This window comes from Mustela nigripes, chromosome 4 (genome assembly GCF_022355385.1).
Source record: "Mustela nigripes isolate SB6536 chromosome 4, MUSNIG.SB6536, whole genome shotgun sequence".
In the NCBI taxonomy this organism is placed as follows: domain Eukaryota; kingdom Metazoa; phylum Chordata; class Mammalia; order Carnivora; family Mustelidae; genus Mustela; species Mustela nigripes.
Window position 1 is genome coordinate 61,552,584 of NC_081560.1, and position 137,020 is coordinate 61,689,603.

Sequence of the window (137,020 nt, forward strand, 5' to 3'; positions counted from 1 at the left end):
AAGGTGCCCGCTCTCACCAGTCCTACTTGACATAGACTCAAATCATCTAAGAGGCTTCTAAATCAGAAAAGAAGAAGCAAAATTGGGATATGATCTTATATATAGAAAACACTAAAGACTCCACTAAAAACTATAACAACTAATAAGCAAATTCAGTAAAGTTGCAGGATACAAAGTGAACATACAAAATCAGCTGTGTTTTTATACACTAACAAACTAAAAAACTATATAAACAAAATAAAACAACCCCCCCTTACAATAACATCAAAAAGAATAGAATATTTGTAATAAATTCAACAAGAAGGTAAAAGACCTGTACACTGAAAATTATAAAATGCTGAAGAGAGAAGTTGAAGAAGACCTAAACAATAAAAGATATTCTGTGTCATGGATTTGAATAATTAGTATTGTTAAACTGTCCATAATAACCAAAGTAATGTATAGATTGAATGCAATCTCTCTCTGAATTCCAATGGAATTTTTCACAGAAGTAGTAAAAATAATCCTAAAATCCATTGAAACCACAAAAGACCCCAAATAACCAAAGCAACCTTGAGAAAGAATAAAGGGTCACACTTTCTGTTTTCAAAGTATATTACAAAACTATAGCAATAAAAACAGTATGGCACTGCCACGGAAACAGACCTATACAAAAATAAAATAGAATTGAGAGGCCAGAAATTACCATGCATAAATGGTCAACTGAACTATGACAAGGAGCCAAGAGTAGTCAAGAGGAAAAGGATAGTCTCTTCAACAGAAAGGAATTGGAAAACTGGAAATTCATAGGCTAAGAATGAAATTAGACTCTCATCTTTAAATACTAAGATGTTAAGACTTGAAACCTTGATAATTCTAGAAGAAAATATAGAAAAGAAGCTCCTTGACATTGGTTTTGGCAATGATTTTTTGAATATGACACAAAAGCATAGTAATAAAAGCAAAAATAAATGAGTGGGACTACATCAAACTAAAAAGCTTCTGTTCAGTTGGTTAAGCACCCAACTCTTCATTTTCTCAGGTCATGATCTAGGGGTTGTAAGATTGGGCCCTAGACTGAGCTCCATGCTGGGCATGGAGCCTACTTTGGCTTTTCTCTCTCTTCCTCTCCTTCTGCCCCTCCCCCCATAAAAAATTCATAAAAAATAAATAAAAGCCTTCTGCACAGCAAATGAAACAATCAACAAAATGAAAAGACAAACTATGAAATAAGAGAAAATATTTGCAAACCATCTACCTGATAACAGATAAATATCGGGTTTATACCCAAAATATATAAGGAATTTATACAACTCAATAGCCATAAATAAGTAAGTAAGTAAATAAAGAAATAAAATATAAACAAAATCCAATTAAAATGAGCAAAGGATCTAAATAGACATTTTTCCAAAGACACATTAATGGCTAGCTGATATACAAAAGGTTTTCAACATCACTAATCATGAGGGAAATGCAAATCAAAACCACAAGGAGATATCACTTCACACCTGTTAGAATGACTACCATCATGAAGACAAGAGATACCAGTAGAAAGGATGTGAAAAAAAGGAAATTCTTGTCCACTGTTGGTGGCAATGTAAATTGTTGCAACCACTGTGGACAACAATATGGAGGTGTCTCAAAAAATTAAAAAATAGAGCTATTACATGATCCAGCAATAAACTGAAATCACTATCTTGAAGAAATAATCTGCAACCCTGCATTTACTGCAGTTTTCCTCACAATACTGTCTCTTGGTTAATGAATGGATAAAGAAAATGTGTTATATGTATATAATTGAATATTATTCAGCCATGAAAAAAGAAGGAAATTCTGCCAGTTGCAACAGGAATGAACTTGGAGGGCAATATGCTAAGTGAAGTAAGTCAGAGAAAGAAAAATACTCTATGCTATCATTTATCTGTGAATCTTAAAAAATTGAACATAGAAACAGAATAGAATGGTAGTTGCCAAGGTTTGGCAGGAAGGAGGAATAGGGAGATATTGGTCAGGGGTACAAAGTTCCAGTTACAAGTTCTGAGAATCTAATCCATAGAATGGTGACTCTAGTTAACATACTGTATTGATACCTGAAAGGCGCTAAGAGAGATCTGAAATGTTACCACCACACACACACACACACACACACACACACATAAATGTGTGAGTGTGATGGATATTTTAATCTTATTGTACTCTCATTTCACTTCACAATATATCAAACCATCACACTGTACACATTAAGCTTACACAATGTTACCTGTCAATTACATCCCAATAAAGCTGGGGGGGTGGGGGGAGATAGGCCAGCCAAAGGGTATTTTTCTGAGCCCCAAATGATAAAAGTGGATGCATTTTATGTTTCCAAAGTGTATCAGTATCATTCATGTTATGGTAAATTATTCATGTTTCATAATCTTAGAGTCAGAAAGTTTTTTTGAGCTGGATTCCACTTCAAATTGTCTCTTGAATTCCTCTGCCAAAGACCTAGCATGTTCAAAGCTTCATTATCACTTCATTATCTCTCTTGCTGAACCATGGCCCTGCTCTTTTGGTCCCTGCTTTGGCTGGTGGTAGTTCATTTAATAGCCCCAAGTAGAATCACAGAGCCATTTAAAAAATTCCCTGATGTCCCACTCACAATTAGCTAACCATGTCTCTTTAATCCATTTCTTTCTTTATATTCCATTTCCAGTACGTACAGCTGGTTCTCATAATGTCTCCCCTAAACTAGTTAATTTACCTCCTAACTGATTTCTCAGTTAATAGGCAGTGGCGCTGGGATTTGTCCCCTATATCTGGCACCAGTGTCTGTTTTCTTCTTCATGACACTCTAGGGAGTTCACATTTAGGTAAACTCATTTTCAGCCAGTAAAGCATAAAGCCGAGGTACAATTGGACAAGACTTTACAAAGAAAATGTCAGTATGGAGTATAATCCCAAAGGTACATAGAATGACTCCTAGATAAGAAGTCACCAGTGGGGGGCGCCTGGGTGGCTCAGTAGGTTAAAGCCTCTGCCTTTGGCTCAGGTCATGATCTCAGGGTCCTGGGATCGAGCCCAGCATTGGGCTCTTTGCTCAGTGGGGAGCCTGCTTCCCCCTCTCTGTCTGCCTGCCTCTGTCCCTACTTGTGATCTCTCTCTCTGTCAAATAAATAAAATCTTAAAAAAAAAAAAAAAAAGAATTCACCAGACCTATAAATCCTAAACCCTCCACATGAACTTCTTTTATGGGCAGGTTCAAACTACCTTCTCTGATTTTAAAGTCTCAGGACAATTGGTGCTTTCCTCTGAGAGGGCTGTCACAGGCCTCTGGATACTTGGTCATGCCCAGATGCCAAAAGACACATTGGTGGAAAAGTCTCTCCATACCAAACAAAGTCTACCTTTTTTTCCCCTTCAGTAAGGCAGCAGAAGAGATGATTTGTGTACATGTTACATTCAGCCACAAATGAAAGCAGAATTAGTCCCAGAAGTCACAGGTCCAGAGCAAAGGAGCAAAAGGGACTGTTTTGGTATGAACAAGTCAGGTCTCTCAGAGGTGGTCATTGTGATCTGAGGGTGATGGATGGTCTAGATCCATTAAATCAAGCTCTAGAAAGTAGGCATGCAGTCCAAAAATTGGTACCAGTGTCCCTGGTCTCTGGTTTTCCTTATTTCTGCTCTTGTGGCTCCCTGGGTGCCCAAGCCAGTGGTTTACTTGGACCTCGGCCTCATCTTTCTTCTTTTATGCTTCAGTCTGTGCGTTCACTTCTTCCTCCTCATGGTGCAAAGGTTTCCAAGATGGCGGTAAGGCTGAGAACCAAGGTCTACTTTCTATGTCCCTATTTCCTGGCCTTGGGCCTGCCTCTTCATACATGATTGACAGTGAGAATGTTTAGTCCAACAGGACCCCAGTAAGACTATCACATCAGAACAGAAGAGTCCCAATTCTTCTTGTTTTAACAAGAACTGTGTGTTGAGGCACCTGGGTGGTGATGCGTCTGCCTTCAGCTCAGGTCGTGATCCTGCAGGTCCTGTACTTGAGCCCCACAGCAGGGAGTCTGCTTGTCTCCACCGTCCCTCTCGTGCTCTCACTCAAATAAATAAAATAAAATAGAAAAACAAGCCAGACCAAAACCAAAACAAAATCAAAACCAAACAAGCACTGTGGGTTATATTTGATTTCAACAGTCCTGTCCTGTCGTGTCCTTTCCAAGTTTCTATCTTCTATCATGAACATTGTAATCTTCCCCATCACGTTCATGTCTTCTCGTTGGAATGCTCCAAAAACCCTTTACTCTCCTAAATTTGTTTCCAAACTGGACCTATTCCCCAAACTCCACAACTAAGATGAATATACATATCTCAAACAATTCCTAAACCTACTCCTCAGACTCAGAATTTCCCATCCTATACATTAGCACCCAATTCACCTACTTACTCAGAGCAGGAACCTGGGAGCCGTCCTCATACACCACATCTAATCCATCCCATGGACACATACATCCACATTGAATTACTTCTTACCACCCTACTGCTGCCTTACCATGCCACACTTCAGTCTGTGTCCAGTGTGCCCCTGGTCCTCTCATGTGGTCTCTCTGCTTTTGGGGGAAAAGGGGAAAGCTTTTCCCTCAGGCTCAAATGTCACTCCTAGGAGAGGCCTTCCTGAACATTTTATCTAAAGTATCTGCCCTACGTCTGGGTGCTCAGTTGGTTAGGTGACTACTTTCAGCTCGGGTCGTGATCCTAGAGACCTGGGATCAAGTCCCCCATCTGGCTCCTTGCTCAGCGGGAAGCCTGCTTCTCCCTCTCCCTCTGCTGCTCCCTCTGTGCTCTCTCTGTCCCTCTCTCTCAAATAAGTATATGAAATCTTTAAAAAAAAATTAAAAAAAAAAGTATCTGCCCTAGGTCACCTGGGTGGCTCAGTCAGATAAAGCCTCACACTCTGGATCTCAGCTCAGGTCTGGATCTCAGGGTTGGGAATTCAACCCCGGTATGGAGCCCACTTAAAAAAAATTAAAAAATAAAGAATCTTCCCTGATCAACCTCCCATCCCCCTCACTACTTTCTATCCCTTACTCTGCTTTATTTCTTCTTCCTAGAATTTGTATTTGTTTATTGTGTGTTATGTCTGTCTCCTTTTCCATTACAGTTCTAGCAGGCAAACAGGATGTCAATGTCATGTGTCTATCCCCCAGTGTCTATGTAGTGTCATAGTAGGCACATAGTAGGAGGTCAGAATTTATTGAATGAATGTTTCATATCCTAAGAATAATCGCTCAAACAGGGACCAACTGATGTCCATAGAGACAAGTGATAACTTTAAAGGCGTAATTCTACACAGAGGAAAAAACCAACAAAACAACTTATACCTGTCTATTACTGAATAGGCAACAGATCCTATAGAAACAGCTTTGAATGCACCATTATGACAAAACAGAATGCTTAGCTTCTCCATGTAAAATATCTTCATTAAGCTTAACTGTTATTTTACTACTCCTCAGGCTAGCCATCAGGTACTTACTGTTTTTTGTAACTAATGGATCCCTTCAAGTGGTTTTCTCCATCCCAAGAGCAGAGGGACCCAAAGCAGTGTTCAGATCTTTACAACTTTTGAGGCAGTAAATAATTATCATTCTAAGACGAAGAATTTCCCCTACCTTCAAACTATCCGTGTTTCCACTCTTTTAGCTCAAGTTTCAGCCTGACTTTTCTGTTTCCAGCTTTTTCATTTCTTTGTTCGCACCCAATATTTGTTGCTTTGTATTGTTAGCGGTAGTTATCCTGTGGTGGGGGTGGGAGCCCAGGTATCAGAGGGTACTCCATTAACACTGTCCACTGTTCCTCTGAGATAAGGGATAAAAAACACTTTTATTTTATTTTATTTATTTATTTGACAGAGAGAGTCAGCGAGAGTCGGAACACAACCAGGGGAAGTGGGAGAGGGAGAAGCAGGCTTCCTGCCGAGCAGGGAGCCTGATGTGGGGCTTGATCCCAGGACTATGCTATCATAATCTGAGCCGAGGGCAGATGCTTAACTTAACGACTGAGCCACCCAGGCACCCCAGGAATAAAAAACATTTTTACCACGAGTCAAGAATGGGCAGAAATTCCCCTTTTCAGTTTCTCTAAATGTGTCCTTACTCTTTAATGTCAAGGATTCATATGTGCCTTGTATAAAATACGTAAATGATGATTTAGAACCACTCTATATAATTGAGGTGCTCCCTCCTTTGTTAAACACAGAATAAAGGATTATATAACTCATTTCAAATTCTCTAATCTAAACTGAACATCTAGGGGCTCCTGGCTGGCTTAGTCAGTGGACTGTCTGACTCTTGATCTCCGGGTTGTGAGTCTGAGCCCCATGTTGGGTGTAGAGATTACTTAAAAATAAGATCTTTAAAAATAAAAAAAGAAATAAACTGAACATTTGTAGAGCTATTGAGGGGAAATTAGATGTTACCCAAAATAGAATGAATATCATAGCATTTTGGGGTGTTTTAATTAACACAAAACAGCATTCTATGATCTGGTGAAAGGGTATGTAGTCAAAACAGTGCCTCAAATACTCCCCATTATTAAAGAAATCCTAACAGTTTAAGGTATCTTTATTTTTTTAATAAGATTTTTTTTTTGTTTTTTTTTCTTTGTTTGTTTGTTTGTTTGTTTTTGAGAGAGAGAGAGAGAAAGAGAGAGCACAAGCCAGGGAAGGGGCAGAGGGAGAGGGAGGAACAGGCTTTCCACTGAGCAGGGAGCCTGAAGAGGGGCTTGATCCCAGGACCCTGGGTTCACAACCCGAGCCGAAGGCAGACCCTTATCTGATTGAGCCACCCAGGTTCCCTTTAGGGTATCTTTAAATAAGCTTTATAAATATACATAAACAGTAGATTAGTTCTCTTTGCAAAAAACCACTTAGTAAGTAATTTTACTGGGACAATTTAGAAAAACTATGGCCTAATATCCTAGGAAAATAAGAAGAAAAAGTTCTGTTACATTACTCTTTAGCTCATTTTATGGATTTGTTAATTCACTTGCTTAAAAACAAATTTCACAAAGTTTTTGTAGAGCAGTAGCCTAGTCCTGGAACAGATATTTGGAAAACCACAAGTTGATTTTTGTCTTAATGTGTGTGTGTGTGTATGTGTGTGTGAGTGTGTGTATCTGTGTGAGTGTGTGTATCTGTGTGAGCGGCATTAGAGTAATTGACCAGGTGAGGCAGGTGATAATCTAGAAGGAAGACAAAGGATAAGTCAAGTAATTGAACATAATTTACTAATCATGATGAAGAAATAACTAGTTTATGATGACAAATAATAAAATAAACTACTTTTTTATTACCTTACATTTAGCATTTAAGAGCAGCTTGAGGTTTGGTTTATTTTAAAATTATAAGTCAAGTAGAATCTTCGCTTCCATTCTATGAGTTCTCATGTACCAATGGAAAACATCTTTTTTTGGGAGAATTGTTCTTGATAGATGAAAAGAAAAGTTTACTTAATCGAGAAAAAGAAGACAATTAAAATACATCACATGTGTTTGGATATCAACATCTCTCTCACTCTATAAATAATATATTTTGGTTGCCTATGGAGAATATTACAAAACCTAGGTGAGCTTTCTGTTGTGATACGGAAGTTATAATTAAACTCTAACCCAAAATAAAAGGGGCCTTCTATACTTTATTTTATTTTAATTTTATTTTATAAGATTTTATTTATTTATTTAACAGAGAGAAAGAGAGAGCACAAGCAAGGGGAGTGGCAGACAGAGGGAGAGGGAGAAACAGGCTTTCTGCTGAGCAGAGAGCCCAACCTGGGGCTTGATTCCAGGACCCCGGGGTCATGACCTGAATTGAAGGCAGACGCTTAACCATTGAGCCACCCAGGCACCCCTGTACTTTTTTTTATTTTAAATTTTTACTCCTTACTTTATTTACATTTCAGTTGACATGGAGGAAATCTTTGATCACATCTGAGTGGCATACTGAATGCTTCTGTGCTGCCAAATATATGACATCAGGGACTGTTCATGCTGCTGAGCGTGGAGAACTCTTTTATGGTTAAAAATATAAGTGATGACTGACAAAAGGATATGTGTACAAAATACCATGGTTCCTCCTTTGAGATGATATTTTAATAGTAAGCCAATATAAAATGGTAAAATGATATAAAATGGATGTAAAACTAATATGAAAATTCAATGTCAGAAAAGATCAAGGCTGTAGCAGGGGTCCACATAATGTCATGAAAATGTCCGAAGACTTGGACTTACCTTCAGTCAGGAGGAGCAGGCACCCCTCACTGAGAAGTCGCTGTTGACGCCGAGTCCCACAGGAAGGCTCTGAGCTGCGTGTGCTGCAGGAAGGTGGGGCGGAGGAACAGGCCAGGAGAAGGAGCTATATTCCAGGAAGAAAGAAGGAACAGCATAAGCAAAGGCACTGGAAAGACTCAAAATGTGTTCCAAGGAAAGAGCAGGTAATTTATCAACAAACAAGAGCACAGGGCTCTGTGATATGAGGCAGATTCAGAAAGGGAAAAAAAAAACTGACCTTGATAGTAGAAAGTCTTGAATAATTTTGGTAATTTGGTAATTTTATGGGGATACATTTTTTAAATCTTTACATTAAAAATCTGTTTCGTTAGTAATAAGTGGAATTGTTTTACTGACACTTAATTGAATTTTTTTTTTCCCACCTCTACTGAAACTATTCTTTGGGAGGTCCTCATTGACCTGCATGGTAAGTAACTTTTGGAAAGTGACCAATGCATCCAAAAGTTTGTTCAGTCCCAGTCCAATATCTTTTTTTAAAAAGATTTTATTTATTATTATTTATTTATTTATAAATAAAATAATTTATTTATTATCACCACAAAGTATTTACAGATAAGGCTGGCTCTTTAAGTCCCCATGGTTATGGCATCATTCAGGCAGAGAGAGGAGGCTCCAGGAGACATATTTTATTTATTTGACAGAGAGAGAGATCACAAGTAGGCAGAGAGGCAGTTAGAGAGAGGGGGGAAGCAAGCTCCCCGCTGAGCAGACAGCCCAATGCAGGGCTCGATCCCAGGACCCTGAGAATCAGGACCTGAGCCAAAGGCAGAGGCTCAATCCACTGAGCCATGCAGGCACCCCCAGTATCTTTCTTTTATAACATCTTCCGCTCCTTCTTTTTTTTTTTTTTTTTAAAGATTTTATTTATTTATTTGACAGATAGAGATCACAAGTAGGCTGAGAGGCAGGCAGAGAGAGAGAGAAGGAAGCAGGCTCCCTGCTGAGCAGAGAGCCCGATGTGGGGCTCGATCCCAGGACCCTGGGATCATGACCGGAGCCGAAGGCAGAGGCCCTAATCCACTGAGCCACACCGGTGCCCCTTCTGCTCCTTTTTTCTTTTTTATTCTTACTTTTTTTTTTTTTTTCTCAAAAAGCATAAAATGCTTATAAAAAAGCGCAGAAATCTTAAGTGTGTTGCTTGGTAACCTCTAAGAAAGTGAACACATCTTTGTAACAACTATCAAGAAATAGAATAATATCACTTCCCTTTAAGGAGTTACTACTCTGCTCAGGTACTCTACTAAGTCTTGGATGGAGATTTTGGAACTAACTTGGTGTAGGGTAATAATACCACAGAGTCATCAATGGCGGAAGCCCAACTTCCTTGGGGGTGCCTGGGTGGCTCAGTGGATTGAGCCTCTGCCTTCGGCTCAGGTCATGATCTCAGGGTCCTGGGATGGAGCCCTGCGTTGGGCTGTCTGCTCAGCGGGGAGCTTGCTTCCCCCCTCTCTCTAACTGCCTCTCTGCCTACTTGTGATCTTTCTCTCTGTCAAATAAATAAATAAAATCTTTTTTTAAAAAAGATATTGGACTGGGACTGAACAAATTTTTGGATGCATTGGTCACTTTCCAAAAATTACTTACCATGCAGAAGGTCACTGAGGACCTCCCAAGGAATAGTTTCAGTAGAGGGGTGCATGGGTGGCTCAGTAGGTTAAAGCCTCTGCCTTCGGCTCGGGTCATGATCCCAGGGTCCTGGGATCGAGCCCCACATGGGGCTCTCTGCTCCGCAGGGAGCCTGCTTCCTCCTCTCTCTCTCTCTACCTGCCTCTCTGCCTACTTGTGATCTCTGTCTGTCAAATAAATAAATAAAATCTTAAAAAAAAAAGAATAGTATCAGTAGAGGTGGGAAAAAACAAACAAACATTATTTAAGTGTCAATAAAACAACTCCAGTTATTACTAAAGAAACAGATTTTTAGTGTAAAGATTTTAAAAATGTATCCCCATAAAATTACCCTCCTAAAATTTCTGATCCTCCGATCAGAAAGTAAAATTAATATTTCAGCAAAATGCACCACATTACACCACAGATTTGAATTCCCTCCGGACACCTCCATGTTTCCCCCAAGTTGTAATACTCCACTTTGTAGAGCTTTGATTACTGATTTTTTGACCCGCTTTCTACCTCATTGGCCACTCTTCCCTCTTCCCCACCTCCCCACCCTCATTCCTGAGCTCCATCCACATGGAGCTCCGACTTCTCTTAGGTATTCTGTAGCATACCACACTCATTCATGCCTCTGTCCTTTTAATACAGTGCCCACAATGTCCCCTGTCCATCCCCCTTCCAGCCCTGCACGAACCCTTGTCCCCTAGTCCCCTTGGAGATCTGTTTACTGTTCAATACAAGGTTCTGGAGCCTGTTCCTTGGTGAGGATTTTCTCAGTTTCCCAGTCAGAGTAAATCCCTCTTTCCCTTGTGCCACGTCAGTTTCGTGTACCTACCACCCCTTAAGCACCCATCACTTTGAAATTCTGTTTTCATGTCTAATTCTCCTGCTAGACTCTTTGATCTCCAATGCCTTGCACAATGCTGGTACAGAAGTTATCACAGCAAGGTGATTTATTAGGCTGATTATTTTTTTAACCCAGACACATCTGCCACGTAAAAGCTGCCAGCTGCCTCTCTGACTGGGAATGAGTGTAAGTTTCCTTGAGGCGTATCTTTGGTTGTAAAAAAAAAAAAAAAGAAAAAAAGGAGTTTAAATGCCCTTTTTAGTGAAATAAATGCAACACAATTAGGTAAAGATTGCCTAGGGAATGAGACAGAATAGGGCCCTTTTTTGTAAACAGTATTGCCACTGCAAATGGAATTGTTACTTAGAGAAAGGTACAAAACAGTCTGAAGCCAAGGAATTTCTTGGGTGGAAAAGGAATAAAAGACCTTGTATGTTTCTGAATCTTCTTTTTTTCAGATTGACATGGTCTCAGTCAAAGGCTATAGCAGGAAAGGGCTTCAAGTGGGAACTTCTGAGAAGTGGGGCAAGGGTCTGCCGTGGGACCTGGACTCAACAGCGGGGTTTGAACGGAGATGGGAGAAAGGCCCAGTTCTGGTGCATGCTGTGGATGAATGCAAAAGTTTGTCCTCATCCTGCCTTCCTAGCAGGGTAGACTTCCTCCAGATGTAAGCTCACTCTTCCAAGACGTCAGAACTACTGCGGGCTGTGCAGAGATCTTGACCAAAAATCACATTACGGAGAGTCGGTCTTGTCTGGAACAGTAACACTGCAGTACAGACCAAAACAAAGGGCTGAAAGGCCAATGGGGAGGCCACTCATATAATCCTTGACTCTATCATCACAAAGTATTTACAGATAAGGCTGGCTCTTTAAGTTCCCATGGTTATGGGGTCATTCAGGCAGAGAGACAAACAGTGACAAACAGGAGACAAACAGTGGTCTTCGTGCTAACCTAATATTTGATTCTGAGGCAGTTGTTGAAAAATAAATTCTCTGACCTTCCTGTACCCTCAGCTCTTGAGGTAGGTTCCACCAATTGCAGAATGAATAGTCAAAGTTTTTTTTTTTTTTTTAATTTGAAGACAACCAATTTCAGATCTGTGTTTTGAGATTACCCTGGCAAAAAATGGTTGAGAATAGCAGGGGGCATGGGGTGCCTGGGTGGCTATTTGGTTAGGCAACTGCCTTTGGCTCAGGTTACGGTCCTGGAGTCCTGGAATCAAGTATCGCATCAGGCTCCCTGCTCTGCAGGGAGTCTGCTTCTCTCTCTCTCTCTCCCATTCTCTCTCTCAAATAAATAAACAAAGTCTAAGAAAAAAAAAAAATAGAGCAGGTAGGACTAGTCAGGCAGTTTGTTAGGACCCTGGAATAGAGGTAACAGAAGTCCTAAATAAGGTAGCAGAGAAATGGCTTGACAGGAAAACAGGAGTTAAAATCCTTTGGAGAGGAGACTGACATGTGCTAGAGACTGATACATGAGGTGAGAAGCCTGTCATAGGGCTCTAACGGATTTAGCAGAGCAACTAGACGCATACGACCCAAGCTAGGCTGCCTGAATATTGTGATGTTTGTGTGCAGAACTGAAAGAGGGCGTGGAAGTCCAGGAAGGAATCGCTACCGGTCAGCTACATAGAATCAACACGGATACACTAGTCTTCCTTTCATTCGATGGAAATGTAGGGCACGCCCTGCCGTGGGGCCAAAGTAGAACCAGTTTACAGTGGAGACCAGAGACAGGACTGAAATGGCGCCCTCTGTAGGTGGTACCAGATCGGAGGAAGACCCAAACAACCGTTCTTAAACATTCTTCTAGTCCCACACCTGTCAACTGATCCAGGCCTTAAGAAAATATTGGGAGAATGAAAAAAATAAGCAAATTAAGTGTGCCTCGGGGTCTTCATTGTGCCTTATTTCCTCCTTGGCTTGTTTTTGGGGGCAATGAATGAAGTTAGTCTATGCATAACACCAACAATGCTAAATAAACTAGTACTTTATTTTATATGATTTCATACCTAAAAATAGTATTTTATTTGAACATGCTTACCTTTATTTTTAGGCTTCCTGAAGATCACAGAACTTATTACCTAAACCATTTTATTTTTTACTTTTAAAAAAATATTTTATTTATTTAACAGGTAATACAAGTAGGCACAGCGGCAAGCAGAGAGAGCGAGGGAGAAGCAGGCTCCCGGCTGAGCAGGGAGCCAGATGCAGGACTCAGTCCCAAAACCCTGGGATCATGATCTCAACCGAAGGCACATGCTTAACTGACTGAGCCACCCAGCAGCCCCTCCTGAAAGCATTTTAGTTATAAGTAATTAGAGTTAAAAATTATTCTAAACTGTTGAGATTTGGGGCATAAAAATGGTAGAATGAGCCAAGATGCAGCATCATGTCTGACCTACTAAAAGAGAGATAAAATTATTGGCTATTAGACACCTGGGTGGCTCAGTCATAAAGCATTTGCCTTCCACTCGGGTCATGATCCCAGGGTCCTGGGATCAAGCCCTGCACTGGGCACCACACTCAGCGGGAAACCTGCTTCTCCCTCTCCCACTCCCCCTGCTTCTGTTCCCTTTCTTGCTATGTCTTTCTGTCAAATAAATAAAATCTTTTAATAAAAATAAATGTTGGCTCAAAAAAAAAAGTTACTCACCGGACATGGGGAAATAGAGAGGAGAAGGGAGTTGGGGGAAAATGGAAGGGGAGGTGCACCATGAGAGACTATGGACTCTGAAAAACAACCTGAGGGTTTTGAAGGGGCGGGGGGGGGGGGGAGGTCGGAGTACCAGGTGGTGGGTATTATAGAGGGCACGGATTGCATGGAGCACTGGGTGTGGTGCAAAAATAATGAATACTGTTATGCTGAAAATAAAAAATAAATTAAAAAAAAGTTACTCACCAATGTGAGTAATTTAATGAACAAACTCTTTAATTTATCAGATTTGATATCTGATAAATTATTAACATTTATAAATATTAATTTGTTAAATAAACACATGAAGAGCAGTTACAGTCTACAAACTTATTTTTAAAAGGGGTTTTCCCCATTCATCAATTATCGTCCAAACTGCCTTATAAGAAAGATCTGTGTGATTTGTCCCAACTTTATAAATGAAGAACTTGAGGGTCTGTGAAGTTAAGTGATTTATTTGCCAAGGGTCACTAAACTAGTGTGTATGTGTTTTGTTTTTAAGATTTATTTACTTATTTTAGAGTGAACTTGCGAGGGAGGAACGGAGGGGCAGGGGGACAGGGGGAGAGAGAGAGAGAAGCAGACTCCCTGCTGAGCCCAGAGCCCAACAGGGTTTGATCCTATGACCCTGATATCATAACCTGAGCCAAAATCAAGGGTGGGACACTTAACTGACTGAGCCACCCAGGCGCTCCACTAAGCTAGTGTTTTGGAGTTGTAACTTAACTAACTCCAGGTAAGAGCTCTCTCTGTGACCACTTGCTGACTCAATTCTGGGATGGGGAGAAAATGGAAGGGAAGTTATTTCATAAAGTTTCCAGGGTAGCATATTAGGGCAGCAAAAAAATGAGGAAAGTCAATATGTGCTTGTTTTGAATGTATACTTTCTGTTTTTAGTACATTAATTCTTAGTATGCTTCATTTATCATGAACATAGAGTATTTGAGGATTAATAACTAGAAGTCTGGAATCTATTGAGAGTTGGTAGCAAATTTATGGTGTTCTCAATCCAAAAGGATTATATAGTCTTAAGGCATATCCAGATGTGGTTTCAATGAAATCAGAGGAATGCAATCAAGTTTAAAGGTTAATACTCATAGAGGAACAATTGTTGTTGACGGACTGTCCTGCTATCCTCTATTTTAAGATATAGCAGTGCCTTTTAGTAGAAAATTGGGGCTTTCTTGATGCCACATGTATCACCAATTGGTCTTCAAAAGTTCTTTAGACTAATAACTCTCTGTGACATAAATTGAAAGTGTGTTGGATGGCTTATTAAACAGAATCAGGGGCACCTGACTGGCTCAGTCATTAAGTGTCAGCCTTCAGCTCAGGTCAAGATCCCGGGGTCCTGGAATTGAGTCCCGCATCCTGCTTCCTGCCCAGGGGGAAGCCTGGTTCTCCCTTTTTTACTCCCTCTTATATTCCCTCTCTCCCTGCCTCTCTCTCTCTCTCTCTCTGTCAAATAAATAAATAAAACATTAAAAAAAAAAACCCGAGAGTCAATATTCTTCAACAGAAATCTAAAAATTAAATCATCCTCATAAACTGAGAAATCACTTCTGTTATAACTTAAGACATTACACAGAAATAGTATAGTTCTCAAACATTTCTAAAATGCTGAAATTAAACTTGTCTCCATGATGCCTATATACTAAATTTAGTAGGACAATTCACAAAAGACCTGAAATATTAGAAAGCTGTGCATGTGAATTATTACAAAGATAAATAGTATTCAATTTGAAATCCTGCTTGTAATATAGAACAAAATAGAACCCAATCCTATCCTTTTTGTCTCAAACCAGAAAAAACTTTTTATTTCATTCTGAAACAGAGGTACAGAGAAAGTATAAATGATCCACCAAAATATGTTAACATTTGATTCTAACAATACTTGTCAAACTATTAGTATCAGAAGATCAACTTAAAATGTAATGTTTTGTATCTTAGAGTAAAATTAGACCTATTTTTAGTTCTGTTTATTCATATGTATAAATGGGAAATACACTTGGAAAATAATTTTACATATTCTATTTTAAAAGGAAATTATACACAATGAACATGGTTATTATTTTCTAATTTTTTCCTGCTTTTTATCAGTAAGTGGGGTTTCCATTTATTTAGTCAGAGGTTAGTGAAGGGCATTCAATTAGCTTGTAATGAAGGAATGAAAAGTATAATATAATGCAATCTTCTGAAGGTCATACACAACTTGTAAAATTGCAAAGTATAGTTATACATAATATAGCAAAAATATTGTTTCCCTCTTTGAAGAAACGGGTATTAAAATCAGGCTTCTAAAAATCAATTACCACTTAATATTTTGGATTTCAAATAACAATTTCCAAACAATTAAGACATTCTGTTTGCTTTTATTTTACTCAAACATTAAAGATTATATTATTGGATACAGAAGTTGAAAGTTTCAATGAATTCCTAAAATATGTAAATATTTGGAGATTAAAAAGTCATATGCAGCTGCTGCTAGGGACACACGACAGTGCAGCTGCTTTGGAAAACTCTGGCAGTTCCTCAAAAGGTTAAACAGAATATCCATAGGAGCCAGCAGTTCCAGCTCTGGGCAGATTCTCAAGAGAAATGAAAACACGTTCATGCAAAAATTTGTATATGAATGTTCCAAGCAGCCTTATTCATAATAGTCAAAAGGTGGAAACCACCCAAATGTCCATCAAAGGGTGAATGGATGAACTAAATGTAGTGTATCCACACAAAGGGATATTATTTGGCAATAAGAATAAAGAAATCCTGTTGCATACTATGTAACATGGATGAGCCTTGAAAACATGCCAGGTGAGAGAAGTGAGTCACAACACCTATTGTATGATTTCATTTATATGAAATATCCAGTTTGGGCAAATCTGTAGAGACAGAAAGTCTATTTGTGGTTGCCTAGGGGCTGGGAAGAGAGAGGGATGGGAAAAAATGGTATGGGACTGCTAATGGGTCTGGGGCTTCTCTCTATGGTGATAAAAATGTCCTAAAATTGATCTTGATGATGACTGTATAACTGAATATACCAAAAATTATTGAGCAGGTTTTTTAAAAAAGGAGGCCATTAGCAATCTCTCAAAAACTAATCAGCTCATGCAAGTAAATCAATTTCTTTTCTTTCTTTCTTTCTTTTTTTTTTTTTTTTTAAGATTTTACTTATTTATTTACCAGAGAGAGAGAGAGAGAGAGAAAGCAGGGGGAGTGGCAGGCAGAGGGAAAAGCAGGCTTCCTGCTGAGCAAGGAGCCAGATGTGGAGCTCCATCCCAGGACCTTAGGATCATGACCCCAGCGGAAGGCAGCTGCTTCACTGACTGACCCAGTCGACCCAATCATATTTCTTTTATGAAGATTTTCACACTCACCCATATACAAGGATATAGAAATCTAGCACATTCATAGTAGTAAAAACAAAACCGAAAACTTATACTCCCGCTCTCCAGGATATGCTACAATTCCTGGTGTGTTTGGAAGAACAGACATTTGACTGAATTTTTTACAGTTCTTCTACTTCAAAGGGCAAATACCATCAGGCTCTAACAGATCTTGAGTTTTGGTATCAAGATGTCAGGCCATCTGAAGAGTGATTGGTTGACAAGGAAATAAAGAACATGAGCTAGCTTCAGTTACATACGCAAGGCTCCCCAAAGCAACATGCCTTGTGGGTTTCAGTTTAGGACCGGGTCCACTATGTGTTTTCATCTCACAGATAATTCACTCCAAATAAAGTATAAAAATTGTGCTGCTGCAACATCCAAGAAGAGGACTAAACAAGGATGAAGCAAAGGTATTTGGCAATCCTCTGTGCCAGTAGACGGAGACAGAGATCTCAGTTTGGGCAGCTGTGTTTGTATACATTCTAATCCAGGCTGAAAATTCGGACTCCTTACCAAGCTGAACGCCCCTGTGACTGGTAAAACTTTGGCATAAACACAGACAGTGTTATGTATGTGAATTCCTTTTGCAGCCTGATATTTATGTCTTGGGAATTAAACATGAATGTGTACAAAGGCAGAGTATATCTGCACATATGTACAATATTTATAGAGTCTATTCTTGCCAGCACTGTGCTAGGCTCTGGAGAAATGAGATACATATTGATACCTATTTATAAAATAATGTAGAAAATGCAAAATGTTCTTTAACATTGTTACAATAGATCTCACTGCATGTTATCTTCCTTCATGCGGTGAGTGCTAAACACACTACAAATTATTTAATCAAATACATAGAACACTAAAATTTGAATTTGGTTGGTTTTCCCTGTGCATCTTCTATGCACATAACTTTGAGTGACTAAATGAAACCAGGACACCAGATTTCTCGTGTGCCATCCTGAGGGGCTCTGACAACAAAACATTTCACACATGGAAGGAGGAAACTTTTGGTTCTTTCTTAGATTTTTAAGATATAAGAAATTATCTACTAGAGGAACTCTGGGGATTGTCCTGAGATGATGGAACTTTCTGAGTGATCCACGATGTTCTGGAATCACAGCCCTCGCTGAGGTAAGAATTAAAGGTAATTGCATTAGAAAATCATATTTTTTCTTCCAGGAAACCCTCAATTTCAACACTTTGGTCTGCACATAGCAGTTGAGGTTTGAAGCTGCCAACAAATGAAATAAATCAGTTCCACTTAGTTAAGCAGAAAGGGAACATATAAAATGTCAAATAGCTCTTTGAATCTGCGAGAGAGCCAGAGACCCTGGCTTAGGGGCTGCACAGCCAAAACCCATGCCAAACTTCTTTCAGGAATTTCCTGTACTAGCTCTTTCTATGATGTCACCTCATGCTCCCTCCTCAGCCCCTGAGCTCCCACGGTAACTGCTCTCACAGAAGTCAGCAAAAGACTGTCAGAGCCGCATCTGACAGACAGTGCTTGGATTTTTATCTCCCTTGATCCCTCAGCAGCTGTGAGACTGAAGACTCTTCTTTCCCCCAGGTTTCTTAGATACCACAGTCCAGTCTTGTTTTCCTTTCCCTCCTTCTTTGGCCTTTTCTTCTGAGGGTCCTTGGAAGCTTTTATTTTCCAGTAGGGAAACTTTTTTTTTTTTTTAAGATTTTATTTATTTATTTATTTATTTGACAGAGAGAGAGAGATCACAAGTAGGCAGAGAGGCAGGCAGAGAGAGAGGGGGAACAGGCTCCCCGCTGAGCAGAGAGCCCGATGCAGGGCTCGATTCCAGGACCCTGGGATCATGACCTGAGCTGAAGGCAGAGGCTTAACCCACTGAGCCACCCAGGCGCCCCAAGTAGGGAAAATTTTTTAAGTGTTATTCTTTTGACCTTGACCTTCACCTTTTCTTTCTCTACAGACCTCTTAGGGCTTCCGCATTTCCTCTTACCATTCCGAATATCATCTCAAATATCATCTCAATGATGACGACTCCCAGATCTATATGCTGGAGACACAGCCTAAGCTCCTGATCTGTGTTGCCAGCACTTAACGTTCGCATGAGCTCATGGACATCACAGACTCAGAACACTCAAAACCAAGCTCATGTTCCTCCCACAGAGCTTGTCTGTTTCCATACTCTCTCTCTCATGAAATGACACTACCGCTCGCTCAGCCGACTAAGCCAGAAAACTGCCATCACCTTTATTCATCTATTTGTCTCACCCTTTATATCCAGCCATATGCAAAGTCCCTACTTCAGTATCTCTCAGGACTATTCACGTCTCTCCATCCTCGAGGCAGCTATTCTAGTTTTTACTGTTCCTGTCTGGATGGTTGCCAGCTTCAATGGTGGTTCTGCTTCCATTCTTACCCCTTCCAGTGCATTCTCTACCCTGCAGCCAAGGAAACTTTCTATTATGCAAATGTGATGACTGGCTTCTTTCCCTAAAATCTTTTAGTGGTATCCCTAAGGCTCCTAGGATAAAGTCCAAACTCTTTAACAGGTTTTAAGGTCTTCCACTGATCTTGTTTCTGCTTGCTTGTCAGCCTTAATCTTCACACACAATGCACCAAGCGTCTGTATAGATGAGATTACATCCAACTATATGTAACTAGTGACCCCAAATCACTGAAATTGGAGGGAGGGTCCATTATTACTTACCATATCAAGAAATTCAGGGGTGGCTCAGTGGGTTAAAGCCTCTGCCTTCGGCTCAGGTCATGATCTCAGGGTCCTAGGATCGAGTCCCACATCAGGCTCTCTGCTCGGCAGTGAGCCTGCTTCCCCTCCCTCTCTGTCTGCCTCTCTGCCTACTTGTGATCTCTGCCTGTCAAATAAATAAGTAAAATCTTAAAAAAATAAAAAAGAAATCCAGGAGTAGACAGTTCAGGGTTAGAACATTGGCTCATGATATCATCAACCTCCTAGGCTCCTTATTGTGTCTTTCAACCCTACCACCCACAGCTCAGGCTTTTCTCCTTATGGTTACTTCATGGTTTCAAGAGGGCTGCTTCATCTCCATATTCCAGGTAGGAATCATACATATTACAGATAGGCGAGAAAGGAGGAAGCAACAAGGAAAAGAGATAGAATCTGTAGCAGGAGAGTAAAACTTACCCAAATCACCTAAACATCTGCTTACGTCTCCCTGGCCAGAACTCTGCCAAATGGGCCTTAACTGTAAGTCAAGTGTTAGGGCCAATTTAATGTTAAAACCTCTTTAACTGTTAGGGCCTGCTTAGCCAGAGTGACTCCATATTGCCTAGGTAGCCATAGTGTTGTTTACATCTACGGACTTCATTCCGGGAATAAATGCCCCTGTAGTTCTTGGTATGGTTCCAGGTATCGATTCCGGGAGTAAACGCCTTAACAATATAAGCCACATACCTTGGGTCTGCGGTTATGCCCTATAAAACCAGCTTGTGAGATCGGGAGGGGGTCACTCTCTTTGGAGGCGGCCCTGGCCGGTCGGTCTCACTTCTAATGCTTGGTATACAATAAAGCTTCACATAACTTTCACTTTGTCTCAGTCTCCTTCCCCTGGCTTGGCATAGAACAAGGCTTTGCATAACTTTCACTTTGTCTCAGTCTTGTTCCTTTGATAACGGACCCCAACATCAAGCAAAAACATGTAGTATTGGGCGCCTGGGTGGCTCAGTGGGTTAAGCCGCTGCCTTCGGCTCAGGTCATGATCTCAGGGTCCTGGGATCGAGTCCCGCATCGGGCTCTCTGCTCAGCAGGGAGCCTGCTTCCTTCTCTCTCTCTCTCTGCCTGCCTCTCAGTGTACTTGTGATTTCTCTCTGTCAAATAAACAAATAAAATCTTAAAAAAAAAAATGTAGTATTTTTTGTGTTTTTTTTTTTATCTTTTAACCTAGATGGTTTTCTCCTTTGAATAAAATCAGAATTCTGATTTTAAGAATAAGAAAAAGTAAAAAGAAAAAGTAAATTTTTTTTTTACTTTTTAAAGTAAAAGTAAGAAAAAGTAAAAATTCCATATGGACTAGGGACACCTGGATGGCTCAGTGGTTCGGCGGCTGCCTTCCGCTCAGGCCATGTTCCCCGGGTCCCTTGCTCAGCGGGGAGCCTGCTTTTCCCTCTTCCTTCTTCTCCCCTGCTTGTGCTCTCCCTCTCTCTCCTTCTCCCTCTGACAAATAAATAAAAAAATTTTTTTTTAAATTACATATGGGCTAAATAATAGCATTTAGCACAGGAGCTTTCTCTGAATTCCTGAAATATGAAACATTTTCTGGAAGGACCTTTTGTCATTACCCCTGTTACTCTTTCCCCTGGAACAGTTTTTCATGACGCTTATTTGCCTGGATAACATCTACTTATTCTTCAGGTCTAGCTTAAATGTTACTTCTTGTAGAGCGTCTTCTGTGAGGCCCGCCTATCCTACTCTCCCTCAGATTTCAGACTAGCTTCCTTACTACTCTCAGTATGATTGACTGTTTGAAATGTGATATAATTTTCCTTTAATGTTCTGGCTTTTCCACTACACTCTGCCTATTTTGATCACCATTGTATGGTTTTTATTTTTATTTTTTTTTAAGATTTTACTTATTTATTTGACAGATAGAGATCACAAGTAGGCCGAGAGGCAGGCAGTGGGGGGGGTGGGAAGCAGGCTCCCCGCTGAGCAGAGAGCCTGATGCAGGGCTCGGACTCCATCCAGGCTTTCACTCTGTGCACAGTTATACAAGGAAATTTGAGTTGTAGGGTTCCCTTTTACCTGTGAATGTGATCTCATTTCAAAAAAAAATTCTTGCCGATGTAACTATGGCTCTTGAAATCAGATCATCCTGCGTTAATGGGGCGTGCTCTAAATCCGGTGACAAGTGTCCTTCTAAGAAGAAAAGACAGTGAAGGAGGCCTAGTGAAGGATTGGCGATGAGCCAAGGAAGACCTCGAGCTTCCAGAATCTGAAAGAGCAGGAAAGAGTCTGCCCTCGAGTCTTCAGAGTGAATGTGACCCAGACGACACCTTGATTCTGGCTTTCTGCTTCCAGAGCTGTGAGAGAATAAATTTCTGTTGTTTTAAGCCACCAAGTTTGTGGTAATTTATGATGGCTGCCTTAGGAAACAGACAATTTATGAGAGCAATAAAATAACTACAACTAAATTATCTGATTCGCAATCCTCCGGACTCCCTCACCCTTCTGAGGAGGCAAGGCTCTCCCCTCAGCTCAGCCAGTTATCGCTTGCTTGTTTGCTTCTGTTGCTTTGGGGCTCGATCATGTTGAAGGGTGAAAAGGAGAGTAACAGTAAGAGCAGGAATTGGGCTGGAGGCTGGGAAGAGATGAAGGAGGAAATACAGCAGCTTCTGCGAAGAGGAGGTTTGGGGCAAGGCCTGCTCCGTGTTCTTCTATATTAAACCCCCTTTTGTTGCCTTCTCAAGAGAACTTCAACCAGCCCTGGAACTACTTCAGAGGCTTCCAGGAGCGGGGTCTCTTTCTCTTTAGTTTGCAGTATCAATTGAGATTAATGTGGTGGTGAGGGGCACGTAAATTAGGTTACATATATATTTTTTAAGGTTTTATTTATTTATTTGACAGAGAGAGATCACAGTAGACAGAGAGGCAGGCAGAGAGAGAGAGAGAGAGAGAGAGAGAGAGAAGCAGGCTCCCTGCTGAGCAGAGAGCCCGATGCGGGACTCCATCCCAGGACCCTGGGATCATGACCTGAGCCGAAGGCAGCGGCTTAACCCACTGAGCCACCCAGGTGCCCCAGGTTACATTTTTATAACCAGAAAATAAAGGTGATTTCTCCGTGACAAAACAAAATGTGTGTGTGTGTGTGTGTGTGTGTACACCAAGATACTCTTGATATCTTGTATTCAGAGATGGCTACAGATGTTCAGGAAAAGCAAAGCTTCTTTTCCTTCTGCCCCGACCACATGGGCGCCTCGACCCACCCAGACGGACAGCACCAGAATCTATGCCTCCAATTGGACAACAGATGTTTTCTGCTGGTCTGGAGAGCTTCTATCTCTGCATGATTTGCCTGGGAAACTGACCCCCCAAAGTATTATTCTCTTATCTAAAAATGGAAATTACGTGTCAAATCTGCCTTCTGGGCTCTGTAAGCACCAATCTAGCCATGATCTGCTGTAGCCTAGAGCACACAGGCAGAGAGCCCCCAGACTCCTTCCTCTCTGGCCCCATAGCCTGCACACGTTAGCCTGCAAGTATGCCATGATCTACAGGCAGGGCGTCTCCCCAAAACAACAGCAGCAGCAGCATTAGCAGTCTGATGAAACCCCTTAAATCCCAGCAGCCATGTAAAGATGAGGCCCAAACCCGAGAATACCCCTGCTCTGAACACTTAGCTTTTGTTAATTCCCATCTGATTCTGAACACGTGAGATCATCGTGCATACCACATACTTACATACAGCAGGCTGCATCTATAAAAATTCCAAGGCTAAGTGTGGTGTGACCTGCGTAAAACCAGGGGCTGTATACTTCACATGCACAGGGCAACCAATGGCCAGGATTTGCCACAGTGCCATTTTAGCCAACCACCGTGTTAAACACATTTAATGTGGTTTAGATTAGGGATAGTGGTTTGTATTGTGTTTACTCATGTTACCTGTCTCCAGGTCAAGTAGTAGTCAAATGGATTATTCAACCATTTTCTTCCCCTGGTGACCACAGAGACACTTCTTCTGGATTTTACTTCCTTCCTTAACACAAAGCTATCATGGTGGTGTTGTGTATTGACACCAAAATGGCCCGTGGTCTCTAGCACACCTCTTACCTCCACCCCAGACCTCGCCAGGGAGGGCATCTCCTGACTCCATGGACAGGTCTCGCTAGCGGACGTGTGGCTTCCGGTTTTTGAAGGTGGTGCTCGGACATGGTCAAGTCTATATTTGCCTGTCTACTGTTTACCATCCATAGAGAAGTGGGTTCAACCCGTAGACAGATGGGTCAGGAAATGTACTCTCAAAAACCACATGCAGCAGCCCTGAATCGAAAAACACAGCAGCTCCACCCAGAATGGGTCACACTTTCTAGCAACTCGTTCTGTTTTTCATATTCCACGAACTCTCCAACTTCACTGACACCTTGAGGTAATTTGTGTCTGAAAAAAATGATAACATTGATAATAAATACCTCCGGGACTCCTTCCATAGGCAGAGGGCAGGGAGAAGCAGCAAGCTAGAGACAGATCATACGAATGAGCCTTGGCATCAGCTTTCACCACGATCTCCCTTTCCAAGCATCGGATCCTTCTAAGATGAGGGAGACAGTCACAGTCCCCCTCACTTTAATTGCCCGCGTGCCTTTTTCATCTTATTCCCTGAACTCTATCTGACGTGAGCTCCGTGATGCATAATAAACACCTAAAACATTAAGCAAGACTGTTTTCCAGAAGATACAGTTGCTAAAGACTCCTTATTCAGCTGCTATTTCCAGTTCATTGGAAAAGGAAGAGGTCAGGAGGGATTTCCACCTGTTAGCATTTTTGGTGGGTCCATGTTCCAGTGACTACTTGTCCCCACTCATCTCTTCCTTTGACCATTCTAAGGAGCTGAGGGCCATCCCCTGTCTTTCTTGTTCCACTGAATCCAGGGATCATCAGTCCCCTGGGAGGAAAGATCTTATAAAATACATCGCAGCACACGCTAATGCCGATGTTGGATAATTAGGAAATCTGAAATGATCTCATTCTTGTTTATTTGTTTACTTGGGAGTTGACATTAGCCAGAATAATTTGGATAACATCAACATTAATCTTAATTCATGAATTATTAAAACAGACTGTGTCACAGCAAATTTGCGGGAATAATATTTTAATTCAGTACTGTTCGTAATCAGTATGGAAATGCATTTTATGATCAAGCATTTTTAATAGTTTCATTTTTATCATAATAACCTTAAAAATAATCCCTCTAAAGAAAATGGACTTTGTCAAAGTAACTACATCAAAAGCCAGTTTTTTTCAGAGGTTCTAGAAAACATTATGACTACTGAATTCTCATGCTGGCATTAGGAAGAAAATGTATTGGAAATCATCATTCCGAAGAGATGAAGACAGGATGAAATATGTGCAAATATCATAGTCCATTCTGTGCTGAAAATGACATCTTAATTCGGGACTGGTGTTGTCAAATAAGTCAGCTGCCATTCACATCATAATGACAGAGAAAAACACAAGTTGCAAAGCACAAAGCAAATAATACCTCCAATTTGCTTTCCACTGATTGCATTATACAAGGAAATTGTAAATCAATATGTTCATTTCTTTGCCAATGCAAAAAAATAAATTTATCACTTAAAAATTGTCATATCTTTTGGTGCACTTTTGTATGCATATCTATTGGGTATATACCATGGAGTGAAATTTCTGGGTCGTGGGGTATGTATGGATGTATTCATTTTAATCAAAAGTGGAAGTTTTTCAAAACCAACCTATCAGTTGCAACTTGAACCAGCACTGGCTGAGACTTCCAGACACACCACACCCTCCCTAGGATTTTTACTTGGTATTGCCAAGTGAAATATTTTATTTTAGCCACTCCCTAAAGAAGACTGGAGTCCAAGCACTTTTTATAGGTGTAATGGCTTCCTTCGTATCATTTTTCATATAAAGTTATAAGCCTCTGGCCCCACCCCAGGTTGTTTTTCTTACTGGGGGACAACAGCCAGCTAGAATGAACGGTCATTCTAGGCAGGACATATGTGCCTTTGAATCCAAACCCTGTTCAAATGCATCAGGCTTAAAGTGCACGTTAGGGTTTTTCCCCTTCTAATTGAAAGTAAGTTTCAGCTTACTGCTTTGTAGTCAAAGAGCTGGTTGCTCTGCACAACAGTATCCATTCGGAGTGTGGAGCTTTGGGAAATGGCTGGTCCAGCTCCCGCGAGGTTGAATGATGAGCCTGTTGGACAGATGCTTAATGTTCAACTCTATAGCAGGCTTCTCACCATTACTGGAGGACAAACATTCCTAAAAATACAGTACAGAGGCCATTCTTTTTACCAGGACTGTTAGAGAAGTAGGTGGTGTGAAGAATAATTCAAGAAGCTACTAAGATAGGAGATAGGAATATCCAGAGTTATGCTGGAGTAAGTACAGTTGATCTCTAAATGGCTCTCCAGAGCACGTGGGTGGCTCACTGGGTTCAGCCTCTGCCTCCGGCTCAGGTCATGATCTCAGGGTCCTGGAATCGAGTCCTGCATCAGGCTCTCTGCTCAGCGGGGAGCCTGCTTCCCCCATCTCTCTCTGCCTGCTTCTCTGCCTACCTGTGATTTCTCTTTCTGTGTGTCAAATAAGTAAATAAATTCTTTAAATGGCTCTCCAAGGCAGAGCACTTCTGACTGGCTGTATTTTCTTGTAGGGAAGCATATCATATTTTTTTTTTCTTTGATGCCTTCTGAGAGCATATGTTACTGCTGTGATGCTTCAGAAATCATATTGCTATGCTTTCTTCTCTTCTCTTTCTTTTGGGCACAACCAAACTGAATAATCATTTTAGGCTTTCGCAAGCTTATAATCTTGCTGCCTATCCTGTCTGAGATTGCCATTCAAGAGAGGTTAACTGAGATCCTTCTATATGCCTAGAAATCAGAGATAAGAAAAAGCCACTAGATGAACTACAGAAACATAGTGAAATACAATTTACACTGAGTCACTAATCTTGCTCATTATTAATTCTATGAAAAAGTACTCTGATTCCTTCTCACCAGCTTTAAACAAAAGCTTGCCTGATCCTGACAAAAAAATTTTTATTATTTTTCATTCCACGATTCCTAGAAATAATGCTTTCCTATATTGTTTAGGTCTAATGTTCAAGTGCCATCTTCATTAGTATCCAGATTAAACTTCTGCAGTAAGAAGATTCCTTTTCAGGTAAACGCCTATTAGGTAAACATTAGTACTGAGTCACGTAGCCACGATGGGCTCCAAGTAAGGCTGAGAAATTTCAGTTTTACCTCATTAGTGACGTATTTGCTAAAATTTTGGTCGATTCTATGATTAGAAGGAATGAAGGGATGCTGAACACTAGGGTACCCTAAGTAGCTTCTACCATGATGTATTTGTATGATAACTCAGTTATCCCCTGTCTCTTTCATCCCACTCATGTCCTTTCCAAGAGTGAGCAACGCAGAGTTGACTGCCGTGCCTCCAGTCGCCAAGTCCCACACACAAATGCAAATATCCTGACATACAGCCAGGAAATAGAATCAGGAAAACCATAAGAAAGATTCCTACTTGGACATGCAAAGAATGGGAAACCTACAGAATCACTTGTCTAGAGCAGCGCTGAGATCTTGCTGGACAAAAAGGGCAAAGAGTATCTTCACTAGAGGTGGAAAAATTTCCTTGATGAAATCCTGCTTTTCTCTCTCTCTCTTTTTCAAAAAGATTTTGTTTATTTATTTATTTGACAGAGAGACACCCAGTGGGAGAGGGAACACAAGCAAGGGGAGTAAGAGACGGAGAAGCAGGCTTCCCTCCCGCAGGGCAGGGAGCCCAATGTGGGACTCGATCCCAGGACCTCTGGGATTATGACCTGAGCCAAAGGTGGATGCTTAACAACTGAGCCACCCAGGTGCCCCATCCTGCATTTTTCTCTGAAAAGCCCCTTGTCATTTTGGTCTCTGGGCTTTGCCCTTTGGGAAACTCTCCTCTTGCCAAAATCCCCAGGGACACAGCTCCTATGCATGTTGGAGAGCATCCCTTCTCTTCCATGCTAGATGGGATGATAGACAAGGAGTTCTATGTTTTGAGCAGAATTTAGCATGAGTTTCTCTCTGCTGAGAGGATCTCAGGCGGTGCTTTATGGCTAAATAATCACAGATATTTGTAGACTAAGTTCTTTAGTGGTATAATTGGCTCAAAATCAGAATTGACTCTTTGTCTACTTGTTCCTGGTAGTTGTATATGAAAGAAACCACAACTGGAGACTTTATCTGGATATCACTGTAACAATCATCCCTCTCTCCCTTAAATTAAGAGCAGCTACGATGAGAGGAAAAACACCCTTAATCTGATTTTGGATTGGCTCACATTCCTGGCTGAGAACACTTAAAGGAAGGCTCCTGAATAAGGTCCTGAGCTACAACTCTATCTACTGTTATTTTGTTTATAGAAACAGTTGGCTTTTCCAAGTTACTAATCTCTTAGTCAATTTAGATTAAAGGCCACCTGCTGAGAAGAGAGCAGCCTTAGATCCCCTTTCATCTTTGCTTTAAACTGATTAATTCCCGCCTGACTTCATCTCTCTCTTAGAGCACATTGCTAAAAGCTGCAAGGAACCCCCAGCACACATTAACATTCTGCACTTTCTCAACCTTAGCAGGCATCTAATCTGCCTTCTTAGTTACCACTGGTAACAGTTTTATTTACTGTTTTACCATATAAAGGATTATGAGTATCTCAGCCTGTAATACCTACTTACTCACTCGTAGCACGCCTGTCACTAAGTCAGGATGCCATATATTAGAACAATTTTAATTTATTTATATTTATTATTATTATTTTAAGATTTTATTTATTTATTTGAGAGAGAATGAGTGAGAGAGAGCATGAGAAGAAGGTCAGAGGGAGAAGCAGACTCCCCTGGGAGCTGGGAGTATTTCAAATCAGGAAGAGAGTTTCTGGCACTCGGGTTTCTTCCCCATTGCCCCACGCTCACCACCATTATTGTTTTATTGATTCTACTCAATCCTTGAGCTTCTCCCAACACTCCCTCCTCTTCCTGCCAAGGTAGCTATGAGTAGTGAATAATTAATTATGCTTAAAACTCCATTCCTCAGCGTATCCACTTTTTGACACGTCCATGAATTTTGGTTTCGTTCATGCAGTTTATCTTGTTGTCTCGGTATTCTGTACTTTGGAGACTGGCCATGCTCTTGTTCATTGTCTCCTTCTCTTGTCATTTGGCTTAGCCTGGGTGGCCGCCCATGACCTCCCCTGACTTCCGGTGTTTTCCCAGCATCCACACTCCCCAGTGAAAGCTGTCTCGTATGTGGATTGTAAAATGAGCAGGCAAGCAAATGTAGGCTTATCTATTAGAGAACCCGAGGTTAAAAAGTAATTAAGCAATTTACCTAATATCCCCGTCCCAACTAGTAATGATAGAGCCAGGGTCATCCTGACGTTTCTTTTAGTTAAAGGACCTATGAAGACACCATGCAGTGTTTAGTGGGATGTTGGTGTTAGAACCGACTACACTGCTTTCTGACAAAACAAAGGAAGTCCAATCATCTGTCCATTGCATTTCTATTAGATGCCATCATAGGGATGCCCAGGAGGGACTCTTGTTCTGCTGAGACCAGAGCTGTTTCCTTTCTGTAGGAAAAACCATGCCTGGAATGAAATTACACCCTTTCCTTTTGGACTCAAAAAGTCCATAACTACTAAATACATTAAAAAAATAAAAACCAAGGCAGCTAGAAATTTTAGGATCATAGAATATTTTCACTAACTAAAGAGTACCTGTGATCCTTACCAGGAAATAGAACATAATAACTTTGCTATTGATGTTTTTTCATTAAAAGCTGTGGAATTATTATTCCGTGGCTATTTGTTCTTACACATTCTTCTGAGCTTGTGGCAGTTTGAGCTTGTGGCAGAATGTGAAAGGATTTGCTCCTATGTATCATTTATAAAATTCCTTGAGAAATATATGGGTTTTGGCAGCAACTTCTTTTCCTAAGGAATCTCATCATGGGAACATAAAGCAGAGGGTTGTGTGGATTCTGGAGGGATGGTTAGGCTTTATATAAATTTTCTACTTTGAGTAACTGATGACCTCTTGGGGCCTAAAACATTACAAAGGCAAATATAAAATACAGACTTAAATGAGCCGCTGATTCAAGGATTGTAAAACCAGATGTTATCTGTACTGCCCTCATAAAGGTTCATGTAAAATAATACTTGACCGAATAAAAAATATGACCTTTTTTGAAGTACTTTTATATTCAGGAGTCAAAATTTCAAATAATGATTCTTCTCATTCAAACCCGGGTTGAATATTATGTACCATTAGAAGTCTGTTGGCTAACCTCACCGATGACCTGCTGAGACTATTATCATTCTAGTAATGTCTCTACTGTATCTAAAATACAGGCATTCACAGATATCCTGTACCTGAGAATAGAAAAATGCCACTCTCAAAAACCAAAGCTCAAAAATCTCTTATCAAATTGGATCCTTCAAAATATTGTTGTTCAAAATATTTTCAAATTTTTGTTCAAAATATTTTGGTTTTGGCTAAAGCCCAGTGAAATATTATTGTACCTCCTCCCTTGTCCCCATAATTATGCCATATTTACTTTTGTCTTTTCAAGTAGTGCTACTATAATCGTACAGATAGCAAGGGCCCATGTCCGCCCAGGATGAAGGATTTCCTTCTGCCTCCTTCTCAGGTTGGAGCAAGAACAGCGACTTGGCAAGAACTGGGAAAGAGATGAAATGCTGACCAGATTTCCCTCTAGCTACAATGATATTTGTCGTCTGTTTCGGAAATGAGGTTTTAAGGCTGAAGGTGGAATAGATGGAAAGAGTTGGAAAATCATTTCTCAGCTTTCCCCCAATATGCCAACCACTAGAACACAGAGTTCACTATGTGCCTTTTTACCTTGTGTGGTAGGTAGAATTACAAACCCTCAAAGATAACCACAACTTGCCTGGAACCTGTGGGTGCATCACCTTACATGACAACCGTAGGAAGGAGTAGAGGTAGGAAAGCCAGCCGGAGAAGGAGGCATTACTAATGGTCACACAGCAGAGGTCAGATAGGGAGAGAGAGAAAGATTTTTGAAAAATGCTACACTGCTGGCTTTATATACGGAAGAAGTGGCCACAGGCCAAGAAATGGAGGAGGCCACTAGGAGCTGGGAAAGGCAAGGAGAAGGATTCTTCCCCAAGAAACTCCAGAAAAATCCAATGCTGATAATCCATTTTATAATTCTGAGCTCCAGAACAGGAAGACAATATATTTGTCTTGTTTCAAGCCACTGAATTTAGGATAATCCGTAACAGCAGCAATAGGAAATGAGTATACATCATTGATGGTAAAATTGATCGTAAATTGATTGTAAAATTGATTCAACATCAATTTTAAATATAGCATCTCAAAATTGTAGTGATTAAAACTGAAAAAAAGGCTCCACATACACACACCATATATTTTAATATCTGTTAAATAACTAAGTCTTAGGTATAGGGTCCCTATTTCATGATGATAAGAATATGGCAAATTGAGTTAATCTGAAGATCTCATTTGTCCTTTATGTGAAATATCATGTTAAAAAACACAGCTGTCCTATCATGTGGTAATATCTCATTTTAGCTTCTCTCCTTAAAATTTCTCTGGGGGTAACGCACTACTTTTTTTTCCATTTTGAAATGCAGATCCTCTAGGTTTGGGATTCTTGGACTTGGTGATGTCGACTTGTTGGACGAAATAATCCTATGTCGCAAGGGGCCGTCCTGTGCTGTAGGATGTGACCCGGCATCCCTGGGTTCTACCCACTAGGTGCCAGCAACTCTTGATGTTCCTTAGTGTGGCAACCCAAAATGTCATCAGACATTGCCCAGTGTCCCCTGGGGAGCAAAATTCACTCTGGTGGAAAGTCACTGTTTTAGGGAATGCACAATTTGCTGAGAAATGCCCCTTAAGCATCTACTACAACATTCACAAGAGTATGATTATATTGTGGGAACGTTATCAGAAAGACGCAGGACGACTAAAGGAGGCAGACATCCTCACCGTCATGGATGCCCTTGGACTTCTTGCCTCACTTTGGTCTTTTTCTCATCTTTGCTGCTCCTCCCCACCTCTCGTGTGTCTCCACAGTGGAACATCCTGGGACTCAGTTATCCTGTCAGATGCCTTCTTTATCTACACTCACACCTCATGTCATCACGTCGGCTCGCACGTCTTTAAATGTAGCCATGTGCTGACTCATAGCAAATGTATGTCCCTGGCCATGAATTCTCTATTGAACTTGACTAGTCTACCTGACAACCTCCACTGACAGTCCAGTAGTAGGGTGAGCATCTCAAAAGGGAACATGCTCAACTCCTGTTACCCAGTCAAACGCCTCCTCCCACAGCATTTCCCAGCTCAGTAAATGGCAATTCTTCTGAGAGTCAATTTCTCTCATTTTCTCACAGCCATTATCAAATCCATTATTCTCTTCCTGGCTTCATATTTCAAACATATCTGAATCCAGTCCCTCCTCACCAGCTCTGGCCTGGATTACTATCCAATCTCTTCACTGGCCTCTCCTTTCAGGTTTGCCATCCTCAGTCTCTTCTTGACTCAGCAGCCAAAGCTATCCTCTCAAAATGTGAGACAAATCATGTCACTTCACCGTATCTTACCCAGAGGAAAAATGAAAATACCACAATTTCTAGGCGATCTATGCTTCTACTACCTTTCTGCCTCATCTCCCACACTTCTCTATCCCTCTCAATCCTCTCCAGCCACACTGGCCTCCTCACAAAGCCTTGAAAAAAAACCAAGCAGCTTCTTTTCCCTCTGGTTGAAGATTCTGCTAGATCTGTCCAGAGATACATCCAGGGTATTAGTCATTGGTCATGATTCTCCAGAGAAACAAATCCAGTAGGAGCTATGTGTGTGTGTTTGTGTGTGTGTGTTTGTGTATAATTGAGAATTATTTTTAAGAAGTTTGCTCATATGATTCTGAAGGCTGAGAAGTCCCACAATACTCTGTCTACGAGCTGGGGACCCAGGAGAACCGGTGGTATAAATTCCCATCTGAGTACCAAGCCCTGAGAACCAAGAGAGCTGATGGTGTACGTCACAATCCTAGGGCAGAAAACTGGTATTTCAATTTAAGTGGTTAGACAGAGAGAGCCAATTCAACCCGCCACCACGTTTTTGTTCTATTCAGGCCTTCCACAGATTGGATGAGGCCCACCCATGCGGGGGGGGGGGGGCAACTGCTTTACTCAGTCTACCGATTCAAATGCTAATCCCTGTGAGAAACAGCCCCACCAATAACGCAGAAACTATGTTGAACCAAGTATATGGGCATCTCATGGCTGGGTCAATGGGACACAAAGTTTACCATCACAGACTCAACCCCTTACTTACTTCCTTTCGATCTCTGACCAAATGTCAGCTTAGAGAGGCCTTTCCTGTTCCCTCCATCTAACATGGAATCCTTCATCTCACAAATACTATCCTCTCTGGCCTTAGTATTTTTTTTTTAAATTTTTTAATTTATTTGACAGAAAGAGAGAGAGAGAGAAAGATCACAAGTAGGCAGAGAGGCAGGCAGAGAGAGAGGAGGAAGCAGGCTCCCTGCTGAGCAGAGATCAGAGGACCTCAGAGATCCCATGACCCTGAGATCATGACCTGAGCTGAAGGCAGGGGCTCAACCCACTGAGCCACCCAAGCGCCCTTCTGGCCTACTCTTTTTATAACACCTATTGCTATACAGCAGAAGACATATTTGAGAATTTGTTTATTTTCTGTCTCTGTCCACTAAACTGTAGCTTCACTGAGGACAGGGCATCCTTAACTGTCTGCTCTCTGCTGTATCACCAGGTCAAGGATATACATGAGGATTGATTTATCTATCTGTATCTATATTATATATTATATTATATATAATAGATTTTATAGATATATATCAATATAGATGTATAGATATAGATAGATATCATACATATATCAGATAGATAGACAGACAGATAAATATGCTAAGATATACATGCCAGGCTATCTTGGCATGTAGCAAATATATTATAAAAATCAATATATGATTGCACTCTGTTGAACCTCAAATTTAGAGGCTAGTATAAAATATTTCTAGAATGAGAACACAGCCACATTTGACCTGCCTAGAAGCACTATTCTTTTTCAAGCTAAAATAAAATTAAATATGACTATTTTTCAGTGTTTTGACCAACTAGTAAAGTCTGCCTTTATTAACATGGAGGAAGAGTGCCCTCTACTGTACTGTTTAGATATACGCAGTTCTAAAGTCTTAAAAAAAGGTCTTAATTTTTGTTTTAATCAGACAGAACATTGATTTAGATAGATAATGATTTAGATAGATAATAGATAATGTCCATTCTTATTGCTTTAAAATAAAAATCTGTGTCTACAGTAAATGGAGAATAAATCTTATGCTGTGGGCATGCAGATTTCTTGTACTGGGATAATGACTACCTCAAATTTGATTCAAGGCTAGAGTAGAACATGGAAAGAAATTTTAAGTCAAAGGCATGTTTGGCCATTATCAAATACTGTGTTTGAAAGATAAACAACGATCGTTTTTTCTGCTCCTGCATATAAAAATAATATAAGTATGCTCCCTGGTTAATGAAGAGGGCTCCAGAGCCTGAGAAAGCTGTGTTTGATTTGTAAAAGGCTCTACTAGGTCTCTACCCTTGCTGCATATTATAATCACCACGGAGCATTTAAAGGCTATTAATGCCCAGATCGCTTTCTTTTCTTTTCTTTTCTTTTTTAAGATTTTATTTATTTATTTGACAGTGAGAGAGAGATCACAAGTAGGTAGAGAGGCAGACAGACAGAGAGGAGGAAGCAGGCTCCCCGCTGAGCAGAGAACCTGATTCAGAGCTCAATCCCAGGACCCCAGGATCATAAACTGAGCTGAAGGAAGAGGCTTTAACCCACTGAGCCACCCAGGCACCCCCCCCCCCCCCATCACTTTCACCAAGAATACTTCTTTTTCAATCGTTGAGCTTTTTAGGTCTCTCTCTTATTAGAGTGGTTCTCCATGAAGAGGCCATTGTGCTTCTCTATCTCCCCAGGGACTTTGCAAATGTCAGGGGGCATTTTCAGTTGGTTCACTGTTGGTAGAGGAGGAGAGTGCTACTGGTATGGGGTAAGCAGGGGCCAGGGACTCTACAAATCAACCTGCAATGCTCAACCCCTCCCCCCAACACTTAAAACAAAGGATTACAAAATGTCAATAGTGCCAAGGTTCAGAAGCCCCGCCTTATTACACTACTTATAACCCCCAATAAAATTTGGAAAAGATTAGAACAAACAACCATATTTTGCTCCAGATCTTACTGAGAAACCTTTGTTTTCCTCTCTCAAATAGGATGTACATTTTTTGCAGATCGAGAAACGCCCATTCTACTCCTACTTCGTTGAGAGCTTTTATTATGAATGGTCATTGGATTTTATTAAATGCTTCACTGCATCTATTCAGATGTTCATATGGTTTTTCCTTTTTAGTCTGTTAATATGGAGGATTCTTGACACAGTCTTAAGTGTTAAGGTGGGCTCCATGACAAGCTTCTTCAATTTTTACATATTGTTGGATCCAATTTGATGTATTTTAAAGGTTTTGGTATCTATGTTTTGAGAAATGCTGGTATGTAGTTTTTCTTTCTTATAATCTGCTTCTTTTGGGTATCAAGATAATATTGGCCTCATCAACGAATCAGGAAGTGCTTTCTCCTTTTTCTTTTTATCATCTTTTAGTGTGTATGTAGAATTGGTTTTTATTGCTTTCTTAAATGTTTGATAGAAGTCACCAGTGAAGCTAAATAAGGCAACCGGAGAAAGACAACTATCATATAATCTCCCTAATATGAGGAAGTGGAGATGTAACATTGGGGACTTTGGAGGGTAGGAAAAGAATAAATGAAACAAGATGGGATTGGGAGGGAGACAAACCATAAGAGACTCTTAATCTCACAAAACAAACTGAGGGTTGCTGGGGGAAAAGGGGTCGGGAGAGGGTGGTGGGGTTATGGACATTGGGGAAGGTATGTGCTATGGTGAGTGCTGTGAAGTGTGTAAACCTAGAAATTCACAGACCTGTACCCCTGAGGCAAATAATACATTATATGTTTATTAAAAAATAAAAAATTAAAAACAAATAAAAATATGCAAATCTGCAAAAAAAAAAAAAAAAAGAAGAAGAAGAAGAAGAAGAAGTCACCAGTGAAGTCCAATTAAGCCTAGGCTTTTTTCTGCTAGGAAATGTAACTATGAATTCAATTTCTTTAGCATGCGCACATTTTGCTACATAGGTGGCTGGAATACTTTGAGTTAACCTGACTAGTCTGTCTCCCAAGGAATTTGCCTGTTCATCAATGTCAAATTTATAAGCATGAAATTATGTCTCTTTTTTTTTAGTGTCCATATATTCTATGGACTCTTTTTGTCTGATATTAGGAATTCATATTTCTTCCCTTTTTCTGGAAGAGTCCATATTAGTCATTCCCATCTCCCTGCTTTCTTTGAGTTTAATTTGCTCTTCTTTCAGTTTCTTAAGATGGAAGCTTACATCATTGACTTAAGGCTTTTCCATTTATGTTACATTAACATTTAATGTTATAAATTTCCTTTTAAATACTGAGTTAGCCAAGAATTTGATAGTCTGCATTCCAATTTTCACTGAAATACAAATAGTTTCTCATTTCCCTTGGGATTTCTCCTTTCATCCAAAGATTTGGAGATAAGCCAGATATCTCCCCGTCATTCACATCCTGTTTAATTCCACTATGGTTAGAGACCATCGTATGATTTTTTTCAATTCCTCGTATTTGTGGAAATTTCTTTTATGGTTCAGCGTATTATTTTCTGTCTTGCTGAATATTTTAAATGTCCTTGCAAAGCAAATATGCATGCTGCTATTACTGGTCGCATGTTCAGTACGTATTAATCAGGTTAAGCTAGTTGAGAACGTTGTTTGAGAACTCCATGTTCTTACCGATTCTCCTCTCACTCTAGTAGCTGTTGAGAGATGATTTCCCTATTGAGATGTAATTCCGTGTTTTCTTCTGTTTTTTTCCCCATAGTTTCCTTTTCAGTTTAACTTTTTGAACCATATAGACTTTATCTAGGCACATATATGAAAATGTGGATCCAACTTTACTTTTTATTCTATCAGCATCAAAGTAGCTTATCATTAATATTTTAGGTAATATGGTAAGATGGTATTTGAGAGAAAATTATGCTAGATAATTTGCAAAATACATAGCATAGCTTAAAAATATCTAATGTAAGTCTTTAAAACTAAAAGGGAAGAAATCATAGTGGAGAATAAAGACAGCAAGAAAAGTTTCAATAATACATTTTGAACTACAACATATGCATCCTGTACATATAAAATGAATACTATTATTCTTTATTTTGACTAGAATTCCATCCCTCTGAATAATTTGTCTAATGTGGAGGTTATTTTGAAACCAATTTTCTAGTGGTCTTGCAAAATAAAACAAATGGTAAGATAAAATAGTAGTTCATTTTACATAGGTTCCTCATTTTCCGGCCTTTGGCTCAAAGTTAATGTCGCAGTCTGATTTCTTATTTGAAATTTCTGATATTGGGGTGCCTGGGTGGCTCAGTTGGTTAAGCATCTGTCTTCAGCTCAGATCATGATCCCAAGGTCCTGGGATGGAGCCCCATGTCGGGGGTGGGGGGTCCCCTGCTCAGCAGGGCGTCTGTTTCTCCCTCTCCCTCTGCCCCTTACCCCCTCCTCCGGCTCTCTTGCTCTTTAGCTCTATCAAATAAATAAATAAAATCTTAAAAATCATTAAAATTCCCAAGATGTGCTACTTCTGACTAGAATATTATTTCTTTCTTTTTTTTTTAAGATTTTATTTATTTATTTGATAGACGGAGATCACAAGTAGGCAGAGAAGCAGGCAGAGAGAGAGAGGGGGAAGCAGGCTCCCCGCTGAGCAGAGATCCCTGGGATCCTGACCTGAGCCAAAGGCACAGGCTTTAACCCACTGAGCCACCCAGGCGCCCCTTAGAATATTATTTCTGGTTAGCACATGGTTTTCCTGAATTCAGTAAATTTTGTTTTCTAGTCACACATTTCATACAAAAAGGAGTGTGTTATATTATTTGAAGTAAGGAAAGGTCTGTAAAAGCACTAGTCACTGAGGACCAGCTATATTTTTTTGTTTTTTCATCCCAAAAATCTTTGAGGAAAATAAAAAAGAAGAAATCTAAAGTTCATTTTAAAAATTAATAAGCAATAACTCCATTCAAGAAAAATAGAAAGTTATGAAACTTCTCTATCTTAAGCTGTATAAAACTGCATTTTAAATCCAGAAGATGAATTTCTGTGAGGATTTACATAAAATCTGAGTTTTAAAATGATACAGTATCATGGGATAACCACCCTTCTATAATCCACCAATCGCCTTTTTAGAAGTAGATGGTTCCCCTCCCCTCATAATGATTTTACATGATTTGCAGGTGTTTCTTCAAGCCATAACAGCTTTAGGTATGAAACTCAAAACCAGCAACTGCCTAGCTCACCCTTTCTAGGTAATTTTTATAAATCATCTTATTCCCATCTCCCCACCAGCTGCCCACCACTTTCCTAAATGTCAGGTTTGTAAGTCTTCTTGACACAGAAGCCGTGGTTGCTGGTAATTTCTGCAGCCACCTCCAGTGTTGGAGCTGGGCACCCCTGCTCAAGACATCCATCTTCCCCACAATGCTTGCGCTGACCACCTGGCTGGCTCCTTCGTGGTCACCATCTCTGCCTCTGAGGACTTGGGTTTGGGTTTAGGAAAGCAATCTCTTCATAGCTCAGGCTTAAAACAGCAGTTCTGCTTAAGATGAATTTGTTCTAGTTCAGTGGTGACAGGAAAGAACCCTAAGGGATCTCCCTGCTTCTGCAGAATTCAGGCATGACAAAATGAAGCCATTCTATCACACATGCTCCCAACGCTTGTGTTCTTGGGATTCCCTCAGATTGGCTGCGATCACAAGGTCCATTCCTTCCCTGTCGAGTCCAGGTTTTGTTATCATCTACCCAAAAAGACCTTCTATAACCACTCTATTAAAATTGTACTCTGCCCCACTCTTGCCTAATATTTCCTGTCCTCCCTCCCTACACATCTTTCCTCCATAGAATTTATATTCTGATATATTTTACATTTTAGTCCCCACTTATCCACAGGGGATACATTCCAAGATCCCCAGCGGATGCCTGAAACTAAGGTTAGTACAGAGCCCTATACATGGTATTTTTTCCTATACGTGCATAGCTCTTGTTGAGATTTAATTTACAAATTAGTACTTAGGAGCAATTAACAATAACAACAAAATAGAACGATTATAATATCCTGTAATAGAAGTTGTGTGAATGTGGGCTTTCTCTCTCTCACAAAGTCTTATTGCACAGTCTTATTCTTCCTGGGGTGAAATGCCTGGGGGATGCAACAATAAATGGATGAACCATTGTGTCATAGCGTTAGGTTACTATGGGCCTTCTGAGCTTACCTCAGGAGGATCATCTGCTTCCAGATCACAGTGGACCGAGGTTAACGGAAACCAAGGAAAGCAAGACTGAGGGTAGGTGGGAACAACTGTATCTACTTATTGCCTTTGTTTTTGTTAGCTTCTTCCCTGGATTATAAACTCCATGACAATTAGGATTTTGTCTGTTTCATTCATGTTGGATCCCAAGTGCTCAGAATAGTGCCCCACACCCAGTAGATGCCCAATAAAAAGATTTACTGACTGAACAGTCTCTAGAAGTGCAGCTTCTCGCGGCTTCCTCACCACTCACACAAGCTGTGGGTCCCCGCATGACCGTTCGCTTTTCTGCCACAATGGTACGGGGCTCGATTCTGCTTGCCAGGACCATGCTGGGACCCCGTGTGGAGCACAGCCATCCTTCATCCCCCAGAGACAGTGTGAGAATTCCTCAGATCGTTCCTTGGCTCTGAGTCCCCTTTCCATGGAAATGTGACTCCTGCTTCTCCACGAGTCACCTCCTAGCCTACTGCCAAAGTTCGTTTCTGCTTTACTAGTGCTCCTCCTTCTGGCCCAACTCCTATCTTCTGGGGTCTGTTAAATTATTTAAACAAGGAGGCCATTAGATTGAGTCATGGCTCTAATACTGCGGAGACCTATGTCGGCAAACCAAAATCTAACCCTACAGATGCCTCAAGGTTACAAAATCAAAACCTGAGGACAACCCTCGCAAACAGCCAACTGGGCGTTCAGCCTAGGCAATCAAGAGTTTCCTTACTTTGGGACGCCTGGGTGGCTCAGTCAGTTAAGTGTCTGCCTTTGGCTCAGGTCATGATCCCAGGGTCATGGGACTGAGTCCTGCGTGCAGCTCTCTGTGCAGCAGAGAGCCTACTTCTCCCCTGCCTGCTGCTCCCCCTGCTTGAGTTTGCTTGCACTTTCTCGCTTTCTGACAAATAAATAAATAAAATCTTTTAAAAAAAATTTCCTTACTTTGCTTTTTCTCTAGAAAATTCTTTCCCTGCAGTCCTGCTGGTAGAAGGCTCCTAACTGCTTTTAGTTTGGCACTGCCCAATCCAAATTGATTTTTGTTCAGATAAACTCTTGAAATGTTTAATACACCTCAGTTCATCTTTAACAGGACCCAGATTTCATATGCACTGATATTTAAAATCTTTCATAATTATGTAACCTTGGAAAAGTTGTTTAATTTTGACTACTTAATGAGGATGAATTAAGAAATATTAAATTCGTATTTATTTATGCATAAAAGTATTTAACCTTAAAACTAATTGTGTCATTAACTCACATGTCATATTTAAATAAAATGTCACAACAGAAAACCTTTCCAAAAGAGATGCATTTTAATGATGAAAGACAGCATTAATGAATTTTTTCGTATGTAACCTTTGTGGTATTAAACGTGTACTGTCAAATACATATATCTAACCAGATGAGACTGTAATTATTTTGTCATGAAAAAGCTGTGATTTCAAAGGCTTTTAAAAAGGCAAAAATGGTAAAGTTACTCTTAGAAGATGATACTTAGGAGTGAATGGTATCAGAGTCACACTGGCAGAAGAAGGCAGATAACAAACATTTAAACCATCTTAACATAAACCTCATTGCAAATATACAATTCTTTTGAACACAGCACATGGGAAGGAGAATAACCTCCAAGGCATTATGGCTTACATCTCTGGCATATAAAGAACTAGTTTGATTAAAGTTTCCTGAATTATAAAATTCCCTGATAAACTCCCCTAGACTATGCATAGCTTTTCAAACCTTTTAAAAGGTCATATAAAAAGATACAAATGAGTTTTCAGCAGAGCTAATATTGGTCTGTAACAAAAATTACTTTAGGTTATTTCAAAATACTGACATAAGAAAATTCTAGTTTAGAAAGAATTCCAAACCAATACAAGGAATTAAAAAATCGTCATAGGGCTGAGGTTAATTTTCTAAAGTCAAATAAACAAAAAACCTTTCTTCCCCTCAAAATAGCAATGGGACAGTGGCTCCAAAATATTTGTGGTTTTTTTTTTTTTTTTCCTATTAAAAACCTGTTTACCACCTTCTGGAATCCCAGCCCAGGAACCAGCCGGTAAATGTGGGTGGTTCATGGCCCTGTTTTACGATGACTATTGGTGTCCTCTTGTCTCTTCCAGAAGGGTCTGTCTCAAGATACATTTTGGCTATAAAGAATTAAAAGATAAACATATTCAGTTAGTTGTTTTTTTTTAAAAAATTATTTAAATTCAGTTTAATTAACATATACTGTATTATTAGTTCCAGAGGTAGAATTCATCAATTGCATTTAAACACCCAGTACCATTACTTCAAATGCCCTCCCTGATGCCCATCAGCCAGTTACCCCACTCCCCACCCTCCTCCCCTCCAGCAACCCTCTCTTTGTTCCTTATAGTTAAGGGTCTCTTATGGTTTGCTTCCCTCTCTGTTTTCCTCTTATTTTATTTTTCCTTCCTTTCCTCTGTGTTCATCTGTTTTTTTCTTAAATTCCACGTATGACTTAAATCATATGGTATTTGTCTTTCTCTGACTTATTTCAGTCTTAAGTCTTCTGACCTAGAAGAATACACTCTAGCTCCCTTCATGTTGTTGCAAATGGTAAGATTTCATTTTTTGATGGTTGAGTAGTACTCCATTATATATATGCATATATACATATATATCTCCCACATCTCCTTTATCCACTCATCTGTCTACGGACATCCGAGCTCTTTGCACGGTTTGGCTATTGCGCACATTGTTGCTATAAACATTGAGGTGGTTATGCCCCTTCCAATCTCTATATATGTATCCTTTGGATAAATACCTAGTAGAGCAGTTGCTGGGTCATAGGGTCAGTTAGTTTTGATTAAACTAAAGTAACTATGGAGTGAAAAGTCTCTCAATAAAAATAATGAGTCAAATTTTCATTGCCCTGAAGAGCCAAATACTGTTCCATACGAACAATTCCTTATCGATTTCTCTCATCTGCCATCTGTCTAATGATTGCCTAAAAAGATTTCAAACTTTATAGAATTATCCTTATGGCATAATTATTCTTGTACTTTTTAAAAATAAAAAATTGTTCCAGAAAGAGCAGCATTACTCAAAAAGAATTTTTAAAAAAAAATCTAGGTTATCATAGTTACAGAGGTTTTACTAGTTCTATAATAAAGTGTATTTGAAGTTTGTAGAATAAATTGGTGTAATTATGTTCTAAATTAGGTAACACAACATTTTTCTTATTCTTATTCTGAAATTCTTCAGTTCAAAAAGACTCCATTACACTTCAGTTCAGAAAGCAAAAGCTTATTAGATTCTGCCTGGTTTTAATATGTGATTTGAAGAATGTGGGGAAAAGAGCAGTCAGGAACTTCATAATAAGCACTCAGGGTAAATGCCATCATTGTCCGTGGGATCTCGCTTACCAGACTTCAGAGATTCTGTCCTCTCGACTTCATTGGCGTCTTTGCCGATCCAAATAAAAATCTGAAAAACGAAACAATAATACGTACTGTTTGGGGAGTGTTGGCTCGGTGCAAGCCCTATACCAAGAGCTTCTCCCACATGGCTCAATTCATCTTCCCAGCAAGCCCCCAAGTTAGGGACGTGGAGAAGGAGGTACAGGGAAGGTGGTCCATCACTTTCCCAATGTTTGCATTTACAGGGAGATACTCGAAACGGATATCCAGCCAGTTTGGCTCCAGAATTCACATCCTGATATTTCAGGTTTATATAGTATTTTCTAGTTCATACACTTGCTCAAAACAATACATTGGCTGTTTTCTGCAGCCGCCCCTTTAAGGTATGTATGTAAGGCAGTCGTTATCCCCATATTATTTTTCTCCTGCAGGGACCTCAGCCTCCCTTGCAAAGCCTCTGCCTTAAGCCTGTAATGTACACCTAAAACTCTATCTTCTAACACTTTGGTAAAAGTGCTACAATGTTTAGTATTTAAATATTGAGGTTTTTAAAATTTTTTGAGGTTTTTTAAAAAAACTGATATAATTACGTATTCTGTATGTATCCTTCTTGTCAAATGCATAGGTTGTGAACTTCAATGCTGAAACATTCTTTTGAATTACCTTAATTTATTTTTAAACATTTTATTTATTTATTTGAGAGGTGGGGGAACTGGCACATGAGAGAGCAAGCATACCCAAGAGCTTGGGGAGGGCCAGAAGCAGGCTCCCTGCTGAGCAGAGATTCCTGATTTTGGGGCGGGTGGGGAGGTGCAGCTGCTCAATCCCAGGACCCTGGGATCATGACCTGAGCCAAAGGCAGACACTTAACCAACTAAGCCATCCATGTGCTCCTTATTTTATGATTCTTTTTAAAAAAGATTTATTATTATTACTTTTTTAAAAAGAAGATTTTATTTATTTATTTGTCAGAGAGAGAGAGAGAGAGAGCACGAGAGTGAGCACAAGTAGACAGAGAGGCAGGCAGAGGCAGAGGGAGAAGCAGGCTCCCCACTGAGCAGAGAGCCCGATGCGGGGCTCGATCCCAGGATCCTGGAATGATGACCTGAGCTGAAGGCAGAGGCTTTAACCCACTGAGCCACCCAAGTGCCCCTATTTTATAATTCTTTTTAAAAAAATTATATATATATATTTTAAGATTTTATTTATTTATTTGACAGAGATCACAAGTAGGCAGAGAGGCAGGCAGAGAGAAAGGGAGAAGCAGGCTCCCCACTGAGCAGAGAGCCAGATCTGGGGCTCCATCCCAGGACCCTGAGATCATGACCTGAGCCAAAGGCAGAGGCTTAACCCACTGAGCCCCTCAGGCGCCCCCTCTTATAATTCTTAACACACAAAGATGTTTTTATTGACATGATGTTTTAAATTTCATATCTACAACTATGTGATCCATTCACCTCGGGACAATCTGTGACTAGATTCCAAATTCTAACATGTTAATTCTAGACCAAGAAGATAAGGGATAATATAACCAAATGATGTTAGCAATTAAGAACAGACCTAGAAGTCTTTACTTACTGATGTTGACTCTAAGAGTAGGCCTAATTCAGATGCAGGTATCATAGTTGTTCCATACATTTTAGTCCCTAATATATCTATTTTTCCCTTCTGTTATTATCAGTTTACACAAAGGCTAAACAACAACAAAACCTCAACTATCAGATACAGCATGCCAAATCCCCATTCATTTCCTCCCAAATAAAGCCACACATAACAGCAACATATTTTCTATATAGAGTCACGACTATTCTGTGTCTGTTTCTTCCCCAGGGGAAAGGTCCCCTATGATGACTCCTTGTAGGATTTCAAGAAAAACTCTAAATCTTTGACTTTGCCATGGTACTGTACCCCCAAGGCATTGTACCCATGAATACATTTGCTACTTAAATGAATGGATGAATGCATGACGAAATTAGGAGTGAATGAATTTTACACATAAATGAAAAATAGAACTTTTATGCCTAAAACTACACAGCCCCAGACGGTAGCATGGAATTTTTTCCACATTTGGAAATCAATTTGCCACAGGTATCAGTTTTATTTTTTGCCAAGCTGTGTTGAGTCTTTCTAAAATGTTGCCTAAACTCACAAGTCCATTTATTTTTAGACTTGCCATTTTTCAAAGCCGGTTTTGCCAGCTCCCAAGTATAAACACACCAATTATGATTTTACCTGTTCCCAAGCATCTAGTAACATGACATCATCTTCTGCTAAATCGTCCTGGGTGAACTCTCCTGGAACCTCTTCAATCTGAAATGTTTGAAAAAGCCTTAGGATCAAAGAGTAAAGCAATAATTTTTCTAATATATAGGGAACCAATGCATTATATTATTTTAAAACACCATAAAAATAAAGCTTGGTAGCCATGTTTTTGTTCTTTCTGGGTAATAAATATTTAGGTAATTATTTGTTTGTTTAATCGTCTCTCACAAGCTGACGGAATCTGATCTGGGAAGCACAGTGCTTATGACAAACGTGACACTGGAATGCCTCAGGGAGTCTATAGTCCGTTTGACCACAGTTCCACTGTCAGTCCCTTGTGACAAGCTGCTTCACAGATCTCCGTTGCCTTCCTAGTCCTTAAAGACATTTGAACTTATGGTCTAAGTATTCAGTTGCCTTTTATTTTGTAGGTCAAGATTATTTTAATAAAATCAATAGGTCTGGTCATTTTCAAAATCAACAGTTTTTTTTTTTTTTAAGATTTTATTTATGTATTTGACAGAGAGAGAAAGAGAGCCCAAGTAGGGGGAATGCGTGGCAGAGAGAGAGGAAGAAGCAGGTTTCCTGCTGAGCAGAGAGCCTGATGTGGGGCTCCATCCCAGGCCTCCAGGACTATGACCTGAGCTGAAGACAGATGCCCAACCGACTGAGCCGTCCAGGTGCTGCCTAAATCAACAATTTTTGACACAATGATATTCCATATGCAAAGTTTTATTATTATTATTATTTTAAATGTGTTAAATCATGTTCTCTGTAGTTAATTTTAAAGTTTGCTAGGGAGGGTTAGTTTAATGCACACGCTACCAGTGGGCAGGTATTAATCCAAAGTTCCAAATTTTTAAGGGATTCTGGATAACGAAGCCCCTGACCCTTAGGAAGGTATGGTAGACAGGGCTATAATTCTTAACTCTTCACTTCTTCCCTCTGCTGTGTGACTCTGTGGTACAGTAGAGTAAGTGGAGATAGTCTTGGCCTTGGCCATGTCTTATTAGCAAATGTGACTCTTCAGGGACCCTCTTGTGCTCCTGGGCTCAGTCATGGGAAAAACAGGCACGGATCCAACCTGTAGTCCAAAGGAGAACCTTCCAGCTGGGCCAGGCCTGGATAAACTTGGTCCCAGGCAACCTGCAGCCTTCTGACCTTAATACATATTTATTGTAACCTGATGAAACTTTGAGACTGTTATATAAAATACAGACAAAAACTACTTACAGAAGGCAAAAACTTAGTTTATATTATCTTTTTTACAGAATATTTATCAATCACATAATGATTTAAAAAAAAAAACTTTAAATATCATACCATGTCAGGCACTGTTCTAACTCCTTTATATGAACAATTAATTTAATATTCACACAACTCTCTGAAGTGGGTACTAGGATTATCCCCATTTTACAGGTGAGAATACCACAGCACAGAGAGGGTAAGTAACCAGACTAAGGTCACACAGGTAGTAAGTAATATCACCAAGTAAGTGATATTGCATAGGCAGATTGGTTCCAAAACCTATGCTTTTAGCCCACAGGCTCTGCTATCTTATGTGAATCTATAGGTCTAAGGCCTGCTTTTTGATGATGATAACTAGATCAAATACTTCAAATCAAATCAGTCACATTTCTTTTCTTTAAATTGTGAAGGGAATAGTCGGAGTTCCAAATATCAAACAAGAAAATGAGTAGGTGTAAAGGAAAAGTATATTTCCCTTAAATATGTTCATGACAAAACCAAAGACTAACGGATTTTTTTAAACCTGATTGAGAACAAAGCCTAGGTATTATTTTTGTAAAATACATCTTCATTGGAGACAAGCTTGTTATTTATAACAATAATAACAAATAATACTAATAAGAAATTACAGAAATGTTAGTTGAAAAAAGTTGATTAGATGCCATATTGAATCAACAGTCAAAAGAGTAAAGTAACAGATTTTTTTTCTGGCAAGTTTCTAAAATACATGGATTTCCTAGAAAGTCAGTGAGCAACTGTGGTGCCCAACAACCAAATATTTATCACAATTTGAATCTTTAATTTGAACCTTCAAGTTTTAGGTCAAATCTCTTATAATCTTCAAGTTTGGTTTGAACATGAGCATTTTCTTCTAGCAAGCAATGTAGCTGGGGAATGATTTAGACAATTCATGGGTATGTGTTGAAAAATAAAGTTTGTATTCACCAGGACATGGTGACCAAATCTTTGTATCAAATTTTACATAAGAAAGAAGTCTGTTCTTTAAGCAAAATATTTGCTCAAAAAGCTAGCATGTCAAACAGAAAAAACAGAATTTTTACACTTCAACTGAGATGAGGGGATGCACCCCAGGATATTTTAGAGCCTGATATAAAATCAGTCTTGTACACCAGATACTTTGAAATGTCTGCAATTCAAAGCCTGTGAATGACTATAAAATAAAACCTTCTTGCTGATTTCACTCAATTTGCAGGTGCATATGTAGCTTTCTATGATTCTGCCCAATGATCATAATATTTTCATAATATTTCTAGTCAGTCAACATGGTGAAACTTTTTATTCCCTGGGAAACTGAAGTGTAAAACTGACACAGTTTGATCAGAAACCACCACGGTTTCCCACAGAAAGTGTCAAATTATTAAATTAGTAAATCCAACCATATGCATATTCATAGAGCTACAGCCTCATGCTGACACAGGTGCCAAGTAGTTGATATTTTTTAAAGCGGCTTGATTTATGTAGTACTTTACAGTGTTCCTATGCTTTCAAATCCATTATGTCATGGACTCTTAAAATGAACTTTTGTAGAGCTAAGATGATCACCTGTTTGCAGATAAGCAAGCTAAAACTGAGAATCAGAGCACTGACGTGGCTGAAAAGTGTGAGAGCCCCATGGGAAGGCCTCTCCCAATGTTCTTCGGTTCTAACCCCGTGTTTTGCAAGACACTCACGATGAATCGTCCAGTTTTGTTAGAGCAGCCATAAAGCCGAGGTGGATGGTCTTCAGCCTGGGTTTCTAACAGTGGAGAAGTCTGGTAGTGTTTTCTCCCTCCAAGGGAATTCCAAAACTCCTCTGTGAAAAACACAATGAGTTAGCCAATGCACTTCCAGGAGCCCAGAGCCGGTGTTGTCTTTACATTAACAAATGATATTATTTCATCTTGACTTTAATGTTAAGAAGTTATTTAAATATAGCAGGTTCCATCACCCACTTTTACAACTAAGGGAAGGATCTGTAATGCCCTATAACTTTTACAAAAGCCCTGTTTATGAAAAAGTTTTAAAATTACATGATTAGCAATTATACCAAATACAAGTCCTGGCTAGTGTCCTTGGCCCCACAGTACACACCTGGTTCCTCGCCTTCCTGAATCTTTGTGGTTTTGCATTTGAGGACACTTGCCACATACTCTGCTCCTCTCTCCTCCTCTTGGCTGGCACCTTTTCCTATCCAGATGTAGCCATTGTTTTGTCGCAGTTTCAAGACAAAAACATCATTGGAATTCAAAGACTGTGCATCAACATCTACCTAGAATATAAAGAAAAATAACAGAGGGATTCAGATTCACCACTACTCCCTCAATAAAGATGTCCGAGAAGCTGTGACAGAAACAAACCATCCGTTCAACCTTCTGTCCTGATTCCAGGGTGGCACTAGGACACCACTCTGGCATTAGAAACAGTAGTAGTACTTTGCTCTGTATCACTTTTATGTTCAGCTGCCCACAGACAGCAGCAGAGGGCTCTAAGAATAAAGTTGGCCAAACTTAAATGAGAAGGAACAAAGATAATATTTAAAGAAACCATAAGAATAGGCATTGACTATAAGTGATGTTTGGAAAGTGGGTGTGATAGATACAAATGACACACATAAAGCAAAGATGTTCAGTTTTGGGGGCATGTGGGTGCCTCAGTGGGTTAAGCCTCTGCCTTCAGCATGGGTCATGATCTCAGGGTCCTGGGATTGAGCCCCACATTGGGCTCTCTGCCCAGCAGGGAGCCTGCTTTCCCCCCTCTCTCTCCCTGCCTCTCTGCCTACTTGTGAGCTCTCTGTCAAACAAATAAATAAAAATCTTTAAAAATAAAGATGTTCAGTTTTTCTCTCCCCTATTTATGAGGTTTTCCAAATAATCAAAGGGACACCTACCCAAAGCAATTTACAGATTTAATGCAATCCTTGTGAAAATACCAACAGTATTTTTCCACAGAGTTAGAACAAACAACCCTAAAATTTGTATAGAACCACAAAAGACGCTGAAGAGCCAAAGCAATCTTGAAAAAGAAAAACAAGACTAGAGGTATCACAGTTCCAGACTTCCAAGATACATTACAAAGCTGTAGTGATCAAAACAGTATGGTACTGGCACAAAAAGACACATAGATCAGTGGAACAGAATAGAAAGCCCTGAAATACAGCCACGCTTATATGATCAATTAATTTTTGACCAAGAGGCAAGAATATGCAATGGGAAAAAAGACTATCTGTTCAACACATGCTGTGGGAAAACCGGACAGCTACATGCAAAAGAATGAAACTGGACCACTTCCGGGAGCCTGGGTGACTCAGTTGGTTATGTATCTGCCTTCAGCTCAGGGCATGATCCTGGGGTCCTGCGATCAAATTCTACATCAGGCTCCCTGCTCCATGGGGAGCCTGCTTGTCCCTTTCCCACTCTTTCTCTCTCTTTCTTTGTCTCTCATGAATAAATAAATAAAGTCTCTTTTAAAAAAAGATAAAAAAAAAAAAGAAATTGGATCACTTTCCTATACTATACACAAAAAGTAACTCTAGATAGATTAAGGCCCTAAATGTGAGAACTATAAAAATTTTAGAAGAGAGCAGAGGCATTGTTTCTCTGATGTTGGCCATAACAAAGTCTTTCTAGATATATCTCCTGAGGCAAGAGGAGCAAAAGCAAAAATAAACTATTGGCACTACATTAACACACACACACACACACACACACACAAACAAAAATCTTCTACACAGCAAAGGAAACAACCAACAGAACTAAAAGATACCCTACTGAATGGGAGAAAACATCTGCAAGTGACATATCCAATAAAAGGTTAGTATCCAAAATATATAAAGAACTTAAGTAACTCAACACCAAAAGAACAAATAATCCAATCAAAAGCAGGCAGAAGACATGAATAGACATTTCTCCAAAGAAGACATTCGATGGCCAAAAGACACATGAAAAAGATGCTCAACAATGCTCCTCATCAGGGAAATGCAAATCAAAACCACAATGAGGTATCATCTTACACCAGTCAGAATGGCTAAAATCAGAAACACTAATGTTGGTGAGGATGTGGAGAAAAAGGAACCCTGATGCACTGTTGGTGGGAATGGAAACTGGTGCAGCCACTGTGGAAAACAGAATGGAGGTCCCTCAAAAAGTTAAAAATAGAACTATCCCATGATACAGTAATGGTGCTACTGGGTATTTACCAAAAGAATCTGAAAACACAAATTCGAAAGGACACGCACGCCTATGTTTATTGAGCCGTTATTTACAATAGCCAAATTATGGAAGCAGGCCAGGTGTCCACTGATACATGAGTGGATAAAGAAGAAGCAGGATATATAGATTATTCGGCCATAAAAAGCAATGAGATCTTGCCATTTGGAACAACACACGTGGATCTACGGAATATAAGGCTAAGGGAAACAAGCCAGGCAGAGAAAGAAATATAGCAGGTAATTTCACTCATATGTGGAATTTAAGAAAGAAAACAAACAAAGGGAAAAAAGAGAAAGAAACCGAAAAACAGACCCTTAAATATAGAGAACAAACAGGGTTACCAGAGATGTGGTGGGTGGAGGGATGGGTGCACTGAGTAATATATGGAAGTGTTCAATCACTATATTGCACACCTGAAACTAATATAACACTGTACATTAACTATATTGAAATAAAACACACACACACAAAAAAAACCCCACAAAACATAAAAATCATAAAAAATCATAAAATCAAAAAAAAAGAAAAAAAATTATAAAATCATAAAAAATCATTAAACAGGGACTGAAATCCAATGTTGGCAAAGCGATAACAATGCAAATTCACTAAAGGGTTCTCCAAGCTCAGATAAATTATAACTCAAATTGTAAAAGGCTATAGTAGATTAGTAACAGCACTGACATGACCTTTCCTTTCAAGCAAGAAGCTGTGGCCACTGTCTGGAATCAGGCCAGGAAAGCACAGCTGTGCTCCCTGTGGCCACAGGGGAATGAGGAGGACCCACATGGGCCTGGACTCTGACCTGAGGAGGAGGCAGAAGGCAGAACATCAGGGCAGGGCAAGCTGGTGTAGTCTCAGGCCTGGGAGTGAGCCCGAGGGCCCCACGATGGGCTTGTGCCTTCATGTCTACGGTCTTGGGATTCTGTGACTCTTGTCAGACTCTGTGAGAGCCTCTGACCACATGGCCATGTGACTATAACAGGATGTGTATGACTTTCGGCACCATCGTGGGACTCAAGGTGATGAAGAACCAGTGAGCACGTCTGAGATAAAACAGCCACGAGAGAGGAAGGAAATACAAGTCTGGTGTTCTGAGAGTATTTCAAGAAGGTGTCAGATGATGGTGTTTGGCCAACTGGGTCGAGGTGCCATCAACTATGCGGACAGCTGAATTTCACCAGGCTCACCAGGACCCTGTTTCCAGAGAGAGCCTTAGAGGAGGAAGGAACAGTTGTTGAAACTTTTATTTTTTATTTATTTATTTTTTTATTAAAGTACAGTTGACACACAGTCTGTTAGAAATGTTAAGGATGTGTTGCAGGGGTTGCTAACATTCAGGGATGTGGGTATCATCCTTTTGAAGGAGGAACAAGGCCTCTTGGACCCATATTTAAAGGAATCTGCCAGATGGGATGTCGGAGACTGATAGGAACCCGCACGGCCAGTTTCTCCTCCGAATGTCTCCTTATTGGCACAGAGGGAAGAGCTTGGAGGATAGGATAGACAGACAGAGGACAAGAGACCCACACACAGACTAGTGTGGCTTCGGGGAATTAGTTCCAAAATAGAATATCACAAAGCTTTAGCCTCCCAGGAGATGAAAACAGAAAGCCTTACAATGATTTTGATGAGGCGTGTAGGGGGAGCAGGTGCCTGACCTCCTTTCTTTGATGTTCCATTCAGAGAGGCTGGGAACGTGAAGGCCAGTTTGAGAGGTTACAAGCCAACAAAGGAACCAGGTCACAAGCAGCTCACATGCCTCTTAAAGACATGCCTGCGGGAAAGAGACTAGGAAGGCAAGGGTTCTAGACTCTTCCATCTGAAACCAGCTAAGAGTGCCTACAGAGGAAAGCTCAATGGTTACCTTGACAGATTAAAAAAAATTAGTCATAATAGAACATATGAGAATCCATGTACAGAATGTTCTAGATGAGGTCAATATGCATGATGGCATTTAAATGATAAGACTGAATGAGATCGCCATGGCGAGGGCCAAGACTGAGCCCTAGGGGTTTTGGAGGACGGGCAGAGGAGAAGCAGAAACTGGACTGGTGCAAGAAACCTCTTCAGAAACTTGGAAGAAATGCTGGTAAGTGTGGTTGCTTCAGAGGCTGAGTGAAAAAAAAAACAAAAAATAGTGTTTCAAGAAGCTAGGGAAGGGTGACTGTGGCAAAGGCCAGTGGAAGGTTAAGGAAAGGGGTTAGAAAAGATAACTTCTGTCTCCGTGAAACGCAGGTACTCGGTAAATGCTACGCAGTACACAGTACTGGAAAATGCTAGGAGTGGCTGGAAGGACGCCGGAGGGGAGCGGCTTAACAAAGAAGAGGCTTAACCATGTAGGGACGAGGGAGGGAATGAGGCCAATGCTTTTGAGGATCCGTGCTCTCTTAAGGAGGGCAGAGAAAGGATATGGTAGCTGGGAGCGTCGGGGTTAAGAGAGGGGTTTTTAATGGAAAATGGGAGTGTTTTGAAGGCATGCTTGTTATCTGAAGGAAATGATCCAGAAGAGAAGAATACACTGATGACAGAGAAGAGAAAGGTTACTGTCTGCCCTCATGATGCACTGGAGGTGAGGTAAGAACACGGGACAGAGGGGAACTCCGGGAAAGTCCGCAGGAAGTCAAGAGGACTGGGACAGAAGTTGGGGGTGGTGGTAGTGGTAGGAATTTGGTCTCAGGGCAGGAGTCACATTTTATTTATTTATATAATAAATATGTATTAATTTATTTACCGATATATTACTTTTTACAAACATTACTTTGTAATGCTAACTTATGGGTAAGAGTATATTGATATTAATTTATAAAATTATCATTATTTATATCTAAGGAACTATTATAAAATACTTACAAATTATTAAATATAAATAAATTACATTTACTTCATGAAACAGGCAGGAAGGAGAATATATGTGTACAGACAGGAGCACGCTGGTGACACTGGAGGGGAGTAGATGAGGTGACTCTTGTGTGATTACATTTATGTTCTCTGAGAACTCTGACTCCGTGCTCAGTGGACAGCAGGCGTGTTGGAGGTTTGGAGAGGGAAGACATGAAGGGTGTGTTGGATGGAGACGGTTCAGGGACTTAGGTTTGAGACTGGAAATTGCTAGAATGTGCATCCTAGAGTAAAGGGACCAAACGACAGGAGAGGGTTGTCGGAGATTAGATGTTCGAGGTGCTAAAGTTATAGCAAATTTCAGTACAGGACCACATGAGTGTGAGATAAAAGGGGTCAAGGACAAGTCTGTTTGATGAGAGAAGCCAGAGGGATGGAGTCAGTGAGACAATGGCTGAAGTCACCAAAGAATAAGAGGGGAAGGGCTGGCGGCTCCATGGATGACGGCACAGGATGTTGAGGGAGGGAAGTCTGATAAGAGGGACAAAAGTCAAGGAGGCAAGAGTGGGCCAGGAGGGTACCCTACTCGCCCCCATACCTGGTAAGAGGGCACTGAGGAAAACAACTTGCCCTTGCGAGGGCTATATGGGAATCTGTGTCCTCAGAGGATGCCACAGAGCAAGAAGGTACGGGGGGCGGGGGCTGGTTCAGAGAGGAGATTGCAGGTGGAAGGTATGTCATGGCCCAGGTGGTTTCAAGAGCTCGGCGGAATGGCTTGTGCCAAGGGGAAGGGTTGGCAGGTAGGTCCAGGTGTGGGGATTACAGAATGTGGTGGGCAGTTTAGGGGTGACTGGGGAGACGTGGATTTCAACAGTGATGGAGGTGTCTGGATTATGTAATGTGATGGATGGTCCCAGAGGTCAAAACACTCAGCCATTAGACACCTGGGCCTGCTGGCTGGTCCATGCATGAGGTCTTCTTGTCTTCTGACCTGTGACATGAAGTTTGATTGGTTCCCCAGCTGCAGTCAGAGACAGCTTATTTGGCTGGTTGAGTTATGGCTGCAGACCAATACGGTGAAGCCTGCCTTCCACATTTGTTACACTAGGACAAACAAGGGTTTTCCCTTTTGAATTTCCCCTGTGACCACCCGACCATCACCTGCCATCCATCTTCCTCCAGGCCCTTCTAAAAGATAAAGCTTCAGGCCTTTGACCATTTGATTTGTTACATTCTTAAAATTTTATTTTATTTATTTATTGTTTTTAGTACAATGCAGTTGAAAAGTGTGAGAGGCCTGATATCCAGAGTTCACTTTTTACTTGGTTCTCCTGTTTTTGTTTTGTGGGTTTTTTTTTTTTTTTGTGTGTGTGTGTGTGTTTGTTTTGTTTTGGTTTTGGTGAACAATGGATTAATTATTGAAGTAGAGGGAATCTACTTGCCAATTTTTTGAAGACTAATATTTGTTGATGGCTCAGGTCCACCGGGAAGTCCATAAATAGGGCACGTTTGATTGAAAGCATGGCATTACCTCCATGATTCTGGTGATGGATGCCAGGTTTCTCCGGACTTGAAAGAGGCGTGTAGGGGGAGCAGGTGCCTGACCTCCTTTCTTTGATGTTCCATTCTTGTAAATAATGAGCGGTTTGTCTTTGAACAAACTCAGCAGGTGAGCAGGCTCTTTGCCTTGGGAGACTCGGATCTGGGAGCAGAGAGGATAAAAGAAACCTAAGGAAGGATGCAAAGAAGGAAGGTTGTATTTCCACACGTGTTATCTTCTCTTTTGAAAACAAAGCAAACAATAAAAAATAAATAGGAAATTGAGAGCAGGAGGCATGGTGATTAACAGAAAATATAGGTGAATGCTAATGAAGCATGGTTTTCTGGCTGAGTTAAGCGTTTTTGACTCCAGACACAGCACACTGAACTATTTCTTCCAGGGGGAGACAGCACCGTAGGGCACCATGTCCTGCTTCCAGAAAGTCCAAAGCTGTAAGTGTGTTCATGTACATCTCCAAAAGAGAAAAGACAGCAAAGTGCTGATGTACACCATTGTTTGTAAAAATTACTCTTTTTTCAAGAGCATTGACACTTGACAGTTGTGTAGTGACACACTTGTTTCAGAAATATTTTGGAACTTGTTCAGAAGGTAAGGAGATGTGCATTTAAATGCTTCCAAAAATAAGACGACACAAAAGCATAGTCATTATTTCTACATCTCTGTAACCATGAGATGAAAAGATGATGACAATCTGGCTTCCAAACATCAAAATCTGGCAAAAATAAATAGAATTTGTTTTCTACTTTTTATTCATAAGGATGGTAATAGATTTGCTTGATATAAACACTCTAAAAATATGTAATATAAGGACTTTTCAGGACAAGGAAATTAAAGAAAGTAAATGGTAAATTATTTACTTTCACTTGTTAGTTTAACACCAGACATTGGATTAGAAATGAGTTTCTTATTTCTTACATAAATTGTTGATGTAATTTCTTACATAAAGAGTTCAACTTTTGTGTTAGCTCTCTATTTTTAAAATTATTTCAATTATTTTTTAATTAATATTTTATTTAAAATTGAACTGTCTTATGCACCCTGGTGTGTCTTTTTCTAGAAGCCCAAATAAATGCATACACCATAGCAGGGAGGCCTAGGGAGCACTAAAAATAATTAACGTCACAGGCATCTTTCTTTTTCATTTCATTTAAAAAAATTTTTTTGAGTAATTTCTATGCCCAACGTGAAGCTTGAATTCACAACCTCAAGCTTAAGGGTCGCATGACTCATGACTGAGCCAACCACAGGGATCTTCCAATTAGTAGGCATTCAAATAAGCAAGTAGCAACTCACAGAAATCTTTTTTAAATCACAGCCCCAAAGCTAGGATTACTTAAAATGTTGCTGCCTTGGCATTTCCCTTAACATTGAGAAAACCTCAATGTTATGTTTTTCTATGTTGCCAACATAGATAAAAAAGGGGGGGAAATAATTAAGATCCATTTTTCCATTGTTAAATTCAAATAAAAGAGATAAAAGTTAAGTTGAAAATGTTTCGCTATTGTTAACATACCCTACAAAGGAATTTAAAACAGAGGCATGGGGGACTGGAGTTGTTTAAACATTACTGTGAACTACTGCCATCTAGTGATAAAACTAAACATTACCATCTCATTGGGAATTTGGGATGTGACAGACTAACAATGGAAATTCATTCACTGGGTGTATCAAATATTTTATTACAAAATACAGAATTTATAAGTCACAATGTATGTCTTCAAAGTCTTTGAATAATTTAAGGAATACTTTAAACGTTAATCAAATGATACTTATGTCAGTTCTTAACTAGAAATATTTCATTCAAAAGTGAATATAATTGTTCAGGGGAAAGTTCAGTGCATTTAAAGAATTCAGTCATCTTGCTAATTTGTAAAAATATTAAAAAGTTAATATGAAACTTCAAATTTTAAGATCTAACTTGCTTTATATATCGACTGTCAAGTACCAAGACAGGAAAAAAACCAGCTAGAAGACCAAATTTGGCGTCCACATTTTAAATTTTATGTACTAAAATATCTGATTTACCTCAATGTTTAATTATTATCTTTTAAGAAGTAATTACACACTTACAAAGATCTGAAAACTGGAAAGTGATCAGCTGGGAGTAATAACTTGGGTAGAACAGTTTTATGTCAAATAACTATCAATTCCTTTGGTTCCTTTGATCTGTTAACTAGTTTTTTGTTTTTGCTTTTGTTTTTCAATTTTGTTTGCTCCCTCTTTTCCAGAATCTGAGAGAAGTAGTATGGCATGAAAGCAGGAACATTTAAGTTGCAAAATGAAAAAATGTAATATTTAGGAAAGACCAAATTCCCATCCCAACTGGAGAGATCTTTAAGTAGTCACTGGGCCAGCAAATAACGTGGGTGAGTTGTGGGAGAGAAACTACCCCAACCTGCACAGCCTGTCCTCTGAGGGATCTATCCAACTGAACGGTCAGGAATGCAGATGTTGTCAGCTCATCTCTTGTGGCATCTGCTCCTTGCCTGGAGGAACCAAAGTAAAGAAAATTAGCTTGTATTTAAGGTTTTTTTTTTTATTTTTAAAGATTTTATTTATTTATTTGACAAAGAATGATCACAAGTAGGCAGAGAGGCAGGCAGAGAGAGAGAGAGAGAGAGGGAAGCAGGCCCCCTGCTGAGCAGAGAGCCCGATGCAGGACTTGATCCCAGGACCCTGAGATCATGACCTGAGCCGAAGGCAATGGCTTAACCCACTGAGCCACCCAGGCACCCAGCTTGTATTTAAGTTTTAAGACTTTCTAGTGTAGGCATTTCAGAGATTTAAGTCATTAGGAAAGATCAAGATGAAACCATTTTGACAAGATACAGCCAGAGAAGGTATCGTTTTTCTGAAAGTGCTAACCTTGACCCATGAATTGCCCTGCATATTACCTAGACCTCCACATGATAATTATATTTTTTATCCTCATATTATAGGAAAAGAAACTGAGGCTTATCTCCTTACATAACTTAGCTCAGTAATCAGGTCTGTCTCATTTCAAGTGGAGGCTGCCTATTTTGGGAAATTGTCTCCACAGTAAAAATAATCCATCTGAGTAGAATATGAGCCCCATCTATTAGGCTGGATATTAGAAGCATTCTATCTTTACATCAGCATTTGGTGACCATAGTAACAAATGTCTGGACCCAGAAAAATCAAGGAAAGAATCATCAGAAGTACGTGACGGAGTGGCCCCATTTTGTCATGCTAGCAATTCTTTAAAGGTTTTATGCATAAAACCGTAAGAGTGGCTCAGTTACCAGAGACCCAGACAGGGGTCAATAAATCAGTTCATCCAGTTCATTTGCAATTTCTCTTTCAAAGGTACCTTGTGGCTATAACTCCAACCACTAGCTTAACCTGTACAGCAAACTTTGGGAGATCGGCTTGTTTGATGAGTTTGTGGGGGGAAAGCCGAAGCACTGAGCATGGTTTGTTTCTAGCCAATTATCCCACCTCTGCCTGACTAGGGGTTAGCAGGAAAAATACTAATCCTGGAATCGAATTTCAGAAGCTAACCCTATTAGGGTGTCAGGTTGGCTCAGTCGGTTATGTATCCGACTCCTGATTTTGGCTCAAGTCATGATCTGGAAGTCATGAGATTGAACCCTGCATCGCATGGAGCTCTCTGCTCAGCAGGGAGTCTGCTGGAGTCTCTCTCTCTCCCTCTCTCCTGATGCCCCTCCCCCCAACTCACACACACACACACTTGTTCTCTTTTTCTAAAATAAATAAATAAATCTTTCAAAAAAAGGAGTCAACCATATCTTTTCTTCTGAAACCTTAAGAGTGATCTACTTGTCCAATACCCAGAATAAATTAGCACTAACTTTCCATCCTGGGCAATACATATATACACGTACACATGCCCCAAAACACTGAGTACAAGAAACAAGTTTTGTTGATTTCAGAATATTTCATTGTACCATAACAGAGTCAAATGTTAGGAAAAAGTTCTAAAAAGTTGGGGGGGAGGGGAGACATGCTCATGTGAGGCACACATTCAAAAGAAAATAAAAAAATGTTTTCCCTAATAAAGCTTACTCATAAAGATAGTCTTTTAATGCCAATAGCTTAAATTTAATGCCAATAGCGTAAATTTTTCAGGAGCTTATAATGTTAACAAACACTTCAGCAAGCCTCTGGGAGCACCGTGTAGGGAGTAACATAGAGGGGTCTGTTACCACCTGTCCTTTCTCTGTCACATCTGCAGTTCCCTGCCTAGTTCTCTATTTCCTTTTTTTAATCTGTAGAAAAACATTCAACTGACTATAGACATTATTACCAAACTTTTGTCTCAATTTCCATTTTTTTTCCTTGAAGCATTTCATCCAGCAAACCTAGAAACCCTCACCAAACTCCTGCCTTCTGATGCTCTTAATAAATTTTTCACTACTTACCTCCAGCTCCTCTTCCACTTCATGTCAAAGTGACGCTTGCTCCTTTCCACACAGATTCAGACTCATTTGCTTTATGGATCTGTGACCCAGGGGGTCAAACACTCCACCACAACTAAGACATAATAAAGTTGCTCCACTCCAGTTTTGAAAACCTACACTTAGGGGTAGTGGGGGTGAGAGCGGACAACTCTACTTTGACATGATTTTTCCTTTATAAATCTTTGGCACTTGTTACTCATTACAAATAAATGCTGCAGGAAAATAGAATTTACTGCTTTGAGAGATTCATCATTGCCATTGTTCAACGTCTGTTCAATTTCAACTACTTGACATTCCCGAGAAAAGACCACATTTTAGAATACAAGTGGTTTCAGAAATTTTTTAAAAAGCCACAACAATATGTGTATTCAGTAGATGATTTAATTCTCGTCCTTCATCTTTTACTGTGCCTCAAACTTAACCATTTACATTCCTGCATCAAAATTATCATATAACCTGGGAAGCTGTTTAGTTTGAAAGCTTATATTCAAGAGATCTGCTTATTTTCTAAATGTCTCTACACTGCCTTTACACAAGCTTTTGAAGTCCTACAAACCACACAACGTTAACAAACTGACATATTTAACATCCGTGAAAATAAGACTCTCAAAAGGACCCTGAAATATCTAATGTATCTTCTTGATATCTCAAAAAATGATAAATTCTTATCCTAGGAACCTTGATCACATAAAATTGGAAAGAACAAATTAAATGACCTCTTCTTCCACCCTAGTCCCGTCCTAAAGAGAGTAATTATTAAGAATATGGCATATTCTCACTTTTTCCCCTCTGATTTTTTTATAGTCAGGGCCAAGCCTGCCCTCCTCCTGAGTTTCTTATCTCAGTGAATGAAACACTACCCATGTGTGCACGGACCAGAAATCGGGGGCCACCTGTGATTTGGTCATCTTCCCTGTTTCTCATACCCAGTCTTTCTGATACCAATGCCTTAATACTACAAACTCATCTTATCCGTCCCTCCCTGTTGCTCTAACACTGAGTTCTGGCCACATTATCCCTTGGCTGAATTACTGCAACACATTCCCAGTGGCTTCCCTGCCACCGGCCTTCTCCCATCAGCCCATTCTCAGAGATGTCAACCAAAAATAACTTCTGTAAGAGGAAAGCCAATCATATTGCTCCCTGAGCAAACTCTTTGACTGGTTCCCAATGCCCTGAAAATAAAGTTCATCCTCCCTAGGATGGTTCCAAGGCTGTTCATAGGTTGGCTCCTTCTGATTTCTCTGATTTTATCTTTTGCTCCCTAACTTTGCTCCAGCCATAAGTCGTTACTAGTAAATTAGAGCACATGTCCCCTGCGTTGCTTAGTACAACTTCTCTATTTGCTTGCCTGCCTACCTGCTCCTCTGTTCCCAGTTAGATGTCACTTCCAGGAGGCCTACGGGTGGGCTTGGTATCTCGTCTAGAATTCCCCAAAGATTAAGCCTGGTTTTATCTTAAAATCCTTCATACTTCATTGAAATGCCTGTTAATCACCTGCTTCTTTTTAAAGTATCAAATCTTGGGGCTCCCGGGTGGCTGAGTGGGTTAAGCATCTGCCTTTGGCGCAGGTCACGATCTCAGGGTCCTGGGATCGAGCCCTACATTGGGCTCTCTGCTCAGCAAGGAGCCTGCTTCCCTTCCTCTCTCTCTGCCTGCCTCTCTGACTACTAGTGATCTCTGACTGTCAAATAAGTAAAATCTTAAAAAAAATAAATAAAGTATCACATCTTGGGACACGAGTCATTTTTTTTTTTCCACCACAGTATCTTTAGTATCTATCTAGCACAGTGCTTGGCGCATAGAAAGTGCTCGGTGAATACTTTCAAATGAGTTGAGAAAAAGTAACTGCATTTAACATTTATCATCCAATTTAGTCTGTCTTCGTTACAGCCACATAGTTGTTTACGTAGATGGTGAATTATCAATTTTTCAAAATGTGCTCTTGAGCTGCTTGTTTCATCTCTCTTGTCTGAGCTAAGTGCCACAATCAATTAGATTTTTTATATGCAAAAGAGAGCAGAGAGAAAGACCAAGAAACAGAATGCAAAAGAAAAGCTGACTGAGAACAACCGATTTGTCCCTGTAAAGGCCATGCTTTCCAGAAACACTTTTCTGAGCTAATATTTTGGAAGAAAAAATTGCAAAAGAAGGACAGAGCTTACACCAGGGTATAGGGGTGCTCAACTTTAGACTTAAAAAGAGCTGTTTATCAAAGTGTGAAATGCTCCTTCACCAGGTACAACAGTTGGGAATTTGGGTTAAGTTACTTCATCTTAAGTCTCTCCCCTCCCTTTCTGTCTTTCAAAAATAACCTGGTTGTGAGGAAGAAACATAATAATGAAAACACCTAGCACTTTGCTGGCACAAACATGCTGCTCAAAAAAATGGTTGCTATGAAGATGACATCATAAACAGAGAGTCAAGTAGCTAAATACATTAATGATTGACAGGATGTGATGGGAACCATTGCCTAAGGTGGTGCAGGGCCTGTTAATCAGGAGAGTGTATGTGGATCATCTGGGATCTTGTTCAATTGCATGTTGTGCTTTAGTGGGCCAAAGGTGGGTCCTGGAATTGTACATTTCTTTTTTTTTTTTTCTTAAAGATTTTATTTATTTATTTGACAGACATCACAAGTAGGCAGAGAGGTGGACAGATAGAGGAGGAAGCAGGCTCCCCGCTGAGCAGAGAGCCTGATACAGGACTCATCCCAGGAACCTGAGATCATGACCTGAGCCAAAGGCAGATGCTTAACCCACTGAGCCACCCAGGCAACCCAAATTGTACATTTTTAACCAGCTTCCAGGCAATGCTGATGTTTCTGGTTCCCAGACCATCCTTTGGACACCAAGAGCCTATAGGATAAAGATAATCATCCCATCTCCTGAACTTGGCTGGCCTCAAGGCACCGGTCAGGGTAAGTGGTAAGTGGTTACACTGTCCAGATGGAGGTGACTCTCATCTGGCAGGACCCTCACCACAGAGAAACATCTCCATATCAACAGAGACCCGTGTCCATGTACACTCAATACGCCCACTGAATGTTGCCATCATCATGTAGGCAAAAGTAGGATCCTGCTTCACCCCTGTACCTTTCACCCTGATTTCACTTAATAAAAAGTTGGAGAATCTGACACTATATGATTTGTTGCAGAATCCCCATCCCTTTGGAACAGCCCAGCATGGTATGTATGCTTCACTTACCCGATTGGACATTTCCCACTGATCAGAGCCTTGGCACTAGACTCTAAGTAAACTTAACCTTCAATTAACTCAAATTATTATGGAAAACCACATTAAGAGGTGGGTGTGCTGGCAATTTTTTTTCTCCTTTATTGCCACAAATTTCATGGGGACCAAGAGTAAAAATGCATCAATTTGAGGTTCCTGGGGTATGAAACAGAGCCATAAATGATATATATCCCCCAGAGGGTTTGCCTCACTGCCACTTTGCAGCTCCAATTACGAAGGACCTCAGTGAATTTTAATAATAAGAACGCATGGTGGTCAGTACTAGCTAGCTGGAGTTAGCTTGCACAGGAGGCGAGATATTTAACCGCATATCTACTAAAAGAACACTACATTTGGATACCAAAATCTTGTTCCTACACTAGAAAGGATGATTTTAAAAGAATTTATTTACTTATCTGAGAGAACGAGTGAAAGCATGCATGAGTGGGAGGAGGAGCAGAGGGAGAGGAAGAAAGAGAACCTCCAGCAGACTCCCTGCTGAGCTAGGAGCCCCACCTAGGGACTTGATCTCACAACCCTGAGATTGAGACTTGAGCAGAAATTAAGAGTTGGAGGCTTAACCAGCTGAGTCACCCAGGGACCCCTAGAAAGGATGATTTTTTATCTAACCCTTCCTGCTTGTGGAGAAGAGCTACAAATCAGAGTCAAAAATCATACTGAAAGAAAATACCACATGCATGCTATACAAATCTCACCGGGATAACTATAGGATAATTCTACCCCTTGTCCCATGGAATTTTTTTTTTAAAGGTTATTTATTTATTTGACAGACAGAGATCACAAGTAGGCAGAGAGGCAGGCAGAGAGAGGGAGGGGGAAGCAGGCTCCCCACTGAGCAGAGAACCTGGACTTGGGGCTCGATCCCAGGACCCTGGGATCATGACCTTAGCTGAAGGCAGATGCTTTAATCCACTGAGTCACCCAGGTGTCCCATCCTGTGGAATTTGATGAAATGTAAATGGAGTAAAATCTGTCCACCTTGAAACTTGAGATTTTAGGAAAGAGGAGAACTTACCAGGTGTAGATGATCTGTCCTCTGGGATAAGTATAGAGTATAATGTAGCAGTCACCACCATAGAATTCACCATAGGAGTTCTGGTCAATTTCAACCCTACCATTATTTTCTACACGCCATATCTGAAAGGAATGGAATGTCCATAGCAAAATTAAAATTTTCTTGATCTAATAGTACTTCTCAGGAGTTTTGTTTTGTTTTGTTTTGTTTTTAGATCTATTATTAAACAACTTTTAAATACTTTTCTAACTAGCTTACAAATTAAACAACAGGAAGAGATTTTATCAGTTTGACAATTGGTTCACTGATTTTTTAAGTGTTTATACATATATTTTTTGCATCCTCCAGAGTACTTACATCAGTTCTGAGCCTATTAATACATACCTACTGTTCGATTGATTAGTGAAAATAACACAAGACTCTGGTGAAATAAGGAACTAAAATATTCGGTTCAGAAATATATCTCGTAACTTGCATAAAATATTTCATTAATTGGGAGACAACCTGTTTGTTTATTAAATTTTTTTTCCCCCAGCACAGTAAAGCATGATTATTTCCTCAGGCAAGAGTGGCAGATAGGGACCAAATAATCAAGATGCCAATAGCTTGACTATTTTCAAGAGGTGCCATTTAGGCATAAGACTGAAAAGATAAAAGTAGGCAGAAACTTTTTTTTTTTTTTTTTCTGGGTTCTCAACCTCATCACAGATTAAAGACACTCCAGGTTGGAGAGATGAGAGCTGTAGATGAACTAGGAAAGCAACACGAAAGCCTGCCAGGCAAAGTGCGCATGCGCACCCTCCGGGGGCCGGGGAGGATACACGCCTCCCCTTGAAATTTGGTGATGGAGGAGCAGCAGTGCTTTCAGAGAGAAGCACGACATCCTGGTGAGCAGGGGAGAAACAACAGCACCCCAGGGCTAAACCTAAAAGCCTAGAGAAATCTCCGAGACTTCCGAAGTCCGGGGCTGACTCAGGAGGACATCTCAGAGTCAACACAAGAGACTGTCCCTGGGACCTGGTGCTGGAAAGCCAAATCTGCCACCAGACCCTCCTGCTGTGCTGAGCTGCAGAAAAGCGCATGTGAGCAGGAGACAGACCCAGACAGCAAGCTGATACCCCTCGGACAATGGCCATGTGGGGCCTTTCTCCCTTTGCAGTTCTTGCAACCCCCAGATAGCTGAGATGCACACCTTCATGTCTTTGAAAAGAGGCAAAATTACTTCTTAAATTTCTTTCTCATATACTTTGCTCCAAACATTGTAGTAAGCCTTGGGAATACAAGGATAAACTATTCAATTCCAGCCCTCAAGGAACTAAGGAGAGGGCCAGGAAGAAAAATAAACTGTTCTGCAGTCCTTAGATGATGGTTCTGTGAGAAATATCACTTATGGTTTGAGCACAAAGGCAGCTGGCAGCTCCAGGACAGAGGGGAGGCTTCTCAAAGAGCTTCAGCTTATGACTGAACTGAATTCTGCAGGAAAAGGAATGGAGACTTTAGCCAGAGGGAGGAGGGAAGAGCCCTCAGGCAGTGGTAGAGTGAGGCAGCCAGGAGATCAAGGATCAAATCCTGGAAGAGCCTGCAGGCCCAGCTGAAAACGGAACGCCATTAAAATGTTTTATAATAAGACACGACATTACCCAGTACTCATTAAGTTAGATGACTCAAGAGTAGAGGGTGAAGAGAATTGAATTAGGGATATTTATTAGGGGGTTATGGGCAATTTTTTTCAGAAAAAGAGGATAAACAACAAACAATTTGCATGCTCTATAAATATCTGTGAGTTTAGCACGTACCCAATTTGCTTTTGTGAGTGCCCGTAAGGTACAAGGAAAGGTCTAACTAATGGTCGCTGGTACATTCAGAGCCACTCGTCCTCACTGGACAATCCCAATTCCAGGAGTGGGAGCAATTCTGGACCAGGAAACAAGATGGCTGGTTTCCACAGCATGTCTAATAGTAATGAGGTGATCTTGCACAGATAGCCTAACTTCTTGGAATCTCAACACACACATTGTAACATAGGATTGAAGGTCAGAAACTGTCTCTTCCAACTTTAAATTCCCTGATTTAATATACAGTCATGGGCCACCTTTATTGATAAGTAAAGTTAAATGACAAAGTTTGTAGTCTTCTGAAGTTACATTTCCAGGTATACTGGCATACATGGGCTTGAGGAAAACAGACACAAACAAAAGCAGCCAATTACCTCCACTTTTCCGGAACCATCATCCACCATATTGTGCTGGGCAGCCATCTGGGGAGAAGTGTGTAGTTTTGAGGCATCAAATGGAATTTGTTTTATTTGAGCCACTTTCTCGGTGACATAGACTTTCCCGAAGCCATCACTCTGATCTTTCTCTCTCCAGTCCTTAAAGAACTGTTTGAAGATTGGTGTTTCCCCTCCTTCTGGAAGAACTTGAATCTAAAATTTAAAACAATGATAATTATTCTAAAAATAAAATAGAGGAAAGACATTCATCTAGGAGTGGAGAAAAAAACTCAGGAAAAGACTGTCTTGGTTTCTGTGGTGACAGATGTAAACCTAGAAGCTGGGATCTGTGAGTGAGTGTGAAATGGAAGATTATCAGATATGAAGGTGAAACTATCCACCTCTGCTTTTTGTCACAACTAAAGTGACTGCCCCTGAATTTGGATGCTTGAAGTAAGAACAGAGCTCTGTCATGTTACCATTACAGTCAAATATGTGTGACTCTTATTCTGCATTAGGTTTATCAGAGATCTGTAACCTGGAAGAAATGATCTCATTGTGTTCCTTGTGTGAAGACATAAACTGAAGAGAAAGGATGAGACTGAAAGACTCAGAAAAGGAAGAGTAACTAATCAGGTGTTTAAGCGGATGTCAGTGAAGCCAAATATTATCTGGCTATTAGCCCAGGTCTGTACAACCTGCTCTAAGGACTAACTGAAAAGTGCTCTCAGTGCATCCAACTGTGGTTGATCATCTCGACTGAAACGCCATGGAGGAAGCAGATGGGGTCTTTTTTCATAATGCAGCCCATAGAAGGTCTGATCTCCAGTTTCTGCAAAATTCCATCCTCCACAAAACTATGGTTCTAGGGACATGGGACACAGTGTGGCACACACACAAGGGAAGAATGACTTCCATGCATAGGGTAGTTTGATCCAAATTCTCACACAAGTTTTGTGAAGACAGGATGAGCTCCCACATCTTAATTTTTTTTTTCTAGCCAGCTCATTTCCACACACACTTACTTGGGTATTGCTGGAATAATTCATTTGCTTTAGGAATTCTTCAGCTGTCTTCATTGCAGTTTTTCTCTCCTGGGGATTAGCGTCTTTACCTAAATGGAAGATAAATGAAAAGGACAGAATATCAGAGAGGGAAAACATTATATGATTATGAAACATTTGCACACCCCAAGCAATAAACATGATTATAATTTTAATTTAAATATGACACTGAGCATGACAAAACTGTCCTGGTATGTTAAATATATTTTGTAGTATCCTAATGATTGCCATTATATATAAAAGATTCTTTTTATATTGCCCAATGCTATCTTTAACCCAATCGTTCTTGGCAAATGATACTAGTAGGAAGAAAACACAGTTTTGATATCTGCATTTTATATGAGCTATTTACAGATCAAGTCTCAAAATGATAGGCTTTCTTTTTTAAATCAGAAAAGTTTTCTTTACCTTTTCAAAGAGATAGCCATTAAGTCTGCAGTGCAGCTACTATGTCAATGGTATTTCTTACCCTTCCATACGAAAATTTGTTTTGCAGAACCATGGTCCAAAATAAAGCATTCTTCGGAAAGCAGCATCGCCATGGAGAAAGGGTTCTCTTCTGCAACCACAGTCACTCTCATGGATCCACTGGCATCTGAAACCTAATATAAAAACCACGAACTTGTTTGCAGATAATAAAAATGTTCTAAAATTACATCATGGTGATGTTTGCACAACTCTGTAATTATAATAACAACCATTGAATTGCATACTTTTAATGGATATGGTATGTAAATTGTATCTCAACAAAGCTATTAAAACAACAACAACAACAACAACAAAAATCCATGAGCCAAATTATACCCTAAAAGGCTATTTTTTTTTTAATTTTAAAAAATTTTAAAAAGATTTTATTTATTTCTTTGACAGAGAGAGAGTGAGAGAGCACGAGAGGGGACACAAGCAGGGAAGTGGGAGAGAAAGAAGCAGACTCCCTGCTGAGCAGGCAGCTTGATAGGGGACTCAATTCCAGGACTCTGGGATCATGACCTGAGCTGAAGGCAGGCACTTAATGACTGTGCCACCCAGGCACTATACCTAAAAGACTTTTGATTTATTTAAAAATTTTTTTAAAGATTTCATTTATTTGACCAACAGAAATCACAAGTAGACAGAGAGGCAGGCAGAGAGAGAGAGAGAGAGAAGCAGGAATCCTACTGAGCAGAGAGCCCAATGTAGGGCTTGATCCCAGGATCCTGAAGGCAGAGGCTTTAACCCACTGAGCCCCCCAGGTACCTCCCTAAAAGGCTTCTTAAAGGTCCTTTGGACAATCAACAAAACTAAAAGACAATCCACAGAATAGGAGAAGATACTTTTGAATGACATATCTGACAAAGGGTTAGTATCCCAAATATATAAAGAACTTACATCACCCAGCACCAAAAAACCCCCAACGGTCCAATTAAAAATGAGTATAAGACATGAACAGACACTCCTCCAAAGAAGACATACAGATGGACAACAGACACATGAAAAGATGCTCATCAACATTTATCATCAGGGAATTAAAAATCAAAACCATAAGGGCACCTGGGTGGCTCAGTAGGTTAAAGCCTCTGCCTTTAGCTCAGGTCATGGTCTCAGGGTCCTGGGATCAAGCCCCACATCGGGCTCTCTGCACAGCAAGGAGCCTGCTTCCCTCTCTCTCTCTGCCTGCCTCTCTGCCTACTTGTGATTTCTGTCTGTCAAATAAATAAATAGAATCTTTAAAAAAAATCAAAACCATAATGTGATATCACTTAAGCCTGTCAGATCGGCTACAATCAAGAACACAAGAAAAAACAAGTGTTGGCAAGAATGAGGAGAAAAAGAAACCCTGATGCACTGTTGGTGGGAATGCAAACTGGTACAGCCACAGCAGAAATAGTACGGAGGTTCTTCAAAAAATTAAAAATAGAACTACCATATGATCCAACAATTCCATTATTGGATATTTAACTCCAAAATGCAAAACACTAATTCAGAGGGACAGATGCATTTCTATGTTTACAGCAGCATCATCTACAATAGCCAAATTATGGAAACAGCTCAATTGTACATTGATTGATGAATGTATAAAGAATATATGGTGTGTCTATAAACAATGGAATATTACTCAGCCATAAAAAGGAATGATGTTTTGCCATTTGCAGCAACATGGATAGATCTAGAGAGTATACTGCTAAGTGAAATAAGTTGGAGAAAGACAAATACCATATGATTTCACTGATATGTGGAATTTAAGAAAACAAAACAGGGGCACCTGGGTGGCTCAGTGGGTTAAGTCGCTGCCTTTGGCTCAGGTCATGATCTCGGGGTTCTGGGATCGAGTCCCGCATCGGGCTCTCTGCTCAGCGGGGAGCCTGCTTCCCTCTCTCTCTCTCTGCCTGCCTCTCTGTCTACTGTGATCTCTCTCTGTCCAATAAATAAATAAAATCTTTAAAACAAAAACAAAAACAAAACAAACGCACAAAGGAAGGAGAAAGAAACCAAGAAACAGACTCTTAACCATAGAGAACAAACTGATGGTTATCAGAGGGGAGGTGGGTGGGGCGATGGGTGAAATACATGAAGGGGTTTAAGAGGACATGTATCATGATGAGCACTGAGTGATGAATAGAATTGTTGAAACACTGTATTAATCACCAGAAACCAAGAGAACACTATATGTTAACTATATAAGAATTAAAAAAATTCTTTTGGGGTAAAAAAACCATTAACAGAAAGTTAAGTTTCAACGCTGGAACTAAAGAACCAGAAAATAATAGTGGTAATAGTAATGGCTAAGGTTTGTTGAGATTTCCAAATAATAGGCACCAGGCGATGAACTTTACATGATTAGTTACTAATTTTTATAGCAATCTTTTCAACTAGGTAATAATCTAAGACTCACTGCACCCACATTAAGAAAAACAAAGCTTAAACCTTTATTCATTCAGCATTTATTGAGTGCCTACCATAGGCCAAGCGCTATGCTAAGAAGGCAGTGGCTCATTACAGTCTATACATAGAGACTATTCCCAGATTAGGTCCTGTAATTTAAGTATTCTTTGTGTAAATTGTCCAAGTAATTTTCTTCTGGCACAAATATTTATTTAGACTGTCAAAGTTTGGAAACAACCGCAGAACATTTCTTTTTTTTAGTGGCTCAGTCAGTTACACAACTGCCTTCAGCTCAGGTCATGATCTTGGGGTCCTGAGATTGCTGATGGAGCTCCCCACCCAGCAGGGAGTCTGCTTCTCCTGCTCCCTCGTGTGCGTGCACACACACGCACACTCTCTCTGTCTCAAATAAATAAAATCTAAAAATAAAAAAAATTTTTTAAAAGAACAATTTTTTTAAAGGTGGATGTGGTATTGCAAAACTGAAAGTGATGTTAGAATTCCCTGTTTTTCAAAGTCCAGCTTGTAGGCTGCAAGGTAATCACCCGGGTACTTGATAAATATGTGGATTCTGGGGCCTTCCCTAAATCAGTAGTCAAGCTGTGCAGCATTATGCTGGGGCTTGAATTCTGTTTTTTTATAAATTGTGTAGGTGACTGTTTCCCAGCTGTGTTCTGCAACTCCAATTAAATTTATTCACAGACCTGGTGTTTTACATATATGCAATACATTTTTTATCCACTAGAGGGAGGAATGATTCAGGATTAACATCTTCCCATTTTAAAACATTTCTTCAGTTGCTAATGCTGTCCAAGTGGGAGAATGGTTTTATTTGGTGATGTGGCATAAAATATATTTGTTAAGCTTTAAATGGGTTTGAGAAGCAGTAGTGAAAAAAAAAGGTGCCATGAAATCTTTGTTTTTTAATTTTTATTTATTTATTTGAGAAAGAGAAGAAGAGAAAGCAGGAACACATGTCGGGGGAGGGGGCGGAAGGAAAGGGAAGACAGGATCCCAAGCAGACTCCGCACTGAGCTTACAGTCTGGTAGTCGTGCCCATCCCTTGACCCCGACCGAGATCATGACCTGAGCCCAAACCAAGAGTCCATGCTAAACTAACTCTGCCACCAAGACACCCCCTCAAAGTCTTTAGAATAACAATTTCTGTGTAGTTTCTATTAAAATCATCAGTACTTAGCAGAAGTCATGACCACATTTTTTCCCTTGCCATCTAAGAAGAAAATAATTCACTTACTCCTTACAAAACACAACTTATTAGACACAAGTTAACAACTTGGTCTTCACTCAAAATCAGTTTCTGAGCTCAAAGTTATCTTAAAGCAGAAAATGTAACTCCTTCCTGTGGTGGCTGATGACTACTTAGTTCTTCAGTGAGATGAATGGTCTGCTCCAAATCATGCACTTGGAAAATTACGAGGGGACGGAACTCTTGCAGGATCCCTTTGACTATTCTCCTTAACTGGTGTATCTGTGGCTTCTGTTACCTCCACCAGCAATAAAATAATAAAATTCTGGAGTTCTAAGGAACCTGAATAATATTCTAAAGGAATCTGTCTCTCTTTTTTACAGATAAGAAAACCGAGACCCAGCATGGTCGTATCTTGCCCAAGGTCATCCAGTGGGCCATCACCAGAGAGGTGACATGGAACTATGTATCCAATGCCCAGGACAGGGTCGTTTTTACCCTGTTTCCTCCCAGCTGTTTGATTTGATAGCTTTGCCCTCCTGTAATAAAGAAAGCCTTCATTATGACTAAATAGGATATTTAAAATAACATGAAGATTTTATAGTTTATCAAAATTTTGGGGTGCCTGGGTGGCTCAGTTGTTAAGTGTCTGCCTTTGGCACGGGTCATGATCCCATGGTCCTGGGATCCAGCCCTGTATCAGGTTCTCTGCTCAGCAGAAAGCCTGCTTCTCCCTCTCCCACTGCTTCTGCTTGTATTCCCTCTCTTGCTGCCTCTCTCTCTCTCTCTGTCAAATAAATAAATAAAATCTTAAAAAAATTTTATAAGAAAATGCTTACTGAGTATTTTTATTCCACGAAGGAAACATTTTAAGAACATTATATATCAAAATCTATCGTTGCAAACTAGCATGGCAACACTATATCATTTTATTGAAGTTGTAGCAATAATTTCACTGATTTGACATTTTTAATAAAAATAACTAAAAATAATAAAAAGAGGAATCTTAATAAACATACTAGAGGAAAGAATGGATTCTACTGACACACTTGTCTTTGAGAGCATGGAGGATGATCAGCGGTAGCAGAGTCCCATCCAGAACATGTCCCCCGACTGCATCCTGTCTAGTGAAAACAATAGAACTCACTAACAGTGAACTCACCATGTAGAGTTTAGCCATTTTCCTGTTCGTTATGTCTGCTATGGTGTCATCGTCATCATTTCCATCTGGAAGCTCCGGCTTTGTCCCTAAAACCTGGAAAAAAGTGAACAGATAAAAGATAAAGACCTCTCATTAAAGGATGCAGAGGTTTTTTTTTTTAAAAAAGTAAACTATCTTATATTTCTAAAGACATAAATTATAACATATTTGCAGTTAAAATGACCAGACTCAAACATTTCTCACCAATCATACTGCATCGGCCTTTGCTCATGGACCAAATGAATGAATTGACTGAAGTAAACAAATGCTGAGTTTGCTTATGATGTGAACTTCCAAGAAAGTAAAATCCTACACCTGAAAGCAGAGGTGTTCATATTACTGAAGACTAACGGGAATCAATTAAAATGTGAATTCTAAATTCACTTCTGTAAGAGATTTCTTCTTGTGACCTCTGCTTCTTAGGAGCAAACTGTAGGTTGAATTACAATAAATCTTGGATCAAATTACTACTTGAGGGGAGAGGACCATTATAATTAGATAAAGGGCAAATTCTGGAGTACATAATGCTACATTTCCTGCTGTATATTTGGCACTTAAAAGTGTCTGGAGCATGAGAGATGCTCATTAAGTAATTGTCAAATGAATAAATGAATGTATTTTTTGCATATATGATACAATGCAAAATTTAAGTATATAAAGCATTAATAAAAAGTACATTTGAACTTGCTTTGATTTTCTACACACTACAAGCACAAAAAAAATAGGTATACAAAGCAACTTTATTATTAAATTAATTGACACAAATATAGACTGTTAAGGACAGGAAAAAAATATAAACTTACTCTAAACAGTGTGACTTTTATAACAACATAAGCATAAATTCAAGTTTAGAAATGCAAAGAAGGTATTCACTTAGACTCAATAAATATTTCATATATAATGGAATTCCTTACAGAATGTGTTTTATTGCTCTCTACAAGACATTGTATGAAAATACATTCTGCCAAATACCAGGCAATAATAAAAATGTATATAAATTCTAATCCTTGTTCAAATAGGGCACTGCCTGGAGTTTTGAAGCACATTAAGGAAGTTATTTTCTCTGGGAACTTGCTCATCTTTTTATTGACACAGTGATCGATAAAACATTTTGATCATTGTACATACTGAATGATTATAGTACAGTTTTTCTTTTTTGCTAAAAGTAGGATCAAGACACAAATTAAAACACTTAGAATCAAAGGTGCTTTTTAAGAACACCTTTACTTAAAATCTTAAAAAAATAAATAAATAAAACAGCTTTACTGTGTTAGAAGTATGTGAATCTTTGAAGAGCAGGAAAAGCCTCCTTGTGTGCCCTTTTGTGATTCTTCTGTAACCAAGAGAGGAGTTTGGATCGACAATTTGGGTTGAGGACATATCTAGGACTTGGAAGTTTCCCAGGAGGCCAAGTGAGTCTGAGACTTGGAGCACACACTAACTTTTAATTTTCAGACAATTCCCATATGAGCCAAGTTTCTTATTTAGCCTCTCAAAGGGTTGTAGCACAGTTGGGAATTGAACCCATGGTATTTACCAGAAACAGGCTTACCTGCAGGGATAGGGGGATGCTGTATATTGTTAGATATCCCCAAGAATCATTTTAGTTTATTTTTTTAATTTTTTAAAAGATTTTATTTAGTTATTTGACAGAGAAAGATCACAAGTAGGCAGAGAGGCAGGCAGAGAGAGAGGAGGAAGCAGGCTCCCTGCTGAGCAGAGAGCCCGATGTGGGGCTCGATCCCAGGACCCTGAGATCATGACCCGAGCTGAAGGCAGAGGCTTTAACCCACTCACCCACCCAGGCGCCCCCCAAGAATCATTTTAAAATTTAGTACAACAACTAAGCATTTACCAAAAACCTCACTGGGGTATACAAATGAATTTCTAACCATCTTCCCAAATATGAAGGACTTTACATCTTGTTTAGAAAGAGGAAGATAACTAAACATGTTCTCTTTATCATCTATGCCATATATTTTGACCTTTGAAATAAACTACAAATACAGCTGTTCTTTTTTCTTTTTCTTTTTTTTTTTTACAAGTGGGATAATACCTATCAGTCATTTTAGGTTTTACAAGTGGGATAATACCTAAACAGTCATTTTAGGTTTGTCAAGTGATTAGCATTTAACTCATGTAATACTTGGTGTGTGAAAAAACATATATTTTGACAAGTTAAAGAGGAAGGGAGTGGCGCCTGGATGGCTCAGTTGGTTAAGGCGCTGCCTTTGATCCCAGGGTCCTGGGATGGGGCTCCCTGCTTACCAGGGAGCCTACTTCTCCTTCTGCCTCTACCTCTGCTCCTCCCTTGACTTGTGCTGTCTTTCTCTAAAATAAAGAAAATCTTTTAAAAAAATTAAATAAACTTTGGGGCACCTGAGTGGCTCAGTGGGTTAAGCCTCTGCCTTGGGCTCAGGTCATGGTCTCAGGGTCCTGGGATCGAGCCCCGCATCGGGCTCTCTGCTCAGCAGGGAACCTGCTTCCTCTCTCTCTGTCTGCCTGTCTGCCTACTTGTGATCTCTGTCTGTCAAATATAAACCAAAATCTTAAAATAATAATAATAATAATAATAAATAAATAAACTTTAAAGAGGAAGGGAAACAGAGAAGCCTTATCTGAGGATGTTTCTTAAAAATTTCATCTATTGTTCTAGCCAAGACCTGTCACTCAAGCTTGGGAGTCTCCCCACCCCTCCCCTTCCTTCAATTATTTTCTGTAAATTTCCACTTAAAAGTATCATCATCCTTTAACATGCTCCAAACTGAGCTTAACTTTCCATAAAACCAACCATTCTCAATTCTCCATTTGCGTCAGTGAATCTCTGTTCTATTCACCTGGACTTAAAATCAGGTCAGTTCTGAACACTGCCTGTCCTCCATATTGAATCTCCTACCCACTTGGTCATTAAATTCTACTTCTTTGTAATAATGTTTGGAGTCACTTTAACTCCCACCTTAGTGAAGTCCCTCATCACCTGAGCAATGGGTTACACCTGTTCCTGTCGGTTCCCTCTGCCTTCAGGCTCACCTCATTTTTTCATCCAGAAAGTTATCCTATACACTGGCTGGAAGGCCCCTCATTTTACTTTACTCCCAAATTTCAAGAACATGACTCCAGGAAAAAAGTCTTATGTCCTTTATCTGCACCAGTGACTTAAAAAGCTCTGTGTGCTCAAGCAACATCTGGGTAACCTGATAAAATAAACAATCTCAACAGCCAGCTATTAAGTCATTAGTTTTGGGGTGAGGCCCAGGGAACTGCATTCCAGATGATGCTGAATTGGCTGCTTATCGACAGAGCCAAAACTTGTGTATGGATTCCAAAGCCCCTTCAGAGCTGGATGTTACCGACACCTGCATTATTTCTCAGCATTCTCTACCATTCTCAGCATTCTCTTACCAAGCTGATGTTTTCAGTGTCCCTTGTGGGAGCCACACGCTTGCCTTCCCCAGGGCTCTCCCAAATGCTGTATGTAACTTCTACCTAGGTTGACTCTGTGTGGTAGAAGCAAAACTGAGCAATTATTCTTTGGTTGGCTCAGCTAATTATAATTAGCCCAGGAATAGTTACTGCTTATTGTGTGTCTGCTGTGAGTCACACACTGTGTCAGGAGCTTTGGGCATGTTTCATCTTAATAAGAGATCCCATGAGCTAGATACTGTTATCCTCATTTTACAGAAAAGCTCACTGATGCTCAAAGAGGAAAAGTGATTGTTCCACAAAACTGCTAAGTGTTGAGGCTTAAGTTATGTCACAGATCCCTTCAATGCCATAATTTCAATAATTTTTTAAAATTTTTCTATTTTTAATTTTTATTTTTTTAGAGAGAGAGAGAACGGGGTGGAGGAGAAGAGGTAGAGGCAGAAACAGAGAGAATCTTAAGCAGGCTCCATGCCCAGCATAGAACCTAACTCAGGTTTCAGTCTCATGACCTTGAGATCATGACCTGAGCTGAAATCAAGAGTTGGACACCTAACCAACTGAGCCACCCAGGCACTCCTCAGTCATTTTCAGAATAATTAGTTGCATACTTCCTTAAATCAAAGGAAACTAGGGAAGTTTTGGAAAGAGACAAAAGGATTCTTTCCAAGGATGGTGTCTAGGGGCTTCTTCTGGTGATCTGATACCATAAAGTTACTTTCTTTCCTTGTCTTTGTTTTCTAATTCAATAGAAGATTGATAGCAGCAAATGATTTTTGTCCACAGAGATGCAAAGGAATTTTGTCTGGTGGAGATGAAACTGATTTCTGCCCTGTGGAAGAGATCAGCTTTACATTTATCCACAAATTCATCTTAACACTGATCCCCCATTCACTTGTCTGTTCTTTGGATTCTTCTTCAAACTAAGTACAATACCTTACTAGTTCTCTTATTTATTATTATTTTTTTTAAAGATTTTACTTATTTGCAAGAAAGAGAGAGAGCACGAGCAGTGGAGATTGGCAGAAGCAGAGGGAGAAGCAGGCTCCCTCTGCAGGGAGCCTGATGTGGGTCTTGATCCCAGGACCCTGGGATCATGACCTGAGCCACCCAGGCTCCTCTTACTAGTTTTCTTATTAATGAATGACTTAAATAAAAATCTTTGATGTGGGTTATTTTATATTTGTATGAGACTCACGATTTTATTGGTTACTACCTTTTAACTAAAACTACCTTTTAACACCTAGTACCTGTCTCGTCTAAACCACATATATTGAAATTTGTTTACACATTTATGGTCTTTTTTAATGTATTACATACCTCCAGCTTACATTTCTCAAGTGCTACTATGTGCCATATTAGGGACTTCATAAATTTTGTTTAAAACATCCTTCCAGGGACACCTGGGTGGCTCAGTCAGTAAGTGTCTGATGCTTGCTTTCAGCTCAGGTCATCATCTCAGGGTCGTGAGATTGAGTGCTACATGGGGTTCTACCCTGAGAGTGGAACCTGCTTTGGGTTCTCACTCTCCTTCTCCTTCTGCAACCCTCCCCCCTTTGCATGAGCACTCTCTCTCTCAAAAAATTAAAATTAACAAAAATAAAAGATGCTTACATATCCCTGCTTACCAGACACTGGTCTAAGAACATTGGATTTATTAAGTCATTTCATCTTCACATCAGTGGGGCACTGTTATTATCCTATTTTATGCCTCAAGAAACAGACTAAGTAACTTGCCCACTGTCATGCAGGTTACAACAAATGACAAAGTCAGGATTTGAACTCTGGCTCCAGAGTGGGTGCCCTTATCTAGCCTGCTGTGCTGCTTCTGTGGGCACTTCAAAATGGTCTTCACAATTAATTGTTTAGGCCTGGTCTCTGGAGATAAAGCAGGAGGTGTTTTGCAACAACGATTGTAGAAGGACTCTCTTAGGTCTCCTTTTTTTTTTTTTTTTTCTTAAGATTTTATTTATTTATTTGAGTGAGAGAGAGAGAGTGTGAGAGAGAGAAAGCACGAGAGCGGAAGGGTCAGAAAGAAGCAGGCTCCCCACTGAACAGCGAGCCCGATGTGGGATTTGATCCTTGGACTCCAGGATCATGACCTGAGTCAAAGGAAGACGTTCGGGACACCTGGGTGGCTCAGTGGGTTAAGCCACTGCCTTCGGCTAGGCTAGGGTCATGATCCCGGTGTCCCGGGATCGAGTCCCGCATCGGGCTCCTTGCTCGGCGGAGAGACTGCCTCTCTCTCTGCTTCTGCCTGCCTCTCTGCCTGCTTGTGTGCTTTCTCTCTCTTTCTGACAAATAAATAAATAAAATCTTAAAAAAAAAAAAAAAAAGATGTTCAACTGACCAAGCCACCCAGGCATCCCCAGTTCTCTGTTTCTGGTGAGAGCAATACTAGCATGTCTATGTGCAGCACACATGCTGGTTGATATGGTGATGATGTTCCTCCCTCCTCCCTCCACTGCTGTTCTCTCCAAATCCTCTCTCCACTCCCCATCCTAGCAGCTCTGCCCATGCTGTGGGCATCAAAGGCTGACAGAAGGAAGTTCTTCCATCGCATCAGGTGTTCTGTGAGCAAACAGCCCTTCAAACAAGATACGACAGTGTACAACCAACCTGAGAACGCGACGAAGGAATGTAAAATAAAGCAAAAAATAATTCTTTATCCATAAAATTGTTACAAGTTAGGAGACAACTGACAACATCCAATGCTGGGAAAGATTCTGTATTCTACTAAGAGCTCTCTGGTAAGAAGTAGGTAACAGAAATACAAGAAAGAGACCAATTATTAAACCCAGTAATTCCATTCCAGCGGTTTATTCCAAGGGAATAATTAAAATACATACAAAGAATCAACCTAATAAACACATCACAGCATTTTACAATCCTAAAAAACACAAACCACATAAATGCCCAACATGAAAGGGATTCATTCAATAAATTAGACTGTATCAATAGAATGGAAAACTACACAGATATTAAAGTATTATAAAGATTATGTGATGGTCAGGAATTAAATGTTTATAATATCTTAAGTATAAATTTAGCTTGCAAAGCATTATCTACTGTAGGAACTTCTTCTTGTGAAAGCACAGAGATACATACACAAAAACAAAGATTAGGAAGGATTTAGTTATTTTTTCCTCAAAGGTGGAAATGTTTTTTTTCTCTATTGTGACTATGTATATTTTGTAAAATTTCAATAATAACAAACAGGTAGTTGGGGTACCTGGGTGGCTCAATCGTTAAGCATCTGCCTTGTTAAGCGTCTGTCTTCAGCTCAGGTCATGATCCTAGAGTCCTGGGATCGAGACCCTTGGAAAGCTTCCTGCTCAGGGTGTAGCCTGTTTCTCCCTCTGCCACTCCCCCTGCCATTCTCTCTCTCATTCTCTCTCTCTCTCTCTCTGTCAAATAAATAAATAAAATATTTAGGGAAAAAGAAAGGTATTTATCTTTAATAAATAAAATTGTAAACGTTTGTATTAAACAAAAACTACTATTTATTTTCTCTCCCCAATGGAAGAAACAGTTGGCATTTCATTACTTCAAATGCAGAAATTATAACTCCTTTTTAACTTACAATCTACCTTAGGCTTCTTCCTCAGACTTCCTCATTCGGTTCATCAAAGCATAGTAACTATTCTTGATGGATTCCTAAATGCTCTAGGCATTTTGATCAGAGAAAATTTCCTTAATGTAAAGACCTAGAAATGGCCACCAGTGACAAAGGGACCTTATTTTTTTCAGCTAAAAATTGAGTGATTCCAAAGGTCAGAGGTGTTATTTTGTTACAGGTGTGAAATGAGTAGAAAAATGGGAGCATCTCTTTCTTCTCTGTTTGCCGGTAACATAATGGAAATGTTTAACTACTGAAGACACTACTCTACATTAGAGAGGCTGGAAATTTGTGAAAGTATACTTTTGCTCTATGCCAAAGTAGACCTTCTGCTGTGCCATTCACTCTTTGCCTTCAACAGTTCAATTCAAAATAATTCAGAAGATACTTATATTAAACCATTATAGCAATTATACCAACTTGCTTTAGATTCACAGTCCCCTAGCTTCAGATTTTCCTGAGTTCTCATGACATGGGTCAAGACCATCCTTAGTGTTCTGTTTTTTTTCCCCGATGACCCACTGTGACTTTTTCTTTTAAAACGTAAATGGGCCTATGTGTAAATTTGTTTTAGAAAGGGCTGGTAAGTTAAGAAAAAAGTTGCTCTCTCTTCAAATCTTAACTTTCACATTTGCCCTGCCCTGCCTTTATTTATTTATGTTGAAACTTTTAGGCAGCCCCACCTCTTTGGAAAATGGAATTCCAATATTTACCGTTTTGCTCCCGTAAGATGCACTTTCTCTATTTTAACTTTCTATAGAAAAGTCAGGATGCTTGGACAATTTGCAGTAAGTATTCAGAGTGAATAGTAGGAAAAGAAAGGATAATACGTGTTCCGGAGTAAGGACAATATCCAACTCAAAACTCGAGATCACTGTGGATGAAAATGTTTCAAGTTAGTGACGAGTCCCCAGAGCATTTAATATAGTTGGTCTTGGGATGCCTGGGTGGCTCAGTGGGTTAAGCCTCTGCCTTCAGCTCAGGTCATGATCTCAGGGTCCTGGGATTAGCAGGGAGCCTGCTTCCACCTCTCTCTCTGCCTACCTCTCTGCCTGCTTGTGATCTCTGTCTTTGAAATAAATAAAATCTTTTAAAAAAAATAGAGGGTCTTGTATGCTTCTCAACTGTGATTTCGGCTTGACAGATCAGGAAAATGAGAATGAGAGAAGTTAGGAGTTCTGCCTGGGGTCTAAGTTTCATAAAGAGTAAAGCAAGATAATCACGTCAAATAATGGGCAGAAGACATGAACAAACACTTCTCCAAAGAAGACTTACAAATGGCTAATAGACACATGAAAAAATGTTCATCATCATCAGCCATCAGGGAGATTAAAATCAAAACCACATTGAGATACCACCTTATACCAGTTAGAATGGCCAAAATTAACAAGACAGTAAACATGTGTTGGGGAGGATGTGGAGAAAGGGGAACCCTCTTACACTGTTGGTGGGAATGCAAGTTGGTGCAGCCACTTTGGAAAACAGTGTGGAGATTCCTCAAAAAATTAAAAATAGAGCTACCTTGTGACCCTGCAATTGCACTACTGGGTATTTACCTCAAAGATACAGATGTAGTGAAAAAGAAGGGCCATCTGTACCCCAATGTTCATAGCAGCAATGGCCACAGTCGACAACTGTGGAAAGAGCCAAGATGCCCTTCAATGGATGAATGGATAAAGAAGATGTGGTCCATATATACAATGGAGAAAACATGAACAAACACTTCTCCAAAGAAGACTTCTCTGCTTCCATCAGAAAGGATGAATACCCAATCTTTGTATCAACATGGACAGGACTGGAAGAGATTATGCTGAGTGAAATAAGTCAAGCAGAGAGAGTCAAGTATTAGGTGGTTTCGCTTACTTGTAGAACATAAGGAATAACATGGAAGACATTAGGAGATGGAGAGGAGAAGGGAGTTGGGGGAAATCGGAGGGGGAGAAGAACCATGAAAGACTATGGACTCTGAGAAACAAACTGAGGGTTTTGGAGGGGAGAGGGTGGGGTGTTGGGTGAGCCTAGTGGTGGGTATTAAGGAGGGCACGTATTGCATGGAGCACTGGGTGCATAAACAAGAATGCTGGAACACTGAAAATAAAATAAGTGAAATGAAATAAAATAAAGTGGGAAAAAAAAGAGTAAAGCCAGGATGTAAACTCCAGGCCTCCCAACTCCTACTGAAGTGCTCCTCAAAGCAACGGAGTCACAGTCTTCTTAAGGTCATCACTCTAGTAGGCATGGCTGTTTCTATTCTCACCAGAAACAAAGGAAGCTCTCAGGTCCTAAGAGTTAACATTTTAATTACCTAGAAATTCTCCTGTCTTATTCCTTTCCCTAACTGGAAAAAAAAAAAAAAAAAGCCCACACAGTTAATTGTTAACATATGGTGAATAGATACAAATTATAAAGGCAAAATATAGCCTTGTTATGATATATTTTCTTTCTTCCAGGAATTTTATGGTTTAGGTCAGACAAATATTTGATAACAGGAAAGACATACAGAGATATAAAATTACAAGCAATTCTGAGAAAAGCTGTGACCCCATTTGGCTCGCTCCACCTAATCTTCCAACATTTGCTCTCCGGATCCCAGTGTGTGCTTCCCTGAGTTTGAAATACTTCTATCCTGTTACTGATAAGTCAAATAAAAAGGGTAATATGATATATCAAATAGTGGGTAAAGTTATTTTAGACTGAGAGAAAGCATGGGAAGTACATGTTTGGATAAAAGGATAAAGTGAATGACAAGTCTGCAAGAGAGGTTTGGTTATTTAATAATCTGGACTGCCCAATAGAATCTGTAACTGAAATATTCCTTATCCAATATGGTAGTCATTAGCTACCTCCAACTACTGAGCACCTGAAATGTGGCTACTGTAGCCAGGTAACTGGATTTTTATTTTATTTAATTTTAATTAATTTAAACAGCCATTTGTGTCTGACAATGCTGTGTTTGACATTGTAGCTCTAGCGGACTCAAAGAACGCTGTGACCTTGGAAAACTCACCATGATGCAGGTCTGTTCCTCAGTGTGACAGTAACCTCACAATAGGAGAGATTAGATTTAGAGTGTACAACTCACAAAAGTCAACTCCTGTTATTACAACATGGAGAGCAAATTGACTAGTTACAGAGTTCTGTTCTCAGAACTGTGGATGAAAATGTTTCAAGTTAGTGACGAGTCCCCAGAGCGTGTACAACTCACAAGAAAGCCAACTCCTAAGTTATTCTTACGTGGAGAGCAAATTGACTATACAATGGAAAGCAAACTTACAAGATACTATAACATGGAAAAAGGTAACTCACAAATTATTAAAATACATAAGCCAGAATGCCAATTTATTAAATTAGAGTAGTTATCTTAAGTAGCTATGTATTAGAACCATCTGGGGAGTTACAATAACAACTACTAAAGTCTGAGCCCAACTACTAAAATCTGAGCCCAAAATTCCAACTGAAGCCCTGGCATGGTGTATTTTCAAAGCCCTCTGGGCTTGGTTCTGTGATATATTCAAGTTTTTAGTGGCATCAGCTTTGTTAATCTAATCTGTTTCATCTATCTCAACCATCAAGACAAGTCTGCCAAGCATTTCTGATGTTCAAATAGCTTTGCAGGGAAACCTTCCCTGGACAAATGGTCATGGTCTGGGAGTCAGGAGGCTGCCCCAGAGCAAATCTCAGGTAAAGATTTTAGCCCACCTGTTCTTTCTGGAAATCATTAATTTTTCTTTTCTTTTCCTTCTTTCTTTTTCTCTTTTTTTTTCTTTTTCTTCTTTTTGGTAAGACCACAAACCCATTTGGACATTTCTGTCTGATTAGTGCTTGAAGAGAGACTCCCATTGTTTGTCTCTGGAGTTTCTAATTAGTATGTTTCACAATGACCATCACCCCTTTCTTTTTGACAATCCTCATTTGGTAGGAACTGGCACTTTGAGTTGGATGGACCCACTCCTGAGTGACTTTGTGACTTTGTTTCTGCACTTAAAATGGTCTAATAATTAATGCCATTCACCTATCATGATGATTAAGTGAAATGATGTATATGAAGTGACTATCACCACACCAGACACGCCGTGAGAACTCCACAAAACTCAGGTCTCCTCCTTTCTCCATCCATATATACATTGAATGAAACCTGCCTTTCTTAAAGGGTCGTTCTCTCTCCTTGGTGTAACCTTGCCAGTCACCCCTCTGATTCATTGCATGATGATTTTACCACTGAGCTTCCTGCCATACACCTCCCTGTGGGCTTATATTTACTTATTCACTTACTACTTATTAAATAAGTTATTACTTGTTTATGTCTTGATCTAATGATGTCATTAAGCAGTCTCTATGTCTTGACCATGTATCCTTGTCAAAGTCTTTTATTTTAGATTTAAAACTACACCTGGAAGACAGATCGAAATATCCCTTTTCAAGCGAAACCAGAAGAATAGTCTCCTGTGCCTCAGCAAGGGAATCATAATGTTGAGAAGGAAAACAAGACAGAGTAATCTCTTCTATTCTTTGAAGTTTCTCCACAACTGAGGTATGTAGGATACCATTAGCCCTTGGTTATAAGGTGGATTCTCTGTTCTTCCTATGTGTTTCAATTCTCTCCCCCCATTTAGTCCTGTACACATGACCTTATCTTGGGGAGTCAGCACACATTAGCTACAGTTTATTTATCAGTAAGTTTGATGTATGGAGTGTCTATGATATATCAGCACCATAAGAAAGAGTTGGGCTATAATGATGAATAAATTAGCTGTGGCCCCTCTCTCAGTGAGCTAACTTTCAGGGCAGGGATGCTAAATAGGTTTGGCCTGTCCTTGCTAAGTGCCAGAAGCTCCTGGAGCAGTCTACAGGGAAAGATTCTGAGGTGGCTTCCAAATTTTGTGAGTCAGTCTAACATGACCCACCAGCTATCACACTCATAGGCAAGTAGAAGTGGCAAGACACACTGCATTTGTTTTCAACCCTAAATACATGAAAATAGCCTGTAAGAATTCTTAAATTCAGAGATGTGTAGAGAGTGTATCTTGTCTGGGGAGGATCACCCTCTTCCTCTCAAGACTGGCTCTCTATCATAATGCCTCTGGGCTTCTCCCCTCCTCACTTATTGCTTATTTTCACCAACTTTGGTGATTACCAGAGGAAAAACTACTATTGGCTGGTTGAGGGGAGGAATGAAGAAGAAACTGCCTTTCTTCTCCAAATTCTTCTTTAGAGGCAACAAGAAGACAGACCTACACAGAGCATCCGTACTCTGAGAACATGAGCTAAACAAACTTCCGGGAGTATTTTCTCATTGTCCCTTATCACCACATACACATATGCACATATTTACCCATATTTATTCCATTTTATCTCCTCTATCCCTTTAGAGAGAGGTAAATAAACCTGATTTATATATTCTCTTTAATCAGATTAAGCCAAGTTTTATGGCAAGAGAGTTGTGAAAGCTTCCTCTCCATCTATATAGTTCAGAATATTTCCCAACACCAATATTTAACCAAAAAACTCCAAAAAGCTTTCATATACTCTGAGGTTCTTGAAAAATATTTCCATACTTTTATACACACATTAAAAAATGCATTTTCCTGGGACGCCTGGGTGGCTCAGTTGTTTAAGCAGCTGCCTTCAGCTCAGGTCATGATCCCAGCGTCCTGGGATCGAGTCCCACATCGGGCTCCTTGCTCGGCGGGGAGCCTGCTTCTCCCTCTGTCTCTGCCTGCCATTCTGTCTGCCTGTGCTCGCTCTCACTCCTTCTCTCTCTCTGACAAATAAATAAAATCTTTAAAAAAAAATGTATTTTCCTTCCAAGAAAATGTCTTCCCAATTACCCTGTATACCCTCCATAGTAAGGGTGAAAGGTTTCGTGCTGACAGCAAGAGATGAAACAAAGGGACGAGCCAGGCTACTGAAGACAAACATTATGCCACTAAAGGTATTATGATAAGGAATACATAAAATAATATATAAAATACTACATAAAATATATAAAATACTACATAAAATACTTTGTCAAAAGTATGTGGCATAATTTTGGTAGTTCTAAAATAACTTTGCAGTGGATGGGATTCCCATCTCTCTGTATGTTTAACATGGTTCCTCTGTAATGAAGACTGCCCTGTGAATCACCATTCTCCCATTCCCACTCTCCCTTGAGCAAGTTAGGCAGCCTCTCCATGACTTACTTCCTTCATCCATAAAGTAAGGATATAGAGATCCCATTGGTGCTCCACTCATTCCAACTTGTTACCTCAGAGATCATCTGTAAGATAATTTCTTAAAGGTCAAAGACTTTTGCTCTCTGATGGTATTATCTGGCCACTGAGCTATACTGCATCCATACACAAGGAAGGCTGGAATTCTGGGACGTTAACCCCCAATGAGTGACCCTCAACCAATGAAAGATGGGAATTATTGGCTAAATCCTGCAGCAATGTCAAGTGCCTGTGGGCTGATTCTGAAGGGTGATTCATACAGTTTTCATAGGGTCCCTCTGGGACTAAGCCCCAGTTCCCCACAGCAGAAAATGACTTATCAACAATAAGCGTCACTTTACTCCTACTTGCTGCTTCCAGGATCATCTTCCAAAGAACCACCTGCCCCCAAGTCCTTGTATAGAGTTGGCTTTTGGAGGAACACAAACCAATACAGGGGGTAACAGATGTATCCTCTTCCTGGGGCTGTGGTGAGAACTAAATGAGCTCATTTTTGTAAAGCCCACAAAAGAATGCCAGTCACATGGTAGGCATTGGATGTTTGCCATGATGGTGGCAAAAAAAAAAAAAAAAAAGGTCTAGATGATGAAATTTTGGGGTTAATGACAAGAAGTACTTGTATGGGGGTGCCTGGGTGGCTCAGTGGGTTAAAGCCTCTGCCTTCGGCTCAGGTCATGATCCCAGGGTCCTGGGATCAAGCCCCAATCGGACTCTCTGCTCAGCAGGGAGCCTGCTTCCCTTCCTTTCTCTCTGCCTGCCTCTCTGCCTGCTTGTGATCTCTGTCAAATAAATAAATAAAATCTTAAAAAAAAAAAAGTACTTGTATGATGTAAAGAAAGTGCAGCTAGAAAGATTAAGGAACACATAGAAAATTCAACCTGCCAGGGAGCCACTTGCCTTTAAACCCTGCAGAACAGCAAGATGAGAGAAATTAAGTCATCATGAAGCAACAGAGCTCCATGACAGCGAATATCACAGCAACTGGTATTTAATTGTAGTGCATATGCTCCTTGCTTTGAGGTGGTTTTTGATTAACCTGTTTGTCTTGTCCACATGCACTCTGTCAGTCTTCATTAAAATCTATATTCAGTTTGGTTTGCTTTTCAGTTGCCAGCATTCATTGATATTGAGCACTGATAGTTAATTTCTCCACCATGCCTGGCACAGGACTTCATTTCCCTGTATATTTGCATGGCTCATTTGTTTGTATGCAGGTACTTAAATATTTTAATATTTTGTTAACAGTATGCTAGTACTTTTTTCCCTGATTACTAGAATGTTATACCCAGAGCTGAGGATTGCCTCTGGGTTTCCCCTGGAAATATACTATATTTACCTCAATGAGCCATGCTTTCCTGACAAAGTCACTTTAAAGTCCTTTTTACAGATAAATATGTATATGCATAGTTATACAGATTACATATGTAGTATACATATGTGTGCACATATATAGTGGGATAAGATGAAATTGTCCTAAAATAGCTGAAAGAAAATATACTCTTACTGTTAGTTTTTTATTGTACAGTATCACTAATATTATAAAAAGCATGAGGAATAATATAAAGAAAATGTAACCTGGCATTCTAGTTTTATATTTTTATTAGTTTATCAAAGCCAGTATGGACTTTGTGGGGACAAAGATCTATCCTTCTATATAGTCCATCTGTCTTAGAACTGTACTATCTTATTTACAAGGCTTATCACACTATTCCCTCACTTCAGGCACAAATTAAAGGAAAAACTGCCTCATTCAGACACAACTGCCAAGTGATATTAATTTAGGCTCATTAAATAAAAGTGATACCTTGATCAATATGGTCGCAAGTCTTTGTGCTGAACTTTGGTATGACAAATTGGAATATTATTTGAAATATTATATTGCAGCATATGGTTAACTATACTGTTACTGTATTTCTTATCTTTGTTCAGAATATTTCAACTTCCTGGGGCTCCTGGGTGGTTCAGACAGTAGAGCATCCAATTACTGGTTTTGGCTCAGGTCATGATCTCAGGGTCCATATCAAGCCCCACATCAGGCTCCATGCTCAGCTGGGGTCACCTTGAGATTCTCTCTCTCCCTCTCCCCCTCCCCCTACTCATGCACGCATGTGTGCAGGCTCTCTCTCTCAAATAAATGAATCTTAAAAACAAGAATATTTCAGCTTCCCCCCACCGGATGAACTGGCAAGGAACAAAATGTATACCTGAATGAAATCATGTCCCTTATCTCTATCACTAATATTTTATTTTTTTAAAAGATTTTATTTATTTATTTATTTGACAGAAATCACAAGTAGGCAGAGAGGTAGGCAGAGAGGGGGAAGCAGGCTCCCTACTGAGCAGAGTCAGATGCGGGGCTCGATCCCAAGACCCTGAGATCATGACCTGAACCGAAGGCAGAGGCTTAACCCACTGAGCCAGGTGGGTGGGTCACCCAGGTGACCCTCTATCAATAATATTTTGAAACTGAAGTTATATTTTACAATTTTCTTCTTCATTTGCATTTTCTTTTTAACTTTAACAGTGTAATGTATTAATTAAAGTATTAATTTACTGCTTAATCTTTTTTTCTCTCAAAGCTCTAAATGAAATCCAATAAGCAAGCAAATGTATACACACACAGTTGGGGCCTTCAGGCTGTGCCTTCACTTCCTGGTACAGAATACAGACTCCCTGGCAATTAAACACGGAAACTGCCTAAGAGACAAGGTTGGATCACTGATTGCTGGAAACCAAAGGGACCACAGAAGCCACTCTGTCTAACCCTGCACTTTACAAATGAGGAACCAGAAACAACAGAGGTTAAGGGACTTCCTGAGGACCCAAGATGACAGAAGAGAAGCTAGTCTGATGCCTACCAGAGCACCCCCTTTACTACTCCACCAGAACGAATCTTGATCCTGAGTCCACTCTTTGCAAAAGACTCATTATTAAAATGAGACATTATAATCAATTAGAAACACATCTTATTTATAGATTTTTGCTTCCAAATATGAGATCTGGAAGACTTAAATGGTGATTACATATCTAGAACAGAGGTCTTGAAAGAATATTAAAAGTTCAAGAAATTGTTTTGAATAGTTTTCAAAGTCTAATTTATTAGCAGTGTTATTACAACTATTGAAAACTCAGTTAATCCCTGATTTTACTTTGTTTTTCTTTTAGTTGGCCTTTTTTTCCTGATCACAAAAGGAAAACATGTGTAACAATAAAAAAAATAATAAAAGGAATACACGTCTATTATAATACATTTTGAAAACGCAAGGACAAATAAAGAAAAAAAGAACAAGGAGCCATATCCCAAGAGTCGAAGACAATATTGGTAATATTGGCAATGTTTCAGCATATCTTTCCCAGGTATATATGTATATACAAATATATAGCTATATACCTAAATATAAACATATATTAAGATATACAGTATAGGGGCGCCTGGGTGGCTCAGTGGGTTAAAGCCTCCACCTTCGGCTCAGGTCATGATCCCAGGGTGCTGGGATCAAGCCCCACATTGGGCTTTCTGCTCAGCAGGGAGCCTGCTTCCTTCTCTCTCTCTGCCTACCTGTGATCTCTGTCAAATAAATAAATAAAATTTTAAAAAATGAAAAAAAAAGATATTACAGTATATAAAATTTTATATCCTGCCTTTTCTCTTAGTATTTGACTATGAACATTTTCCCACTGAATAAAAGTCATTTCTAAAACATTACTAACATGAAAGTCTGTGTTTAGTAGTTATTAAAATAATAAAGTTTAAAGACATTATGACAATAAAATTATCCCATATAATTTTTGTTCACTGGACTATGTAGGCTATTACTGCATTAAGTAACTCTAATGCATGGAAATTGCTCTAAATCAAAATTATTAAAAACATGTTTATAAGACAGTTGTTAGAAAAACTTGAGTGCAAGGATGCTTGGGTGGCTTGTTGGTCAAGCATCTGCTTTCAGCTCAGGTCACGATCTTAGGGGTTCCTTGCTCAGCGGGGAGTCTGTTTCTCCCTCTCCCTCTGCCTATACCCAACCTGCTTGTGCACTCTTTCTCTCTCTGTAACTCCAACACATAAATAAAATACTAAAAAAAAAAAAAAAGAAAAGAAAAGAAAAACTGGAGTGTAGATAGCTAAAGTCACTGAGGAAAATGTGTATTCTCCCAAGAAATGAAAACTCACAGATACCACCTGCTACTATTAAACACAGAAAGATTCAAAATGATATTATTATAACAGTAAATTTTCACAGGGTTCTGCAAAGTCATGAGAGAATAAACATTGGTACAAACATTTAGTGCCTGACATACCACTGTAGTTCAGTAAATACTGTGGAATGAACATATGGAAATCAATGTATCAACATGTCAAGACACCTGAATATGATTATGCCCTTAACTCATAATCTTTTTTTTCTTAACATAATCTTAAGGGAAAATATAAAATATGCACACTGAGGCACTTGCTGCTGTTTTTTTAAAGGGGAAAAACTGGTGGCAACTAAATGTCCAAGAGTGCTATAATTGTTAAGTAAATAACAAAGATATAAAGAGCTGTGAAGATAATTTTCAAATTAATTCAACAAGTATACTAAAATCACAGGGGTCTTGCTGAGAATTGAAATATATAAAATATTGGTGTATTCATTCTCTTAAAATAAGATTTTATTTCATTCTTTTATTAGAGTAATGAATGCTAAAAATTGCATCACAGCATTATCACAGCATTAAGCAATATATATTCAGAATCCCACATGAATAAACTATTATTTTCCTTCCAAAATATATTATTATAGTCAAGGTCAAAGTGTTACCCATCTGACTGCCTACACCACAGAAGATGGAGTCAGAGCTTCCTCTGGTGGGCATACCAGTGGTGAAAGAAAAGAGAACTGACTTTCTATTTTCTCTATATCATGACTTTGATAACCTTGATGTTTCCCCTTACCTAATCTTAGCCTAGGCCCAGTATTAGGGAATTTGTTAAAAGTAACACACACAGACAGATAGACAGACAGACAGACACACACACACACACACACACACACACACCCCACTGACAGTGGTAAACCTTTAAAAAACAGCTCAAGTCACAATACCTTTCTGAGCTCTGATGGCTCACTTCCTTCTTCCACCACAATCAGTTGAGATCTTCCTTTTCTCTCATTGTCCCGAATGCCAATGGCAACCTGGCTTGCCTTCAGACGCTCGTATTTGTTGCAGGAGGAACCACACCACTGGTAAATTTCCTAAAAGAAAGAGACAGATCTTTTGACCCAGAAACATGTGGAGGACATTTAGTCCTGTTGTAATACTCACTGTTAGTATTAGGGAAAAAACAAAAAGATATAAAAAATAAAATGAAAGTTATCTATTGTTGCGGTACATATAATTTTATATGCGTACACCTCATTCTGTATCGGTTGCTTTCAGTTAGCATTATGAAGTAACCATTTTTTACACATGGAAAATATAATTATATATCTCACCATTCTTTGTGTGTATCCATTAATTACAATTTATGAAAGTATACTTGTATGTTTTACCTAAGTTTAAAATAATAATTTGACCCTATTTCAGAAAGGTAGTAAAGAATCTGTCACAGTAATGTGCTCTTGATGATTATAAAAATTCATCTAATGCTTTTGGCAATTTAATGAATCTTATCAAAAGCCATAAAAAGAATTAAAACCTTTGACCCAGTGATATCACTATCTGGAATTCATTTTAATAAGTTATTCATAAAGATTAGGGAGAAACCACATATACAAGGAGTTTTATTGCTATATAATTATACTAGTGAGACATTGGGAAGATATTAAATATTCTATAATAGGATAATAGTATATATATTTATGATACAGAGAAAAAACAGATAATATCAAAGTTATATTTTAACAGACATTTATGACAGTTCAATGTATTCTAAAATCAATAGATTATATTAGCTGTCATTTAGATTAAAATAGTGTATATTTTAGACAATATCAGAAGATATAGATACAAATGTAAACTAATAATAAAATATCATTTTCTCCATTTAATGTGGTTTTAATGAAAGAAAGAAAAATGTAATGGCACCTATGCTTGGCAGGGAAATAGGAATGAGCATTGTCATTTTTTATTTGGGTTGCATGAACTGATACAGGCTTTCTGAGGGAAATTTGGTTTCGTATCAAAAAATTACATGTGCTTTTAGGATCAGGAAATTCAACTTCTGGGAATCTATCCTACGGAGGTATTCAAACATGGTTTATAAAAACAGAGAAAGAGAACAGAAACCCCACAAATGTCCATCAGTAGGGGGATGGCTATGTAAATGTTATATGGAGATTTCAGACTGTTCTTTAATGCATAAAAACTGAGAAAAGTGTTTAAATACCAACAGAGAAAATCATTCAAGGTATACCCTCAAAAATAAAATAAAGTCACAGGATAATACAGTTCCATTTAAGTGGGAGCAGGAACAAAATCTCCGTTTCTGTATTTGCGAAGAAAGAGTTTTAAAGATATCCAGTTTCAACAGATGGAGAGAGGCATGTATACGCAGGAAGAAAACCTTCAATTTTTATCTAACTTAATAGTTTTTTTCTCTCTCTTTTTTTAATGTCACATGTATTAAGTGCCTGTGATGAGCTAAACGTTGGGAATAAGAGAAAGCTGGCAAGGACAGATGACGTGTAGACAACAAATGCTAATAATGTATTTGTACTACACTTGTTTTCAAAATGGTTCCACATGGAGTTTGTGCACAGTCCATTTTGGAGAGGTGATTAACGCATTGGCTAAGTGTGAAGGAAACAGACCCAGCTGCAACTTACCAGCTATACAACCTTGTGTTTGCAGTACTTAAAAGAGCATGTCATGTCTGTCAAATAAATAAATAATATTTTTTTTTTTAAAGGGGGCACCTAGGTGTCTAAGTAGGTTAAGCCTCTGCCTTCAGCTCAGGTCATGATCCCGGTGTCCTGGGATGGAGCCCCACAAGGGCGGGGGACTGGTCCCTGCTCAGCGGGGAGCCTGCTTCCTCCTCTCTCCCTCTCTCTCTCTCTCTGCCTGCCTCTCTGCCTACTTGTGATCTCTGTCAAATAAATAAATCCTTTAAGAAAACAAAATAAAATAAAAGAGCACATCAATTAGCAAGAGCAAGATAAAAGAGCACCCAGCATCCACAGAAGCCACAGAAGAGAAAATGGCTCTTTTCTCTGAAGCTAAAATATTTCCAGTCCAGAGTCATTACTTTATTCACGAATGTTTACTGATTGCCTAAAATGGGCTCTCTTCCTGGCCCTTGACACCCAGTTTTGAATTACACAGGCCTGGGGGAGACTCTCTGACCCCTCACCCCATCCCTAGGTTCCTGATGCAATTATTCCATATTCCTCTTCAAGAATAAAATATACGTTTTAGCAATTTGAGTCTTTATAAGAAGAAAAATAAAAAAGACTATGCCTTGTAACTCCTTTCACTCTAGACTCTGAACCAGTCTGTGCAATGAAGGGGTAATATCTTTTCTGTTTTTAAAAGAATGGTGCACTGCTGTTGTTTCCTCTCTAATTTCTTTTTTTACGTCTGGGCATCCGAAGAGGAGACTCACATTTGGAATCCATTTGAATACTATGCCCAGGTCAGCAATTCCAAAGAGTGAAAACAAATGGTGCCCAACCATTCATCCATACCTATCACCATGCATTAAAACCAGGTGGTGGTGTTGGGCGCCTGGGTGGCTCAGCTGGTTAAACAACTGCCTTCGGCTCAGGTCATGATCCTGGAGTCTCGGGGTCATGCTCACCGGGAAGTCTGCTTCTCCCTCTGATCCTCACCCCCTCCCCCTCCACTCTCTCTCTCAAATAAACAAATAGATAAATAAATAAAATCTTAAAAAAATAATGAAATCAGGTAGTGGCATTGAAAGGTGATTAAAAAAAAAAAAAAAAAACAGGAACCTGAGCACTTGCAAAGGATCTGCAACACTAATGACCCAGTGCAGCCAAGTGTGCTTCTCTGCTCAGTACCCCTAGGCTCTTGGCTCAGGTTTCTTTCCCATCTTATCCCATGAGATTCTGCCTATGATTCTTTTCTCAGTGGGTCTGAGAAAGCAAACTTCTAATATCTATGTTATAGTGAAATACAGGAACTGGATCAGATTAGATCTCTAGATTTCTCAGACTTACTCGTAACTTACATGACTGATTTGCTGTGCATTTATCTAATCGTCCAACAGATGTCTGTGTTCTCCCTAACCTAGTTGTGTAAGTGACTTCTCATCGACTTCAAAGAGATTATATAAAATCACACTTATATTTTATTAGCTTCTGTTAAGCATTATGCTAGCTTGGTCAAATGCGTTTAGAAGAGAATTGCAGATAATAATTTGATGAACATAATTATTATTTAATGTAGAATTTTACAGTAGTCCATGGATCCCCAAATATTTTCTATGACATGACCTTGGGTTGGGAGTTTTTATGTGCAGTATCAGTTCACAGATAAATTTAGTTATAGAAAATATTCCTCACCATTACAGATGGACCTCAGTTTCTACTTTAAAAATGGCAAAAAGAACAAAGCTGGAGATACCCCAATCCATGATTTCAAGATATACTACTAAGCTACAGTAATCAAAATGAATGAGGTGCAGAAGTAGACACATAGAACAGAACAGAGAGCCCAGAAATAAACTTATGCTTATATAGTCAATTAGTCTATGACAAAAGGGGCAAGAATATGCACAGGGGAAAACATAGTCTCTTCAACATGTTAGGAAAACTGGACCACTGCATGCAAAAGTGTAGAAATGGACAACTTTCTTATACCATACACAAAACTGAACTCAAAATAGATTAGAGACCTAAATGTAAGACCTGAAACCGTTATATTCCTAAAGGAAATCACAGGGGGGATCCTCTTGGACATCAGCCTTAGTAATACTTTTCTAAATATGTCTCTTCAGGCAAGGGGGAGAAAAAGCAAAAATGAACAACTGGGACCACATCAGACTAAATAGCTTCTGCACAGTGAAGAAAACTAGCACAAAATGAAAAGACAAATACATGATTTCACTTAAATTTATCTAAATCTTAAAAAAAAAAAAAAAGAAAGAAAGAAAAAAATCCAGAACTAAACAAATACCAGAACTACAATCAGAAATACAGAGAACAAATTAGTGGTTGTCAGAGGGGAGAGGCATGGATGAAATAGGTGAAGGAAATTAAGAGGTACAAATGTCCAGGTATAATGAAGTCACAGGAATGAAAAGTACAACATAGGGAATATACTCATTAACATTGTAATACATGTTGTATGGCGACAGAAGGTAACTACACCTATCGTGGTGAGCACTGTACAATGTACGGAGTCCTCAAATCACTATGCTGTACACCTGAAACTAATATAACATTGTATGTCAACTACACTTCAATAACAAAAATTTTTAAATAGCAAAAAACACATCTAGGAAATGCTCATAAAAATAAACTGTTTGGAAGTAAAATTTTCCTTTTTAACTCAAAGATGACCCAGTCACTAAAAAAGGTGTTAAAGAAAGTTTCTTATTGGGGGGTGCCTGGGTGGCTCAGTGGGTTAAGCCTCTGCCTTCGGCTCAGGTCATGATCTCTGGGTCCTAGGATTGAGCCCCGCATCAGGCTCTCTGCTCAGCAGGGAGCCTGCTTCCTCCTCTCTCTCTGCTTGCCTCTTTGCTTACTTGTGATCTCTGTCTGTCAAATAGATAAAGTCTTAAAAAGAAAGTTTCTTATTGGGCATGAAAATTAATGCTTTGTGCTATGCTTACTCTTTTATTATTTTCAGTTAATTTTGTGTTATTCTTTCTATAAAACTGACATAATATCTTATTTCCTAGACTTAATTTTCAGTGGTGAATTCAGATAAGAAATACAATAAAAAATGGACTTTAATTATAAATTGCCCAAAGCCAGAATTGTTTAAAGATTAATATTAATTTAAAAAACCCTCTTTTTTCAAGGCTACTTAAGTTTTTCTGCAAATATATTTCATTCAATCATGGCAGCAACACATTAAAACGTGCTTTGGATTTTAAATAGAAAAATCTGTTTAGATTTTAAACAGAATTTAAGCATGTCAGTTAGGACATCTCATTTTAACAAAGCTCTACTGTGCTAAATAAATGTGTATAGTACTATTAATAAGCTGCACTACCAACACTTACTCTATTCAGAGGTAGCTGGGTAAGACCACTTCTTTGCTCTGTGCACAAGGAAACTCTGTGCTCCATTGGCCCTGTGCTTGAAAAACGCTCCCATAATTCAACTTACCCTGTTTTTTGGAGGGAGTGAACTAAAAAAAAACCAAGAACACGACACAGAGCTAAAAAAAAAAAAATACCCGAATTGGTGTAACAGGTGATGCATACTATTACAACAACAAGAAAAAAAGTAAAATTTAAAATAGTAAAACATAAGTTGTTTTATTTATGATACTTTGATGGAATTAGATAAAAATTCTTTGGTAAAGCTGATTTAAGCAGTTGAGACCCTGAAAATGATAAAACAAACATGGTTTCAGAGGCAACTATTTACACTCTAAGATTCTAAAGAATTTAACAATTCAACACTAAATGTTATACTTCTTTGGGGGAAGGGACATAAAACCCCCTGTCAATATGGAAGGATCGATTCAATTCAGAATGAAATGCACTTAAATTTTGGCCAAAATTTGCTGATGTACAAATTGCCCATGAACAACCTGTAGTTGAAGTTTGTCCAATTATAATTAACTCTGAATACACAAACTAGGAAAGGAAAACAAAATTACTCTGGATAACTGGAAAAGTAAATGAGGGAGTAAAGACAACAGTTACGGGCAATCTGTTTGGACCACCAATAAGGGAGTGAGTGGTATTTATGGAAACAACCATACTGGGGACAGACTAGAGGTTTCTAAAATTTCCTTTAAACTACATGGTCAGAGTTAACAAGTAAAACATCAAAGTGCAGCCAAACCTCCTTTGGGGGCAGGAAATAAGAGGAGAAATAAAACAATGCTCAACGATGCCCTTGAAGGGAAGCAAGATTTCAGAAGCTGAGTTTAAAGGAACAGTCAGAACAGCCCATGTGATGTTGACTCATAACACGTGCAAAGAATTCAGCATAAACTTGTTACTCTTTTGTCCTTTGCTCAGTTGTTTATTCTAAATACATCTACAGTTTTATGAAAGCATAAGAGAGGCCAGACCTCTTGCTCTCCCTTGCCTCTGCTGGCTTTATTTTTACTGTGCTTACTTTTCCCTTAGATCGAGTTAACAAAATATAAAAAAAGCTCGTTCAGATATCCTCTTTGCCTGAGGCTCTCTAATCATAACTTAAACACCATAAATGACTTGTGAGATACCTCTAGGAATCTACCTTTTCCTATTTATAAGCTTTAAACCATGACTTTTTTGGGGTGTTTTTAGATGAACAAGTGTTTATTTACATCCTATCTTGTTGTTCAAAGCCAAGGCAACTCAACATCATTCCATGATGCATATATGTATTTTTAAAACACCTCTGACTGAAGAATGGGAGATGAATGGAGTGGTTGTGCATGGCCACTAAGGGCTTGGTGAACGGAAAGGAAGAGATTGCCTGTGAACTAGGGCAGAACAGTGGCTATGGAAAAAAGAAGAACCAAGGGATAGCTAGAAGGTTAAAGCCTACAGGATTGGTCAACAACGCCCTTTGAGTGTAAACTGGAGGACAAGGAGAGAGCGCCATGACTTGGACCCCTCTAGCTTGGCTGCTGATAGTGGTGTCACTTTCTGAGACCAGATGACAGCTTCTGGAGCATTGTTTTTGTAGTGATAAGGAGAGTTGGTGAAATTATGTTCTCCATACTCTTCCGAGTATTTGGCGAAACAAAGAAGTTTTACAGTCACACTTCATCAAAAATAACTTCTGGCAGCCACACAAATTGGTGACTTAACTATTTTTAACTGATCTGGTTTTTTCAGACACGTAATTAACCCTGAATTTTCCAGCACCTTTAGACTTTTCCCATATTGAAATGGTTCTTAATTTTAACTGAAAAAGGACTTACACAAAGTCCCATCCCAAAACTTTAAAATCAGAATCTTTAGGGGTCACATTACACAGTATTTTAAAAACCTCTCCCTAAGGATTCTAATGTGAGCTTGTAAGAATGAAAACATAAATCCTAATACCTTGAGAGCAGTCTTTCCTAGTATCCTCATCCATTCTCTAATTGTAATGTGTGCGTCTCCGTTCCAGTCCTTCCTTCTACCTCATCATACTCCAAGCTGTGTATGTGTCTGTGCCTCTCACCATTTGACAGCACCTGCCAGTCAATGACTATCTGGTTTCCATCTTTATACTGTAGCATCCAGCACACACCAACTGCACAGTAAATACCATTCATCCCTACTTCTGTTGAAGGGTAAATTTTAGAGATTTAACACTAGATTTATTTTTCCCATTATCTTTTCTTATTGCCTCAAGGCTTTCTCCTTATAAAACTAGTAAAATGGATTACTTTCAGATAATGACAAATTTACCCAGAACAAAGAAGACTTTGCTCATTTTGTTGTTGTTGTTGTTGTTGTTCTTAAATGAACATTTTTAAGTCTGTAAATTTTTAAGTCTGTACATTTTTAAGTTTGTAAACAATTTACAGAAAATTGGTTTTGCATATCAGGAACCAGAGTCTTGGCCTTAGGGGTTAACACCGTGAAATAGTATGAGACTGGTTGGTCAGGTCCAAGAAGAGAAGAGTATGGGGATTACAAGAGAACTAGGAAACTTGATCAGATGCAGTGAATCTCTGACAAGAGCTCAGTGCATTCCCCTCCAACCCATTTGTGATATATTCATCCATGACCTTGAACATTAGAGTAGAAACAACTGCAGACAGTGTCCACGCAGTCAGACCAATGAACACGGGTACAATGTGGGTACAGTATCCCCACAAAAGCATGTGGTATGGGAAAAATAAGGCAGACTTCCAGAGGGGCTACTATAATGGCTGACGGAACCAGAAAGGGTAAGATAACAAAAGACCAAAGTAAGGCCATAGATATTTTCCAGGAACCATCTTGGGACAGAGGCCAAAGTTCAAAGCCCAGAGCTCAAGAACGAATGAAATGGCAAAGTCTCAATGAATGTTAGAGAGGAATGAGGGCTAAACACTGCAAACCAGACTCACTTCCAGTCTCAACCCAGTCCCCCATCCCCAGGCCATAATATCACACATACACACCCTCTATACCTGGGGGATAGAAAAGGGGATGGGTAGATAGGTCTGATTTGCTTTCATGAGAAACAAGGTTCACCTTATAGGACAAGACCATTTTATTTTTAATGCTTCTGTGGAAATAGAAGCTTGACACTGAAAAAATAAAATAAAATAAAATAAAAAAGAAACAGAAGCTTAACTATGAACTCAGGTTGAGGTAAAGGTGAAAAAAAAGAAAATTATATCTCTATCCACATGACTGCATGAGACTGTACATTTGTTGAGTGACTCTAAGTTCTGGGCTTTCTAATAAGGACAAAGTGAGTGAGTGAGGTTGATAAATGAAGGGACAGGAAATGTGGAAAATGGCAAGACAAGTCTGCAAGTTGATGAGAAATAGGAGATAAAAGCTTGTTTAATTTTCCAGGGGTGTGAGGTGGGACAGGGGAAAGAGGGAGGAAGAGGCCAAGAAATACATCATAAACGGAGCAATATCAGAGTTGAATATTTAAGGATGAGATGATATCAGACACCAGAAAAGTGATGCAGAGCAAGAGTGGATCTTGGGCAAAGGAAACAATGTGTGCAAAGCAAAAGCATGGTGACTTGAGGGAAAGTGTCATGTGCAAGGACAATGAGATAGTATCACAGTGATAAAGAGTATGGGAAGGATTCAGGAGACACTCAAGAGGTAGAAGAGAGTAGGTCCAGTGAGCAATTGAATGTAAAGCCCCTGGGAGAAGTCATCTCAATGACTTTAAGATTTGAAGTTTGAGGTCTGAAAGATGGGTAGCTCCATTCAACAAGGTAAGAACAGTAAGAGGAGAAACCATTTTGGAATGAGATGGTGAAGTTAATGAGTTCCATTTTGAGACTTGTTGAGTTTGAGGTTCTTGTGATACACACGAGAAATATCTGGGAGATAGTCTGAAATGCTGACATAGATCTCAGGTAAGAGTTCTGAGTGAGACTATAAAATTGATATTTACCAGTGGATGAATAGTTGAAGCTTTGGGTGAGGGCAAGTTTGCTCAGGAAGAATGTATAAAGAGACAATGATCAAAAGTGAAATCCTTAAAAACAAACAAACAAACATGAGGGGGTGGGCAGACCCTGTGAAGAAGAATGAGAAAGAATGGCTTGAAAGGGAGGAAAAGCAGGAAGCCAGGGGTGGGAGGGAGTGAGGCTGAAATAAAAGGGAGTAATCAACAGTGTCAGTTGGAGTAGATAAGGAACAAAGTGTCCCCTGGATTTAGCAGAAGCCATTGCTCCAATAGGATGAACATTTCAAAGAAATGGTGGGAGTGAAAGTCAGAAAAAGAGGGCTGTGGACCAAACGGTAAATGCAGAAGTGCAGACTGCTGTTTCAGAGCAGCAGGAGGGAACAGTGAAAGAGGGGGCAATAGGTTATAAAGAGCAAGGTGAGTGGGGCAAGGCTGCATAACTGACCAAACAAGTTAACAAGGAAATGGAACATCCCCTGTAACAGCACAATTAGTAACTCAACTGCAGAAATTCCTCCTCCTGTGAAATCCAACTCTCCCCTAGTGGTTGGCTCTGACACATATTTCTAAAAGAGTTAGTTCCAGATCCCAACTTTGAAATTATGGATTCTTTCCATTATCATCCACATTCTGTAGTTACTGATGGTTTTGTTGTAATATATTTAGATATGATTGTGTTAGCCATTTCTACAACTACTTCAACCACCTCATAGCCTTAAAAATAGTGGGAAAATGATGATTGATAAATTCACCAACATTAAAATTCACAGTTCAAAGATTCAGTAAATTCCAAATTGCTAAGATCTAGCCATGTCCCATATTATTTTCTGTGAATATACTAAATATAAGATAGCTCATCCAAATCATCCTTTACAGTGTTGATAATTTCTTAACATTCAAAGTGATTAAATAGGGAATTTTATAATCTTGTGCTTTTGATGGAGGTGGTTACATGGGTCATATCAGGAAATACTTACAGTAGTCTCAAATCCTCTAATAGCATATGTTTCAAAGGTATATGGCATATCATATTAACAATAGTGATTGCTGATCAAAAAAGTTAACTTCCTAAAATCAAATCAAAATATAGGATTTGGTTATGTCTATAACCTTAGTTTTGGCCAGCTGGCTCTAGATGGATGAGAACTTTAGAGGTCTGACCTACTTTTTTCATACCTGGATAATGAAACAAACTTGAAGAAATTACACTGGCTTCTTTTTGTACTGTCTAATGAAGAAGGTAATTTTGAAATCATGAAACCATTAAGATTTTATTGGTAGAGAAAATTTTGGTCCCATGTCCTTCTTTGTTTACTGTGACATATCCCAAAAATACAGTCTCCGAGGTAATTGCAAGATCTTATCGCCATTCAGAAATCATTAACAACATACCAACTGGTTAAAGATTAGTAACATAAAAAGAGATCATGCAAATAAATGAGAGTATATGTAGTACTGCTTGATTCCTACCAGGGTATCTCTCTGGGGTATGGTGTTCTTCTACAACATAAGAGACAATCAACTATCTCTGAAACAAAATCATTCAAAATGTCTCTAATCAGGCATGAGAGCAGGAGACAACCTGAAAGTCATTAAAGGTAATTAACTCTATAAAATAAAGATAATTTACTATTAAACAGATAATTTCCTTGAATCTCATAATAGAGGCTCTGTCCTCATAATAGAGGCTCTGTCTGAGCCTGTACTTATGGGCCATACTCCCATAGCAGACATTACCCATGGGAAGACAGAATATGTCACTGGAACTACCATTCGCCTGCCACAGCACCCAACTATCTAACCCATGTAGAAGCTCCATACTTGCTCAACAAAATAATAAATTATTTCATTAACAATACAACTTTGAGAAGATTCTAAACTAGATTAGACATAATTCTGAATTGAGCAGATTCAGAAACTGTTGCAAGATACTCTGCTGTAGAACCATACCATCGGATATCCCACCAAGTTAGCTTAGAGTAGTGAAAAGAATGTAAATTAAGAACAGAAAACCTGGGCACCTGGGTGGCTCAGTGGTTTAAAGCCTCTGCCTTTGGCTCAGGTCATGATCTCAGGGTCTTGGGATCGAGGCCTGCATCGGGCTCTCTGCTCAGTAGGGAGCCTGCTTCCCCCTCTCTCTCTATCTGCCTCTCTGTCTACTTGTGATTTCTGTCTGTCAAATAAATAAATAAAATCTTAAAAAAAAAAAAAAAAAGAACAGAAAACCCCAGGTTACCACTCAGCCTGCATTATTGTAAGTGACTTGCTCCCACCCTCTACGGCTTTTGTCTCTTGTGGAAACCATGATGACAACTTTCATTTCCAGATGTGACTCTGTGTCAGGGGAGACTGAATCATAGTCAGCCAAGGTTAGAAGTACCATCAGAAATCAGAGTCAAGATGAAAACAATAAATGAGGAAGTTAAGGCTTCAGAGCAGTTAATGACTACTCAAGGTTAAAGATTAGATAGTTAGAAAGATGAACTGGAAGCTATTTGTGGTAATTAAAAAGATGATTGCATATGTGAAGCAATTACATTACACATGAAAGTTATTTTAAGAAAGAATTATGTTCACGTAACGGCAGTAGGGAATTACATGACCAATTAGAAGGGTCTCTTCTGTTTAGGGGCCCCAGAGATCATCTAATCAAATATCCAACTTTTATAGGTTGATTAAGCTCAGCTTGGATGAAAACTGAGGTCTCTTTTTAATATGAAAAAAGCTATCTTATATGTCAAAACACTTGCTAAATTATCAAGGGACAAAGAGCTATAAAAATGTTAGGAGAAGCCAGTTAGGAGAATGGATTACCAATTAAAATTGAAAAGGGCTCTTCCAAGAAATTCACAGTGAGGTTCAGGGCAGTGGTACTGCCGTCTGGGGTGCAGATGTGTAAGTGTGACACTGAGAAATGTACTTTGGACGTTATTAATAGAATGATGGCGACTGTGCACACAAGCTGGTGTGATCCAAGATAGTCAAATTATACACTAGCAGTAATAAAACTACAGGTATATCCTAACTGAGGGAAACCCATTAAGTTTATAGCTTGGGTCCATTTTCCAAATGATTTATAACCTTGCACACTTAATCTCTGTGTTATCTCTAAGTTAATCTCCAAATTAATATTGCCTTTACAGAACCTTGACTGTGTGGCTTCATTTTCAAAATCCTTAGTGTTCCTTCTCCATGCAGGTGGTATAAACTCTTTTGGCTTCCCCCCAAATATTGTCCATGAAGAGGCAGTAAAATAAAATGCTCAGGTAGGAATCAGATATCCTCAGGGCTGAATCCTGGCTTCACCGTTCACTGGCTCTGCACTGGGAGGAAATTCCACAGACTGTGCAAGCCTCAGGCTAACTGAAGCATCACAGGTCAGAGCAGGTCTCTGTACAATGCTGGTGCAGAAAGGTTTGTGATGATGAGGAGGATGCTGATGTATATGGCTTAATAAGAAGGGGATCATAAATGCTCAGGGCTCTCCTGCCTTCTCTGCTTTGCCCATGGGTTTGCAATGGTAGAAAATGCCTTTTATTCTTTATACAAAGTTTAAAAGACCCAACTTAATCCCACCTTCTAAAGTCTAGCACAAGACCTTGCAATACTTCTTTTCAAGATAATAATGATTCGGGGTGCCTGGGTGGCTCAGTTGGTTAAGCGTCTGCCTTCAGCTCACATTATGATCTCAGGGTCCTGGGATGGAGCCCTGTATCCAGCTCCCTGCTCAGCAGGGAGTCTGCTTCTTTGTCTGCCCCTCCCCCTTGTACTCTCTCCCTCTCTCTCTCAAAATAAATAGATAAAATCTTTAAAAAATAATTATTAATAAGTATACCTGAACTTAGAGGGGCCTCTTATCCTGAAAAAATAAAAACCTAAGTCAGATAATGCCCATCCCTTTAAGATGATACTTGATATTCATACTTGTCTTTTAATATTCTAAAATAGTTAAAAACTATGAAATAGTATGGTGTAGTATATGTGTGATATGTGTCCCAAAATATCCCCTAAAATCTCCTCAGGGAGGCTGTTTAGACTCATCCTATCGCCATCTGAAATCCTAGAAACTTTGCTTTCTGGGGGAATTAATTTGTCCCTGAAAAAATGTTTTCCCACACCCAATTAAGGACAAAAATAATTAGTGGAAGCTCTGTTCAGACAGAAGGGTAGATATATTAAAAATGATTCAATGTGTGTTCTATGGTAGGAAGAACTAAATCACTACTCCATTCTAAACCTATCAAAGAGAATAAAAACTTTGAAGTCTCACTTTGTATGATTTCAGTACTTGCCAGTTCGTCATATGATATGATTGCCTCTCACATAAACATGACCTCCTCCCCATGTGCAGAAAACGGGATTATCTTCCCCAGCACATACGTCTGATTTTATCTGAAGACAAGTTGCTCTCCGTTAGACGTCTGCCGTGTGTGTAACACTTACTGTGCCAAGGTCAATGATGAAGCAGTCGCCCTTGTTGAAACTGTCCCAGCTAAGGGGAACTTCCGTAGCCCTGACCACTCTCCGACCCTTCACATGCAGGAGCCTCTTAGCGGTCAAGTCATTTGTGAGAACATGATTCAGTCCAGATGCCACGCCTCCAGCCTGGTCAGTGGGGGGGTTAGACAGAAAACAAAGCAAAAACGGATGAGGTTTCTAACGAGATACAAAAACATATAAAACCACAGGTGTACATGCCTACACTGCGTGTCAGGCCAAGACAAAATAGCCACCTAATGGCATGTGAAACATTAAGTATGCAGAAGAGAAGACCTTGGAAAATCAACACTTTTTTTTTTTTTCTTTTAAGGCCTTTTGCTCTTCCTGTTTTAGTCATTCAATTTAACATTGGAAGTATTTACTAAGAACCTTCAGTGGACAAAACCTGGGACATAACTGAAAAGAAGCAGTAGCTCGTGTTCTTGGGGAATGAATGATTCTAAAACCAGTTAAGTGAGAGGCGGACAAGATTTCTAGGAAGAAAAAGACAGGAGAGTAGAGGAGAGTCAGAGGTAACAAGAGCAAGTGAGGAGAGAACTAGCCACCCCCAAACCCCCATGGCCCACACAGGGTTAGGACACAGAAGTGGAGTTGAGTGGCCAGGGATGGGTGGATCCCATTGATGATCTTTGTTTTAACATTATAAAAATTGTTTTTCCTTATTTCTGTCCCTTCTTTCTTTCTCTCCCTCTCTCTTTTTTCTTTCTATGCCAGGCCCGAGTATTTATACCCTAAATTTGGTTGCATATCTGAAAACAAAACAAAACTATATGCAATTTAAAAATACTAAGGAAAATAATGAACCATATCAAGTACATCTTCCTGTCTTCTTTGAAACCAGCTTTTACCTTTTCACTTTTTCCTTTAATTAAATGCTAGAAATTATAAACTTTATTTATTTCCACAATTAATTATGAGGTAACATGCATAATATGCAGTGTTAGCAAATCACTTTTATTGCTCAAAGTCCTCCTATATTAATATGATAAGAAAATTAGCAGTATAAGAAACCTATAAAATGATTAAGCATATGACTCTTCCTTTTAGCCCAGGTCATGGTCTTAGGGTCATGAAACTGAGCCCCAAATCGGGCTCCATGCTCAGCGTGGGGGTCTGCTTGTCCCTCTCCCTCTGCTCCTCTCCCTGTGCATGCTCTCTCTCTCAAACAAGTAAAATATTCTTAAAAAGTTTATTCATAAACGTACATAATAAATCCAAAGAAAGACATTAAGCTGCCTATGTAATCATTAGGACATGTTTGAAATTTCCACTGACTTTTTTTTTTTTAAGTTATTTACTTATTTGTCAGAGAGAGCACACAAGCAATGGCAGGCAGAGGGAGAAGCTGAGCAAGAAGCCCAATGCAGAAATCGATCCCAGGACCCTGGCATCACCACCGAAGTTGAAGGCAGACACAATCAGCTCAGCCACTCAGATGTCCCGAAATTTCCACTGACTTTAAATTACCACCATTCTCCAGAAAAAAGACCTTCATGAATAGAAAGGCTTTATTACTATAAGCTAAAAGCTGACTTCAGGACAATTGTAACCACAAATTTTATGTAATATATAATAATTTCTCAGTCCATAATTTTATCAAGGTTGCCATAAATAAACAAAATATTATACAATAAAAATAAACACAAGTTTTCATCCACATATTACTGGTTTTGGCCATTTCACTTTTTAAAAAAATAAGTACCTTGTGATCTGATAAACAGTGTAAGAACATTGTGATCTGAAAAATGTTACAAAATATAAAACAGACTGAGGATACTTATATAACATTTAAGCTACTGCCATATAGTGATATACATATCACAGAGTGATATATTTAACATTTAACACTATTTTTAAAAAATTTTATTTATTTGACAGACAGAGATCACAATTAGGCAGAGAAGCAGGCAGAGAGAGAGGGGGACTGATCCCCACTGATTCCTACTGAGCAGAGAGCTCGATGCGGACTCGATCCCAGGACCCTGGGATCATGACCTGAGCCAAAGGCAGAAGCTTTAACCCACTGAGGCACCCAGGTGCCTCTTTAACAGTATTTTAAAAATTAATTTTGTCTTAATAAAATTTGATGTAAAAAGGCAAAAAGAAAAACTGTAAGCTTCATATATGTTGGTATTTCATAGTAAGTATTTCTGGAATAGTGTTTGAATTAACCCTAGAAACTCCCAGTCTCTTTCTACCTTCGCACAGCAGAATGAAAGCAAAGTGGATGATCCTTTAAATCATTGACACTATTAACACAGTTTTGCTGGCTGATGGATGTTTGACAGTTGCTATTTACAATCATGGCTGAGAGCCAGGTCTTACTGAGCTTGGGAAAGAGATTTAATATAAGGAAGTAGTGGTAAGCGACACCTGGGTGGCTCAGTTGGTTAAGTGTCTGCCTTTGGCTCAGGTCATTACCTCAGGGTCCTGGAATAGAACCCCAAGTCGGACTCCCTGCTCAGTGGGAAGCCTGCTTCTTCCTCTCCCTCTGCCTGCCACTCTCTCTCTCTCTGAGAAGTAAATAAATAAGATCTTTAGAAAAAAAAAAGGAAGTAGTGGTAAATATTACTCCTCTAGAACTCCCCCAGCCTAAAAAGCCTCATAAAAAGAAACCTCTGGGGTGCCTGGGTGGCTCAGTGGGTTAAGCCGCTGCCTTCGGCTCAGGTCATGATCTCAGCGTCCTGGGATCGAGTCCCGAATCGGGCTCTCTGCTCGGCAGGGAGCCTGCTTCCTCCTCTCTCTCTCTGCCTGCCTCTCTGCCTACTTGTGATCTCTCTCTGTCAAGTAAATAAATAAAATCTTTTTAAAAGAAAAGAAAAGAAAAGAAAAGAAACCTCGGGTCAATTAAATGACATGAGAAGATGGTCTTAATGTTGCCTCGCTGAATCTTTACCTTAAACACAGCAACCTAATATGGCTGTTGCTGTCTTGGTAATGGTAGGCTTTGTCAAATTGTGTCCATCCCAAACAGACACGATACCCTGTTTCATAGAGTAATCTTAAATAAAACAATTCACCTTGATATTTGAGCCATTTATTTAGACTGAGAGCATCATAGTATAGTGATTACCAGTTTAGGCACTGAAGTTAGATGGTCATCCAGTCACATATCCACTATTAGACCTTGTTAAGTTACATAATTTCTCAAAGCTTTTGTTCACTTATCTTAATAGGGTGACAATGATAGAAACTGCACCACCAGTGTTATTTAGATGAAATGAGATAATACACATGAAGTGCTTAGCACATTCTTGTAAGTATGAAATTAAGTACAACATAATAGTCTTTGCCATTCTGGGGTACCTGGGTAGATTAGTTGGTTAAGCATGTGACTCTTGATTTCAGCTCAGGTCATGATCTCAGGGTCGTGAGATTGAGCCTGGTGTCAGGCTCTGAGCTCAACATGGAGTTTGGTTGAGATTCTCTCTCTCCCTCTGTCTCTGCCCCTCCCCCCAGTTGTATTCTCTCTCTCTCTCTACTTCTCTCTCAAAATTAATAAATAATATCTTTAAATAAATAGTCTTTGCTATTCTGGGTGGAAAATTATCTTTGCTTCCACATTTCTTATCAAGTATTTTGCAACTGCACACATTGTCATCTGCTCAACGTCACTAATGATAAGACAGTGAGCAGATTTTTTTTGCTGATAAATTTGACCTTCATTTGCACATATCCTCTTACCAAAAAATGCTGATTTTTAAATAATTTTGATCTTGATAATTAGAAGATACTTACTTTATAACTGTAAAATTTCTTGTTCATGTTCACTTTTAAATATATATCTGGAAGTTTGATTTCAGAGGTCCTGCTGATAGCCAGAAGGATTAATAATATCACAAGTTCCTACTGACTGTATATGCACTATATACGTATTTTATTATTTACTTTGATCCTAATCCTTATAAAACCTATATGAGGAAGCTGTTGTTATATCCACTATATATTTGAGGAAACTAAGCACAGAAAGCTTACATACTTGCCTGAGGTAAACAAGTCATATGGAACAGAAATGGGTTCATAACCGAGATGACGTCCTATTACATGCTTTCAGTAACTGTAAGACCCAGCTTATTCAAAATGTTGTTTCATTGGCATAAAGGAAGTTTGAGAATCATTTGACATAAACTGTAGGAACTCACATGCATTAAACAAAATGAGAAGTCACACATTATTTCCTATTTAGGGTTGTTTATAACCTAGAGTGAAAAAAATCACTTCAAGAGAGAAGGGGACTTATGAGTGTTTATCCTCATCTCAACAGACATCACAAAATATTCACTAAGGCTCTGATTAGGCAAAAGTATAAATAAACCCTACTATTGTAGTAGATAAATTTAATATATATTCAGAATTCTAGTTTAGCTCTGAGGTCTTAGGTCTTCAGTAAGCTAACAGGCTCAAAGGTTAAGGTGGTGGAGTCTGCAGAAGACCCACTGGAGTGTGTCTGGTTTTGAAAAGGATTGCTACCAAAAAGTTTGTCAAGGGAGGTATTTCTCACATGGTAACTGAACATTCTTGGAGGCAGGGGAGATCATGAAGGGTGGCCAGTTCCATAAAGGGTCTATTACCATAGAAGGTAATATATTTCGTTGAAGGTTGCCTTAAAAGAAGGGAGCTACTTACCTTGTTTTCACTTCTTTTTCTCCCAGAAGGAAAGCCAGTTAATGATTAGTGTTTCAGGCCAAAACACATAAATTGTGTGCACATGTGTATAGCAGTGTAGGTATACTTGACTTGGTGAGGCTGAACCACACATATATTTAACTCAATGGTTCGCTTCATTTGCATCATTTCCAAGACCAAACCACATGATTTGGAAGATGTGTATATAGTCTTTTCTAGTAACTGGAATTATAAATGTTACAAATATTGCATCATGATATTCTAGAACAATTGAGATTCCCAAGTCTTGGGTCAAATGCAGCAACTTCAGAGGTTCTCTAGAATGGCATTAACAAAAATTGCAAATACCCAAGTTCCCAATATTTAATTATTGAAAGAATTCCACAAAATTTTAAAGGGCTTTCTTGTGACAACATTACTGAAAGTTCTTAACTTTATTAAAAATTAACATATTAAATGAAATCAACCCAGAACGTTTCACATATTACATCCATGTTCCATAAACACATATTGAGCACCTACTATGTATCCAGCAGGTTCTGAAATATATCATCAGTAAACAAAACAGATTGATACAAAAATAAAACAAAAAACCCTGTCCTCCCATCCAAGTACTAACCAGGCCCGACCCTGCTTAGAAAAAACCCTGTCCTTAATGAACTTTCCTTCTCTGAAGACATGGATAGGAAGAGAAAGGGCGTCATAATGGAAATAGTTCAAATGTAATACCTTGTATTTCAGACCTCCTTTGAAATAGCCAACAAAGTCAGTAGATTCATAGCCTTGAAGTTCTCTACTCTGCACTGGCTTGCCACCCAAATAGTCATCCATCTGAACAGTAAAGATGGCAGCTGCTGTGCTTTCATCCTGAGTACACTCCTTTCCTGAAACAGCAAAAGACAGCAATTCATTATCAAGCAAGGAAAATGACTAAGACAGAATTTTTTATATGAAAAGCTCTGAAATTTTCCTTGAATTTCTTGAATTATATCTACATCAACACAATAAATCATTTTCAGCAGAACAATCTTTTGACAGAAATGTTGTAATATAAAATATTATTGTGTTAATAGCTACAAGAATTGCTTTGTTCTTATTTTTCAATTCTTTTTTAAAAGATTATTTATTTATTTATTTATTTGACAGACAGAGATCACAAGTAGGCAGAGAGGCAGGCAGAGAGAGAGAGAAGAGGAAGCAGGCTCCCCGATAAGCAGAGAGCCTGATGTGGGGCTCGATCCCAGGACCCTGGGATCATGACCTGAGCCAAAGGCAGAGCCACCCAGGTGCCCCTTGCTTTTCAATTCTTTTAAAAAAACTGTTTAAAAGAAGCACCTCTGGGGGCGCCTGGGTGCGCAGTCGGTTAAGCGTATGACTTGGTTTCCCTCAGGTCATGATTTCAGGGTCATGGGATGGAACCCCATGTTGGGCTCCATGTTCCATGCAGAGTCTGCTTGGGCCCATCTCTCTCCCTCCTTCTATCTCTCTCTAAAATAAATAAATAAATAAATAAATCTTTTAAAAAAATCCACACACACACAACACTGATGTCTGTATATGTTCGAGAAGATATAGCACTATATTCTAGTAGGATGCAGATTCATTTGTTAATCAGAGCAGACTATGAGAATGTTTTCCAATTGTTTTAGCCTTTATTAGCATCAGTCTGCTAATATGTTAATATCTGTAAGGAATATGAACATCATAGGCCACAGATAAATAGCTTTAGAAAAGCAAGTGGTTTTTAGAATGGGAAAATGAACATCACTTGACCTTATCCCTATTTTTAAGTCTTAGGGCCCTCACTTCATTAGCTTATTGGTTGTAAGATTATATTCTCTAAGTGGAAAAGGCAGGGTAAGAGAAAGATCCTAACATCCGTTGAATGTGAATGTAGGTATTATTAACCCAAGAATTTAACACACAACACACATTTAATTTTCACAATTCTAGAATAAATCCCATTCGGGCAACCTCACTCAGGTAAAAAAAGCAATCCTCCAGAACTGGCATCTTCTGCATACACAGGGACCTGAGCCAGCCCTGACAAAACTCAAATTTTAGAAAGCACACTTCAAAACCCTTACTGCGTCTGAGCTGTGTAAAAATCATAAATTATTCTAGAAATAATAACAGCCAACATTTATACATTTATAATATCCTTGATATGGGCCACATACTGTGCTAGTGGTTTACATGGATGATCTCATTTAATCTTCGCAAACGCATGCAGCAAAAATATTTTCTACCATCTACAATAGAAGGAGTAAAGGCTTCGACAGGCCAAGTAACTTCATAAAGTTGACCTTTGGTAGAACATGACACAGAGGCAGGTTTCTGTGATTCTGGAGCATAGGTTCTTAGAAACTACAACACGAATCAATAGTTTTTTAATACTCAGACTCTAATCAGCAGTAACATGTTGTGGTGATTAGGTTATGCTATTTTCTTCCACGAGTAACTGATGTAGAAAATTTAGAAGTCGTAATAAAACTACAGTTCACAGGAAACTCCAACTGAGAGCACTAACCAAAGCTGAAGAAAGGGAAATAGCTATATTAATGAAAGAATTGGATTTCTTTACATTCCTCTCTTACTCTCAAAGAGAACCTGTGTAGCAATTTATTGTCTCAGCAAAAAAAAAGTCCACTAGCTGTAGGAGTATTTGACATAGTATCAATTTTGCAAACTTGTTGTGGTCAAAGGAAAAAAAACACAACACCTATACAACTTTGCAGTCGGAAAGAACATTCTGCCCACTTTCCCATCTATAAATGAAAATACAAATAAGGATACAGATGTAGATTTGCACAGAGATGTTTTAAGAGGGAACTTTAAATCAAGGTTAATATCAAAAGCATTAAGCATAATGTGTTTGACATAAACATTCTTACTTGAGCACAAGTTGAAACACAGATTTCTTTAGATGGATGTAAATGGACAGGCATGCAATTAATGAGCGAACTGGAATTAAGTTAATTAAATTATGCTATCATCTTTTGATGCTTGTGTACTGAGCTGGACTAAGGAATATCAGCTTGAATAAGCCAGAATCCTTGTTCTAAAGAAGTTGAAAGATCCTAAAGAAGTCAATACCAGCTTTTGAATGTGAAAACTACAATGCAATTCAGTATCATGATGCAATTTAGCAATGTTCAGACTCATATGCATTTGCTCTATGAATTCTGCTTATGACTTCATTTATTTTCCCTTTTCTGATATCTTGTACTAATGTCTTTCAAGTTATGATATGTTCTTTTGTGTTATGTTATTTTATATTTTGTTGCTTTACATTTTATTTGTACATATGTGGAAAATTTTCCAAAGTTGTTTTACGGATGTGATGACAGGTACATGATCTACATGCTAAAAGTTATAGAATGTTAATTAAAAAAAAAGCAAAGACCTTAATAAATATAAAGACACAGTGTTCAAAAAAAATAAAAGGTATAATGTTCATGGACTGTAAGAAACAATATAATAAAGATGTCAATTTTCCCCGAGTTGATCCACAAGTTTAACCCTATTCCTATAAAAATCATAGGAAGGTTTATTATGGGTTATTTGTTTATTGTAAAATTTATATGAAAAGGCACAGTCCCCGAAAAAGTTAAAACATCTTGATAAAGAAAAATAAGATCACAGGAATAACTCTATCTGATATTAAGGTTTACTATACAGATATAGTAATTACCACAGAGTTGTATTGGTAGAAGGAGAGACATAGATCGATGAACCAAATTTCCTCCAATGATCACATTTTTCAAACTAGAGTATAGTCTGGTATATCACAATATACTAAAGCAAGAGCATGGATGCACAGTGCAGCACAGAATGCAAAAACCAGTATATTGACATTGACACAATCCACTTACATTTCTCATATTCCCCCAATTTTCCTTGTATTCATCAATGTGCAGTTAGTTCTCTAAATCACCTGTAAACTCACATATTCATTATCCCAGTCAAGATACTATATAGTTATATCATCAAAAAAATCCCTTATGTTGCTTTTTTATAACTACCCCATCTCCCCCCCCCCACCCCATACTTAACCTCTGATAACAACAAGTTTAAACTTGTTATTTCAAAAATGTTATATAAATGGGATCATACAGTATGAAACCTTTTGGCATTGGTCTTTTTCACTCAGAATAATTTACTGGGGATTCATCTGAGTTGTATGCATCAATAGTTTGTTCCTTTTTCTTGCTGAGTAATAGTCTCTGTTACAGATATGCCACAACTTGATTAATCAGTCACTTGTGGAAGGAAATCTGGACCAAATCAAGTTTTCACTTATTCAGATAAGGCTTCTATGGACATGTATAAGATTTTACATGAATATAAATTTTCATTTCTCTGGAATAATGCCCATGAATGCGATTGCTGGGTCATATGGTAGTCGCAAGTTTAGTTTTGTAAAAAAACTGTCAAACTCTTCTTCATAATGGTTGTACCACTTTATATTCTCCCCCAAGCAATGTATAAAAATCCAGTTTCTCAGCGTCCTCAGCAGCCCTATTTATATATTATAAGTTCCTTAAATTGTACACTGTATATTGTAACCCAATTCTTTGGATTCTCAGTGTCTTGCATAGAACCTAGCACAGACTAGATATACCACAAATGTTTACTGCTCTCAAATACATTTATGTAAAATTTAAAACTGGAAAAGAGAGATGAGGAGGGAGGGTGTTTGTAGCTTACGTCCAGGATGTGACTGAGTAGCTTTATCATCCATCTGTGCTCAGAGACAGGAGGCTCTAAGTAACGAGAAGCAGAAGTGGGTACATCTAAACTGCTCCGTACAGAACTGAAATGGCTTTTACGGAAGGGCCAGTGCAACACCTTTTAAGTTATATGCAACAAATTCTTACTTTGTAAAATAAATAAAGGAAAAAATAGTAAAAGGAAATCATCTGAGATATGCAAGGGTATCATAGAAAGCCTCTGAGAGAGAGGGCAGGAAAGATGACTCTTCCTCTCTTCTATTTTCTGTCCTGCTGCTTCTTGCTTCCCCTTTCCTCCTCTTACATGGCCTGCTTCTTGATTTTCATCCAGGTACTTCTCCAACCCAGTCTGAGTCTAACCTCATTCCCCTCCATCTTCCTTCCAACTGACTTCCTTTAGTTGACTTCCTTTCCCCTGAACTTTCAGCTCTCCCTCTTGGAACTTTTCCTCAATCTGCCTCTCTGATTAATTCTCATGAACTCACCAAATATAGGTATTAGGGTAGAAGATTTTGGATGAAATCCAGCTTGCTTCAGGGAACTAAAGTAGGAAGAGCTGTCGAACAATTCCATCTAAAGGCCGAGTGGACCATTTTACTCTAAACTTTTCCATGCTCCCCATGATTCTCTCTTGGACAAAATCCTTCCAATTACTATCATTTTCCCCTTTTCTGTCAAAGCTTCTCTCCTTCCCTGCTTCCCCATAAATACAGACACTGTGTCTTTCACAGCGTTTAGCTGTTCTGTGTTATATCGCTTGTCTTATCGTATCTTTGAGATTATAAACTTTCAGAGAAAGTCCATAAATTATTCACATGCAAAAATGCCTTATACAATGATAGGCACATTGAATAACTACTGAATGAATTAACTTATTAATTAACACACTATTAAGTTCAGTTTTAGGAGACCTTTAAAAGCCTGAAGTGTTTCTGCCCAAAGCATTTCCTATTATAGTTTTCGAAACTGGTGAGCACTAAATGAATAATGGAGTTAATGTGCATCTGTAAACCATAAAAAAAAATTTAAAGAGTGAGTTTCTTTGAGTAAGAAAGAACCTACAGAATAACCACCCCCCAAAAACAAACAAACAAAACCCACAAACTGTGTCCAAAGCCTCTTGCAGTCCTCTGACAAACTTAACTGCTGTCTACAACAAGATACGCAGTGCCTCCGCTTCTTAATTCACCAAAATTACAAATGTGGCATTTGAGAGATACTTTTATTCATTCTAGATCCAAGTTCCAAATAGAGAGACCAAGATGAGGACACTACTATTCTATCTGGCATCATTCATTCATGAACATGGTTTTACATTAAGCTTTCAGTGATTTCTGGTATAAAATGTAAATAGATCACTATTTATCATAAGAATAGTGACACTACACTGGGAAACCAAAATGTGTTTGGAACTCTGCTTGACTTTGGTCAAGCAAGCACAAAATTTTAACTTCAAATGCTATAATAAAAACAATCCATCTCCCTCTTTGTATTTCTCACTGGGAGTGTCTCTTTCAGGTATTCACCACCATTGAGAACAACCCTTCTTAATGGTTTCTGCCATTTCATTTCTTAAAATCTTCAAAAGTTAGAAATAAAAATGATGGCTTTTCAATGACTTCCAAATGCATATATATGTGTGTGGTTTTGTGTGGTCTCCCGGCAGGCTCAGGAATAAAGCTAAAAATAACAAACTCAAAGTCCAGGAGAGGCAAACAGTTTGAAAAGAAGGCCGTAGGTCTCGGATAATCGGAGTGTTGTTAGACCGGGTGTGCCCACTGGCACAGGATCTTACAGGGAGAGGCTGGACATTCAGGATGTTGACGAGTAAAAGTAGAAGGTGGAAAAGTAGAACACACAAGGCCCAGTATTCTGACAACCTGGCACAAGTGCTGCCCAAAATAATTACTACTGCTGGAGAAGCTGTTTAGTTTTACACTGTGTCCTTGTTCAAATAGATAAGTAGTAATAATAAAAATAACTACTAGAATAAAGCAACTCATTTAATTAATACATAAACCATATAAAGCTATTTATTTATATTAACAAGATCTGCATTTTTTTTTCTCTTTTCTATCCAGGGTCGCCAACATCCTGACCAGCAGGAATTTCTTTTAGCCAGCTGTGTGAGCAGTGTGGAGCAAGTGGATTCTGATTCAAAGTCGCACAGAGCATTAACTGCCTCAATGTGGGGAGAAATATAAACTGGAGCCCAAGGGCAAAAAATAAAAACAAATTAACCAGAGAAAAGGGCGGCGGGGGTGTGTATGGGGTGGAGGAGTACTTCTCGCCAGCTGCGGAGGATGCCTACAAACTTGTTTGACTTCATCTCCTCCCTGACAGGGAGATCAGGACTGAACTTGTCGAAGGTGAGCGGGACTTGGCCAGAGCCAGGGTGCGCTAAGCAGCGACCCTGGGCAGGAGCGGGGTTTCCAACTGGAAGGTGCAACGGACAGAAGCTGAAGAAACCAGCCTCCAAGGCCGTGAGACCGCCCTAACAGAGGTCTAAGCCCGTGGGGTAAGATTGCTCCCGACAGCTCTGCGCCCCGCATTTGCAGCGGTGTTTGCAACAGTGGACTCTGGCGTGGGGAAGGTGGCCTTCCTAAAGACGGCCGCCCGGAGGGGACACGACAGACTCGACGGGTTCCCAGGCCCTTCCCGTTTGCGGTTCCCCTCTCCCCCGACCCCACCCGCCCTCCAGCCTGCCAGTCTCAGCCTCCTGTGGCCTCGCCCCTCCCCGCCCTGCCTGCGCTCCCTTACCCAGCCAGAAGTGCAGGCGATAGGTGAAGCCCTGGCCCGCCTTGACGGTGTGCAGCACCAGGTAGGCATCCCCGACGTAGAAGTCGCCGTAAGCGCTCTGGGGCACCGGCACGAGCTCGAGCTTCTCGACCCGCCAGACCTGCAGCCCCGCCTGCTTGCCAGCTCGGGCGAACTCCTCGTGGTACAGCCCCTGGGACATGGCTCCGACAGGCTCTGCTCCGGCAAAGGGGCGTGCGATCCAGTCGATCTGGAAGTCGGACTAATCCGAGACCTGCAGTAGGGACCCTGTGGACCATGGTTTTATAGGATTCGCCCCGCGGGGAGGCGGGGCTCGGAAGAAGGAGGGGCTAAGTGCCCGAGCCCCAGTCACTCGGGGAGTTGGGGATCCCTTTCCATTTTCATTGCTACGCAGGGTACCGAACTCCTGCGCCCCAATCCGAGTGAGCAGGAGAACCAGAATCTCAGAAATCCAGAGATGCAGAGAGAATTTAAAGAAATTCCTGAAAATGCCTACTGGTCTAAGGAAGGACATTTCTTTCTGGTAACACGTGGAGGAGATCAACAATTTAAATTCCAGGGGGTGCATACTTCTTTAAAAAAACAGAAAAATTAAAGAAAAAGTCTGTCCAGGCAACAGTCATCTTCATCACGAGCTCCTTCATTTCACTAGCCAGTCTCTCCATTCCTGATAGCCAAAATTTCTGTCTTGATCATTCTGATTTGAAAATGCTGTGAAAAGTAAAAATGTCAGCTTTCTTGGAAAGGATGAAGAGCTGGAAGGCTGATTGTCCTGTGCAGGGGACACAGCTCTTGTACATCCCCTGGGGTTCAGGAGCTGTGTTAAAGCTCTGCCACCTGCTACCTTTGGCTGTGCGGTATTATGCGCAGTTTGCCTTGTGAGTTACCTGGTACCTGGCTTCAACGGGCCGATTTCTCATCATTTATCTTACAGTTTTTGCTTTTGCAGCACTGTATCATACATGTTGATGTTTACTCCTTATTTTGTATTCTTTTAACCACAGCTGGCATGGCAAAGGATTTTGTTATTGAAAAAGCAAATCGCCCAGAATCTGAAGATTTAAGAAAACTGATTTTTTTTAAAGATTTTATTTATTTATTTGACAGACAGAGATCATAAGCAGGCAGAGAGGCAGGCAGAGAGAGAGGAGGAAGCAGGCTCCCTGCTGAGCAGAGAGCCCAATGCAGGGCTCGATCCCAGGACCCTGGGACCATGACCTGAGCGGAAGGCAGAGGCTTTAACCCACTGAGCCACCCAGGCGCCCTAAGAAAACTGATTTTTATGCATTTTCATTTTCTTTCACTATTTTCCAAATTACAAAAGTCCCCAGAAGATCCCTAATCATGTACAATTCAATTTTTCCTTAATTAATTTATGTTTTTATGTAGGTATTACATGACTTCAGGAAAAAAATGTACAAAAGTACAAAGTTGTGAATTAAAAAATTAACTTAATTTCACCCGCTACCCAATTGCTTTCCCCCAGAGGCAGCTAAGTTACCAGTTTCTTATGTATTTTTCCAAAAATACTCTTTAGCTACAAGAATATAAGTAATATTTCTATTTTCTAATATAAATGGCATTATAACACTGTTCTTAAAGAATATATCAACACATATTATTACACAGTGCTCCTAGAGCTGCCTTTTTTGCTACTGTGGTAAACAGAAATATCATCTTATAAATGTACTGTCCACGTTCAGAGACATTTAAATTTTTTCTGTCTTTTGCTAATACAATGTTGTAAACAACATTTTTGAACATACTTTTTTATACACATCCATTATTATAACTGAGTTAAATTCCTAGAAATATAATTGCTGGAGGGGTGGAATTAAATGGATGGTAATGATAATTATGAAACCAGTCACTACAATTTATTGTTCTGCAGTGATGGGCTATGGCACATCAATTCCTGCCTCCATCTCTTGGTTCTGAGGCTTTTGGCAAGTTAGCAAAGCGTAGTAAGTCTCAGGCTCCTCATCTAAAAAATGGGAAAAGTAGTATTTACCATAAAGATTGTTATTTGGATGAAATGAGATGACACAGTAAAGCATGCGTCTGTTACATAGAAAATGCTCAGTCATCAAAAGCTATTATTTTTGTGGCAGTCAGCTTTCTGTTGCTCCTCTAGGTACCTTCACCATTCTGCAGCCTGCAGTCTTCCCTCAGGGCTGACTTGCATGGACCAAAGCAACTAGTCTTTGATAACCTCAAGCTTAGGGTTCGGTTGGAAATCAAAGGGAGAAAGAAGAGTGAGGTCAGAATATTTGACGTGGTCCCTTCTACCAAAAGTCACGGTAACTCTATGTCGCTTTTTCTCTCTTTTTAGTTTCCAGCAACCAGGTGCATTATCCTTCTTGGTTTTTCTGTCCCTCAACTTCTATGTAGAGCCTACTAAAACAAAACAAAACCCCCCAAACTTCTGACATTTTCCTATTTTGTGAGTATCATATGCTTATAGGTTGAGATGCTGATTGATAAATATCATTAGCTATATTCTCTTTTTTCCCCCTCCTAACCAAAACAATAAAAGGTCGGTATAATGAGGCTCATTTTATAGATGAGAAAACTGAGTAAGGCTCTGGAACTTGTCAAAGTTCGCCCCACTGTAAATGGCTGAGGAAGAATTCACAAAGGCCACTATGTCTCATTCAGAAGCACATGCTGTTTACCAAAAGTCATTCTTTCAGTCAAATTATTTAGTTAAGATTTGCTCACATAAGTAGACTTCATATTTTTGTTTCTTCCAGTTTATCCCCAGAGAATCTTCTGATCTAGTATGCCTCATGTAGCACCAAGTTTACTTTTAACTTTGTCACTGAGTCATTATATGTCTTGGTTTCCTTATCTGTAAAGGAAAAATTGTTTGTTCTCTTCTTTCTTCTTGTGAAAAATTATGAGAACTGGTGGTCTGGACACAAGATAACTTAAGATCAGAGTATCACTTAAGTTCAGTTTCAGTTTTAGTAATAATTTCTTTCCTGCCAGTGAAGGAATTCCTTTTAATGAGGAAATTTTTTTTTTAAAAAAAGGGAATAATTTATTTTTAGTAAAGAAATAAAAAAGAACTTTGGTACAGATAAGTGGAATTTCCTCTTTCTTAGGCCAAGACTAGGGTAAGACAAATGTAGCACCTGCCTGGGATGCAAAATTTAGGGATGCAACAAAAAGGCTTGGGAATCAAGATCAAATTTCAGTCTCTCTCTCTCTCTCCCTCTCCTCCCCCTCTCTTCTCTTTTTTGAGAGGAGAGGGAGAGAGAGAATCTTAAGCAGACTCCATGCCCAGTGTGGAGCTCAGCACTGAGCTCAATATCACAACCCTGAGATCATGATCTGAGCTGAAATCAACAGTCGGACACTTAACTGACTGAGCCACCCAGGCATCCCAAGATCAATTCTCTTTTAAGACAGTATTTTAACAAATCAAAATTGATGCAAAAATCATGATAAAAAATAAAGATTTTCAAATAAAGGTAGAATTGTTCATAATGCTCTCTGGGGCCATATTGGAGACTAAGGGAAAGGAAAAACACTGATCTTTCCTTACTTAAAATTTCGATATTTGGGTTGTCATTTTTTTTGCATTAATTTTGATATTTTTACAAGTATCACATTGAAATATTATTGATCTTAATCACTTTTTTTCCCACTCCCCTTCAATTTGTGCCTGAGGCAAGTAAATCACTTCTGTCACACCAGTTCTATCCTGGCTAAGCAGCCTCCAGACTTAAATCTGCAGCTTCCTGCTAGCCGACCTCCCTAAAATGATCCTGCCAATTTCAAGTTAGCATGTTCAAAACAATCTCATCATTCCCTCCAAACATGCTTCTCCTCCTCTCCCTAATTTCATTAACATGATGTAATTTTGACTCAGCATTCTGTCTCCACCTTTAATCAACTGGGGTATCCAAAATGTTTCTCAGTCCATCCCAGCTGCCCACATTCTTGCTCTAACTCTGAGTCCCATCTTCGGGAGAGGCCTGCCTCAAAGTGAAGGGCCTAGTGTATAGTAAGGCCTTGATGGGGGCCGAATAATGGCTCTTGGACTTTTCAACTGACTGAGCTTGGACAAGTTACCTAACGCTGCTGTGTCTCATTTTTCTCACCTGTGGAATGGGAATACCAATTAAGAAAATACCTCATAGGATTGTCGTGAATATCAAATGGATAAGTAGACACAAACCTAGAATAGGACCTGGCATATAAGAAGTGACAATAAATTCAAATGAAATTGATAGTGGCTAATCCATCTCTCCAAATCCACTCCTATCAGAATAATGTCTCAAAGTCTAATGAGATAAGGACTGGCCATTTTCCATACAAAAAAGTTTCCTAAAACCAGATAACAAATTCCTTCCCATGCCTGTATTTTCTCTCTTTCATATCCTAGGTCCTTAAAAGTGGATTCTTTTCTCCCCTTTGTTTTATAGCCCCTCTTCTATATCTCTCTTAGCAATTCTTTAATATTTAATTAAAGATGCCCAGACTCAACAACATCGTTACCCTGGCTCCACTGAATTTCAGAATCCTGCATGCTCCCAGTGCTGTAGATACACAGTTACCACATGGGAAAGTATGTTTTTTCTCACAAGACTGTAGGCTCACTAAGTGACTTGTGTTTCATCATTTTCTTCTCTGGCCTTATGGTAATACACACTGAATCAGTGTGGTTGAATAGTTGATTTTGGATTAAATTACTTTTTATTTTTTTAATCAATTTCCAATACTCACTTAGTCCATGTCTAAACAGGCAAGATAATTAAGTCTTTCACCGAGAATTAGGAGGTTTGAGGTATGAGGACTGTGGTTAAATTCAAGACAGGTGTTCTTCTAGAAGGCTAGTACTCAAGGGGAAATGTGGCACAATTTAATTCTTGGAATAGGGGCGCCTGGGTGGCTCAGTGGGTTAAGCCGCTGCCTTTGGCTCAGGTCATGATCTCAGAGTCCTGGGATCGAGCTCCGCATCCGGCTCTCTGCTCAGCGGGGGGCCTGCTTCCTCCTCTCTCTCTGCCTGCCTCTCTGCCTGCTTGTGATCTCTGTCAAATAAATAAATAAAATCTTAAAAAAAAATTCTTGGAATAAATAACAATGGTAAAGAATATAATTGATTCATTGTGCAATTAACTGGAATCAGTTGATAAAAAATAAAGACATACAAACAACAAAAAATTGTTTCCAAGTGATCTTCATTCCTCAAGTTGCAGAACCTCAGAGCTCAGATGATCTTATTTTATTTCCATCACTGAATTGTGACCACAGAATTATTGAAATCAAATACATGCAGAAGACAGAAGTGTATAGTGTGTGTGTGTGTGTATAAATTTCTTTTTTCAAGAGAAGAAAAAGCTTCAAAATTGGCATTTATTTGCTTTCTTTTGTCTATCAGTAATGAAATAATGTAATTAAAAATACATTTGTTTTATTGGTAGTCCTGCTATAAAGCAATCACTTTTGTTTGATTTACCAAATGATTTGAGAGTTTAAGTATGAAAACTAGAGTCAGAAGTGTTGAGTGTTGTGAGGATTAAAAGTGATAATGTGCCACAACTGTGAGAACACAATCAATAAACACAGTTAATAATTAGCAAGGGCCCTTAGCCCTAGTACCTATCAAAGCTGTGTGATTATTAAAAGTGAAAATGCACTCTAGGGAAGTCATATTTAAATTTTTCATGACCGTACTAGACAAACTAGAACTTAGAACTTCAAAAAAAAAAAAAGTTCACCTTTTTCTTTTAGCTTCGGTCAGAATCTATGATTTTCTCTTTCATTAATTAATTTATTCAAAATTACACATACACTATGAAAACATGGTCCTGGCTCAGTATTATGGTGATGGTTTTACTGGTCTTGAAAGTCTGCTGCTTTCATAAATAATTCATTTCTTGTAAACCTACTTATTACAGCAGTTTGATTCAGTAATTTTCTTTTGACTATCTTCATTATATATATAAAAAAGTTTATTATTTTAATTATATAGGAAATAGCTAACTCCTGTAAGAGTACTGAGAGAAAACACCATCATTATTTTAGGGGTTCACATATTAGAGAATGCTTATGGCAAAAGGGAAGTTTGAGGATCCAAATTCCCATGGAGATTTATGATTTATGATCATTTTTGCTTTAAGTTTGTGTTTATGCAGATAGAGATCTAAAGACAATTCTGCTTTTAAAATATAAAATTGAGGCTAAAGTGCTTGAGATAATAGCAGCTTTTTTTTTTGCCTTATTTTTCTAAATGCATCTATTTTCTAATTATCACAATTAACATTTCATTCAGTTTTGTTTGTGTGTTGCCCTAACTTTACCAACCTCTGAGAAAAAACTTCAGATTTTCAACAACTACTTAAATATTTGAACGTCAGAACTCTAAGACCATAGAGAATGACAGAAGTCAAATAAAACCAGATCATCATTTTGTGTCAGGTACAAAATAAGGCTAATTAATTCACCTAAATCATTTTGTGTCAGGTACAAAATAAGGTTAATTAATTCACCTAAATCAAATGGCAGGTTGTTTAAAAAAGTCAAGACGTGCAGACCTGGGAGGGGAGGAGCAAGATGGCAGAGCAATGGGAGACCTGAATTTTGTTTGGTCCCAGAAACTCAGCTAGATAGTTACCAAACCATTCTGAACACCTACAGACTCAACAGGAGTTCAAAGGAAAAAAAACAAAACAAACAAACAAAAAAACAAACAGGAATTCTAGAAACAGAAAAGCGACCAGTATCTGGAAGGTAGGACGTCCAGAGAAATGAATCTGAGACAACATAGGGGAAGATAGACTGTGGGGGAGGGGCTGGCTCCCCACAAGCAGTGGAGCAGTGGAGCACAAAATTGGAAGTCCGCTCCACCGAGGGACATCGCTCCAGAGGGTAAGCATGGGGTGGAGCCCTCATGGGGACAGCGTGGGGACACAAAAAGACCAGGGGTGTCTGAGTGAGGCAGAGTTTCCAGATATCAGAGCGGGGAAGCCGGCTGCAGAGATGGAGCTGAGGAGTAGGGGCTCAGCTCGGGGTTGCCTTAAACCGTGATCCAAAGAGGAGGGACCCAACAAGCCGCAGATCTGGGGAAACTCACCTTCTTCTCTGGGAGGAGAGGCACGGAGTGTGGCAGGAATCAGCTGGGTTTGGAGACTCCAAAGGGGGCCATGCGTCAGAGACAGAAACGCTCGGTCACAGGCCGGGTGAGCAGAGAGTGCAGGCAGAGACCAGGGAGACAGGAGGGATTGACTTTTCTCTGAGGGTGCACTGAGGAGTGAGTACCGGAGCTCTCCGCTCCTCCAGGCCAGAGATTGGGAGGCCACCATCTTCATCCTCCTCCTCCAAAGCTCTACTGGAAGCATTCAGGGAACAAAAGCTCCTGAAAACAGGGGCGCCTGGGTGGCTCAGTGGGTTAAAGCCTCTGCCTTCGGCTCAGGTAATGATCCCAGGGTTCTGGGATCGAGCCCCGCATTGGGCTCTCTGCCCCTCAGGGAGCCTGTTTCCTCTTCTTTCTCTGCCTGCTTCTCTGTCTACTTGTGATCTCTGTCTGTCAAATAAATAAAATCTTAAAAAAAAAAAAAGCTCCCAAAAAGCAAACCTGAGCAGATTGCTTACCCTGGCCCTTGGCAAGGGTGGTACAATTCTGCTTTGGGCAAAGACATTTGAGAATCCTGGCAACAGGCCCCTGTCCCAGAAGATCAGCAAGAACATCCAGCCAAGACCAAGATCACCAATGAGAACTGCAAAACTTCAGAGCGACAGGAATACAGCACATAAAATTCATGGCTTTTTTCCCATGATTCTTTAGTCTTTCAAAGTTAAATTTAAAAAAATTTTTTCTTATTCTATTTTTTAAATTTTTCCTCTTTCTTACTTCAACCTCTTTAAACTATTTTATGTTATCAATACCTTTTTAAGTCTTTTTAAATTTTCATTGTTATAGCCATGTTCTATCCCTGCATTGTATTTAACCTATTTTTTATATACATATAAATTTTTCTTTCTTCAAAATTTTGGGATACAGTTTCTTCTAACAGATCAAAATATACATTAGATCTACCATATGACTTTTTTCTCATCTCCAGAATGACCGCATTCTCTCCTTTTTTTTCTTTCTTTTTTCCAGCAACTTCTTATCTTATCAATTCCTTTTTTAGAATCTTTTAAAATTTTCATCTTTGTAGTCATATTCCATCCCCTTCATCTTCTTTACCCTTATTTTTGTATATATATAAGTTTTTCTTTCATTAAAATTTGAGGAATGTTGAGACAGTTTCTTCTAACAGACCAAAATACACCCAAAATCAAGTGTGTGGTTCTGTTTTAATCATGTATTTTTTTTTCTCTTTTTTCTTTCTCCTATCTTCTCCCCCTGGTTTTGGGTCTCTTCTAATTTGGTTAGTGTATATTTTTCTGGGGTCATTGCTACCCTTTTAGTACTTTGCTCTCTCACTCATCTATTCTTATCTGGATAAAATGACAAGGTGGAAAACCTCACCCCCCCCCCCCAAAAAAAAGAACAAGAGGCAGTACCAAAGGCTAGGGACCTAATCAATACAGACATTAGTAAGATGTCAGAACCAGAGTTTAGAATGATGATTATGAAGATGCTAGCCAGGCTTGAAAAAAGCATGGAAGATACTAGAGAGTCCCTTTCTGGAGAAATTAAACCCTTTTCTGGAGAAATAAAAGAACAAAAATCTAATCAAGTTGAAATTAAAAAAGCTATTAATGAGGTACAATAAAAAAAAATGGAGGGACACATGGGTGGCTCAGTGGGTAAAAGCCTCTGCCTTCAGCTCAGGTCATGATCCCAGAGTCCTGGGATCGAGCCCCACATTAGGCTCTCTGCTCATCAGGGAGCCTGCTTCCTCCTCTCTCTCTGCCTGCCTCTCTGCCTGCTTGTCATCTCTGTCTGTTAAATAAATAAATAAAATTTTTTTTAAAATGGAGGCTCTTACTGCTAGATTAAATGAGGCAGAAGAGAGAATTAGTGATATAGAAGACCAAATGACAGAGAATAAAGATGCTGAATAAAAGAGAGACAAAGAACTACTGGACCATGAGAGGAAAATTTGAGAGATAAGTGATACCATAAGTTGAAACAATATTAGAATAATTGGGATCCCAGAAGAAGAAGAAAGATAATGGGGGTTGGGAAGAAGATATATTGGAGCAAATTATAGCAGAAAATTTTCCTAATTTGGGGAAGGGAACAAGCATCAAAATCCAGGAGGCACAGAGAACCTCCCTCAAAATCAATAAAAATATGTCAACACCCCATGATCTAATAGTAAAACATACAAGTCTCAGTGACAAGAGAAAATCCTGAAAGCAGCTTGGGACTAGAGATCTGTAACAAACAATGGTAGAAATATGAGATTGGCAGCAGACCTATACAGAGACCTGGCAGGCCAGAAAGGACTGGTATGATGTATTCAAAGCACTAAATGAGAAAAATATGCAGCCAAGAATACTGTATCCAGCGAGGCTATCATTGAAAATATAAGTAGAGATTAAAAGTTTTCAGGAAAACAAAAACTAAAAGAATTTGCAAACACCAAGCCAGCCCTATAGGAAATATTGAAAGGGATCCTCTAAGCAAAGAGAGAGCTTAAAACTAATAGACCAGAAGGAACAGAGACAATATACATAACAGTCACCTTACAGACCAAAAAATGGCACTAAGTTCACATCTTTCAGGTTACCCTGAATGTAAATGGGCTAAATGCCCCAGTCAACAGACACAGGGTATCAGAATGGATTAAAAAAAAAAAAAAAAAAAAAAAAACCCAAAACCAAAAAAACAAGACCCATTAATATGCTGCCTGCAAGAAACTCATTTTAGACCCAAAGACACCTCCAGATTGTGAGAGGGTGGAAAACAATTTACCATGATAATGGACATCAAAAGAAAGCTGGAATGGCAATGTTTATATCAGATAAATTAGATTTTAACCCAAAAACTATAATAAGAGATGAGGCAGGACACTATATCACACTTAAAGGGTCTATCCAGCAACAAGAGCTAACAATTTTAAATATCTATGCCCCTAACATAGGAGGAGCCAATTATATAAACCAACTAATAACAAAATCAAAGAAATAGATTGACCATAATACAATAATAGTAGGGGACTTTAACACCCACCCCCCACTGAAATGGACAGATCATCTAGCTCATTTTCACACCAAAATGCTTTGAAACTAGAACTCAACACAAGAGGAAAGTTGGAAAGAACTCAAATACATGAAGACTAAAGAATATCCTATTAAGGAATGAATGGGTTAATCAGGAAATTAAAGAAGAATTGAAAAGATTTATGGAAACAAATGAAAATAAAAGCACAACTGTTCAAAATCTTTGGGATACAGCAAAGGTTGTCCTGTATATAGCAGTACTAGCCTTTCTCAAGAAACAAGAAAGGTCTCACAAAAACTTACCCTACACCTAAAAAAGCTGGAGGAAAAACAGCAAAGAAAGCCTAAACCCACCAGAAGAAGAGAAATCATAAAGATCAGAGCAGAAATTGATGAAATAGGAACCAAAAGAACAGTAGAACAGATCAATGAAACTAGGAGATGGTTCTTTGAAAGAATTAATAAGATTGATAAATCCTTGCCCAGACTTATCAAAAAGAAAAGAGAAAGGACCCAAATTATCAAAATCATGAATGAAAGAGGAGAGATCACAACCAACATGAAGGAAATACAATTATAAGAACATACTATGAGCAACTATACACCAGCAAATTTGACAGTCTGAAAGAAATGGATGCATTCCTAGAGACATATAAACTACCAAAACTGAACCTGGAAGAAATATAAACCTGAAAAAACCCATAACCAGTAAGGAGATTGAAGCAGTCATCAAAAATCTCCCAACTAACAAGAGCACAGGGCCAGACACCTTCCTAGGGGAATTCTACCAAACATTTAAAGAAGAATTAATGCTTATTCTCCTGAAACCATTCCAAAACATAGAAACGGAAGGAAAACTTCCAAACTCATTTTATGAGGCCAGTATTACCTTGATCCCAAAACCAGACAAAGACCCCATCAAAAAGGAGAATTATAGACCAATACCCTTCATGAACATGAACATGGATGCAAAAATTCTCACCAAAATACTAGCCAATAGGATCCAACAGTACATTAAAAGGTTTATTCACCATGACCAAGTGGGATTTATTCCCGGACTGCAAGGTTCATTCCACATCTGCAAATCAATCAATGTGATACAATACATTAATAAAAGAAAGAAAAAGAACCGTATGATACTCTCAATAGATGCTTTAAAAAAAATTTTGACAAAGTACAGCATCCTTTCTTGATCAAAACTCTTCAGAGTGTAGGGATAGAGAGTACATACCTCAATATCATCAAAGCCATCTATGAAAACCCCACAGAAAATATCATTCTCAATGGGGAGAAACTGAGAGCTTTTCTCCTAAGGTCAGGAATATGGCAGGGATGTCCACTATCACCACTGCTATTCAACATAGTACTAGAAGTCCTAACCTCAGCAATCAGACAACAAAGATAAAAGACATCCGAATTGGCAAAGAAGTCAAACTGTCACTCTTTGCAGATGATATGATACTTTATGTGGAAAACCCAAAAGATTCCAATCCAAAACTTCTAGAACTCATATAGGAATTCCGTAAAGTGTCAGGATACAAAATCAAGGCACAGAAATCAGTTGCATTTCTATACACCAAAGCAAGAAAGAAGAAAGTGAAATTAATGAGTTTATCCCACTTACAATGGCACCTAAAACCATAAGATACCTAGGAATAAACCTAACCAACGAGACAAAGAATCTTTATTCAGAAAACTATAAAGTACTCATAAGAGAAATTGAGGAAGACACAAAGAAATAGAAAAATGTTCCATGCTTATGGATTGGAAGAATAAATACTGTGAAAATCTCTATGCTACCTAGAGCAATCTACACATTTAAGGCAATCCTAATCAAAATGCCATCAACTTTTTTTCAAAGATATGGAACTAATAATCCTAAAATTTCTATGGAACTAGAAATGACCCCAAATAGCCAGAGGAAAAAAAAAAGCCAAAGTTGGGGGCAGCACAATGCCAGACTTTAAGCTCTATTACAAAGCTGTCATCATCAAGACAGTATGGTACTAGCACAAAAACAAACACATAGATCAATGGAACAGAATAGAGAGCCCAGAAACAGACTCTCAAGCCTGTGCTCAACTAATCTTTGACAAAGCAGGAAAGAAAGTCCAGAGGGAAAAAGACAGTCTCTTCCAACAAATGGTGTTGGGAACATTGGACAGCCACATGCAGAAGAATGAAACTGGACCACTTCCTTACACCACACACAAAAATAGACTCAAAATGAATGAAAGACCTCTATGTGAGACAGGAATCCATCGAAATCCTTGAGGAGAGCACAGGCAACAACCTCTTAGACCTCAGCTGCAACAACTTCTTCCTAGAAACATCACCAAAGGTAAGGGAGGCAAGGGCAAAAATGAACAATTGGGACTTCATCAAGATAAAAGGTTTTTGCACAGCAAAGGAAAGTGTCAACAAAACCAAATGACAACTGACAGAATGGAAGAAGGTATTTGCAAATGACCTATCAGATAAAGAGCTAGTATCCAAAATCTATAAAGAACTTAGCAAACCCAACACCCAAAGAACAAATAATCCAATTGAGAAATGGGCAGAGGACATAAACAGACATTTCTGCAAAGACATCCAGATGGCCAACAGACACATGAAAAAGTGCTCCACATCACTCGGCATCAGGGAAATACAAATCAAAACCACAGTGATATACCACCTCACACCAGTCAGAATGGCTTAAATTAACCAGTCAGGAAATGACAGGTGTTGACGTGGTTGCAGGGAAAAGAGAACTCTCCTACATACACTGTTGGTGGGAATGCAAGCTGGTGTAGCCACTTTGGAAAACAGTATGAAGGTTCCTCAGAAAGTTGAAAAATAGAGCTACCTTATGACCCAGCAATTGCACTACTGGGTATTTACCCTAAAGATACAAATGTAGTGATCTGAAGGGGCACATACACCTGAATGTTTATAGCAGCAAATGTCCACAATAGCCAAACTACAGAAAGAACCTAGATGTCCATCAACAGATGAATGGATAAAGACGTACACAACAGAATACTATGCAGCCATCAAAAAACACAAAATCTTGCCATTTGCAATGATGTGGATGGAACTAGCGGGTATTACGCTAAGTGAAATAAGTCAGTCAGAGAAAGACAGCTATCGTGTGATCTCTCTGATATGAGGAATTTGAGCGGCAGGGTGAGGGTTCATGGTGGGAAGGGAGAGAAAAATGAAACAAAATGGGATGGGGGAGGGAGACAAACCATAAGAGACTCTTAATCTCAGGAAATAAACTGCAGGCTGCTGAGCAGGGGGAGAGATAAGGTTGCTGGGTGATGGATTTTGGGGAGGGTATGTGCTATGCTGACTGCTATGAATTGTATAAGCCTGTTGATTCACAGACCTGAACCCCTGAAATAAATAATGCATTATATGTTAATTTTAAAAAGAAAGACATGCAGATCTGCTTCTCATTTACCAAGAATCACTTCCTTTAGCAAATTCTCTTCTTAACTCCGGATTCTTTATATGAGTTTAAATGAAGCAATTGGGTATTCCTTTTACTCTTAGCTTCCTCTTACCTCAATATTTTGAGGTTTTCTTAAAATCATAGGCTTCTATGGACTATTCAAATTGACTGGAAGGATTTTTGAAGAGTTTTTATTTTGTTTTGTTCTTTATATATTTCAGAGAACACTGTTATGAACTTGGAAAAGGGAGCCTCATCACTTCCAGATATACTCAGTCCCTCTCCTGAAGTGACAAAGATCAAAAGTAAGCCATTCAATACTTATCCCTTAGACAACTGGTGCTCATTTTTCCAACTGAGGTCCACTAAAGAGAAAATGGTAGGCAGTTTGTTTCATCAAAGAAATTGTGGGGCACTGAGATACTTGGGAGACGTTTGAAGGCAAAAATCTTTTTTTCATTTTTCCCACTATTTTTTTATTTTAATATTTATTGTGAATTTTTCTGCTAACAATGGTTACATTTACTGAAGATGATTTTTAAAGTAACAACTATGAATAAGTTTCAAATTAGCTCTAATCACAGATATCTTTTGATTTGTAATTTGTTTTGTCACCTATAGTACACAGGTCTTTTCACTGGTTGGGAGTGCTGTACCCAGTGTAGAATTTCCAAAATTCCCATCCTCTCCTCTGGGAAACCCTGACTTGTTAGGCATGAACAAATCACAAGTCATTTTAGAATTTTTAAAAGAATGTCATAATTTAAAACTTTATTTTTATTTGAAAAATTGTAAGAGAATTATACTCCCACGTAACTGTATCTCTCTTGCTCCCCATTTTGACAAACATTTTATTAATTAAGTATTTAATGTCTATCTTTGGCCCATAAAGTCTACCTCTCAGAGCTTGCAACATTTAACAATTTGATTCATATCCTTTTCAAATGTTTGAGTAGGTACAGACATATTCACGCATTATCTTTCTGTCTTTCCATCTGTCTACCTCTGTTCATCTGTCCATCCAACTCTCTCTATGTTGGTGCTTAAGAGTGCAGGCTTTGGAGCACTGCACTCTTGTCCTGGGTTCAGTTTCCTGCTCTGCCAGTTCTAGTTGGGTATCCTGTGGCAGGTCCCTGGGATGTTCAGTTTTCTTGTCTCTCAAGGGAGATGTTTGATTCAATAGAACTGTTGTGTTGCTTAAACAAGTTAATAAGATAACATGCTTGGAAGAATTCTTGCCAGAGAGTAAAATTGTCAGTAAATGCATATTAAAATTCACACACAAATACATACGTACATACTTACACACATTTCAAACTAAATGGAGAGCACATTCATATGCAGCTTGCTTTTATTTTTTTTTATGAAGATATTTATTTATTTAATTGAGAGAGAGCAAGAGAGAGAGTGCATGGGCTAGAGGGTGGTAGAGGGGGTGAGAGAGGGAGAGAATCTCAAGCACTCCATGCCAGTCATGGAACCCATCCTGGGACTTAATCTCCAGACCCTGAGATCATGACCTGAGCCAAAACCAAGAGTCAGACACCTAACAGTCTAAGCCACCCAGGCACTCCTCATACATGTCTTGCTTTTCAAAAAAATTAGTAGATGATGAACAACTTTCAGGTAAGTATGCATAGATTTACCTCATTAAAAATAATACTAACCTCATTTTATTAATATACCATTTTTCTAATTAAATAATTTTAGTTCTTATAACAATAAAAATTTTTGATCACTTAAAATGTACAATGTCCCTGTTCTATAGATTTCCAGAAGTGGAATTTCTATGTCAAAGGATTTCTATTATTTTAAAAAATGTTAAAATATTACAAATTACATTCTCTAAAACAGTATATAAGAATATCCCTTTCCCCAGTTGGCAAAACCAAAAGACAACCAAATGGGAGAATGGGAGAGGATATTTGCAAATGACATATCAGATAAACAGCTAGTATCCAAAATCTATAAAGAACTTATTAAACTCAACACCCGAAGAACAAATAATCCAGTCAAGAAATGGGCAGAAGACATGAACAGACATTTCTATAAAGAAGACATCCAGATGGCCAATAGACATGTGAGAAAATGCTCAACATCACTTGGTGTTGGGGAAATACAAATCAAAACCACAGAGAGATAGCACCTCACACCAGTCAGAATGGCTAAAATTAACAACACAGGAAATGACAGATGTTGGTGAGGATACAGAGAAAAGGGAACCCTCCTACATTGTTGGTGGGAATGCAAGCTTGTGCAGCCACTCTGGAAAACAGTATGGAGGTTCCTCAAAAAGTTCAAAATAAAGCTATCTTATGACCCAACAATTGGACTACTGGGTATTTACCCAAAGATACAAATGCAGTCATCCAAAAGGACACCTGCACCCCAATGTTTATAGCATCAATGTCCATAATAGCCACACTATGGAAAGAACCCAGGTGTCCTTCAACAAATGAATGGATAAAGATGTGGTATATACATATACAATGGAATACTATGCAGCCTTCAGAAAAATGAAGTCTAAACATTTACAATGATGTGGCTAGAACTAGAGAGTATTATGCTAAGCAAAATAAGTCAATCAGAGTAAGACAATTATCATACGATATCACTGATTTGTGGAATTTAAGAAAAAAACAGAGGATCATAGGGGAAGAGAGGGAAAAATAAAACTAGATGAAAACAGAGAAGGAAACAAACCATAAGAAACTCTTAATCATAGGAAACAAACTGAAGGTTGCTGGAGGAGATGGGGTGGAGGGATGGGGTGGCTGGGTAATGGACATTAAGGAGGACATGTGATATAATGAGCACTGGGTATTCTGTAAGACTGATGAATCACAGGCTTGTACCTCTGAAACCAATAACACGTATTATGTTAATTAATTGGATTTAAATTTTAAAATGTTTAAAAAAATGACCACCATAAAAAAGAAAGAATATCTGTTTCCCATACCTTAGCATTAGATGTTAACCTTTCATTGAAAAACAAATTGTTTCCAATCTGATGCATGAAAATCTCATCTAATTTTTTGAAGATTTGTATATTTGTGATTATTAGTGAGGTCATGCACTTTTCTATATATTTGTAACCTATTTATGTACCTTATAGGAATTTCATATTTATTTATTTTTTTAAAAGATTATTTATTTATTTATTTATTTATTTGACAGAGAGAGATCACAAGCAGAGAGGCAGGCAGAGAGAGAGAGAGAGAGAGAGAGAGAGAGAGAGAAGGAAGCAGGCTCTCCACTAAGCAGAGAGCCCAATGCGGGGCTCGATCCCAAGACTCTGGGATCATGACCTGAGCCAAAGGCAGAGGCTTTAACCTACTGAGCCATCCAGGCGCCCCAGGAATTTCATATTTTTACTATTTGTATATGTATCTGTTGAATTACACATTTTTAATAGTTTGTAAGTAAAGACTATTTTTCCTCTCACATGGTTTCAAATATCTCATTTATTTTCCTCCTTTATTTCCCCCCTAGGAAGTTCTTTCTAACTTGATATTAAATATCATTCACATATAGTGTACTGTATGGTGGTTTTGTATTTTGTATTGTAATATGGCAATTTTGTATTTTCCCTTTAGATCTTGTTAATCCATTTGAAATATAATTAGTGTTACCATATGATGTAGAATACAAATTTTTTCTTCCAAAGTGATAACTACATTTCCTAATATGATTTGTTCTATAACCCATAAATAGGTATTGATTCAAAATATTGTATTTATCATACGTAAAATTCATATTTCTTAGCTCTCTATTTAATCTATTTATTTATTCATTTATCTGTAGTATGCTTCTTTTATCACCATAATTATTTTTTCCCTTTAACTTCCGCTATGGCAGGTCTTCACTAAATATATTTTTTCAAAATTTTCTCATCAATTCTTACATAATTTTCCATGTGAAATTAAGAATCAGTTGAACATTAAAGTTTAACGTAAGTTTAATTTACTGTTCTGGGAACATAATGTACTCTTGGCATTTAGTTATGTCTTGGTTTATGTAAGTCAATAATATTTCAGAATTTTAAAAAATTCTTATTCCTGGGGACTCCTGGGTGGCTCAGTGGGTTAAGCCTCTGCCTTCAGCTCGGGTTGTGATCTCAGGGTCCTGGTTTCAAGCCCTGCATCAGGCTCTCTGCTCAGCAGGGAGCCTCCTTCCCCCTCCCCCTCTGCCTGCCTCTCTGCCTACTTGTGATCTTTCTCTGTCAAATTAATAAACAAAATATTTTAAAAATTCTTATTTTTGGACTTTTATAATTGAATATATAATACATTTGTGTTTCCCTATGTGTGTTTGCATGTGTGTGCATATAACTATATATATAACTTATATAGGTATATAACTATACATATAGTTTTATTTTCATATATTTCTATTCCAATAATAGGCTCATCTTCAAATTTAAAGGAGTGAAAACTACACAGTTACATCAATAGTTGGTAAAAAAATATGATAATGGTTGGAAGTTACTAGAAGTTATATTTTAGAATAATATGAGTTACTGGAAAGTTTTTGTAACAACATTGAATGAAGGGAAAAATGCAAGATACAAAGTGATATATTTACATTTGGTTAAATTGTAAATAAACAGATTACTTTTGAATATTTTGTATGTGCCATATACTGTGTACGTTTTTTCATACATACTACCAGTACACAGCAATCATGTCAGGTGGACACAGCTATTATCATCTCCATTTTCAAGAAGGGAAAACTGAGGTAGAGAAGGGATAAGAAACTTGCACAAAGTTATGTGGATACTCAGTGCTGAGCTGTTATCTGAACCCAGGCAATCTGAGTCATGAGCTCACCATCTGAACCATAGGGACCATCTGAACATCTCGAGACTTCAGGATTAACCTATTTAGGCCCCTACCAGGTGAGGTAGCCTAATGTATGAGGAACAGTAAATTGATTTAACATGTATTTAGATTGATCTCAGCCAGACTGTTGTTCTTTAATCTGAGAAGCAAAGACAGAGACTGAGGGTTGATGGGACCCTAGGGATTTGATTCTAGCAATTACATAAATATTTTAAAAATCAAATAAAATATTCTAAATAAATAAATGCCAATAAATTTGAAATTCAAAGCAAACAGATATATTTCTAGAGAATGTCAAATGCCAAAATTAACACAAGGAAAAATAGAAAATCTTAATTGACCAATATATTTTAAATAAACAACATTGCTTTAAAACACTTTCCTTCTAGAAGTTTTTGCACGTGAGTTTTACCATGTATGTTTCTATTGTATACTAGTTTGTCTAGAAAACAGAAAAAAAAAAGAACAGCTGCTAAAATTATTTTACTTAGGCTATTTTTAGCATAAAAATCCCAATAAAGATAGTTCAAGAAAATAAAATGATGGTTCCATTTCATTTATAAACATCAACATTAATATTATAAATAAAATTTTGTCCAACCAACTAAAAAAGTGTTTTGTTTAAAATAATAAAAAAATAATAATAATTTCAATAGATTAAAAAGAGATTAAATCCCCACATGTTCAACATTCTTAAAAAATTAGGTAGAAAGGGAATTTTCTTACTCTAATGACAACATACTACAGTATAGCAATAACATATCAAATGAAAAATTTTAGAAGGATTTCATTTAAGGTTGGGAAAAAAAATAGAAAACCAAGTATTTCACTATACTTCAACAGGACACAGAAAGTCTTAGGTAATGGGAGAAGACAAAAAAATAAATAAATAAAAGGGATTAGGAATTGTTAGGAAGAATTAAAACTCATTACTTCCTGATGATAATCTGAGAATCAAAAGTCTAAAGAATCTGCTGACAAACCAATAGAACCAATAAGAGAATCCAAAGATTATCACATGATTAGAAGAATGTGATTGATATAAAATGAAATATAAATTCAAAAGAATTAAAATGATGTAATTATTATAAATAATTTTTGTAAGTATTTTTATAAATTTATAATAATAAAATTGGATGTGTCTATGATTTCAGAATAGAGATTTTTAAACACTATTAAAAAATAACATGAAATATAAAGGAAAAAATTGATAACTTTACTACATTGAATTAAAGATGTGCTCTCAAAATCGGACCACAAATACAAAATCAAATCATCAACAGTAGACTCTGTGAAAATCTTTCAATTTCTATAAAAACCAAGAATGTTAAGAATGTATACAAAGGAAAAGGACTCAGCAAGAACAATGTCAAAGAGCCTTATAGAAAGGTAATTTAAAGCTGTGGAGTAATTTGAGTGGCCGCTAAATACATGAGGGGTGCTCACTGAATTGGGCCTTATGTTCACTGGAGGAACCATGTTAACAACCAATATTTGAGCACCTACGATGTCCAGCCACTATTCTAAGTGCTCTTAAAATATAAGATTATTACAGCAACTCTATGAACTAGATATTATTATGATCTCATTTTACAGATTAGGAATCAGGAACAGAACATTACACAAGTTTTTCATGGTAAGAGCTAGAATCTGAATGCAACCAGGATGGCCTTGAGCCCACGCACCTAATCTCTATAATAACTGTGATTCTTGCTGGGGCTGTTACGTAATGCTGAAGCAATCAGCTCACTAAAAATTTGGGATATAACATTAGAGGCTGCTAAAGGTGTGGGGAAATGAAAAATATCATATAGTATTGAGAGGCACAGCTCTAAAACAATGTAGCCATTTAGAAAACAATCTGGCAATATTTAGTGAAAATTGTAGGCACATACTTTGTGCTCCAAACCTCTCACTTATGGGTCTACACTCTGGAGATGCTCTTCACAGACACACCAGAAGACATGGACAGTGATGGCCTCCAAACCATTTTGTGGTAGACAGCAGTTGAAAGGCAACCCAGGAGTTCACAAATAGGCATCTGTTCACGTAAAATGTGGCATTTGGATATGCGTGAGAGGAATACTGTACAGTGTCAGAGCCAACAAGCAACATGGAAGAAATAGCTGTGTAACCCCACAGGAAAACTATACGATCAAAAAATAATAAGAAACAGGGGCGCCTGGGTGGCTCAGTGGGTTAAGCCTTTGGCTCAGGTCATGATCCCACGGTCCTGGGATCGAGCCCCTCCTCTCCCTCTCTGCCTGCCTCTCTGCCTGCTTGTTATCTCTCTCTGTCAAATAAATAAATAAAAAATCTTAAAAAAAAAAATAAGAAGAAACAAAATGTGACACCATTGATGCCATCAAAAGCATACCTATATTAGAAATAAATTCCAGGGCCGCTGGGGTGGTGCATTCGATGAGTAGACTGACTCTTTTTTTCAGCTCAGGTCATGATCTCATAGTCGTGAGACTGTGCTCCTCGTGGGGCTCTGTACTCAGTGCAAAGTCAGCTTGAGATTCTCTCTCTCCCTTTGCCCCTCCAGTTTGTGTCCCACCCCCTGATTAAAGGAAAAAAAGGAAGGTAGGAAGGTAGGAAGGTAGGAAGGAAGGAAGGAAGGAAGGAAGGAAGGAAGGAAGGAAGGAAGGAAGGAA

At 39.0% G+C, this 137,020-nt stretch overlaps 1 protein-coding gene across 1 annotated transcript; it reads right to left on the bottom strand.

Annotated features, from left to right (window-relative positions):
* Positions 1-40,398: 40,398 nt before the first annotated feature.
* SCIN (scinderin) lies at positions 40,399-116,232 on the bottom strand. The gene is made up of 16 exons (XM_059396772.1): positions 115,938-116,232; positions 109,174-109,328; positions 103,762-103,923; positions 90,208-90,357; positions 71,828-71,920; positions 67,066-67,198; positions 66,558-66,646; positions 65,530-65,745; positions 63,321-63,442; positions 57,004-57,094; positions 54,579-54,749; positions 48,093-48,270; positions 47,693-47,814; positions 44,724-44,801; positions 42,498-42,558; positions 40,399-41,255 (listed from the first exon to the last, which is right to left on the bottom strand). The coding sequence occupies exons 1-16, from the start codon at positions 116,134-116,136 to the stop codon at positions 41,128-41,130; spliced, it is 2,148 nt and encodes a 715-aa protein (XP_059252755.1). The 5' UTR covers positions 116,137-116,232; the 3' UTR covers positions 40,399-41,127.
* Positions 116,233-137,020: the final 20,788 nt, after the last annotated feature.

Coding starts and splice junctions, on each gene's coding strand:
- SCIN (XM_059396772.1), bottom strand. CDS start 116,136: ATGTCCCAGGGGCTGTACCACGAGGAGTTCGCCCGAGCTGGCAAGCAG. Junction 103,924..109,173: donor AAGGAGGTCTGAAATACAAG/GTATTACATTTG, acceptor CCCACTGACCAG/GCTGGAGGCGTGGCATCTGG. Junction 42,559..44,723: donor TACTAGATGCTTGGGAACAG/GTAAAATCATAA, acceptor TTCGTTTTTCAG/ATTTTTATTTGGATCGGCAA.